This window comes from Canis lupus, chromosome 31 (genome assembly GCF_003254725.2).
Source record: "Canis lupus dingo isolate Sandy chromosome 31, ASM325472v2, whole genome shotgun sequence".
NCBI classification, from domain to species: domain Eukaryota; kingdom Metazoa; phylum Chordata; class Mammalia; order Carnivora; family Canidae; genus Canis; species Canis lupus.
In genome coordinates this window covers 38,782,192-38,919,564 of record NC_064273.1, presented here as the reverse complement: position 1 = coordinate 38,919,564, position 137,373 = coordinate 38,782,192, and the positions used below count along the sequence as shown (strand labels likewise).

General features: G+C 65.9%; 3 protein-coding genes across 6 annotated transcripts; 2 read left to right on the top strand and 1 right to left on the bottom strand.

Moving 5' to 3' along the window:
- Positions 1-28,200: 28,200 nt before the first annotated feature.
- SLC19A1 (solute carrier family 19 member 1) lies at positions 28,201-50,477 on the top strand. Of its 4 annotated transcripts, none has more exons than XM_025462189.3 (6): positions 28,201-28,262; positions 33,782-34,019; positions 37,190-37,931; positions 38,003-38,195; positions 40,448-40,589; positions 47,612-50,477. In XM_025462189.3, the coding sequence occupies exons 2-6, from the start codon at positions 33,825-33,827 to the stop codon at positions 47,726-47,728; spliced, it is 1,389 nt and encodes a 462-aa protein (XP_025317974.2). In that variant the 5' UTR covers positions 28,201-28,262; positions 33,782-33,824; the 3' UTR covers positions 47,729-50,477. The 4 variants fall into 4 exon arrangements, 3 of the variants coding, with proteins under 3 accessions (XP_025317974.2, XP_025317973.2, XP_035565131.2); XR_007407576.1 differs by lacking the exon at positions 28,201-28,262 and adding an exon at positions 29,277-29,396 and having other exon boundaries at positions 38,038-38,195; XM_025462188.3 differs by lacking the exon at positions 28,201-28,262 and adding an exon at positions 29,277-29,396.
- On the bottom strand, positions 50,432-91,704 carry COL18A1 (collagen type XVIII alpha 1 chain). Its single transcript, XM_049104650.1, is given in 42 exon segments — positions 50,432-50,809; positions 51,594-51,709; positions 51,853-52,050; positions 52,295-52,552; positions 53,224-53,256; positions 53,636-53,764; positions 54,036-54,109; positions 54,196-54,349; positions 54,601-54,723; positions 54,901-54,944; positions 57,688-57,750; positions 57,998-58,040; positions 58,652-58,720; positions 59,626-59,700; positions 60,133-60,186; positions 60,372-60,398; positions 60,896-60,970; positions 61,187-61,249; positions 61,415-61,441; positions 61,529-61,558; positions 62,154-62,243; positions 62,516-62,551; positions 62,808-62,879; positions 63,791-63,826; positions 64,421-64,447; positions 64,761-64,823; positions 65,148-65,279; positions 66,156-66,182; positions 66,700-66,762; positions 67,354-67,512; positions 67,614-67,667; positions 68,095-68,181; positions 68,288-68,350; positions 70,520-70,546; positions 70,828-70,947; positions 71,165-71,235; positions 72,469-72,598; positions 73,816-73,908; positions 74,524-74,598; positions 74,600-74,611; positions 79,988-80,532; positions 90,319-91,704. Coding segments are annotated over 42 exon segments (5,199 nt in total). The 5' UTR covers positions 91,667-91,704; the 3' UTR covers positions 50,432-50,595.
- LOC125754127 (translation initiation factor IF-2-like) lies at positions 74,897-78,795 on the top strand. Its single transcript, XM_049104658.1, has 2 exons — positions 74,897-76,248; positions 76,351-78,795. Exons 1-2 carry the CDS (start codon positions 75,288-75,290, stop codon positions 76,458-76,460), a joined length of 1,071 nt encoding a protein of 356 aa, XP_048960615.1. The 5' UTR covers positions 74,897-75,287; the 3' UTR covers positions 76,461-78,795.
- Positions 91,705-137,373: the final 45,669 nt, after the last annotated feature.

Here is a 137,373-nt window from a genome sequence, read left to right as displayed (position 1 = left end):
GGCTGGGCCGCGGGGGCTGCGAGGGGCGCACCCGGGGACGCCGCCAGCCCAGCCCCGGGGAGGACGCCCGGCCCCCAAATCGGGCAGAAGCCTGCGATTTTCTTCCAAGCGCAAGGACAGCAGCAATTTGGGCTTGGTTTCTCCTGAGACGGGACTCAAGCCGAGGGGTCGCGAGGTCCAGTGTGGAGCGGGGAGCGGGGAGCGGGGAGCGGGGTACGTGTCCGCCGTTTTGCAGAGGTCGGCTTCACACCGTCTGTTGCTGCACTGAGGCGCCGGCGCCCACTCCGCGTGCCTCCAAGCACCGGGCCGGCTGCGGTGTGACGGGGCCCTGAACCCGAGCCCACGGCCCAGACGGGAGCCAGGCCCTGGCCCCGCAGCCCCGCCGACCCTCCACCTCTGCAGGCCCGGCCCGGCCTCCGGGCGCCGCCCTGGGACTCCACCCGCAAGGACTCACACTGCCCCGCTCCGGTGAGCCCGGCTCGCTGTGACCCCCGCCCCGCTCTGTACGACCCCCCAGTTCCGTATGACCCACCGCTCCGTCTACCCTCCCTGCGCCTGCTCCGCACACGGTTTCGAGTGTCGTGCGTGGGCTGCAGCCTCCACCCTCACGCCCGCCCCCGCCGGGCAGCGGCTCAGCGCAAGGACACGCGGCAAGTTGCACCGTCCACTTGGCGACGGCCGCCTGGAGGTCTGGGCGTGGGCCCCTCCGAGCGAGGGCGCCGAGGCTGTTCTTCACCTGGGAGCCAGTGGGGTCAGCGCGCTTCACCTCCCAGGACACTGCCCAAGCGACTTCCAAGGTGGCTGCTCCCGATTCCCCGCGGCCTCGCCCTCCCCGGACACGGTCACGAGACCGGCCCAGCTTGAGTGTCCCGGGGCCACAGCAGGCCCTCCCCTGCCGCCGATGGGGTCCAGGACCGGCCCTGACGGTGGCATCTCCGACCTCTGCTGGGCTGCCCTGGGGACCGGGGACCGGCCATGCTCGCCGTCCCGGCCGTTGCGGGGCTGCAGCTAGGGCCCGTCCCCTGCTGCCTACGCCTGGTGGGCAGAGGGAAGAGGAGGGAAGCGTTTCCAGGTGGGCGTTTCTTGGGCTTTCCACCACCGCACTGCCCCCCATCACTTCGGGGGTGCACGGCCAGCCTGGGAGTGTCCCCAGGAAGGGGCCGCTCACGTGCAAGGCCCTGGTGGTGGGCTGGGCGGCCAGGCCCCCGAGGGGCTGCTGGTGGCCTCCCGGGTCACGCAGGAGGGGACGCTCAGCTGCACGTCCTCAGCCCGGGGCTAAGAGGACCCCGACTGGTGGAGGGCGGCCGTGAAGCGGGCCTTGCGGGCAGGAGCGCCAGCGGCACCCTCGTGGTGGGGCACGGGCTCAGAGGCGGAGGCTCTCAGCGACACCTCTTCCCTGTGGCATCACATGTGCGCCCACATCGCTGCCTGGTCCCGTCTTCCCCCCCCCTGGGGTCCCCATGGCTGCATTTAGGGCGCGTCCCAGGCCGGTACATGCACACCACCCAGAGTCTGGACTTGGGGCGGCCCGGCTGGGGACGGGGTGTATGAAGAGGTGGGGCCACGGGGGTGGGCAGTCCTGGCTTTAGCCCTCTTCCTGCGTCAGGGGACCCCCCGACTTCCGGAGGCTGAGCCAGAGCAGCCCCCGCCCCCTGCCCGGGTTCCGTGTGCTCCGGGCACATGCTCAGAAACGGCCCCGGTTGGAGGAGCAAAACACCGCACCGTTTTATCTCCCAAAATGTGTTCTTTTTCCCCGAATTGGGACTTTTTCTCCATACAGAGCCACAAATTATGACGTAGCTTGGAAGCCCAACAATCTTCGATGGCAACTTGGGGGACAGATGATGTCACTGCCTCCCCGAATCTAAGCTGGAGGTTCCGCGTGGGAGCCTCCGGAGACCTGCGTGGACTCCACATGTGCCAACAGCAAGGCGGCGTGGGGGCAGCTGCGTGAGGACCTTGGGGGCCCCGGGCTGGGACAGGGCGCCACACCGTCCCCGGAGAGACACCTCCACGAGGCCCGGCCGGCCGAAGCCACACGAGGGGCGCTCACCGCCCGGAGAAGGGGCCGAGCCGGCGGCCTGGTCCCGAGGCCAGCGCCCCACAGCCCTGACGGCAGCAGGCCCTCCCGCCCCGCGGCACCTCCGTGTTTTATTCACTCGTGTCTTAAATATTTCAGGGCCCGCCCCCGGAGGCTTCGGAAGGAATGCACGGCGTGCCCCGGCAGCCGCCCGGACCTCCTCCAGGACGACCTGTCCCGTCAAGCAGAAGCTCCTCGTAAGGCTTTTCCGTTTTTAAAGCATTGCCTGAAAACGAGGTTAAAGGAGAGCTCGCCCAGTGTGGCAGGAGGGAGGGTTGTGGCGTCCGGACACGCGTGGGCGCGGACCCCTCTGCGCAGGCTCCCGGGCGGCCAGGGCGAGGAGGGCCGCCTCCTCCAGGTCTGTAGCAGGAGCCCGGCCTGCACCTGCCGCGGCCCAGCTGACAGCTGGGGCTCCGCGACCTGGGTCCCCCTGGCCCACTGGCTGCACGTCGGGCCCCAAGGTGCCCACCAGAGCCCCCAGTCCCTGAGGCGCCCCCGCCCGCGGCTGACCAGGACAGCCCGGCCTCCTCCTCCTCGTGGGCGGCCACGTGCTCAGAGGCCCCCAGGCCTGATCCCCGAGGGCTGACGGTGCCACCACGCTGTCGCGTCTCGGCGGGGGCACCCGGGTGCAGGGCAGCACAGCTGTCGGAAAGACACATGGACCGTGTGCACGGGCACGCAGACACACAGACACGCATGCACATGCACAGTGCACAGGCACACAGACACACACAGACATGCGTGCACACGCAGACACAGTGCACATGCAGACAGTGCACAGACACACATACACATGCAGACACACGTGCACATGCAGACATGGTGCATAGGCACACGTGCACACACACAGTGCACAGCCACACAGACACTTGTGCATGCAAGACACACACGTCGACACTGCACATGCAGACACACATGCAGACACAGACACGCACAGTGCACACACCCACATGCACACAGACACACATGCACTCACACACGGATGAAAGGGAGAGTTGCAGAAAGAGAGAAAATGACCCCAGAGCAAACCCGGGGATCAAGGAAGGGGGGAGCAAGAGAGAAATGGTAAATAAACAGGAGCAAACACTGTCGTAACAACAAGTGACAAGGGTGACTCCTCGGGTTTAAAATGTACGTAGAATTTTAAAATATAAGAACCATAACACAAAGGCTGGGGCAGACTGGAGTCAGGGCATCTGCGTCCTGGTGCATCTGCTAAGAGGTGACAGTTCTAATTCACACTAGACTCCAACAAGCCGAGGACACGTTGCAACCCCGCGGAGGCCACTGAAGGAGGCAAGGGAATTTTTAACGGCGAGCGAATCAGCGATGAACACGCAACAGAGACCCGACCAGCGTGAACGAAGCCAAGGGGAGAGGAGGGGGTGGTAAAGGGTCCACCTAAGCCCAGGTAATCAGGCCGCACGCAGAAGACCGATACTTCAGCTGAGAGGTGAAGCTCGTCAGACTGGATGCAGTGGGGACCCCAACAGGAGGGCACGTGAGGGTGGACCAGATGCACACACCCGGGCGGGATAGGGGCAGGGGCACACCTGGGGGCCGGGGCACACGTGAGGGCAGGTGCACACGCCCAGGTGGGAGAGGGGTAGGGGCACATGTGAGCGCAGGTGCACACACCCTGGCGGGGGAGGGGCAGGGGCACAGGTGGGGGCAGATGCACACGCCCGGGTTGGGGAGAGGCCTGTGCAGGTGCCCAGAGGACGTGGGCCTGGCCGCGGGGACTGTGGTCCATGGTCTCGCGCACTGGCTGAGAGGCACGAGGTGCGACACCGGGGTGTCCTGCCCTACAAGGTCCCGCAGGCAGGTGCAGCTCCGCGGGGCCGCCAGCTCTCCCAGATCAAGGAAGCAGTAGGCTCCCACCCAGCCCCACGTCAGGCAGGAAGGAGGCACGAGGACGGAGGCCTGGGCGACGCCACCCCCCGTGGCCGTGAGCGTGGCCCCCCATCACAGCGTGGGCGCAGCCGGACCCATGGGACGATGCCCACGTGGTCAGCGCAGGAACTGGGCCCGCGGGGACCTCCTGCAGCCCCTCGCGCGTGGGAGCCCCTGCCTGCCACGGGCTCGTCTCTAAGTCACAGTCAGGGTCGCGTAGCCGCCTTTAAGCTTAGACCTTTGCACCCTTGTCCACGAGTGGCCTTGGCCAGTGATTCTCTCTGCTGCTGACGTGTGTCCCCGGAGCGGCTGAGCCGGGCTTTCTCCGCAGCCGCCCGTGAAGGTGCCAGATGCCGGGGCAGCTTGCGCCGCCTTGGAGGTGGGAGCACTGGAGCCCCCGGTGGGTCTGAGCCGTGTGTTGGTCCAGGGCGAGGCCACCCTCCCACCGCCCCCCCACCCCGTCACGCACCTAAGCCGTCGCATATCCGCTTGCTGCCACCCTCACCACTTCCCCACACCCTGTCCTCCCCGAGGCCTCCCCCGGCACCCCTCCAAGAGCCCAGCACCGCTTCCAGACTATTCCGAGAGCCTCCTCTTCCCCCGGCCGCCACCCCACTCTGCGCCTGTCCCCAACACGGTCGCCAGAAAGACTCTCCTGAGGTCTGAAGTCAGACGGCGCGCTCTGCCCCCGCCCTCGTTCCCAGTCCTCTGCGTCGAAGCCTCCGTCCTCCTCACGGCCACAGGCCCCCTCCCCTGCCCCAGGCACGCTGGCCCGACGTGCCGCTCCCTGCTCGTCCAGCGTCAGCCCCTGTCCTGCTGTCCTGCCCACGGAGCCCTGGACAAGCAAGGTCCACCCTCCAGCCGCGCCCTGGCCGGCTTCGCTGCTCCCCCAGCACGGGCAGGCCCCACCCCGCGAGCAGCGGGGGCTCTAGCAGGTCGTAGCAAAGGACTGAACCTCCTGCCTGCTGGCCACCCTCCTGGGCCTGCGCTGGCCTTGACCCTGACCCTGACCCTGACCTGAGCCCCTCAGGCAGGACCTGGGCTAGAGGCGTGTGCCCACCCTTCAGCGGAGGCTGTGAGCGGGGTGGTCCCGGTCCCGGAGAGGTGGGGTCTGTGACTAGGGCATCAGGGGGTCAGAGTGAGGGCAGTGCCAGCAGGACGGCTCCACGCGGGGGTGACCTCCCCGGCCTCCCCCCAGGCCCAGGCTGCATGCTACGTGATGAGGACGCACTGACCACGCAGGCCCCGGGCTGGCGGGGCGGCTGTCCCACCCCAGCAGGGAGCCCAGAGCTGAGGATGCAGAAGACCCTGCTAAGGACAAGGGAGCTTGGGCTGCGCCTGCGGGGCTGGACCCCCCACACCCCCAGCTGTCCTCATGGACACTCTCCTACCCCAGGCTCCAGGAAGGCCACTGTTAGCACGGCTGCCCCACTGCAGAGCCTTCTCAGAGGCCTGGGCGCCCTCCCAGGAGCTGGTGTGACGGGAACGGAGGCTCCTGCGGCCTGTCCCCCCACCCCCCCCGCCCGTGCTGGGTGTGAATATTTGATCGAGCCACGCAGACATGTCAACTTCCATTTGCAGCCAGGAGGAAGACAGGTGGAAGGAGACAATGAACACCTCGTCTTGGCAAAGATCGGCCCTGCCTCCCGCTGAAGGAGCAGGTGGGGTGGGGGCGCCTGGGGCTTCCACGGGAGGGGGAGGGTGGGCTTCATCCCGAAACCCAGACAGAACAAGGGGTCCCTGAAAGGGCTGCGGCCTCCGCAGGTCGGGAGGGCCCCATGGAACCGGCCAGGGGTCGCCCCTGCAGCCTGTCCAGGGCGGCCTTGGTCACTGCTGCACGAGCGGGGGGTGCAGGCCGCGCTGCTGGACGCTGAGCCAAAGTGGACGGAGCCCTGAGCCCACGCAGGTGTGGTCGGTTTTCTGCTCCCCTGTCACCCCCCCTGCTCCAAGGAGCAAGACAGCAAATGCAAGAGCCTCTGGGAGCCCCGCTCCCAGCTGGGTGGCCAGGGCCCTGTGAGCCTCACGAGCCTCGATTTCCCCACGAGAGCAATGCACGGCGAGCGCTCAGGCTCCCGGCAGCGGCTCCCTCTCCAGGGCAGTAAATGCCCATTCTCTCTGTCTCTACAAGAGGAAAGTGGGTGAAACAAGGACGTTTTCCAGGAAGACAAGTCTCTGCTGCTCCTACTGGAGACCCCGTCCTGTGCAGAAACATCACAACGGCGTTTCCAAGGCCCAGCTGAGCTCAGCCGTGAGTAAGGAAAGCAGGAGAAAGACGGCTCCTGGGGTCGCTGAGCCCTCACGACCTGGAGCCCGGGCGCTGAAGGGCTGTGGCCATGGAGGGGAGCCCGCAACTGGGAGACCAGAGACCCCATATAACCCGAGGCCCCCAGAGAATCACACATGCAGGGGAAAACCTGGGCCCTCAGGAGGATCTATTGGAATAAGAAAAGATAAAATAATAATAATAATAATAATAATAATAATAATAAAAGGGAGAAAGAGGTCTTCCCTGGAAACAGTGAAGCCAGCTCACATGAGTGCCAGCCAGCAGCCACGTTCCCTCGTGGAGAACCAAGAAACCCAAGACAAAAAGTGTGGTTCACCATGGCCTGGGGTGGTGGTAACTTGAGGAAACCCGAGAAAGTATTGAAAATAGTTGGACAAGAAACATGATCAAAACAGGAGGCAGATAGGAAAACCTCTAGAGAAATAAAAAAGGATAAATGAGGTAGCAAACACAGGCTTCCAGACTGTCCGCAGCAGGGCCTCCCCCCAGCACCCAAGGGCTGCACGTCTGGCAGGAGCCAGGGGCCATGCGTGGGACAGGATTTCTCCAATTGTCGCTGAGCCGATTTCCGGAGCAGTGTCCCGATTCTGCGCCGTCCCCTGCGGGACCAGGCCGCGGCCACCCCTCTTGCCTGGAGACGGATGCAAATCTCTCCCTGGCCCGGGGACGGGGGTGGGAGCAGCCTGGGGCTCCGGGGCCAGGAGTCTGGGGTAGAGCCGCGGGCGGGTGCGTGGGCTCCCCGGGCTCCTGGGTGGCAGGGCTGCTGGGGGGCAGCCAGTGAGCAGGGGCGCGCCTGCACCCACGCTGACCCTGCAAGGGGTTCCCCGGAGACAGCCACCCGCGGCCCCAGAGGGAGGACCTCTGCCGGGGGGTGGGGGGTGACCACGACCCCCCCTTGAGGCTGACTCATTCGCTAGGGGGGCTCACAGATCTCAAGGAAGCTCGTCTCCAGGTTCGCTGTATCATAAAGGATGTGATGAAGGGAGCCGATGAACGGCCACATGGAGGGGGACGGAGGTCCCGAGCACAGGAGCGTCTGTCCCACCGAGCTGGGGGGCGTCACCCTCCCCGCGTGCACCTGTGACTCACCCGGCAGCTCACCCGGACCCCGCACTGTTGGGATTCTCAGGGGCTTCCTCCCGGGGCCTGAGATGCCTCATTGACCCCGTTGCCAGCCCCTCCCCTTCCCTGGAGGAGGGTGGGGGGGGCCTGAAATTCTGGAGCTTCTTTGTGGGTTCAGCCCCCACCCAGGAGCCCCCCAGGAGCCCACCTGCATCACCATTAGGACTCTGGTCACTTAGGAAGCGAGGAGGGCTCGGGAGCGCAGGGCCGGGCCCCGGGGTGGGGGTGGGGGGGGTCAGCCCAGGACGGACATTCTCCGTGATCTCACTGCAGCCAGCCCCGGGCATGATTCCCGAGAAGTCACCCTTCGTGTGAGGCCCTGGCCTGACCCCTGGGGGACACGAGGGCTGTCTCACCCCCCCCGGGAGGCTGACCTGCCTCGTCAGAGGCCCCGAGGGACCCCGGCGCCCCACTGAACATCCTCAGCCCCACTGCCCCGATCCCAAGGAAAGGACTCCGCAGGCCCCGACCCGGGAGCCAGGGAGCTCGCCCCTCAGCTCAGAGTCCACAGGCCCGGCGGCCCCAGAAGGACTCCCCAGGCCCTATGGCTTCGGGATCTGTCGCCGGGTCGGTGTGGGCTGCGCCCTGCCTCAGTCGGCTCAGCGCAAGGCGTGGGGACAGGCTGGGGTCCCCGGGGCGGGTGCGTTCCTGCGGCCCCCAGGAGGAGGACAGACGCGGGACAGAGACGCGGCTACTCGTGCCAACTTTCGTTCCCCAGGATTGAAGGACAATATGCCAGATGTAATCAGCTAATGGGGGGACGCTGGGGACAGGGTGACGCTGGGGACAGGGCGGCGCCGACGCAGCTGGGCGCCAGGGCCCGCTGGAACCTCTGTGCTTGAAATCTAAATCAGCCACGGGAGCCTGACGGCCGATGGCGGAGGAAGCAGCAAGGGCCGCAGAGCGCAGCAGGCGGCCTGGCCAGCGGCTGGCTGGACGCACGGGTGGACGGCAGGGCCCTCAGGACGCAGCAGGGTGTGGGCGCAAGGAGCGCCAGCCCCGTGCCACCTGCCACGGGCCTGGAGGGACGGAGAAGCCCCTCCCGACGCCCCCCAGGGCCCCATCCTGGCTGCCGGGCCAGACTCCCCGCGGCAGAGAGCAAACCCAGCGGCCCAGCCCGGGGGCGCCCCCTGCCCTCAGCCTGGGGGCCGGGTGACCAGAGGGGTGTGCTCCCCCGTGTTGCACATCGATGCCCCGTGGGCCCCGAGAGGCTGGCTGTGGACCCCAGGCCCAGAGGGGTGCACGGCGGGAGCTTCCATGGGGGGGCGGGGGCGGGGCCTCAGCAGCAAGGGCAGCGCCCAGGGCCTCGTTCGGAGGGGCCAGCAGCCGCCTGCGGGGTTTACCCCAATCAGGACCCCACTGGGGATCTGTCCACAGCGGGGGCTGTGGGGCCCGTCTGCACGGGGGCTCACCAGGGTGTTCTCCTGCTGCTGGGGGGCGTGGGGGGCCTGCCTGCCTCGGGGTCACTGAGGTCAGGAGACGGGGCCCTGGTCCTGGCAGGCGTGTCTGGGTGATGCTGGCCCTGCCCACAGGGCGGGAGACCAAGCGTCCACGTGTCCACAGACCACAGGGCCACATGCAGCCCCCCAGGCGCAGCCCTCGAGTGGGGGGACGTGGCCCAGGCCCGGAGTCAGCCTTGTGCGCAAGGCCCCTGAGGACAGGGCAGTGGGGGGGGTGCGCAGCCCGGGTGCCAGGCCCTGCCGCGGGGCCTGAAGGCCTTCCAGGGGCACACGTCCTCCCAGAGTGGGGAGGATGAGAGCTCTCCCTGCACACGCACACACACGCACTCGTGGACGTGTCGGGGCCACTTACCTCCGCCAGCTCCAGGCCGGAGGCGTCCAAAGGCCGGAAAGCGGGCAAAACCGCGCAGGATCTGTGCCCTGGGGGCTGCTCAGGGCTCGATGTCAGCAACAGGCCAAGCCCACCCGGGGGAAGGAAACGGGGTCCCTGTGGGGGGGCGCGGGGGGAGGGGAGCTGAATGGACACGGCTCCGTCCGGCAGTGGCAGATGCACACGCACGTGTCAAACTCAGACGTGGACACTAAGATCTGAGTGTTTCAGCGACGACTTGTTCATTCCAGTGACACGTATTTACATGAAGCACTGTGACCCGAACCACTTCCATCCTCGGCCTCTTGTAAGAAAGTCCTGATCCTGTCTTTGCCACCAGGTGTCGCTTGGAGCCGGATCCCCATGGTCTGCCCCTGTGAGCGTCCCCTGGTCCCCTCGCCTGCCCCTTGCTGCAGGGCGCCCGCCCCGGGGCGAGTGCTGGGCGTGTGTGGAGCAGTCCACACCCTGGGCCCCCTCTGTTGTCACTCAGAAGTGACAGGTACCTGCACGTGGGGGGAGGTGAGCAGGGGCAAGGTGGGCAGGGGGAGGTGAACAGGGAGGAGGCGGGTGGGGGCGAGCTGAGCAGGGAGGAGGTGGGCAGGGGGAGGTGAGCAGGGAGGAGGCGGGCGGGGGGAAGTGACCAGGGAGGAGGTGAGTGGGGGCGAGCTGAGCAGGGGCGAGGTGGGCAGGGGGAGGTAAACAGGAAGGAGGCGGGCGGGGGGAGGTGAGCAGGGAGGAGGTGAGTGGGGGCGAGCTGCCCGGGGGCCCAGGAGCCCTGGGGCTGTGTCCACCGCCTCCCACGCCCCCCACATCCGACTCCCTGGTCAGAACCTCCAGATCCGGGGCCGCGCCCGTCCCGTGGGGAGGCCCCATGTCTGCGTACCGCGGGGTGGGGGGGCCGCCTAGGGCCGGGCAGCCATCGTGGGACAGGGCCGGTGGCCTGGAGACCCTCCCGCCCTCCCTGCCCCGGGGCTGGGCAGCTGCTGCTCACGGCCGCGGGACGCCGCAGAGGTGGAGGGCTGCACCCGAGGGGCCGACCGAGGCCCGGGCTTCGGGAGACAGGAACAGGGTCCCCGCAGGGAAGGTGAGGGACGGGGCGGAGCAGGTGCAGGCGAAGGTGCAGCCCCGGGGCTCAAAGTGCACAGGCCCTGGCGTGGCGGGCACCCATGCGCAGGGAGAGGGCCGGGGGCGCGGGCTGCACGCGGGGCCGTGGAGGCTTCCCGGGGACAAGCGGGCGCCACTGGGCGCGGCACAGCCGGAGAGCAGAGCTGGAGCGGCTGCGGGGGGCCCCGGGGTCACGGGGGAAGCAGAGGTGGGGCTGGCGGCGCCGTCCCCGGGGGGCTGCGTGGGAGGCTGCGGCCCTGTGTGGGGTCAGTGACACCCCAGCCTGTCCTCGGTGCCGCTGCTCGCACGGGGTGCTCACCCCCCTCCCGCTACTGTTCCGCGTGTGACTGTGGCCCCTCAGAGGTAATGTCAGTGACCTGGGGGGCAGCAGACTCCCCCGTTCTAGAAAACGGGGTGGCCCCCTGAGTGGAAGAGCGCACGACGGAGGCGGCTTACCCGAGAACTGAACACAGTAGCAGGGACGGGCGGCTGCAGGTGATGGGCCATCAGGCTCAGGCCGCCCGCCCGCCCGCCGTCCTCCCCTGGGGCGCCCCCCCCATGTCAAAGCAGCCGCCAGTTCCCTTCACGCCCGGCCCCGGAGTTCCCGGTGCTGGGGGGGGAGCGTGGGCGCCCCGCAGGGCTCAGGGCAGCCACGGAACGGGGGGCAGGTGGCGGGCGGCCAGCCACGGCTCGGGGAGCTGCCCAGGTGGGGCCGCGGGGAGCCCGCGGGGTGGGGTGCTGGGGCGCCGGGCCTCTTGCAGCCCCGCGCCCCTGGGTCTCTCTGCAGGACTGGGCCGGCTGCTCATCCCGCGTCCCTCACCCCAGAGCTCGGGTGAAACCTCTGGGTGCCCCCAGCACCCCTGCCGCCCCTCTGCTCCCCGGGTGCCGAATGGCTGATGGGGTTGGTCGCACGAGTCACGTCGGGAAGGCTTTACGGGTTCCCCGGAGCACCGCTGAGGGAGGACACAGAGGGAGGGCCCCGACCCGGCGGGGGGTGGGGGGCGCAGCTGCGGCCTCGACGCCGTAGAGAACACGCCGTCCTGTCACACGGAGTCGGGATGGAAAGCCCTAGAAGGTTGGAGCAGCTGGAACCCTCGTCCGCAGGGAGGAGACGCTCGGGGCACGAGAGCAGGTGCGTCTCAGGGTCGGGGCGCCCCGAACACAGTCCATAAGTCGGGCCCTTAAGCACAGACCATTGGCGGCGCCGGCGCTTCCTGTGCGGCCGCGGGGTCTTCCGACCTCAACGGGGAGAAGCTGTGCCTTCAAAGGGGGGCGTGTCTGGGGGCGCCCGGGGGGCCCAGCGGTGGAGCGTCTGCCTCCGGCCCAGGGCGTGACCCCGGGGTCCCGGGATCGAGTCCCCCGTCAGGCTCCGCGCAGGAACCCTGCTTCTCCCTCTGCCTGGGTCTCTGCTCCTCTCTTGGGTCTCTCAGGAATAAGTAAAAAAAATTTTTTTAAATAAATAAAAAATAAAGAGAGGTGCCCCTGAAAAGAAGGGGGCCCCTGGGTGGCTCCGTCGGCTGAGCGTCCGACTTTGTCTCAGCTCAGGTCATGATTTCGGGGGCGTGGGATTGAGCCTGAGCCACGCTCCGCACTCAGCGGGGAGTCTGCTTGGGGCTCTCTGTGCCCCTCTGCCCCCTCCACCTGCCGGATACATATATATATAAATAAATAAATCTTGAAACCCCGCCAACGGAGGTGCGTGGGGGCTGCCGCGCGTGGCTCAGCACCAGCGGGGCACGGGTGTCCCTCCCGGAGTGTCCCCGGCCCAGCGGCCCTCAGGCTGGTGTTGGTCCTGGTGTCAGGTCGGAGGCGTCTGGAGACAGCGGCGCTGGGGCTCAGGGTCTGTGTCCACCGAGGCAGAGACGCCCCCTCCCCTTCGGGACGCTCGCCAGCTCTTGCCTTGGCAGCTGCGTGAACCTGGCAGCCGAGCAGAGAGGCCCATTTGACAAATTAAAGACATGACAAAGGACAAAAGTCTCTGGAAATTTCCATCCCAGGGCCAGAACCCAATCACCGGGGGTGGGGGGCGCCGCTGGAGGGGGGCGGGGAGCCCCAAGTGTGCGTTTTCAAAGCACGCTTCTCATCTTAAAATCCTGAGAACTAAAATAAAATAAAATAAAAAAATAAATAATAAATAAATAAAATCCCGAGAACTGCAACGCAACCTTGAGGTGAGTGCCAGAGGCCCCCGCAGGGCGCAGCGGCAATCCACAGATGCTTCCAGAAACCCGCCATTCCCGGGTCCTGGTGGCTTCGCGTCTTCCCCGCGGCGTCACTGGGACCGCAAGCCAACCGCTCGCGCACGCACGGAGGAACCTCTCCCTGATGCCAGGGTCGCCAACAAATTCACGCCCCGGTCTGTTCCTGCCCCTTCGGGATCTTACGTCCTCAGGCGACTGCGGACCTGCCTCATCACTGGCCACAAGTGTGCCTGTCCCAGACTCGGTGAGGGGGAGCCATCGGCGGGCGCACCCCGGGCCCGAGTCAGCAGGACGGCCCCGGGGTCACCTGGCGGCAGGTGGGCCCGGCTCCCCTGGCGGCAGCTGCCTACCCCAGACCCACCTGGGGCGGCGGCGGCGGGTCAGCTCGGGCTCGGGCTCAGAAGTGGAGCCGCTGCGCCTGCACACTTGGCTTCTCCGGGTGAACACTCAGCGTCGGCACAGCCGGTCCTGGGGCAGGTGCGTCTTTACCTACTTAGGGAGATGCTGCCCGTGAGGCGACGGCGCCTCCCTCGGCACCTGGTGCTGCGTCCCCGCGGCGGAGCGTCGGTCGGGCAGGTGCTGGCTTTTCATGGGCTTATTCGCTGGAGGTAAAATCTTTGCCTCCCCCCAACCCCGATATAGTGTTTTATTAAAAAAAAAAAAAAGAAAAGAAAAATGAATTTTGTTTATATAACAACAGTTTTAGATTTACGGAGAAATTGTAAACCAAATACAAAGATTTTCCACGTGTACCCTGGCCCCCTCCACACACGTCACGTCAGCCCCGTACGTCTGTTAGAGTCAATGCACCAACGTTAGTATTATCTAAGCATTCACGTTTCCTCAGTGACCCCTAATGTCCCTCTTCTGTCCAGCATCCCTCCAGCACACTACGGGACATTGGCCACGACCCTTTACATCCCCTCTGGGCCCTGACAGCTCCTCTGATGACCCTGAGTTTTGAGGGGCACTAGTGGGGCATTTGGGGGGCTGCCCCTCGGTGGGATTAGCACGATGGTTTCTCTGATGGGACAGGGTCCTGGGTGGTTGGGGGGACGACCCCGGAGGGGGATTGCCCGGCCCATCCTACCCGGCCCAGGTGCATGCCGTCCACACGACCTGTCGCTGATGTTGGCCGTGGTCACCTGGCGGAGGTGTGTCTGCCAGGCGTCCCCACTCCACGGTGCTCCCACCTCTGCCCGCGCTGTCCCCTGGGGAAGGGCGTCACCGTGCACAGCCCACACCTGGGGAGTGGGGAGGTGGGTGCCGCTCCCCGGGGACGGAGCCGCTGTGCCCACATGGTGGGATCCTCCTCGGGAGGAGGAGGGTCAGTACTGTTTCTGCATCGGGCGGGACTGAGTCCCGCGTGGACGTCCTTAGGGACGCGTGGATATTTATTCACTACCGTGGGCTGTGATCCAGCACGCCTTCCCTCTGGCTGGGGCTGACCCCGCTCTGGCCCCCGGGAGCTCCTTCAGGCCTGCTCCTTCCCTGGGTGTGGACGCGTGGCCTGCGTTTCTCGGAGCCCTGAATGGCGTCGGGCATGCGTCCTCACGTGCCTCCTCTCAAGGACGAGCCTGCCGTGACTCCCATGTCTGCTCCTCTGTTTTCCTCTCTTCTGCAGGTTTTATGATTTTTCTCTTGGTCACTCGTTCCGAGCGGCTGACGGTGATGGGCCTTCGCTTGGGTTCGTTGGGCGCCGTGGCTCTCTGGGTTGACGTTCAAACACGTGTCTCGTCTGCCTCCGGGGACTTTCCGTGGCGCCCTGATCTCTGGTCATCGCCTGTCCGACTTCCCTGCACGCAGCTTCTGTGGCTGTGTCTTCAAGCTCACTGACCTTTTCTTTTCTTTTCTTTTTTTCCACTGACCTTTTCTTCTGCGACATCTAATCTGTTATGAATCCTGTCCAGCGTGTTTTCACCTCACGCTGTGCAAGTCTCTTTCTGCAACTTTGATCTGGGGCTTCCATGTCCCTTTATCCAGCTCCATCTCTCTCCACCTTCTTGACTGTGAAAACGTCCTTGCACTGATTGTTTCAACGCCCCTGTGTGCTAGATCCGTCTCCTCTGTCATTTCTGGATCTACTTTTATCGGTTGATGTTTACCCTCATTTTGAGCCGTACGTTTCTGCTCCTTTGCAGGCCGCGTGATTCCCAATCGGATGCCAGAATCAGGGTTTTACGATGTTGCATAATGGATATTTTTGCGTTCCTATAAATAATCTGGAGCTTTGTTCTGGAATGCAGTTGAGTTACTTGGAAACAGTTTGTTTCTCCCAAGGCTTGCTTTCGACTCCTAAGGCAGGATCAGAGCGGCGTGTAGCCTGGGGGTTGTTTTTCTCCGTTGCCAGGGAGGCAGACCCTGCCCCAGGGACTCTGAGCTCCCTGCCCGCGGGGAGCAGGCTCTATTCCTGCCCCGCATGCACTCTGGGTGGGATCTCGCCCCCTTCCTCGTCGGGGTCCCTTCCCTGGCCATGAGGAGCTGCTCACACGCACACATTGATCAGCACTCCCCAAACCCTCGGCGGCGGGTCTGTCCCTGCAGATTTCTGGGACTCCCTCGGGGCGGCTGTCCTCTCAGTGGGGCCCGTCCTGTGACCCCGCTGCCCTCCCTCTCAGATCCTCCACGCGGGAGCCCAGCTGGCTGAGCCCGGGCCCCCTTCCCCACGTGGCGGGGGGAACTCGGCTCCCACCGCCCTTCCCGGTGTCCAGTGTCAGGCCCCGTCACCTCATCAATTTGTCTAGTTTCCACGGTTCCGTGTGGGAGACAATGTCTGGGCTCTGGTGACCCGGCTCAGCTGGGATTGGACGTTGAAAGAGCTGGCCTCCTCACGAAACCCCCAGAGGCCGTCCCGCGTCGTAAACAGTCACTGGGGCTTCCCCCTGGGGTGCGTGTGTCGTTAGTGGGGTGAGCATGTGAGGGGGTCCGTGTGTCCATGTGCCGACTACGCAGCACGCACCTCAAAAGTGGCTCTGGTTCAGGCCTGAGCTCTCCGACCGATCATCCGTTCCAGATCCGGGGGGAGTGGTGCTGACTTAGTGCCCGTTCCCGGAAGCTCGGTCTTCCTCTGCTGCCCCCGCTCCGCGCCCGCTGGTGCAGCACGCGGCCAGGCCTCCGCTGTGTCCGCTGGGCCGAGGGTGGGGACGAGCCCGCGACTGCGTGTTCCCACCACCCGCCACAATCCCGATTGGCGGGACCCCGCAAAATCCAGGCTCTCGCATCGTCGCCAGGAAGGACAAAAGTCACTGTCCCGACCTGGCTGACATTTGCTTTGCTACAAACAGAAGGTGAGCGTGAAAACAGAACACCTGCACTTTCAGTTCCCACCTTGTTATTTTCAGGGCGGAGGTAGGTTCCGTCTGGTCCCCACATTCGCCTCCGTCGCGATTCTCAGAAGCCGTTGGCCCCAAGCTGTGCGTCACTCAGACCAGCAGGACCTCGGTGTCTCCGGGTACCGGCCGGAGGACAACAGATGCCACGTGCCCCGTGCGGCCCGTGAGGAGGGCGCCCAGGATGCGCTCTGTCCTCCCAGGTGGCGGGTGGAGGAGAAGCGGCCGCGCTTGCCGTCCGGGAAAACCCCAACAGCGACGGGAACGGCGGGGGACCACGTGAGCTCCGCAGCGTGGCCTGGGCTGTGCCCCCAACGTCACCGAGGACGTGCAGGGTCACACATCTGCCCCACGGGGACAGCGGCCACCCGACGACACGCGTCACGCTCCGTTGCGAAGCCCGCTGCCTGTTCTCTCCTTCCTGCGCCGTCTGGCTCCACCCAGACTGGGGTCGTGAGGTCGTGCCCCCGCTCCAGGAACTGTGACCCTGGGCTCTGTGGGCGCGTCCGGCCTCTGTCCCCTCCCCCGTCCCCACCGACTCCCCGCCGCCATGGACACCTTCCTAACCAGCGTGTCTTGCCAAGGTTTCGTGCACCTCCTGCCTTAAGTCTGGTGGGCGCTGTGGGGTCGGCACACGTCCTGCCCCGTAGCTTGTGTTTCTAAGGTGCATGCACGCGTGGAGCTCAGGAACCACGGCTGAGTACCCAGCACAGCCGCCACCTCCTTCCCAGGTGTGGCCCGATGCAGGGCTGGTCCTGGAGCGTGGCCCGTGTGGCTCCAGGACAGGAGGCCTCGGGGACATGGACCTGGGGCCACAGGGTCCCGGGCACTGTGTGGTCTGCGCGGGGCGGCGGCCCAGCTCACGCCCAGCGGTCAGCGGAGGGCTCCCGGCCCACTCCGCGGCCATCCGGGCCTGTCTGGTTCCCCACGTCTCCCGCTCAGCCGGGTGCAAGGACCTGCTTGGCCTGCGCCCTGGCCCCGCACCTTCCCGCAGGGCCCACAGACACTGACCCCTGCACTCACGCCCACGCCTCGAGGCGGGGACGCGGCTCCTCGCCGTCCTCCCCACGCCCCGCGGTCCACCCTGCTGGCTCTGTCTCCTGCCGCACGCAGCGGCTGGGGGGCCCGGGCCGTGAGGGAGCGCGTCCGGACAGTGGGGTCGGGGACGTGGCCGGTGCTGCCCGCGCGGCTCTCCGTGGCCCCGCAAGCAGTCTGTCCGGCACCTGCCGTCCGGCTCATGCAGCCTTCACTGCGTCTAGCTGGGGCGGGGTACAGTGGGGCCGTGGCCCCCGTGCCGGACAGCGCTGGGGGCCCTGACCGCCCGGGTGACCGAGGCAGGACCGCGGTCGCAGAGCCCGGCCTGGGTTTGTGCTGACGGCTCAGCGCCTCTGGAATCCGAAGTCCCGGCGAGGAGGGCGGAGGTGGGTGAGCACTCTGCGTCCCGGGCCATACGGGGCCTGACCGGCGGCCGCGGGCAGACAGTCCGGGACGCTGCTCCTCTGTGCTGGCCGTGACCCGGGGCACCGGGGACCGCGGCTACTCAGCCAGGGGACGGCGAAGCCGGTCCTCAGTGTCCGGAGGCCCGGACCCCTCCCTGTGGTCTGGGGCGTCCCCGGCTGGTGTGGGTTTGGGGACCTCCCCATGCAGGGCAGCTTCCATGTCAGCTGATGGACAGGCCTTGTCGCCGCTCGGGTCCCCGCGGGAGCACCAGCGGCACGAAGCCTCGAGCCCGAGGAGGGAGACAGGAGGCGCACAGGCTTCCCTCCGCCCTCAGCCTTCTTCTTGGAGCCGCTGCCACTGTGCAGGTGTCACCTTGGTGGACGCCCTCGGAGGCCCGAGGGCAGCCGGACCAGCAGTCACCCCCGGGCCAGGGTCACCTGATCACCTAGTCACCTGGTCACCTGCCGAGCTCCCGGGGTGAGTGAGCCAGCAATGCTGGGGCCCCTGTGTCCCCTGCCCCCACTCAGAAGGCCCACGCATCTCCCAGCACTTCCGACCAGACCCCGGGACGGAGGCACACAGATGACAGCCCCGTCCCTGGGTGCGGCAAGCAGGGTCCCCACACGGTCGGCTCTGCTGGGGGCTCCCCCACCGAGGCCCTGCTCCCACCCTGTCTGGGCCTCAGGCGGGACCGAATGGCCCCACGTGCCCGCCTGGACATGGCCCCAACCCGTGGCCGGGCTCGCAGGCCTCAGCTCTTTGCTGGCCTCCGCATCCCGGCAGGACAGCTCTGCCCGCAGCCGCCCCACCTCAGGGGACCGTGTCCTGTGTGGGGACCAGGGGCCAGGACAGAGGCAGGGCCTTGCCCACACAAGCAGCTGTGGCCCGCTGCACCCGGGTCCCCGGTGAGAGGCGTCAGGCTGCTCGGAGAACACGAAGGGGGCGGCTGTCACGCCCCGCAGCAGCCCGTGTGGCCTCCCCGCCGCTGCACAGGGGCGCACGCAGACACAGCACCCTCCGGCCCCCACCGCGGGGCGGCTGCATGGTTCGCTCGCCTCCCCCGGGTCCTCAGCTGGGCCAAGCCCCTGTCCGCCCCCCCGGGCGCCCTGCACGACCTGTCCCGGGGCAGGATCTGTCTCGGTGCAGCCGGAGGCCCAGCCGGTCCCTGCCACACGCCCACAGGCTGGAGGAGGCTGTCTGATGTCTGGGCCGGACAGAGGGGACCCGGCCGACCCCCGAGATAGGGACAGTGCATTGCAGCCGCCTTGGACAGCGGAGCCTGCCCCGGGTATCCCGGGATAGGAGGCCTCTCAGTGTGCCCCCCACCCCGGGGTGGGAGCTCGTGTCCCGCGGCAGCCAGCCCCTCCCCGTCCCGCACGGATGCTCTCGGGAGACGCACGACGGGGCCCGTGGGCACGGTCACGGCCACGCTGGCCTTCCTGCCCCATGTGGGCTGGGGCCTAACCGGGCCGCAGCTCCTCTTCTGGGTTGTGAGGACCAGGCCCTCTCCCCCACCAGCGTCACTGGATTCCCTGAGGGCCGAGAGGGTGGCCCCGCAGCACCCCGATGGTGCCGGGTGGTCCACGGGCTCCCCGGCCTGCCCCCCCGCCCCAAGAAGGGGCGCTCACACAAGGCCGTCCCGCTGCGGCCGTGCTCTCCACCAGCCTCACCAGAGGGGTCGGCCGGGCCCAGCCCTGGGGCAGCCTCCCAGGTCGGGGCGCACGCTCCAGCTCTCCCGGCCAGCATCTGGGTTCCCCCGCGGCACCCTGAGGTCCCCGCTGTGACACAGGGACACGCAGTAGGGCCACAGTGCAGAGGGTGGGTGGGGGGTGCAGGGGCCACAGATGGGTGGGGTGCAGAGGGTGGGCAGGGGGTGCGCAGGGGAGCGGTGTCGGGCTCCATTGATTACACGCGCCTGCCCTCGGGGCTTGGCCACTCTGAGTCCTAGACCGAAACCCGTCCCCCCTGACAGGACAGGCAGCACGGGCCCAGGTCCGGCTCTCCCTCGTGTGTCCCAGGCTGCCTTGCGCGGTGTGTGGGGCACCGATGGGTGCTGGGTGGGCATGCGGCCCCGGGCCCTGGCCTGTGGGGGCCTGCTCAGCCTTCAGGGGGGCCCAGCTGGGGACAATGCTGCCCCCCGAGCAGGACCTCCCACGGCCCGTCACCCCCTGGCTCCCACACGCCAGCGACACCAGGAGGCCCCGGGACTAGGGAACCAGCTGGTGGTGTCGGTCCATGTCCTCGGCACAGCCTGGAGCCAGGTCGGTGACAGCTGCGCCCCAGACCCCTGGCCCCACACGCCCAGGAGGCTCGTCTGCAGTGTGTCGGGGAGAATTCCATTAGCTTTAATTAGTACAAATGTAATCAATTTTAATTAGTTTTAGCTAATTTTAAACTTTTAATTAGTTAAAAACCAGGGTGTTCACATAAAAATGTCAGATTTCAGGCTTCTTTTGAGAAGTTGGCAGCACCAACAACCTCCCAGTGGGAGCTGGGCAGAAGGGCGGACGGGGGATGGGGGGCGGGAGATGGGGCCCGGGGGAGATGGGGGTCCTGGGGGAATGGGGGCCCTGGGGGGTTGTGGGGTTCCCTGGGGGGATGGGGGTGGGAGATGGGGGGCTGGGGGAATAAGAGGTCCCTGGGGAGATGGGGGTCCTAGGGAAGATGGGGGCCCTGGGGGGTTGTGGGGTTCCCTGGGGGGGATGGGGTGGGAGATGGGGGCCTGGGGGAGTAAGAGGTCCCTGGGGCGATGGGGGTCCTAGGGAAGATTGGGACCCTGGGGGGATGGGGGTCCTGGGGAGATGGGGGCCCTGGGGGTTTGTGGGGTTCCCTGGAGGGATGGGGGTGGGAGATGGTGGCCTGGGGTTTGTGGGGTTCCCTGGGGGGATGGGGTGGGAGATGGGGGCCTGGGCGTTGTGGGGTTCCCTGGGGGGATGGGGGCCCTGGGGGAGATAGGGGACCCTGATGGGGGATGGGGGCCCTGGGGAGAGATGGGGGCCCTGGGGGATTGTGGGGCTCCCTGGGGGGATGGGAGTGGGAGATGGAGGGCTGAGGGAGATGAGGGCCCTGGTACCCCAGGCCCTGTCCACGACCACCCCGTGTCCTGTCGTCCCTGCATGTGGGGAGCCTGCTGTCCTGGGCAGGGCCCACTATTTCCCTCTGGGGTGGGTGGATGTGCTCTATTTAGGCAGCACCCCACGGACCGAGGGCCAGGAGCCCCCCGGGTGACTGCAGTGGCAGCAGCCGCCCTCCTCTGGGGATACCCCTGTTGCTCCCTCTCTTCCAGGAAACATGGTTGAGACCTGAAGGGACGCCGCCAGAGGCACCAGGTCCTCACGGCCTCTTTCCACATCTCGGTTCCCCCCTACCCCACGGAGCTCAGCAAGGGCTGCATGTTCCACAGGCTCTGACCCATGACATGTGTCACTGCCCGTGGGCACCAGGTCCTCCCACCCATGAGAGCAGAGCACCGGGGAGCTCACCCTTCCCGGGTCCCCCAAACAGCCAGGGGCAGCGAGGCAGGGTCAACCCCCACCCCCTCCGAGGCTGGGCAGGCTCCGCAGGGCTCCCCTGAGTCAGGCAGAGGTGGGGGCCTGGGAACTGCACCCCTGGGGGAACCTTCCCCTCCCCAGGCTGGCCCGGCCAGGGGGCCAGTGACCCTCAGAGTCAGAGAAGGAGCCGCGGGACCTGCAGTCAGTGGGCAGCCTGGTCCCCTGCTGGTCCCCTCACCGTTGGGGCCACCGCATCGCCTGGCCTGTCAACGACCTGTCAGCTCAGGGGGCCCGGAGGGCGGGAGCCTGGTCACTGTGGGTCCCAGAGCTGGAGGGCAGGTGAGGGCATGGAGGGCAGGTGAGGGCAGGTGAGGGCAGGTGAGGGCCATGGGGGGCTCTGGGGCTGTGCCTTTCCTACCTCACCTCTCCCTGCAAAGCCTGCTGCCCACTGACCCCTGTGCCAACAGAGTCCACCAGTGGCCACGGCCGCCCGGCTCTACCCTCAAGGCCTGTGACCCCCACAGCCGGGCACGGTGTCAGGTGGCACCGACACAGCCAGAGCCCGGGGGGCCCCTGAGCACCCTGCATGTCCACGCTCCTCCCTACGCTCCGGGGGGACATCTCGCTGGGCCCCTCTGCTGGCAGGGCGTCCCCCGCTGGTCAGTCCGTGCCACCCTCCCTGCCCTTGACGGAGGGTGGTCATGTGCCCCCCAGGGCGCTCCACGGCTCCAGAGACGGTCAGGAGGGGCTCTCTGGCCCCGAATCCCGGCCGGGCTCCCACGATCCAAAGGGCAGCACCTGGTGTTGCTGGGAACGGGGACGTGACGCCAGGAGCCGCCTGCCACCTGGTGGCCGCGTACCCCGCACGGGCGCATCTCGCCGGCCTGGCGTTCAGAGAAAGGAGTTAAAGGCATAAGACCAGGCCACTTCACCCTCTGCCGCTAGCCGGGTAACAGGAATCACATTTCGGGGACATAAAACCGCGGAGTGGCTGCATGACCCCTGAATTTGTGATGAGAGATAGGAAACAAGGCTTACCATTAGGATCTGATAAATCTGGAAGGTCGGTTAAAAGGCAAAGGAGAAAGACCCCGAACTAGGAAAAATGCTCACCCATCGTTTTGTCCATTAACAGTAAATTAATAGTAGTAAAGTAACAGCGGGGCCAAGAGGTGGGAGGAGCCAAGCGTCCACGGCCACTGGGGGGTCAGCGGCGCGGTCGGGGTGTACAAGGGGGTCCCGGGGAGCCCCCCACGTGGAGGACGGCCGGCGCCCGCTGCAGCCTGGACACGTCAGGAGGTCATCACGCTCCGTGACTCGAGCGGGACACAGAAGGACGAGGCCCTGGGCTCACACGGTGTAGACACGGAAGGCAGGTGGTGGCACCGGGGCGGCAGGGGCCGGCATCGGGGAAGACGGAGACCCTGGAGGCGCACCGGGGGGACGGTTCCCAGCAGGGTGGGGGGACCTACTGCCACCGAGCTGCACACCGGAAGGTGCTTAAGTCGGTAAACTTGGTGTTGTACGTATTTTGCCATCATTTAAAAAATGGTAACAGCGAGGCCCGGGTCTCGGGTGTGACGTGGCGCCGTGGGGCTGGGGGTGGGGGGCTGAGGGTGGAAGGTGGCCACCAGGCCGGGAGCACCCGCGGGACCGCGGCCGGGACTCTAGCCTGCGGACACCCTCGTGGGGAAATGAGGACCTGCCCCAGACGTAGTCCTTACGACCCGACGCAGGACGAGTGGCTCGGAGAGATCCCCCTACACCCTACACCACGGCCCCCGACGCCTCGGGGCGCAGCACCCCCTGCTGCCCGCCAGCCAGGGGGCCCCGGGGTCGGGGCGGCTCCCCTCTGCCAGCACGTTCCAATTCGGGGAAAACCTGTCTGCTTGGTGTTTCTGGGACGAAAAGGGCCTTTGTCGCTCTAGGTCTTGTGTAGACGCAAAGACAAGGCCATCGTATATTCCGTGACTCCCGCAATGTGAATGGGAGCACAGGCCGCTCCGGGCAGGGTGCGTGCCTCCTGGGGGCACCGGGGTCCTCGGGAGGCCCCGCGCACCTGCGGGCTGGCCCTGGGGCAGACTCCATGCGGGTGGCCTGTCTCCCCAGCGGTGCCCCCGGGTGCCAGCCACCAGCCTGTCCCCACGTGGGGCCGAAGAAGCACTTTGAAGCGGGTGATGGGCCTCATCTTACAGCCAAAATCTGTAAAACACTTTTTTTAAAAAAAGCCTTGGGACGCCTGGATGGCTCAGTGATTGGGTGTCTCTGCCTTTGGCTCAGGGCATGATCCTGGGATCCGGGATCGAGTCCCCCGTCGGGCTCCCTGCGTGGAGCCTGCTTCTCCCTCTGCCTGTGTCTCTGCCTCTCTCTCTCTCTCTGTGTCTCTCGTGAATAAATAAATAAAATCTTAAAAAAAATAATAAATTAAAATGAAGTGTAAACATCAGCTCCAAGCGTCGGCCCAGGGCTGGGGCAGGAGTGGCCCTGAGCAGCCCCTCCCTGGCCGCCAGCGGTGCTGTGCTGGATGACCCCACAGGAGAGGTTTCCCCACCTTGGGGGGGGCAAATATTTCTCAGGAAACATCAGGCGATATTCACAAAAGGGAAGTGGACACTCAGGACCCATCAAAACCCCGGCTTCCGCCCCACTCGGCCACCCAGGCAACAGGCCCGCCACACCACGCAGCTCACGAAGGACCGGGTCACAGCTCATCGCTCCACGACTCACACAACAACCCAATTTTTAAAATACGTGAAAGATCTGAGCAGATGGAGCAAAGGCAGGAAGGCCACGTGCAGGAGGATGGGCTCCATCTGGGGGCGCGGGTCCCAAGGCAGGACCACCCACCAGGGAGGCTGGCGGCCCCACGTGGCGGCGAGGACCCGGGGATGGACGGGGATGGTGGCATCTGGGAAGGCGCCTGCAGGCTCCTGTGAGGTCCGCGCCACCTCCGGGTGGCCCCGCCGTCCACGCTGGGCGGCTACTCCGGGAAGCGAGGGCTTAGGTTCACGCGAAAACTCGGCCGCAGGTGTTGGTGGTGCTTCATTTACAGTCGCTGAGCCTGGAGGCAACCCAGGCGCCTGTCACAGCACGAAGGATGAACACACGGTATATCGGTACGTGGAAACTGCTGGAAGAGGCAAGCTCGGCCCGGGGCGGCTGGGCCAGTCCTCAGTGGACCCCCCCACCAGCCGCGGACCCCCTACATCCAGCTGTGTGTGCGGGAAGCCGCTGGGCGCGGGCCTGAGGCCCGGGGGGTCCAGGTCGGGCTGCGCGTCTGGGCGGCGTCCAGGTGAGGGTGTGTCGCCCGCCCGCCCTGGGCTACAGGTGTGCAAGGGCTGCGATTTCCTGCATGTGAATTGCACCCCAATAAAGTCGGCTTTTCTGAAAGCCCGCACTGCCGCGCCGGGCAGAGGCAGGTAGTGGGGGCTCCCCGTCTCCCTCCCCCGGGGGGGGTCTGCCCCAGTGACCTGGGGTCCCAGAGAACCGAGCTGGGGCACAGGCTGCGGCTGTCAGGGAGGGGCTGCTGCGGGAGGGCAGTGAGGCGGACGGAGCTCCAGCCTCTGGCCCTTGGTCACAGGTCGGACACAGTGTCCTGGAGCCTCCACGTGGGGACACAGGTCAGGTGCTGGGGTGGGGCAGCCTGACGCCCCCACACAGGCCTGGGGGTGCCTCTGCAGACACCTTCCACGCAGACCCCGCCCTCCAGCCCTTCTCTGGGGTTGCAGACCCCCCTGCCTCCTGCACTGTGGGGTCTGTCTCTGGGAACCCCAGGCTGATGATGCACTCGGCCTGGAACGCCCAGACTGCTGCATGAACTGCACTGACCAGCGCCCCCCCCCAGACCTTCCTGTCCCCACCTGACCAACCTCCCGGCTCCCGGACCCCACGCATCCTCTGAGATGCCCCCCTGCTCCCCGCCCACCAGGGCACCTCCTCCGGGTCTGAGACCTCCCTGGTTTGGGGCTGCCCTCCTGGTGCCCCACAGGGACCTGGATCCCAGACCCCACCCCCGTGGCAGCCAGGGGTCCTCATCCTACCAGACCCCACCGACGATGTCACTGTCCCTAAAGTGACATTTCTGGATACGAAGGGTGGTTTCTCGTTGGAACTTCCTTCACGACTGTGTCTGACTTAGTCTCAGAAATGAAAATGTATTTGCCAAGTTTCAAGCACCAAAAGCTCCCCCTGGGCCCTGGGCCCGGGGCAGACCTGCAGTAACCAGGGGGCGGGGGCAGGTCTGGGCAGCAGCGGCCCCCCACGGCCTGAGTGTCCCCCCAGGACGGCCTGGCCTCGTCCCTGACGCTGGCGATCTGGGCGGCTTTCCTCTGCTCCCTCCCCCACGGTCCGGCCGTGGTCCCCGGACCCCCAGACGCTGAGCGCCTCCCTCTGTGCTGCCAGGGACCCCGTTTTCATCTTGTTCCGTGGTCCCGTTGCCGAGAGCATTCTCCATGCCATTTTTTTTTTCCGTTTTATTTTTCGAGGAACCGTAGTTTGGATTTTAAGAAGTTTTCCTTGCTTTCCAATGAATGCATTTGCTCTTTTCTCCCACCTGACTCTGTTTCAGTCTCTCTTGTTCACCCCCTTCGTTGCTCCTTTTCCGTTCGGGTTTCTCCGTTAACCTCTATGTTGCTTTAATTTTAATAATAGAACCAAGAAAAATACAAGCAATCCACGGTGAATTTTCCCAAGGCCCCGGGCTAGGTCTTGTGGGAGTCCTTGACGTGGGGGCCCTGGTCTATAAATAGGAGCAGCGCGAACTCCGACTTCCTCTCTGACTCACTGCGGACTGGGGATTGGTTGGGTTCTCGGGCACCTTTTGTTTCACTAACGTTTAATTTTATAGGATGAAGATTTCAGTGCAGCCCAAGTGATTTTCATTTTTGAAATCATTTCAACCTTCAATTTGCAACTTGGTTCTGTGTCATCTTTCTACTTTTTTCATGTGTTTTTTTTTGGGGGGGGGAGTGTGTATTCCCTCTATGCATACTGCATTTTATATATATATAAAAAAGACGTTAAAAACAAAATTCAGCGGAGTAAATTGGAAGATCTCATTGGCTTTATTCAACAATTCCTGACTTGGGCAGCGTCCCATCCAGCAGATGGAAGGGCGCTCCAAGAAACTGTACCAGAAGGAAGGTTTTTATAGGCAAAGCAGGGGTAGAGGGGACGAGGGAATTGAGGGTGGATTATTTCCGGCAAGGTCACCTTCCCTTACGAAGCAGGGGTCTTATCAGGCCGATGACCTTTTACCTTATCAGGAGGATTAGTGCTGACCAGGAAATTCCGAACGGATTGATTTAAAATTCCATTCCCGGGAGAGGCTGGAACTGCAATTAGGTCAGGGGTTAAGCGTCGGTGGGGCTTCGCACAAACGATTCCGTTTGGGGGCCTGTTTCTTCTTAACGATAAAACCTAAATCACCGGGCAGCCCGGGTGGCTCCGCGGTTTGGCGCCTTCAGAGCCGCATCTGCTGGCTCACTTCCTCCTTAGCAAGTTTTTCCCCTTTAAATTCTAAGGTTGGTTAATGTCGCCCCTCTGATCTCGCTGTACGGCCCTGCAGTATGTCACCGTCGGGGGAAGGGGACACTGTGCTAAATGGACCCACAATGATCTCGATATAAAAAAAAATCACAAAAAAGCAGCCTGATTAACATATGGTTAAAGAAACAGCGACCCAGAAGGTGAAAGGTTGGACTATGCAGGGGAGAGGATTTTAGTTTACTGCATCAGGGAACCTGTTTACACGTGTGAAAAATAATAAAGGAAAACCTCCCATAGAGAAGCCGTGAAGACGGAGCTCGCGTGCACCAGCCCTTACAGACCCTCACGGGCACTACCCCAGCAGGGGAAGATCGTCTCCTGCCCTGGCAACAGCTCAGCCAACGAGAGAGCCAGGGCCCAGCCAGCGGGGGACACCCAGGGCCGGCCAGAGGGACAGCCAGGGCCCGGCCAATCAGAAGCCGTCACCACCTGGCTCTCCCTTTCCTCCAGTGGATTTTCCTTCAAAGCGGCCCCTTCCCACCTTCCTCCTTTTTGTCCGTACAGCAACTTTCCTATGTTCTCTGGACCCTCCTGTGGTTGTGTCACACCTTGCAGGTCCCGAATTTCCATTTTTCTGCTATCCTCAAACAAACCCACTTTTCTGGGAAGGAAAGTGGCCAGTTTGCGACACTCAGCAGTCAGCAGCTGAAAGCCCTGTTCCCTGTCCCCCGGCTGCGGGTGGCCTGACATGGGCTGTCCAGGGGGCCCTAGTCCTCTCTAACAGGCTCTCGCCCTCTCTGGACCCCAGAGTGAGAGATCAGGGGCGTGGGGGGTCCATGGCCGCCGGCCTCCGGGACCTGCTGCTCCCTTCCTGGGGATGGGTCCCGCAGGGTGCCTGCTAGGCCCCGGGCATGATCCCCTCTGCTCTAGGGGGGCCGCCCTCCTGGTCACTCCTCTGTCTCATGTTCCTCTACAGGGACGAGGCCCAGGTCCTGCCCCTGCCGCCCCACCCCCAGCCCGGGGCCTCCCCAAGGAAGGCCAACCTTGCCGCAGCGGGGTCTATCGGCCACAGGGGTCCTGCCTCCAGCCCCCCAACTACATCACAGACCCCACAGAAGGACCCTCCTGGGAAAGCATCACAGGGACAGGTTCCCCACAGGGGGAGTTCGTGGAGTCCCCGCAGCCAGGAGCCCAGACACCGGCATCACCCTGATTTCCCACTCCCCCCCCGAAAGGACTTTTGTTCCGCACCCCCCCAACTCCCTCCTCCTGCCCCATGGACTCTTGTCCCCGGCCTTGGTTGGACTCGCCTATAGCTTCGCCCGAGCTCGCAGGTCCCAAGCCACGGCCCTGCCTTCCCAGACGGGCTCATCGTGCTGACCCAACTGGCTGTGAGGTTAACACCTCCTTGCTGCGTGCTTCCTGGGGGCCGTGGGGGCGCAGGGGCTGCTTGCCCCTCTTCATTCTCCTCCCTGGGAGCCCAGGGGCCAGACTGCCCCTCCCCCACTGCCCCTCCCCCCAGCCTGGTGGGTTCTTGGGCAGTCTGGATGGCTGACAGGGGGACCCCAGGGAAGCACCGCTGGGACTCAGGCACTGGGTGCATTTGGGTAGGAAGGGGGCTTGCTGTGACCCCAAGAGCAGGTGCCTGTGCCCTGTCCGTAGGCAGCCACCAGACCAAAGTGGGTCAGGGTGGATCCTACAGGCCGGGCAGCCTGGGGGGAGGGGAAGTTCGCCCAAACCCCAGCAGTTCTGTCCTGCCTGGCACAGGGACCAATGTCCCTGGCTTAAGCTTGTGGGTTAGCCAGAAAAGGAACGTGTAAAATGAGCCAAAAAGCAAAAGCTCATGAACCTGTAGCTTGGGATGGCAGGCGGGTAAACCCCAGCAGGGGTCAAGGGGCTGGCACTCCAGCAGGAGGCGGTCACAGCCCGTCAGGGGCAGCAGGGCCTCCCTCTGGAACCTGAGCTGCTGTGGCCAGGGGGCCGGGCTGGTAGGTGTAGGTAGGTTCAGTGGGCTCTGGAAGGGGCCTCCCAGTGGGGCCTGCGTGGGGCAGTGCGGTCCAGTGGGTTTTCAGGAGGAGTGGTTCTGCCCCGTGTTCATGGGAGGGGTGAGAGGAGGGACAGGGGAACAGACCAGAGGAACCAGGCGGTCCAGTGGGGGCTGCATGGGGGCGGGGCAGGGGAGGCTGAGGGCCAAGGGGGGTGCAAAGGGTTGGTCCAAAGCAGAGTGGGGTCAGGGCACGGTCCACTGTGAGTACAGCCCGGGGGTGGGGGAGGCTGCACGGGGGCCGGGGGGAAAGAAGGACAGTCGGGGGTGGCTGCATGGGGGCGAGGGGGCTGCAGGGGGGTGGTGGTGGTGGTGTGGGGGGGAGTGAGCGACAGCCCACGGGGGCTGCATGGGGGTGGGGGGCTGCACGGGGCTGCGTGGGGGGGTGGGGGGAGGGAGGGACAGTCAGGGGCGGCTGCATGGGGGCGGGGGGCTGCAGGGGGGTGGCGGTGGTGGTGTGGGGGGGAGTGAGCGACAGCCCACGGCGGCTGCATGGGGGTGGGGGGGCTGCACGGGGCTGCGTGGGGGGCGGGGGGAGCGAGGGACAGTCGGGGCGGCTGCATGGGGGCGAGGGGGCTGCACGGGGGGAGCTGCACGGGGCTGCGTGGGGGGTGGGGGGAGGGAGGGACAGTCAGGGGCGGCTGCATGGGGGCGGGGGGCTGCATGGGGGGGTCAGGGGAGCTGCACGGGGCTGCGTGGGCGGCGGGGGACGGCCCAGGGCGGTGCGAGGGGCTGAGCCCACGGCTGACCGTGCGGGGCTGCGCCGGGCTCCCCACCGCGGCGTCCGGGGCTCGGGGCCGCGCCACGAGGGGGCCGCGTGACCAGGGGCGGGGACCGGGCGGCGGGCGGCGTGGCGCGCTGGGGCGGGGCCGGGGGCGTGGCCAGGCGCGCTGGGGGCGTGGCCTGGGCGTGGCCTGGGCGTGGCCAGGCGGGCCCGGGGCGTGGCCGGGCGTGTCGGGGGCGTGGCCATCCCGCCGCCTTTCCCGGCAGCGACCGCGGCGGCCCCCGGGCGCCGGGAGGGCGCGTGCGCGGGGAGCCGGGTCCGCGGCCCCGCGGTGCACCCGGAGGAGCTGCCGCCCGCCTTGCAGGTACCGGCGAGGCGCGGGGGCGGGGCGCGGGGCGAGCAGGTCCGCGGCCGCGTAGGGAGGGTCGGGGCATCGCCCGCAGGTGCTGCCGCCTGGATCTGGGCGCCGCCCTCCGACCCCGGGGCCTGCCCGCGGAGGCACCGGCCGCGTGGACGCGGGGCCCCCCGTGCACGTGCGCCCCGGGGCAAGGCGGGTCCCGGGCCCCCAGCCCGGTGCACGGAGCCGTGTCTCCCGCGCAGACTCTGCGGGGTCGGTTGCTCCTCGGAGGAGGAGGAGGAGGAGGAGCGGGGGGGGGGGGCGCGGAGCTGGGGCTGGGGCTGGGCTTGCAGCTTGTGCCGGGTGCACCGCGCGGGCTCCGCCAAGGGGGAGCCGGGGTCGGGGTCGGGGGAGCCGGGGTCGGGGTCGGGGAGCCGGGGTCGCCAGGCTCGTGGCCCAGGCACGCAGGTGTGCTCCCGCGGTTCTTCACTCTCCCGGGCCGTCCAGCCACGTCCAGCCCCCACCTGCCTGGTCTGCACGTGCAGGCTGGCACCTCGGCCAGCTCAGCAACCCCGAATGCACCCCCCAAAAAAGCCGTTTCCCACTCTGCCCCCCAGTGCTGGTGGGGTTGGGAGCTGCCTGCTGGTGCCCTGCAAAGTGACCAGGTGCTTCCTCTGTGGGCGGGAGCGGGGGGCCCTTCTGGCCTCTGCAGGCCCAGGAGCCCAGAGCCCGCACCTGAGGGCTCCCTGCTGTCTCCCTGCTGCCCCCTGCTACGCTGCGTGGCTCGTTTTCTTACCTGGTCCTGACCTGGTGCTTCTAATTCCTTCCTGCCCCAGCCCCCGCCCCCCCCCCAGGGGTTTTAAACCTGTGGGTCGAGTGTCTACAGCCGCGATGGCCAGAGCGCTTGACTTTCCTCTTTGGAGTGGGAAACTACGTCACACGATCTGGGGGGAGGATTTTTCACCGCGGATGTAAGGAACCCCCCTTGTGAACCGGGGAGAGTGGTGGCTGCGTTAGAAGACGGCGAGGCAGGTGCTGTTTGCTTTGGTTTTGGGGTCTCCGGGCTCACGAGGTCCTGGAGGGACAGAGCCAGGAGCAGCAGCGGGTGCTCCAGGCTCCCCCACCCCACCCGGCAGGATGGGGGCTGGAGGGTCCCCGTGGGAAAGGTTAGCACCTGCTCTTGGAGGTGGTGATGGGGGCCTGGGTCTCTCCTGTGACTGCCCTGGGGGCTGGTGTCTCCTTTGGTCGCCCTGAGGAGGCCTGAAGTTGCAGGGTGTCGGGCTCCTGCCAGCCACCTGCCACCTGCCAGGCACCCCGTGCCATGTGGACTGTTAGCTGGGAGCGTGCGATGGGGTCTCCCCCTTCCCTCCCTGCAGCGGGAGCCTGGAAGGGCCTGTGCGTTTAGGAGAGCGGTCGCCTTTCCCAGAGGACTCTGAGTCACAGCCACGGCGGGTGGCTGCCTGTCGGGGCTGGCGACTACGCCCAGCTCGGGTGAGGTGAACAGATGGACCTGAGGCAGACGAAGTCCACTCCTGGACGCAGGCGGGGCTCCTGGGTTGCTTGTCTTGGAACCTGTGTCATGGGCACGGGTGGCCTCTGCTGGGAGGCCTGGGCTGGCGGGTGCACTGGGGCCGTGGGGCTCGGACCTCACGTCGGGCTCTGTCGTCCTGGCCTCTGTGTCTGCGGCAGCCGGCGCTCCAGGGATGGGGCCCAGTCCTCCCCGTGACCCTGCCCTGCCCGGCTGGGTTCAGAGTGATCTGTGGTCCAGCCTGCTTCAGGAGTCCCCGACCCAAGTGTGTGAGATGCACATTCCAGACCTCCTGTCCCCAGGGTGTCTCCGCCGCGAGATCAGCTTTATCACCAACCACCTCACGTGGTGGCTCTTGCAGTGGCCGGCCCGCCCTACTTCTCGGTCACCTGTTGGTGGCACTGGAGCTGGGAGGGGTGAGCACACACGCCCCTGCCGTGGGGCCCGTCGGGGATCCGGGAGCTGCCTGGGAAGGGCGGTCCGGGGCTGTGTCCCCCACCCCCAGGTCGGAGGAGCGGCGGGTTTTCCGAACACTCAGGAAGATTGTCTGAAGCAGAAACGCAAGTGCCTACTTTTATAGGGACGCCCTCAAGGGTCCGGTGCCCTTTGTGCTCCTCGGGGTTTTCTCTGCCCTTTCTGGCCCCGGGGGAGGCTGGGCCAGCCGTGGGGCAGTACAGGTGGTCTGGTGCAGGGGGGCATCTCCACGTGTGACCTTGGAGCGCAGGCCCTGGTGCCCCTGGTGCCCCTGGTGCCGGGCTGGGGGGTGGAGAGGGAGCCTGCATCCCCCTTCCTGGTGTGTGTGTAGGGGTGAGAGACCTCTGCCCGGGAGACCCGGCTGGCTCCTGGGCCCCAAGTGTAGCGTGAACACAGTGTGGTCCCCCGAGGTGGACGTGTGTGCAGGACACGGAGCCCAGGGCTGGGAGTGGGCTCTGGGGACATGGGGACCCTTTGCGTCGTGGGATCTAAGAACAGAGCTGGGGGAGGCCTCTGGGGAGGTGGGTCGTCGGTCCTCTGTGCCCTGCACTGGGCAACGTTCCCAGGGCTGGGGCGGGCTCCCGGGGGCTGGAAAGGCCTGTCCAGAGCCTGCCCCGGAAGCCCGTGCGCCTGTGCCCCGGATGCGACGGCTTCCTGTTGCATCACTGCTCCCCCATCTGGCCGACGGTTCCACGGGGCCCCTGGAGTGTTCAAGAGCCGCCCCAGGACCTGGTGACTCCTGGGACCCCCCTCCGCTCCCGTGGAAGCCCCGGCCTTCTTGCAGCTGCGCCTCAGCCCTGCCCTGCTGGTCCCGTCGCCCCCACAGCCGGACCCGCCAGCCTGGCTCCTCGGGGGCTGCTCTGCTCCGTCCCCTAGCAGGCGGCCGGTCCTGCTCCTGGGGCCTGGGTGGGGGGCGCCCTCTGCCCTCTGCCCTCCTGGTCCTGGCTGGGGAGGGCCCCCTGCGGTCACCTCATCCTGGGGGCTGTGGGAGTGCTTCCTGCTTGGACGGTCTCTGGGAATCTGGTGGCTCTTCCTTGGGGTCCTGGCCCCCCCTCAGCCCCACACAGCTGGCCCCACATCCTGGGAACTTTCTGTGCCGGCTGCTGGGAACTGGACGGAGGATGGAGGGGGTGGGGGTGGTCCCTGACCCTGGAAGGGCCTCCGCAGTCTGCGGTCTTGAACAGCGCACGGACGTGAGCGGAGCCATCCCAGCATCCTGCAGGCGGCCCTGCCCCTGCCCTGCGGAGCCTCGGGGCTGCCAAGCTCCCCACCCCGAGCTCCCCACACAGCTCCTGGCTGCCTGCTTTTGACTTGCTGATTTAAAAAGGGATTTATGGGCAGCCGGGGGCGGGGTGGGGGGGAGTGGCTCAGCGGTTTAGCACCGCCTTCGGCCCAGGGATCGAGTCTACGTCGGGCTCCCTGCATGGAGCCTGCTTCTCCCTCTGCCTGTCTCTGCCTCTCTCATGAATGAATGAATGAATGAATGAACGAATAAAATTCTAAAAAATAAAAAGGGATTTACGCCAACGCCGTGCAAAGCCGGTATTCTAGGTAGAGACATCGTAACGGCTGGACAGACAGACGCGGAACTGAGTCCTGCTTGTTAGAGTAGGTTAGGGGGCTGGGGAACGGGGCCTTCTGGACGGAGGGTTCTCCCCGCGTGACCCAGCGCTCTAGCCGATGCTGCTTCTAGCTCTACCCGAAGTGCCCTTGGGGACCCGGGGCTGGACAGTCCACCTGGCGGCCCGCGCCTCTGGCTGCCTCTCTTCAGGGGAGCCTTGGGCTGCCAGGGTCACCCCCACAAGGCTCCTGCTCTCCCTCTGCCCTTGTCGCCCGCAGTCAGCTTTACTGCAGGCCCCATCTGCCGTGTCCCCAGAGATCGGTGGCAGTTGGGGTCACCAGCCCCCCACGGACGGCCCGTACGGTGGCCCGGTGTGTGCCTGGCGTCCCAGCGGGGACTCCCCCAGCCCTGAGCTGTTGTGGGGCCGGGTGACACTACGGTAGTTCCGTCTGGGTGCCGTGACGCAGGACGCCGGCTACACCCCGGGACCTCTCCTGCCGGGGAGTCGGGCCCAGCTGGGGCCACGGCCGCCCACTTGAGCACGTGCGAGGAGTCTGGTGTGCCTGGGAGACTGGATTTTAAGTTGTGTTTGGTTTGAGCTGGTTAATGTTTAAGGACCCCCCTGCCCCCCCATGGCTGGTGAGGTACGGGGTGAAGCAGCCTGGGCTCGGTGGGCCTGGCGTCTGGGTTGTTAGGAGCTCCTGGCGATTCTCAGGTGTGGGGCTCGTGGGGCCCCTCCCTGTGTGGACGTAGAATCCTAACCCTGTGAGGGCCCGGGGAGTTTCCGGGGAGGGCGGGGGGCCCATGGGGTGCGGGGGGAGCTGCCCTGACTCTTGGCTCCTCTTCCAGGACCGGCATCGCCTCCTCCGGGGCTGCGGGGGGCCCGGGCAGCATGGTGCCCTCCAGCCCGCTGGCGCAGAAGCAGGCGGCCCTGGAGCCGGAGCCGGGGCCGGACGCGGAGCGCAAGCCCTGGAGGTGCCTGGTGTTCTACTTGTGCTTCTACGGCTTCATGGCCCAGCTGCGGCCCGGGGAGAGCTTCATCACGCCCTACCTCCTGGGCCCCGATAAGAACTTCACGCTGGAGCAGGTGCGTGGGCGCGGCAGGTGGGGGCGAGCTCGGGGGCGCTCCCTGGCCTGGGGCAGCCGAGCCCGCGAGGTCCGGTGGCCGCGTGGTGTTGGGGTTCCCGCCGCCCGCCCCCAAGGGGCACCTTCACACCTGCTGAGGGTCTGAGCGCGGGGAGGAGGCACCCGTACCCCACACCCTGCCCCCTGCCCCCGCGGCCTCCCTGGGGGGAGGGCTTCCTGCCCGGACCTCCGTGCCCTTTGTCTGAAGAGAAGACTCTGGAATGTTCCTCATACTTGCTGGCTCAGGGCAGCCAGGTCTCCTGCTGAAACTTGGCTAATGACTTACACCCTGGGGCCGGGAGGAGTGGGGGCCGGGAGGGGGGCAGGGAGGAGCAGGGCCACGGCATCAGAGCGAGCCGCGGGGCTGCTGCGTGACCGGGAGGTCGGGCCTTCTGTTCAGGGCTGCTTTCCCAGCTCCCAGCTCGGGGCCCCCCACCCCCCGGCCCGCTGGTCCCGCTCGCCCCCCTCCCCCCCCCCCCCCCCCCGCCCCTGGCCTCGTCTTCCCCTCCAGCCTGTGCATCTCTGCTGCTGGGTTTCTCCGACGCCCTGCCTCCCCCCGAGGGCCTGACCCCTTGCCCTGCAGACGTCAGGATTCCGTAAGCCCCTGGGCTGGCCGTGCAGGCGAGGCCTGGCCCTCAGAGTGGCCGTCTCAGGGAGAAATGGAAACACACGCGTGTCTGGCTCACGGGAGCTCACACCCCGCGCGTGTGTGGTGGCATCTGGTGCCGCGGCCGCCGCTGACTGCGAGCTGGTCACCTCTGGGCCTCCTCCGAGGAACCCGTCCCTCACCTCCCTCGCTCACCCACGGGCCGGGGGCTCGTCTGCGCCGGGGGTCTCTTAAGGAAGAAGCACGTAGGTGCAGCTCCGTGAAAACTGGAGAAATGTGTGCGACAGTTTGGGAGGCACCTGCGCGCTCAGGCTGCCTGGGAAGTGGCCCTTGAAGAGCTCGGGCGAGGGGAGCCCACCCCCGTGCTGTGACTCTTGGCTTCCCTAGGACTTGGCAGCCAGCCTAGTGCCGACCAGCAGCCGTGCCCACGACGTAATTAATGACGTGGTTCACGGGGCACGTGCGTCACACGCCGTGTGTTCTCGTAGTAACATGAGCTAGAGGAGGAGGCAACCCCGTGGTTCCAAACGGCCGTCGCTGGGAACCGCGCGGATGTACGTGGACCCCGTGGTGCGGGCTGTTCAGCTGTCCAGCGTGGTCGGTTCCAGAACCGAGCCGCCCCAGCGGCCCCGGGGATGTCCTCGGAGGGACGGCAGAGGCTGGCCGCTGCCCACGGGGAGGGCCGGGCGTGCGGGGCGGAGCCGAGGCCTCGCCGGGGTGTGTCACGCACGTCCAGGCCGCCCTGAGCTCCGCGCACCCGGGGCTGGACCACGGGTCGCCTGGTGCTTAGGCGGCCTCTGGTTTGTCACCCCAGGGAATCGCCGCTGCGGGTGTTGCCGGCACGGCCCCCTGCTCCCGCCGCACGCGTGGCTGCCTTCCCGTCTCCCGGGCCAGCGGGGATCCGCTCTGCTGAGTCTGCCCATCTGATAGCTGGGAAGGGCCGACGTGCCGCTGGCTTGTGTTTCCCTGGTGTGCGCCGTGGCCGGCGGGCCTGGCCGTCCCTGGCTGTCACCTACCCGGTGTCGCTGCCCGCTGGGCCGCGTCCACACCTTCCCGCGGGGTCTGCTGCGGCCTGTCCTGGGGGCCGGACTGCCTGACGTCACCGTTTCTCCCAGGCTGGGCTGGGCCCATCACTTTGCTCGGGCGTCCTGTGAGGCCGGGGTGTGGAGTTCTGGTCGCTCGGGGTCCTTGCTGCCCACCCCACCCACCCCACCCACCCCACCCCACCCCACCCGCCGGCTGCTTTCTGGGCCCCGCTGAGTCTGCCCGTCAGAGAAGCGGCTGCCCTGAAGCCACCTGGATGCGGATCTGGGCACCGATCCTGTGTTTCCCCGTCGGCCTGGCCCTGGCCCGTCCACACAGCAGGGTGCTGGGAACCCGTCCAGGCGACACTGGGCTCGGGCCGGTCGGAGGCTGTCCTTGTGCCGCTGCCAGGCCGCTTGACAGATGCCACCTGCCCCAGGGCCTCGGGGTGCCACTCAGCACCGTCCAAGGACGACACGGGTCACCCGCGTCTGCTGCCAGTTTGCCTGCCCAGCCTGGGGACCCCGCTGAGGAGGGAGGCCGGTGGCTGGTCCTCCTGGGTCTCTGGTCTCCAGCCCGTGGGCTCTGTAGTGAGCCGTGGGGTGTCGTCGCGGAGGGGCTGTTTGATGTTCCTGGACACCGTGCTCACGGGCTGGACCCCGCAGGTCCCGGTGCCCTGCGGGGGGTACTCGTTCCCCTGGGACGACCTGCACTCGGCGTCTCCGTGTCCCGGGGTGTATGTGCACGCCGTCGTGCGGACCACACCGTGCGGTCACCTGGGCTCCCCTGTGGCTGCGCAGGTTCAGGAGGCCGCCGGGCAGGGGCCGTGTGTCAGCAGGTCCCGACAGCCTTCCTCAGCACCCGAGGCTCGTCCACGCGGGGCCCAGTCGGGGGTCCTGGGCACAGCCCCAGGAACGCTGCTTCACACTCATCCCGCGACCACCTGAGGCCAGGCAGGGGTGCAGACACCCTGGGACGGGCACGGGTCCACCCAGCGGCCCCGAGCCTGTAGGTGGCGGGCGCGGCACGGCCCCACTGCTGACCCAGGGCTGTGCTAGGGCGCTCGGTGTGCTCGTGGGGGTCGAGGGCGGCCTGGGCTCCGGGATGCTCCGTGGGCAGGTCGGGGTTCTGCCCGGAGGCCACGGGGTGCCTGCCCGGGGCATCCGATCCGTGGCCGGAGCTGCGTGGTAGGGTCCGGTGGTGGGCGGGGACCGGGCTCCCCTGGGTGCGCCCTGCGCCCTGGGACGGAGCGGGCTGGCTGCGGGTCCCCGCCCCGTGGCCTGCTCGCCGCCCGTTCCCCTTGTGGCTTCTCCCCTCCTCCTGCTCCGAAACCCGTGGCCTGAGGCCCTCCTCCCCGGGAGGGCGGCGCGTGAGGACGGTCCGTGCCCCCCAGGAGAAGCCTGGTCGCGTGGCCGTCTCCTGAAGGGAGACCCAGGGTGGCGCACGTCCCGCGTCCTCCGGCGCGGCCCCGGAGGCGGTGTCCCGAGCCTGCCGTCCCACAGGTCACCAACGAGATCACGCCGGTGCTGTCGTACTGCTACCTGCTGGTGCTGGTGCCCGTGTTCCTGCTCACCGACTACCTGCGCTACAAGCCGGTGCTGGTGCTGCAGGGCCTGAGCTACGTGGCCGTGTGGCTGCTGCTGCTGCTGGGCACGTCGGTGCGGCACATGCAGTGCATGGAGCTCTTCTACAGCGTCACCATGGCCGCGCGCATCGCCTACTCCTCCTACGTCTTCTCGCTCGTGCGCCCCGCCCGCTACCAGCGCATGGCCGGCTACTCGCGCGCCGCCGTGCTGCTCGGCGTCTTCACCAGCTCCGTGCTGGGCCAGCTGCTCGTCACCCTGGGCCGGGTGTCCTTCTCCACGCTCAACTACGTCTCGCTGGGCCTCCTCATCTTCAGCCTGGTCCTCGCCCTGTTCCTGAAGCGCCCCCGGCGCAGCCTCTTCTTCAACCGCGACGGCCCGGCCCGGAGCGGGGCCTCGCCCTCCGAGCTGGACCGCATGAACCCGGACGCCCCGCGGGGCGCGGCGCGGCTGGGGGCCTGGCGGGACTGGACGCTGGTGCGCATGCTCCGGGAGCTGGGGGACAGCCTGCGGCAGCCGCAGCTGCGCCTCTGGTCCCTCTGGTGGGTCTTTAACTCGGCGGCCTACTACCTGATCGTCTACTACGCGCACATCCTGTGGAACGTGGTCCACACCACCACCGTCTACAACGGCGCGGCCGACGCGGCGTCCACGCTGCTGGGTACGCCCCGGCCCCCGCCCCGCCCCCCCGCCCGCGCCCCCGGGCGGCCCTGACGCGCCCTGTCTCCCCAGGTGCCATCACCTCCTTCTCCGCGGGCTTCGTGAAGATCCGCTGGGCGCTGTGGGCGAAGCTGGTGATCGCGAGCGTGACGGCGGTGCAGGCGGGGCTGGTGTTCCTCATGTACAGCACCAACAGCATCTGGCTGTGCTACGTGGCCTTCGTGCTCTTCCGTGGGGCCTACCAGTTCCTGGTGCCCATCGCCACGTGAGTCGACCCGCGGGGGTGTCTGGTGAGGCCGCGGCCTGGGTGTCCCTGCAGCGCCAGGCCCAGGAACGGGCGGAGCCGGGCAGCCGAGGCCACGCTCCTCCCTCCTGTGGGCGGGGGCGGCCGGACCGACCTCCCGCGTCTGCTGAGAGGCCCCTTCCAGGACATTCCGCGTGGCCTCCGTGGGGGCAGCCGAAGGGGACTGTGCGGGCGGCGTGAGCCAGTGGGGTGTGCACTTGCTCACATCCGGAGGGCGGTGACCCCAGGGTGCCGTCAGCTGGGCCCCGGTGTCCGCGGTCCTCAGCGCAGCCCGTCCTGGCTTCCATGGCCCTGAGCCGGGCACACAGCCTGGCCCGGGTGCCGTCCCCTCTGCTGCCCCCACGGAGGCCACGTGGCGTCCACAGCAGCAGCCTCGGCGCCGCCTCACCAATGCCAAGCGCTGTGGGCCCGTCCGCGGTGCTCGAGGCCTGTCTGGTCCTCGTCGCGGCGGGGCAGGGACGCACGGCCGGGGGGTGGTGGCCAGCCGTCCAGCTCGCCCTCCGCCCAGGGCCCTCCCGGTGCCCTCGCATTCCTCGCACCCCCAGGATCTCCTCTTCCCGCCCAGGGATGTCCCCAGAGCTGCCCTTGGCCCACCCGTGCTTTCCAGAACCTTCTCTGGCCCACGTCCTGCTTGCTGCCAAGGTTGTCCGTGCTCCTTGAACTGATCCTTTCACGAAGCTGATGCCCCACGTGCCCCGTTACACGCATGTGCCCCCTGCGCCGGCGGGTGGGCCTGGGTGTTTGACGCCCCCTTCCCCCGCTGCCGGCCCCGTTCCCCTCTGCGCCTCACCCCTGGGGACGGCGGGGCCCTCCTGGTCGCCCCGGGCTCCCCGCGGCTTGGAGCCGCCTCCCGGAAGTGCCGGCCGCCCGCCGCGCTCTGCACCCCGTCCGCTGCCCCGGGCGGCCTTCCTTCTCCCCCCAGACGCCCGCCCCCTCGGCCGCCAGGTGTCCCAGACGCGCTTCCTCGGCCGGGCGCCCCCGTGCTGTCCCCGGCGGTGGGGAAGGGCTCCGGGCCGGCGGCTGTGACTGCGGCCACTGGCTTTACGTCCTCCTTGGACGTTTTGTCATTTGCAAAAAGCGCCGAGAAGGTCACGCGACGTAGGCGGCAGGTGCAGGGGGGAGGAGACGCCTCCTGCCCACCCCCCCCCAGCCTCGCTGCCGCAGCCGGGTGCCTGGCATCGGGTGTCTGGCCTGGCGCAGGTCGCACTGGCCCCCCCGTCCTGCCCGCGTGGCTGTGGTGGGGTCGCGGGCAGGTGTCACTGGTCCCCTCGCCGAGGCCCCCGGTGACCGGGCTGCCGTGTGCCGGGTTTTCCCCCCACGGCCCTGAGAGCGGGATCTTGTCACTTGTTTCTTCGTGTCGGGACGACGGCCTCAGAGGGGTCCCGGAAGGGGACAGGCCGGGGCGTGGGCCTTGGAAAGTGGGTGCCGGTAGATACGGGGCACGTGCGTGGTGGCCCTGCTAGCCCGCCGGCCTTCCATGGGGACAGCGGGGGTGGCTCCCCCTGGGTACCGTGTCCTCGTCCCTCTCGGGTCAGTGGCGTGCGGGGGGAGCCTCCCGTGGGCCCCGCAGCTCCCCTGGGTTTCTCCCGCTTGGGGCCGGGGGCTTGGGAGCCGTGCAGGGGGCGGCGTGGCCTCTGCCTGTGGGGACGCGCCCGCCGGGGCCTCCCTGGGACCTCGGCTGTGCCGTCCTGGCCTCGCTCCCCCGCCCTGCTCGGCCTCTGTCCCCCGAGAGGCCTCCGGGCACGTCCGCTCCCCGCCTTGCAGGGCTTCACAGGGTCTCTGCCGTTACTTGTTTCTAGAGGCGCTTTGGGGCTTTTATTTTTATTTTTTTATTTTATTTTATTTTTTTTTGCTTTGGGGCTTTTAAAGGGAAGGACCTTCAGATGTTCATTTCTGTGCGCAGGACGCAGAGCTGGGTGCGCGCTCCTTCCTCCTGCCTCGATTTACCCTTCTGTTCTCATCCAGTCACTTAACGACGACCCTGCTTCCAGAACCCTCCGGGTGGGGCGCTGCACGCTCTCATGAGGATGACCACGTCTGTCCCAGAACTACCAGGACCCGTTTTGAACGTCCCCTGGGGGGGCTCCTGGTCTCGGAGTCACGGGGCCCGGAGTGCGGGTGGCCTGAGTGCCGGCCCGTCCTGCCGCTCCCCCTTAGTGCTGGGGCGCTTCTCGATCCCCCGCTGAGCCTGACCTCGGCCGCTTTCCGTTCAGTTTTCAGATCGCGTCTTCCCTCTCTAAGGAGCTCTGTGCCCTGGTCTTCGGGGTCAACACATTCCTCGCCACCGTCCTCAAGACCATCATCACCCTCATTGTTTCTGACAAGCGGGGCCTGGGCCTCCCGGTCCACTCGCAGGTGAGCCCGGTTCAGCCCCACTGCCGGGTGGGGGGAGCCCCTGGGGCCGGGGGGGTCTGGCCAGCGGCATCGCCCACCCCAAAGGTCTGGACCGTGGGTGCACTGTGGAGGGTGGGGACGTGCACAGGGTGGGCCGGGCATTTCCGGCCAGACACGCAGACTGGAGTGGGAGCAGGAGCAGGAAGCCCCGAGCCGGGAGGGGAAGGGAGGGGATGCCCTGTGGGCAGCGCACGGCCGACCCCATTAGGCCCCCCGGGGCCCCTGAGGCCGGCCCAGGTGTGGTCCTTCCTGGAGGAGCCCTGACCGCCCTGTCTGCCCCCCCCCGGGCTGGCCGACGTCCCGAGGGCTGGCTGCGTGGCCGGGAGCCCTTTCCCCGTGAGGTCACACTCACTGCCCTTTGCGTCAGAGCCTGTCGGACCCGGGCCCCGGCTCACGGGTCTGCTACACACGAGCCAGGAAGGTGGACCGGGCGGGGTCGACGCTGGTGCACGCTGGGCCCTCTCCGGTCCCTTCCCTCGAGCCACCTGGAGCAGGTTCTCAGTGCCTCAAGCTCAGAGAAAAGCTTAAAAGTTCCTGTTCCCTGTGGGGTTGGAGACACTCACCCGTGTGACTCGGTGGTCTCGGGCCGGCGGGAGTCAGCAGGGGACAGCGTGCAGGAGGGGCGGCGACCCCACCTCCTGGCGGCCCTGACCTGTCCGGGGGCCGGGGCAGCGGGCCTAGAAGCCGGGAGGGGGGCTGGGCTGTCCCACGTGGTGGCGCCCGGACGTGCCGGGTCAGGTGGACAGAAAAGACGTTGGTCTTCCCCTGTTGGTCTCGTTTCCCAGTTAGAAAACCAATCTAGGAGCGGGCGGTCAGCTCACGATTGGACATGCTGACGGGAGCCACAGGGAACGGCATCCCCGCCTCTCGCTCGCCGTCCCCGTTCACGGCCGGGAGCTCTTCGGCTCGTCCCGAGTGCTCTTGACCTTAACGTCAGAACAGCAAAGAGGGGCGTATCCTGGGATGACAGAGCTGCGGTTCAGGACGGTTCAGGCCGAGCCCCAGCAAGGGCCCGCAGAGGCCGGGCGGGGTCCCCGGGCAGCAGGGCCGGTCGGGGCGCGTGGAACCAGCGTCCTTCGGGGGGAGCGGGAAATCAGGGTGAGGCCCGTGTCTGGGCTCCCGGGTCGCGGGGCTGTGGGGACTCCACGGACCCCCCCACCCCCGTGGGGAGCTGTCCCTGTGATGCTCTCCCGGGAGGGTCCTTCTGTGATGTGGTCGGGGGCTGGAGGCAGGACCCCTGTGGCTGGGAGACCCCGCTGGGCGATGGTGGCCTTCGTTACCCTCACGGTGGTGAGGAGCCGGCGCCCGGGCTGGAGACTGGTGGGGTCTGGGGTGCAGCAAGTGGGGGCAGGCCCGGCTTTGCTTGGTTCTTGCGTGAGGCCTTCAGAGTGGTCCCGGGGGTGTGGGAGGTGACGCAGGCTCGCGGGGCAGCAGCCCGACGGGGGCTGACTGCACACAGGTGGGGGAGCCCCGTGCCCTCCCCACCCACCCGCCCTTTCTGCCCTTCCCCTTCCACGGGTGTCATTTACAGGGAACCGCCGTCTGTCACTGCGGGGCGGGCTTTCTCAGCCTGCGCCCCGAGCTCCACGTGCTCACTGCGTGGGTCCGTCCCCACTGTGCTCTGCTGGGAGGCGGCCCGGCCGCTGCACCTGCCCCCCGAGGAGGCCCCGGCTGGCTCCCAGTTTCTGGCTGTTGCGATTAAAGGTGCTTTAAACCCTGGACGTCGGTTCCCGCCTATGTGGACAAGTGCCCAGAGGTGGGGGCGCGTCGTTTGGAAGTTGGCGCTGAGCTGTTTTCCTGGGTGGCGGCTCCGTTTTTGTTCCTACGGCAGGTCGTGGGGCGCGCGTTTCCCCCGGTCCTCAGGAGGCGGTGGTGTGGGCCGGACGCTCCCCCGGCCGTCGGATGGGCGTGGACGCCGCTGGTGGCTGTGGTGAAGCGTGTGGACTTTGTCCGGCTTCGGCGCTGTGGATGTTCTCGTTACGGTTTTCCTGGTGTTTCCTGGAGCTCCTCGTCCGAGCACGGCGCGTAGTGGTCAGCCTGCCGCGTCGCCGTGTTGACTGCTGAGCTCCCGGCCCACGGTCGGGTACTCGTGGTGGGGCTCTGGGGGAGTCAGGACGCACGTGGCATCTGTAGCTCCTGCACGTCTCAGGGTTCACACAGCTTCCCTGTAGCTGCCGCCAGGCTTCCCCTCCTCACAGGGCATCTGCAGAACAGAGCTTCAGTTTTGGTGATTTTGGTGAAGTTTGATCTGTTTCTCCCTTTTATGGATCAGTCTGGGTTTTGCCTCCAAATATAAGAACTTTTCACATAACCCAGGCTCTCGAAGATTTTCCCCAATATCTTTTTTGAAGTTTTATGGCTTGGGGGCACATGGTGGGCTCCGTTGGAAGAACATGTGAACTCTTCATCTGAGGGCTGTGAGTTCCAGCCCCACCTTGAGTCGAGAGATCACTGAATAAATAAATGTAAATGGGGCGCCTGGCCCGGCTCAGGTAGTCAGTCATCGGAATCTTGATTTCCACTCGGGTCATGATCTCAGGGTCTTGAGATCGAGTCCTGCATTGGTCTTTGCACTGGGCGTGGAGCCTGCTTGAGGTTCTCTCCCCCTCTGCCCCTCATCCCCCTCCCTTTCTTAAAAAAACAAAAAACCGTATAGGTTTTATAGCTTTTTTTTTAAGATTTTATTTATTTATTAATGAGAGGTACAGAGAGAGAGGGAGAGACACAGGCAGAGGGAGAAGCAGGCTCCAGGCAGGGAGCCCGATGTGGGACTCGATCCCGGGACTCCAGGATCACGCCCTGGGCTGAAGGCAGGCGCTGAACCGCTGAGCCACCCGGGCTGCCCTGTCTTTTATTTAGAACTTCCTTGATTTCTTTCAGCATTTTGCAGTTTTCAGCAAAGCTACCTGCTGTGGTAGGTTTATGCCTGAGTATTTCGTTGTTTTCTGAGCAGCTGTGAATATGATACCATATTTTTGATTTTAGCGTCTACATTTTTTCAGCTAGGGCCGCGGCAGCAGAATCCCGTAGACCCAGTGGCTCAAACAGAATTTATGTCTCCAAGTCCTGGACGCTAGAAGCCTGGGGTCGAGGTGTGAGCAGGGCTGGTGCCTCCTGAGGAGCTCATTGGCCAGTGGACGTGGTCTTCTCTGTCCTCACGTGGCCTTCCGTGTATGTGTGCACGTCTGGTGTCTGCCTCCCTCTGAGGTCACTACTGTTCGGACCCCTTTGGACCTTGATCAGCTCCTTAGAAGGCCTTGTCTCCAGATACAGTCACACCGGGCTGGGGCTTCCACAAGTGGCTTTCGGGAGGGACGCAGTTCAGTTCATAGCAGGATCTGTGTGTTCGCCGTGAAGATACAGAGATACAGCCGATACGTGAGTGTTAGTCTCACCGTCTGACTGAGGTTTTGTCGTGACGCTGTTTATTTGCTGCTCTAACCTTGCTGCAACTGGCTCCAACTTCCTCTTTAACATTTCCTTTCTCGTACTCGGTTTACATTTATATTGTTGATCTTTTCCTAGGTCCTTGAGATGGGAACTTAGATTAATGACAAGGGTGCTGTTTTTTAGTTTTATTTTTTTTTAAAGATTTTATTTATTTATTAATGAGAGATAGAGAGAGGCAGAAACACAGGCAGAGGGAGAGAAGCAGGCTCCATGCAGGGAGCCCAATGCTTGACTCGATCCCAGGTCTCCAGGATCACGCCCCGGGCCAAAGGCAGGCACCAAACCGCTGAGCCACCGAGGTGTCCCGAGGCTGCTGTTGTGACATTTGCATCGAGTGCTATGCATTTCCCTCCCACGGCTGCCTTAGCTGCATCCCACAGACCCGAGGGTTGCATTTCCGTTTTTGTTCATTCCCGTGCAGCTTCCGCTGTCTCTACCTATAATTATTTCAAAGGGTTTTGTTTATTTTCCAGCTGTTTTCTTGTATCTTTGTTATTGATTCCTATTTCTGTTCTATTTTGTGATCAGAGAATACAGTCTATCTGATTTCAGTCCTTTTAAATTTGTTGGGGTTGGTTTTAAGGCCCAGGATGTGGTCCGTCTTGTTACGTGTTACGTGGATCCTCGAATAGGCTGTGAATCCTGCTGTTGTCGGGCGGAGTGTTTTATAAATTCCACTTAGATCCTGTCGTTGATTTGTTCTCTGTCCTTGTGATTTTTGTCTCATTCCATTGTTGGCAGAGGGGTGTTGGCATCTCCATCTTTGTGTGTGTTTTGGCTGTTTCTCCTCTCCGTTCCATCACGTTTTCGCTTCACAGTTTGCAGCCGCCAACTGTCGCACACGCCCTGGGAATTCCTGTGCGTTTCGACGGCCTGAGTTTCTGATCTGATCGTTACGGAATGGAAAGTCCTTCTCCGCCTCTGGTTATTTTCTTTTCTCTGAAGTCTGCTTTACCTGAGTTAACGTAATGTTTGCGTGATAATATTCTCTCCTGCCCCTTTACTTGTTACCCGACTGCATCACTGTATTTGACATCAGTTTCTTGTAGGACCACACATGGTTGAGTCATGTTTTCTAATCTATTCTGCTAACATCTGTCTTACCTGGTGAATTTGGTCCGTCTACAGTTAGTGTAATGATCGACGTGTTCGAGTTCTAGGCCGCCCTACCATTTTTGCTTTGCTTCTTCTCTGCATTTTACTTTTTTATGCCATCCTATGGACTGTTGGCACGTTCTTCAGGATTTCACTTCGGTTAATCTGTTGTGTTATTTGAGTGTATCTCTTGATAAAGCTCTTTTGACGGGGTTTTATGCGTTAAATGACCATTGTGAGTCAAGTATAGACATCTCACCTCCTCCTACCGTCCATACTACAGTTGTCTTAAGCGTTTTCTCGTACCAGTACAGCCACATGACGTGGGTTCTGACTTTTGCTTTGACCATCAAACATTTAGAGAATTCTAGCGGAGAAGGGAAGTCTTGTATTGACGTGTGGTTTGACTCACTGTGTTATTTCTCTTTCCCTTGGTCCGGGGTTTCTCCTTTCTGCGTAGAGCACCTCCTATAAGCCATTCTTTTAGGGTCTGTTGGCTGGTGACAAATTTGTCTCTTAGTTTGTCCTTTTCCTGAGAGCGTCATGATTTTCTTTTTAGTCCTAAAAACGATCATCACTGGATATAGGCATCTATGTTAATAGTTTTTATCTTGTAACTTTGAAAACCGTATCCGTTCCTTGTGGTCTTCGTGGCTTCTGATGAAAGATCCACTGTCGCTTTTTTCCGGCTGCTTTCATAATTTTTCCTTTCTTTGCCTTTAGCTTTCAGAAGCTTAAATACAGTGTTTGTGGTTCCTTTGTGTCTCGAATCTGTAGGTTTATGTCTCTTACCAAATTTGGGGAGTGTTCAGCCACTATCTCCTCAAGGACTTTCCCAGTCCCGTCCTCTGTCTTTTTGTGGGATCCCCGTGACACGGCGTCCCATGTTGTCATAAAAGGTGTTGAGGCTCTGCTTCTGATTTGGCGATTTCCGTCGCCCCATCTCCCAGCTTTCTCTGTCCCGTCTGTTCTGCTGTTGGGGCCATTCATGGAGTTTTTAGTTGGGTTCTTGCATTTTCATTTCTGTTCTTTATCCTTTATATTTCTTAGAGGTTTTCCTCTGTTCCCAGTTTGCTATTGCTTGTCGAAGCATTTTCGTCTTGGCTGCTTTAGTCTTTCTCCGATCCCTTAATGTCCATGTCATCTCAGCGTCCCTGTCTGTTGCCCGTATCCATCCAGTTAGCGATCTTTGTGGTTCTAAGTAGGCTGAGTGATCGATTGAAACATGGACGTTTTGGACATTATGGTGTAAGATGTGGATCTACTGCAGCCGTCCACCTTAACTGGCTTCGCCTGACGCTGCTCTAGCAGAGGAGGTTGGGAACGTGTGCCCTGTTACGCCAGGTAACAGGCTCCCGACTCAGCCCTCCTGACCGAGGGGTGGAGAGGGGGGCTCCTCATTACTGCTGGGCGGGGACTGGCCTCCAGTCTCCAGCAGTTAGGAGCGGCCTGAGGGCCTTGTTACCGCTTCTCACGTGGCCTGCAGTGACCCCGCCGGGGGTGCGGTGTTCTTGCTGCCTCTGGGTGACAGTAGGTCCTCACTCTGCAGGGTGGGGGCTTGGGGAGAGTGAGAGTGAGAGTCCAGGCTTCTGTGTGGTCTCTGTGCCCATTGCGCCTTGAGCACCACCACCTGCAGGGGCCTGGGGCCTGGTTCCAGTCTGGGCAATGAGGGTGGGGTCTGGCTGGGGTCAGGTGGTCCACCTATCTGTTCCCTGTCCTGCTGGCCTGTCCCTCGCCTCGTCCTTTGGTCAGAAGAACAGCTTTTATTGGAGTTTATTTCCTTCATCAGCTGGCTTTTCTGGATTGCTGGTTTCTTCATTTCTAAAAATAAGCGCAGCACGAAGTTAAAGCCCAGGGGACGCCCTGCTGCGTTCTCCTCGGCCTCCCGCGCTCTGGCAGGTGTACTGCCCACCACCTTTCTGAGCGACCTTCTTACATGTGTTCTGTGCATAATGTCCAGGGTTTTAGCCACAGTCGGGGAGGAATGGGGAAAACCTGTCTGCTCCGTCCCCTGGAAGCAGAGTCCTGGAAGGGGGCCAGCCAGGGGCCTGCGGGCGCAGAGTGCCATGGTCTCAGGCAGGATGCAGCCTGCCTGGCCCACGGACGCCGGAAACCACCCAGGACCCCGCCCCGGCGGTCACGCGAGTCAGGAGAGACGTCCCCAGCTGTGGGTGCCGTCCCCGGGGTGGAAACTGGCTTGGTGCTCGGGGCTGGGCTCGCCTGCGCTCCTGAGGGGCTCCCGCGCACAGGGCCCCGAGCACCGGCCGCCGTGGGAACTCGGCCCACCACGCGAGGCTCATGTTGTCAGAAAAGAGCAGAGCGCCTTGGGGGGGCCGCACTGACATGGGGATGGCGCCAGGGTGGGCGCCCCCGGGGCCGTGGATGGGGGCGGGGGGCTGCTCCCGGCTGACCTCTGACCTCCACCTCCTCTGTTCTAGTTCCTCATCTACTTCGGGTACTTCCTCGTGCTGTTTGTCATCTACCTCTTGGGGGCCATCCTGGTGATCGTGCAGCACATCCAGGAGGCCCGCCGTGCGCCCCCGGAGCCAGGGTAGCCCTGCAGAGAAGGCCATACCCATGCTGAGCACACAAAGCAGTGGCCTCAGCAACCTGCAGCCCACAGCCCCGCCACAGACCTCCCCGGAGCAGCACCCGCAGCCCGAGGCCAAAGCCTGACGCAGCGCGGCCACCGGGAGGCCAGACTCCTCCTGACACCAGAGGCCACTCGCCATCGTCCTCCACACCCTGGGGCCTGTGCATCTCAGACCGGACTCCCCCACTGACCCCGTGGCAGGGGGCCCACCCCTTGGGCGATGCCAGCGTTCAGAGCCACTGACTAACGGGGAGCCCTGCACAGCGCGTCCCTGTGACCTGCCCCTGGGGGGCTGCCTGCCTCAGGGGGGCCTTGGCTTGGGTGGTGGAGGCCCAGGGACTGTGCCCCTCTGCCCTGCTAGGTGCTGTGGCCCTGTCCCTGGCCTGCTGGGGACACTCAGGCAGCTGCTGGGCACTGTGGGCTGGTCTGCTGTCCCCTGCCCACATGTGGCGGGCGGGGGGAGCTCACATGCCCACCAGGCCTCCCCACTGTCAACCCCCCTTGGGAGACAGGCCCTGCTTATCCCTGGGGACCAGTGAGGGGCCCCAGACGCCAGCCCTGGGGACTCAGGCCCCGCTGGGCAAGGCTGTGGGTAAACAGATGAGGCCAGTTGTCTAGGTAGTTGCTTTAGATAAATGCTTTTTTTTTTAAAAAAAAAAAAAGATCTAAATGAGAAACCGTAATGAGCTCCTGTTTGTGTGGGAGAAGCCAGGCGGTGGCCCGTCCCTGTGAGGTGGAAGTGGGGACGCTGGGGCCCTGGACCCCGCTTCTCCCCAAGCCCCCGGTCCTGCCCTACCACCCCAGTGTGCCACCCCAGGGTCTCAGGGCCAGTTGTGTCCCTTCGGAGACCTGCGCTCCCTGACATGGGTTAGAGCACAGGCCAAGCATGGAGGGGCTCCTGATCCTGCCCTAGCCTGACCTGTGGGGGTGGGGGTGTCAGGAGGGCCAAGGAAGGGGCCCCAGCCACAGGCGGGGACCCACACCAGGCCCACGTGCCCTTGAGCCCAGCACGGCCTCCCCTACACCCACTCCCTGCTCCTGGGACCTGAGGGAAGGGAGGCAGGGGGAGGCCCGAGGGGCTGCTGGAGCCTGTTGCACCCAGGGGTCGTGGGAGGGCTGCTTGGGTGGCTGGCATCTTAGGGAGGATGCTGTGCAGAGGGCGGGCAGGAGCATCCACACGCACAGGGCCTGGTGGGGGGGCAGCGCTGTGCCCCTTCTTGCTCTGAGATACAACAGGCCTTGGATTTAGGGGGCGGAGGAGCCGAGGCTCCCTTTCCCCTCCCGTCACTGACCCGGGATGCAGGGCTCTGCTCTGTGCCCGCTTTCCCGTTGCCTGGCGTCACAGCAGCCGTGGGCGGAGCACCTGAGTGGCCAGGAGTGCGAGCCCGTGAGGGCTGCCGGCCACCCCCAGGGAGACTCCCGAGGGAAGGTTTAGGGCACCCGAGCCCCCCTGTGCACCTGCTCCCGCACAGGCCCCACCGGCTGGGGTGAGGGCTCCCGAGGATCCCACTCATAATGACGAGCTGCCTGCAAACCTAGTGGCCCTTTTTACTTAGAACCTGAGAAGCACATTGCAGTTTGCAGAAGCAGCTCCTGGGGTTTGCAGCATCCAGGCCGCAGGGCTGAGGCACTTGGGTCCTTGCCCACTACGCTTCCAGCACGGCCGCGGGTGAGGGTGGGACCCCTGCCGGCTTCCCCAGAGATGCTCAGATGCACCTCAGGGCGGCCCCGACTCCCTCTGCGCGGCCTCCTCTGTTGGGGCTCAGCTGGGGGCAGGTGTGGCCATCATATTTGCCTCTGGGTGTTTTTTTAAGATTATTTTTTTTAAAAGATTTTATCTAGTTATTCATGATAGAGCGAGAGAGAGAGAGAGAGAGAGAGAGAGAGAGAGGCAGAGACACAGGCAAGAGGGAGAAGGAGGCTCCACGCAGGGAGCCCGACCTGGGACTCTATCCCAGGACCCTGGGGTCACGCCCTAGGCTGAAGGTGGTGCTAAACCACTGAGCCACCTGGGCTGCCCTTAAGATTTAATTTTATTTGAAAGAGAGCAAGAGTGAGTACAAGCAGGGAGGGGGAGGGAGGTGCCCCGCTGAGCAGGGAGCAGGACTGGATTCCAGGACCTTGAGGTCATGACCGGAGCCAGAGGCAGACCTGTCACCACGGAGCCTCAGCCCCCCACCACCTCTGGATTTCTGACCTCTGGTCCTGCAAAGATAACCTGGGACCTTAGCCCTGGGCTCAGTGGGCGGGAGTTCTGGCTTGAAGCTGGAGGGGAGGGTGGGGGCTCCAGGACGTCGGGGCTTGCCCGGCAAGCCTCTGCTTTAGCAATCTAGGAAAGGAGCCCTGGCCATAGGTCAGAGCCCACCTTGGGCGTGAGAGGCCTCGGCTGGGTCAGCTCCATGCTGGGTGTGATCTCATGGGCCTGAGGAGCCCGGGGTCATTGGCAGGGGAGGCGCCGATGTGGGGGGCCCCCGACAGCGCACAGCTGGGGACGGAGGGCCCACTGCAGCTTCTGGAGCTCAGGGCTGGGTCCAGGGAGCGAGGGCGGCCCCAGAGGACGGCCCCGGGGCATGCACCCCTCCCTCCCCTGCACCGCATGCACCCCCCGGGCTGCTTGGGGCCAGGGCCCGGCGAGGAGGAAACGAACAAGAGTCTTGGCACCAGGTTTCGTTTTAAACTTTGTAAAAAATACACTCTTTGGCTTCCTTTTATTTCTCGAGGATTACATTAAACGTGACGGTGCAGGCAAGCGTCCCGGCCAGGCCCCCCCGGGGCGGCGGATGCTCCTGCGGGCGCCCCCTCCCCCGCCTGTCCGTGGGCCGCGCGGCCCTACTTGGAGAAGGAGGTCATGACGCTGTTCTCGATGCAGAGCACCACGAAGGCGTGGCGGCAGCTCGCGGCCTCCTGCTCCAGCAGCCTGCCCGCCAGCAGCGACGACGCCTGCCCGGTGGCCGCCGGGGCCTCCGTCCGCCACGTCTCGCAGTAGCTGTCGGTCAGGCGGCGCCCGCTGGGGTCGGAGCCGTGCCACACGCTCTTCCGGGGCCTGCAACACGCCGCGGCCGCGCTCAGCCCGGAGCCCGGAGCCCGGAGCCCGGCCGCTGAGGCGAGGCCCTGGATGCGGAGCCGGGCCGCTGGGGGCGGGGCCACGGGGTGGGCGGGGCCAGTGGACGCGGGGCGGGGCTACTGGATGCAGGGCGGAGCCACTGGGGTGGGCGGGGCCCTCCACTGGGGGCGGGGCCTTCCATTGGGGCAGGGCCACTAGCAGGGTGGGTTTGCTGGACCACTGGGGGCGGGACTTTCCACTGGAGGCGGGGCCAGTGGGTGTGGGGCGGGGCCTTCCGCTGGGGGGCGGGGCTGGTGGAAGCGGGGCGGGGCTTTCCACTGGGGCGGAGCCACTAGGAGGGCGGGGTAGCTGGACCACTGGGGGCGGGGCCAGTGGGGCGGGGCGGGGCCTTCCAGTGGGGGCGGGGCTGCTGGATGTAGGGCGGATCCACTGGGGTGGGCGGGGCTGCTGGATGCAGGGCGGGGCCTTCCATTGGGGCAGGGCCACTAGCAGGGTGGGTTTGCTGGACCACTGGGGGCGGGGCCTTCCACTGGGGGGCGGGGCCTTCCACTGGGGGGCGGGGCTAGTGGATGCAGGGCGGGGCCTTCCACTGGGGGGCGGGGCCACTAGGAGGGCGGGTTCGCTGGACCACTGGGGGCGGGGCCGGTGGATGCGGGGCGGGGCCACGGAGGGCGGGCGACCCTGGTCCCCGGGGCGCCCCTCCAGGCCACACCCCCCGCCGCCGCTCCTGGGCGCACCACCCAGGCCTCCTGGGGGCACCTACCAGGCGGGGTGCTGCAGGACATCTCTGCCGTCGAAAGAGAAGATGCGGGCCCCGGGCTTCAGCTGGCCCTCGGAGCCCGAGAATAAGGCCTCCCAGCTGGGGAAGAGCACCTCGTCCTGGGGAGGGACGTGCGGGAGGCTCAGTGCCCCTGGAGCTGTGCGGCGGGAGGGGCCCCAGCCCCAGCCCCAGCCCCAGCCCGCCCCAGCGGCTGCACGGGAGGGTCCGGCCTGGCCGCAGCAGGCGGGGGGAGCGCGCGCACCCTGAGGTTGACGACGGGCACCCCGGTGCGGTCGGCGCGGCGCACGATGCTGTAGAGGTCCTGCAGCCGCGACGACAGGAAGGCCCGGAAGGTGCCGGCCAGCCCCGCGGCGCGCGCCTGCTGGAAGCACTGGAAGTCCGCTCCCCGGATGCCTCGCATGCCGCCCGGCTGCGGGCTGTTCAGGGCCACCAGGTGCAGCTGCGGGGACCAGACGCGGTCCAGGCGGGTCCCGGCCCGGAGCACCAGCCAGGCCCCAGGCGGCAGAGGCCCGCGTGCTGGGGGCCGCCACCGACCACCCCACCTGCCCCGGGGCACGTCCCCGTGCTCAGGCTCTGCCGCCCTGACCTCCAGGGAGACAGCCAGGGGCTTGGCCCGGAGAAGCCCCTGGGAGCCCTGTGGGCCGAGCGCTGGTGGGTTCCGAGCCACCGCGGGGGCCACTCACCACCGGCTGGAAGTCCTGGTGGGTGTGGGTGTGGGTGTGGACGGGCCCACCAGTGGGGCGAGCCGGCTGGAAGTGCACGTAGGAGCCGTGGTGCGGGGCCCCGGGGTAGGGCTGGGGGTCCAGCAGGCGCGGGGGGCTGGCCAGGATGTCATCTGCCCGCCAGGGCCGCGCCGTGGCGTGGGTGGGCTCCCGCCGGGGGTATGGGTTGCCCTCGTGCAGCTGCACCACGGGGGGCTGCAAGGCGGCCACTTCGTTGTCCTGCAGATGGAGAGGCCGACGGTGCCCGGTGGCAGGGCCGCTGACACCCAGACACCCCCTCCTCTGCACCCGGCCCTGCTCTTGGTCAGCACGGGCCCGGCCTGTGGGCGGTGAGCTGGGGGGCACCCACAGACCCTGGGGTGCCCCAGGGAGTTAGGGCGGCAGCGGGGGCAGCGAGCCCTGCCAGCCTGATGCCCGGAGCGGCCCCCAGCCGCCCGGCTCAGCACAGCGGTCCCTGACCCTCCAGCCGCCTCACCGTCAGACACCCCCGCCCTGGCCCCCGGGCCCTCGCTCCACCCCACCCACCTCACAGAGGCCGCTGCCCCGGCGCCCAACGCCTTCTGACCCTGCCCTCCACGTAACCGCCTCCCGCTTCCCCAGTACCAGGGACCTGCTACCTGTCCCCACCCCCCCAACAGTGCCTGGCGGGTGCGAGGGGCTGAGACCCTGCTGAAGAATGAATGAGAGGGGACCCACTGGGCTCCACGCAGGGACAGACCCGCAGAACCAGAGACACACGGCACCTAACGCAGCCCCGGTCCTGGCCTATTTGAGGAAAGAGCCCAACCATCCGGGGCTCCATCCCTCAGGCAGGGGGCATGACCTGCCCGCCCCCTCCCGGCCCGCAGAGCCCTGGCCGTCCTCCGCCTCCGTCCTGCAGCCGCCCTTACCGTCCCGCGTGGGAGTGGCACCCGCGCCTCCAGCTGGAAGAAAACGCAGGGGTTACCCGGCGACCCCTGACGCCCGCCCGCCCTCCCGGGGAAGCTGGTGCGGCCGCGTCCCGGTGCCCAGGCCAGCGCCGGGCACACGACACCGGACGTGCACCTGCTTTAAAAAGCGGGGGGAGCGCTTCTCTGTAAACGTACAACGTCTCCCAAGACTAGTCAACTCGTTTGAGAGTAACGAGGAGCAGCGTGGGTCACTCACCCGGCCAGGCGCCCGCCCCCAGGACACGGACACCCCCGCTCAGTCCGCCCTGGGCAGCCAGGCACAGGGCTCCCTCCCTGCAACCCCACCGCAACCCCACCGTGCCGCGGGCCAGCTTGGGAAGCCCTCTGGCCCCCTCTAGGTGCGGGGACTCACCAGAACCTTCCGGAACCCGTTCCGGACCCGGACGTACAGCTCCTCCCTCTCGGCCACAAACATGAGCCAGCCCTCCGGCACGTCCGGCACCTTGTCCAGCATCGTCTGGTACGTGGCCCAGATGCGCACCTGCTGGAAGCCGGCCTAGTGGGTCCCGGGCACAGAGGCAGCATCCGCGCTCACAGGCGAGGACGTGGGCGCCTCCGGGCGAGGGACCCACCAAACACCCTGTGGCTTCGGATGAGGCCCCCGTGGGGAGGGCTGCTGGGGGCCCTCCCCTGCCCTCCTGACCCCCAGGCCCCCCACTTCTGCTTGGGAACCCCCGTCTCAAGCCACCCGTGAAACAGTCCACCCGCAGCCTCCGAGGGGAGGGTAGCCGGCCCGGGCTGGGGGCTCTTACCCCTGAGGACGTGCCCATGGTTCCAGGGGGGCCGGGAGGCCCGGGGGGTCCGGGGGGGCCGGGGACACTGATAGCTGCGAGAGAGAGAGCAGACATGGGGCACGCAGCCCCGGCTGGACGAGGCGGGGGCCCAGGTACCCACCCCCCTCGCCCGACTTACTCTGCCTGTAAGGGCCAGGAAAGGAAGGGGGTCCTGGGGGCCCGGGGGGGCCGGGGGGCCCGGGAGGCCCCCGACGCCCCTCATGGCCGATGCCAGGGGGACCCTGAGGTCCAGGGGGGCCGGGATGGCCCTGAACGCTCTCTCCCTTGGGACCCTGTGGGGGGACAAGAGAGCCTGAGGGGCCCGGCGGCTTCAGCCAGAGGCCCCATGGGGAGCAGCCGAGCCACCCGCCTCCCCCCAGGCCGCGGGCAGAGGTGCAGCCCCCAGAGAGGAAGGAGCAGCGCCCGCAGGACAGCAGGTGCCCCCCACCCCGACGCCGGGGGCAGGACCCGGAGGGGAAGCTGGCGGCCGGCCGCTGGGCCTCGCAGGCGTCCCTGGCCCCTGGGGCCCCGAGCCCAGACTTACCGGGATGCCGGGGTAGCCCGGGGGGCCGGGGGGGCCGGGCACGCTTGAGCCGAAGAACCCGCCGCCCCCGGGCTCACCGCGCTCGCCCTTCTGCCCGGCGTCGCCTCGGTCGCCCTTCTCCCCCTGAGGACAGAGATGCTGGTCTGAGCCCGACCCCGGCGGCCGCGGTGGGAGGGCAGGGCAGACCCAAGGAGCAGGAAGCTTCTGGAGCCCGTCTGTCAGGCCTGGCAGGACCTTCCTGCACCACGTGGGCCCCGGGGAAACTGAGTCAGGGTGGCGCAGGGCGCAGGTGTCACCCACCTTCATCTCAGCCCCGAGCTGGAGGAGGTCGAAGGGGAACTGGCCTGCGGGAGAGAGGGCCCGGGTCAGCCACGCGCCCGCGTCTTCCTCGCTTCCGCCACTTCCTTGGCGCCCGCGGATGCCCTGCGGCTTGTGGCCCTTGTCCCCAGGCCCCCGACACTTCTGTCAACGGCGCCCTCTTTCCCCTCTGGCTTTCCCGGGCCCCCGACGCCAGCTCCAGGACCCCACAGCCTCCGGGAGCCCCGACCCGGCTCCTCGGCACGTGTTTAGAAGGTTGACTTCTGTCAACTGCCCTCCTGGCGGCGGCAAAGCGCCCCACGGGCTGGGACGGTGGCTGCGCGGCCCCCCGGGGGCTGAGCTCACTGCCCTGGTGCCTGTTTTATTTCCTCCTTCCCATAAATATGCAGCCCATGTCCCCCCCGCTTGCTGGGGCGCCCTCTGACCGTGTCCCCCCACACCAGCGAGCCCCCCCGCGGCCCTGCGGGGGACGTGCCCGGATCACGGCTCTTTTCAAAGAACTGACTCGATCTGTAAGGCTCGTCATTCACGTGGGGTCTGGCCTCTTTCTTCCAGTTAAACCTGCCCTTGTGCCCCGAGCCCCGAGCCCGTGCTGGGTAAACCCCGGGCCGCGTGGGGAGCCCCCCGCTGGGAGCCCCCTCCGGGTGCCAGCCGCACCCCCTCCTATCCGAGCAGGTGCGCTGCTCCGCGGGCGTCCCCCAGTCGCGTCTCTAGCGCTGACCTCCCGCTCGCTTGCAGCCCCGCGTGGGCCCAGCGGTCGGGGCGCTCACCCCGTCAGCTCCATCTCCCCGCTGAGCTGCCCTCGCCCCTGCCGGGCGGCCACACCCCGCCCCGGCCGCCCTGTCGTCCGCAGTCCTCCCCTCCGGTGCCCCCGGCGTCCTGCAGCTCTGTGCTTAGGTGCAGAAATGGGGAGTTGCTGTACGTTCCCGGCGGGATTTCTCTTTTATCCTTGTGAAGAGCTTGTTAGAGTTTCTGCGACCTTTCCTGCTTTAAGATACTCTTGCCTGATTCCTCTCTCTCATACACACACACCTGCATTTGTACACAGGTGCACACACACGCACAGGCGCATTCACAGGTGCACACGTGCACACAGGAGCCCATACAGGTGCACACACGCACACAGGTGCACACAGGAGCCCACACAGCTGCACGCAGGCACACACACAGGTGCGTTCACAGGTGCACACATGCACACAGGTGCACACAGGAGCCCACACAGGTGCAGAGATGCACACGCACACAGGTGCACACAGGAACCCACACAGGTGTGTTCACAGGTGCACACATGCACACAGGTGCACACAGGAACCCACACAGGTGCACACACGCACACAGGTGTGTTCACAGGTGCATACATGCACACAGGTGCACACAGGAACCCACACAGCTGCACGCAGGCACACACACAGATGCGTTCACAGGTGCACACACGCACACAGGTGCACACAGGAACCCACACAGGTGTGTTCACAGGTGCACACAGGAACCCACACAGCTGCACGCAGGCACACACACAGATGCGTTCACAGGTGCACACACGCACACAGGTGCACACAGGAACCCACACAGGTGTATTCACAGCTGCACACAGGTGCACACAAGAGCCCACACAGGTGTGTTCACAGGTGCACACGCACACACAGGTGCACGCAGGCACACACCCAGGTGCATTCACAGGTGCACACAGATGCACGCACGCACACAGACGCACGGCTTGCCCCCCGCAGCTCCCTTCCCGGCGGAGTGCCTTCCCGTCCTGCCGCGTTTAGCTGCGTCCCTGTTTGCGGATCGTGCCTTGCAGGCGGCACGTGGTTTTGCTTGCGTCCAGCCGGCTGCTTCTGTGGTAATTGAGTGTGGTACGGCCCCCGGGACGCGTACCCCCAGCATCACCTCCGGCTCCGGGAAGGGCCCCCCAGCTCCCCGGCCCCCCTCGCCCCCCCACCGCCGCTCATTCCCGCGGACGCCCGGGCCCAGGGGCTGCGGCTCTCCAGCTCTGTCCCAGAGTGGAACCGGCTCTTCCCACAGGTCCCAGCTCCCCACGGACACCCTCACCTCGCCCTTGCCCCCACCTTAGCTGGCCCCCCGACGGCCTGGCTCGCCCGCCACGTCCGCCCCTCTTGGGTTCTGGGCAGTTCTGGCCATCCATCACCGGCTCGGCCTCAGGGGCTCCTAGACCCTGGGGAGCCCAGGGGTTCCCTCCTGGCAGCCGTCTGGGGAAGGTGGGGCTTGGTCTCCACCCGCAGGCCTGTCTCTGACCCGCCTTCGCCCCGGGCTCAGCCCCGTCCCTGCAGGCCCTGCTCGCAGCCCTTATGGGCACGGCCTGTGGGGGCCCCAGCTCTGCACCTCGGATCCGCTAGCTCCCTGACGTCCACACCGGGGGTCCCAGGATCTCAGCAAGGGAAGGGCTGGGCAGAGGGCTCACCGTCCAAGGGAACGTCTGAGGGCCAGGCCTTCACCCCCCACCCCGGGCATGTGGCCTGATGAGGGGTAATGGGGGGCCATCCCGAGACCCCCAACACGCCAGGACCGGCCCTACTCCTTGGCACGCAGCCAGGGCCACCTGTCCTCGAAGCCCTGGGTCCTGGCCCTGAGGCTTGTGGGGCCAACCTGGGGCCTCAAACCCAGACTCAGCACCACAGGTCCTGTCAGGGCCCCATGAGCCTGGATGGGGTCTCCTTCCTTCAGGAGGGCAGCCAGGTCACCATGGATGCAGCAGCCCCCCCCCCCCCCCCCGCCCCAGCCCAGGGCAGCCCAGAGCATCGTCACCTGGTGGTCCTGGAGGGCCCACGTCTCCTTTGTCACCCTTTGGTCCAGAAGGTCCCTGGTGCCCTGGAGGGACAGAGACCCAGGGCCTGTTATGGAGTGTGTACCCTGGGGGTCCCACCCAAGGGGCTGCTCTGGGGACCAGGCCACTCCTGCAGGGTGTGCCAGCCGGTAGGACGAGGTGGGGGAGCCGGGCCAGCGTCCACTGCTGTCCAGTCAGGCTGCCTGGGAGGGCCCAGGGGCAGGGGATTCACAGTACCCACGAGGCCCCCGCGTCCCGCCCTGGCCGCCTCGAGGCCCCAGGAGCCCTCACCTGGCAATCCTGGAGGTCCGGGGTGGCCAGGCTCCATAAATGCCTGCAAAGAAGCCAGTGAGGAAGGTGCCCTACAAGCTGAGCCCCCAACGCGGGGCTCCCAGGGCCCAGAGGCCCAGCCCTGCCGTGAAGCCACACGGATGCTCCCCAGGGGTGCAGGCCACGGAGGGAGAGCAAACCGGGCTTTGGGATCAGGAGCCCCGCTCACGATGTGATCGGCCCCTCACGGTTCACTTCATGGGGCCGAGCCTCAGAAAACAGGGGTGTGTGACCCCCCCAGGACCACGGGGCTTGAGCCTCAGGCTCCCCGGTCCAGAGAGCCCCCCATCTCGCTTCCCCAGGTAGAGGCTTGTTTTCTAACAGAAAACCTACCAGGCACGTGGGCCTGGGTCCCACTAGCCACCCTCTGCTGGAAACTGGGCTGTCCCCTGGCTGGGGGTCAGCACCCCCCTGGAGGTCAGCCTCTTCCTAAGGTCAGGAGCCCCCCCCCGAGATCAATCCCTCCCTGGGGGTCAGCACCCCCTTACAGATCAGCCTCTTCCTGGGGTCAGGACCCCCCTAGAGGTCAGCCCCTCCTCGGGGTCAGCACCCTGGGGGTGGCACTGGGTAGGGCCCATGAGGAGGAGGGTGGGGAGCGATCTTGGGAGGACTTACGTTGCTGTCATAGACGGGAGTCCCAGGAGGGCCTGGGGGCCCCGGAGGCCCTGGGGGACCGGGTGGACCCTGCGTGGGAAGGACAAGAAGCCTGTGAGGTCCATGGCCAGGCTGTGGACAGGAGCAGGGCAGCAGATACAGGCAGGAGCGTTTCTAGGCGTTTCCATAAAATCAGACGACTGAACTCCGGGACAGCACAGAGTCAGGAAGCGCCCGGTTCACTCTGGTTGTGGGTCCGGGGGACAGAGCATCCCCCAGAACGTCCCTTGGGCGACAGGACTGGACGTGGGCATGTCCCCGCGGGAAGGGGGCACCCCAGGGGCGGCGGGCGGGGCTCCGAGTGACCCTCCGTTCATTATTCACAGAAAGGGGACAACGCGGAGGGACCGGGCGGCACCAGGAGGGCTTCTGAAGGGGCGGAGCGTGGGAACCAGGGCGGGTGGGCTGGGCGCCTCCCGCGGTCACCCCGCTGCCCCACTCGGAGGTGGGGTCTCGGGCCCCAGAGAGGCCACTGCCAGGCGGGGCCCAGTCCCAGCAGCCGCCGTGTCACGTCCACCCTGAGACTCCAACGTGCCCAACGGACCCCGGCCGGGTCTTCCCGCCGACCCCTGACCTAGCGTTCTCGCGCTCCCGCAAACTCCACTGGAGGAAGAGGCCCCGTGGGGACGGGCAGCGAGGGCCCAACCACAACGGTGGGGACGGCTGCGTGGGCGGCCGCAGGACCCTGGTCCCCCCACCCCGGGAGAGAGGGTTACAGAGGCCCAAGCCACGGAGGGAAAGCCCTGCTCGGGGCCGCCACGCCGCGGTGCTGGCTGCAGGGACACTACCGCGGGCAGGGAGGGCCGTCAGAGGTGGCCGCGCGGGCTGTGTGTGCACGCGGCGGGGTCCTTGTGTCACAGCCCGCACAGTGTGGTCACAGCGGACGGCCCCTCTGTGCCCCCGGGGGTGCCATCGGCCCCTTGGGGGACACTCACCGTCATACCGAAGCCGGCGCTGGCCTGTCCTGGCTCCCCTTTCTCCCCCTTCAGTCCGTTCATCCCGGGGCGACCCTGGGGCAGAGCACAGGGGCGGGGACTGCGGCTGCTGGCTCACCCTGGCCTCCGCAGCTCTCCGTCCCCACCTGGGGTCTCCGTCCCCACCTGGGGTCTCCATCTCCCTGACCCAGGGTCTCTGTCCCCACCCGGGGTCTCCATCTCCCTGACCTGGGGGTCTCTATCCCCACCTGGGCTCTCTGTCTCCACCCAGGGTCTCCATCTCCCTGACCTGAGGTCTCCATCCCCACCCTGGTGTCTCCGTCCCCGCCCGGGGTCCCCTTGGCCCCAGCCCCTCAGCCCCAGCCATCAGTGGGCAGGCTGGGCCTCCCTGGGCTTCGTCCTGGAGAGAGCGCTCCTCATGCAGGACGGTCCCCGGGGGCAGGACAACGGCAGGGACTGCCCCCCCACCCCCCGGCCCACGCGCGGCCGGAGGTCCCGGGTCCTTACCGGCCGCCCAGGGAAGCCGATCTCTCCCTTGTGCCCCGGCCGCCCGTAGGGACCCTGCAGAAAGGAGGCGCCACCTCCCAGGTGAGCAGAGGCCAGCCCCCCGGGTCTCCGCCCAACACCCGCCTCTGCCTTGAAGGTGCCCCTCGGGATGTACGGGGCCACCCGCGCCCCCTCGGCGGCCTCGCGCCCCTTCAGGCTGCGCCCGTGCGTCCGCTGTGGGGAGGCCTGGGCCTACTCACCGGGGGGCCTCGGAAGCCGGGCTCTCCCTGAACGGAAAAGCAGAGGCACCGTCAGACGCCGCACCCCGGGGGTGCAAGGACCGCCCCCCACAGCCCCTGAACCCCCAGTCCGGCTCCGCCCGGGCCCTCCCAGAGCCTGGGGGGGCGGGGGACCTGGCACAGGCCCCCAGCCCAGTCCTGAGGGAGCAGGCTGACCCCCAGCTGCCCCGGGACCCCCAGCGCTCCGCAGGGCGCTCAGCCGACAGGCGGGGAGAACCGGGGGCCGCCCGGTGCCGGCTGGGTGGGCGTGCAGGGCTCTGAGGACCTCGAGGACCTCGGTGTGGCCGTGACAGGGACGGACAAGAATGGGCAAGGGGCCCCGGGTGCAGAAGGTTCTAGAACCCGCTCAGGAGCAGTGCTCACGCCTGGGCGGGAACAGGCTCCCCTCGGGAAGACAGACCCCTCGTGCTCTGTGCGTGGCCCCTGGGGACGCCCCCTCCCCGGCCTGGACAAGGGGAGCCACCCCAGGCGCCCCCCACGCTCACCTTGGCCCCCTTCTGGGCGGGGGCCAGCATGCTGCCGTCGGGGCTGAACGCCGGGCCCGGCTCGCCCTTCTCGCCCTGGAACGGGGTGGGCGGCGTCGTCAGGGAGGCTCCGGGGAGGGGTCCTCACCCCGCACTCAGGGCACCCACACCCCAGAGCAGGTGCACAGCGAGCAGAGGTGGGGCGTCCCCTGGGGCCTCCCGGGGCCACAGCGAGGTCACGGCTCTCCCGTCCATCCCCCCCGGGGTCACGGAGGGGGCCGTCCCTGGGCGGATGTGCACCCAGCCTCTCACCTTGGGCCCTGGGGGGCCCCGCTGGCCTTTGGAGCCCAGATCTCCCTTCGGCCCGGCCGGACCCTGTGGGGGGACAGGCGGGCATGAGGGCCACATGCAGACCCGGACCCAGCACGGCTGTCGGGGCACCCGCCACACCTGGCACCGAGACCCCCGCCCCCCGAGTCCACCCGGGTCCCCGGGGGCTGCTGCCCAGGACCCGGGGCGCCGGGCTGAGCGGCCACTTACAGGAAAGCCCGCGTGTCCCGGCCGGCCCTGCGGGGAGAGGGGCGGGTCAGGGCGCGGGGTGCAGGGTGCGGGGTGTGGGGCGCGGGCTGGGTGGCCCCGGGCCGCCGCACCTACCTCGGGTCCCGGCACGCCTGTCGCCGCTCTCTGTGGCCGCCGCGGGAACAGCACCGAGCGGGAAAGGGAAGGACAGCGGTTCCCGAGGAGGATCCGGCTCCTCACACGGGGCCAAAAACCGCGCAAATGGACGCACAGGAAAACCGCCTCGACGTCCCCCGGTCATACGGGGAGGCGCCCGCCGGAGCCCGCCCCGGCCCGGAGAACCTTCTGGACACCCTGGGGCCCGGGCCGGCCCCCGTCTGCGGCCTGGGCTGGGGGCCCGAGCCCACCTGCCGGCGTCGGCAGCGGCGAACCGAGGGGACCCGACTGGGCTGGCTCCGCAAGGCTTGCTCGGCGGCCGCGGGACTCGCGGGGCTCGGGGGGCGGGGGGCAGGGGGCGCCTTGTTCCGGGTGGATTTTCTGCTACAGAACCTGCGTTTCTCCCCGGACACCCAACCTCATATTTTTCTTGTCTTTTAAATAATTTAAAAATCTCACCAGGATGAGACACGGTCACTGGTTCTGAATACGACCAACAGACCGTGAGCCCCGGCGTCTTTGGGGGTCACCTAGGTGGGGAGCGCCAGTGGCCCGGGGACTCAGGGTGTGCTGTGGGGCCGGAGCAGCGGGGAGGGGGCCTTACCTCCTGCTCTGACACGTAGACGACGGGCCCCGGGGGTCCGGGGGGTCCGGGGAGCCCAGGCTGCCCCACTCCGTCCCTCCCTGGCTCGCCCTGGAAGACAAAGCCAGCGTCGGGCACTCAGATGGCTTGGGGGGGCCTCTGGAAGGGACCCCCAAGCCCACCCAGCGTTAGAGGGGTTCCCGGAGCCCATCAGGTATGGGGAGGCGCCCGGGGCTGAGGGCAGCAGCCCCGAGAGCCCAGCACCCCGACGTGAGGGTCTCTGCCCAGGTCTCCAAGGCCACGCCGGTGGCACGGGGTTGGGGGGCAGCCCTGAGGCCTGGCCATGCACCTGCCCTGCCTGGGGACCCCGAGCCCCGACTCACTTTCTCTCCCTGGGTCCCTTTTTCTCCTTTGGGTCCCTGCAGAGATGGGAAGGAAACAGGTCACCTGCACAGAACGGAGCTGCCTCCCCGGCCACGGACCACCAGCACCGGCCCCGAGGGGCCATGTAGACGGCCGGCACCCCCCGCCCACGTCCCACGGACCCCTTGGGGTACAGAGAACTGGTCGGGAGCCCCCAGAGACCACACGGAGGCACCAGCTTCCTCAGAGCAGCTCCTGTGGGGCTGTCCCCCGCCCCCGCGGCCCCCACGGCCCCCCTAGGGAGTCACTCACCTGCGCTCCGGCCGTGCCCTCTCTGCCAGGGAGGCCGGGGAACCCGGGAGGCCCATCTGCGCCGACTTCTCCCTGGACCACACGGGGGAATGGGGGTCAGCCCCCCGCCCGGCAAACCCTGCTGTCGGTCACCAGCTCGTACCCCGAGGGCGAGGGGCAGAGAGGAGGGGGCCCCGGGGGATGGACTCGTGTGGTTCCCCAGACTCATACTGGCAGGAGGAAGCCTGTCCTGTGGCCTGGGGTGGGGGTGTCCTGGGGTGTCAGGGGTCAGGTGTCCTGGGGCAGGGGTACCCTAGGGAGTCAGTGTCCTGGGGGTGGTCAGTGTCCTGGGGTCAGTGTCCTGGGGAGTCAGTGTCCTGGGGTCAATGTCCTGGGGGTGGTCAGTGTCCTGGGGGGTCAGTGTCCTTGGGGGTCAGTGTCCTGGGGGCGAGCAGTGTCCTGGGGTCAGTGTCCTGGGGAGTCAGTGTCCTGGGGGTGGTCAGTGTCCTGGGGTCAGTGTCCTGGGGAGTCAGTGTCCTGGGGAGTCAGTGTCCTGGGGTCAATGTCCTGGGGGTGGTCAGTGTCCTGGGGGCGAGCAGTGTCCTGGGGTCAATGTCCTGGGGGTGGTCAGTGTCCTGGGGGGGTCAGTGTCCTGGGGGGTCAGTGTCCTGGGGGCGAGCAGTGTCCTGGGGTCAGTGTCCTGGGGAGTCAGTGTCCTGGGGTCAGTGTCCTGGGGGTGGTCAGTGTCCTGGGGGGGCAGTGTCCTGGGAGCTGCCCCGGGGGCGGGTGCCCCTGGAATAACCCTGGACCCTAAGGAATGAAGCTGAGCCCAGACAGCAGGAGCAGGAGCAGAGGGAGCAGGACCCCGAGTCTGGCCCTGGAGGTCACTGAGCAACCTCATCCCGAGGTTCTGTGGCTCCGGGGGGACGGGGCGATGGGGCGATCGGGCCCCACCCTGCTCCAGACCTGGGCTGCTCAGGTCACTCATTTCCAGGCTCTCTTACCTTGGCGCCCGGTGGTCCCACTATCCCAGGGTCCCCCTAAAGTGGGAGAGGCGCCCCGTGAGCACAGAGCACAGCACCCACCCCGCGCGGGGTACCCACCTCCCCAGGCTCCCCCCCACGCGGCCCAGAGCGGGGTCCGGGGCCCCCCCAGCGCACACAGCCCAGACTGTTCCGGAAGCTGCATCATCCGTTGGCCCAGGAGCGGCCCCCCCGGATTAAGAATAAGCGTGTCTCTCGACAGCGCGACCCCTGAGCCGACCCAGGTGTTCCAGGTCACACCTCCTAAGAGGACCTTCGTGGAGGAAGGCTCCGCGACACCCTGCGGTGGACACTGACCGCCTGGAACCCACGGGTGTGGGAGCGCGGCGTGCCCCGGGGGCGCCCTCGGGGGGCGGGGAGGGCGGGGTCCCCAGGGCAGGGCGGGGGAGCAGAGGGCCCAGCAGGGAGGCGGGTGGGCGGGGTCCGGTTCCCGTGTCCCCCAGGCCGGCATCGCCCCTCGGTGCGTGAAGCCAGGGACGCAGGCCCCCCAGCACCGAGGCTGGGGAGGGGGGCGCGTGACGGGCGGTTCCCTTGGGCTCCTCAGGCCCCTGAACCCGCAGGTGCTGCAGAGAGGGCGGCGCGCTCACTGACCTTGACCCCGGGCAGGCCTGGCGGTCCCTGTGGGGCAGAGAGGGGACACAGCCTGAGCCCCGCAGCGGGGGACACGGCCAGGCCCAGCGCAGCCGGCGCTCCCGGGGCCGAGGGTCTGTCCTGGGCACCGCGGGGACCCTCGGCTGCACGTGGGCCCGACCCCCCCGGTGCCCGGCAGCTCAGGGCCACCCCCACAGACCAGGAACCTTTAATATTTAATTTGGCGGCAAGGCCGGTCGAGCTCATCAGTGCTCGGAGATCCCGGGGTGGACGGCGCCCGGGCGCCAGCAGACGTGTCCCCCCGCGCCCCGCGAGCCGAGGGACCCCGCCGGGGCCATACCTGCGGCCCGCTGGCTCCGTGCGCCGTCGACCAGAAGGGTTCCCCCGAGCCTTCCATGTCAACCTGCGGGAGCACATGCGGGGCGCTCGGGCTGCGGCCTCTCGTGGGAAGAGACCCCTCACGGCCCGGGGGCAGGGACCCCGCTAGGTGGGTGTGAGCTCAGCCCTCCTAGGCCGGAGCACGTGCGGAGGGCCCCTGGCCGTCTGCTGTGTCCCCCCCGGCCCTGAGCGGTGACCGCCTGCGGCAACGGGGGGCTGCTCCTTCCATGGACGCAGTCGGGGGTCAGCAGGGCACCCCGGGGAGCTCGTGGCTCGGATGGGGCCGGGGAGCGTCCCGTCAGCGGGGGTGCCCGGGGCTTTCTGGGGGGACGGGGCCACTGGTACTCACAAACCCCGCGGCCAGTCCTGGTCCCGGTGGCCCCGGGGGTCCGGGGGGCCCTGGCGGTCCAGCCGGCCCGGGGGGTCCTGCCAAGCCGCTCTCCCCTGGAACGCCGATGGGGCCGGGGTCACCCTTGCTTCCCTGCAGGGTGGGGAGATCAGGTGTCAGCACTTGCGGCCGTCAGCGTGTCGGCTCAACCCAGGGCACCCACGCGCCCCCATGCGCCCCCGTGCACCCCCGTGCCCCTGTGCTGTTCCGAACCTGAAAAGCCAAACACAGGACCGACATTTCCCAAAACAAACCCAACAGGGGGTGATTCTATTCACTTTAAAAACGAACAGCCCAGGGTGAGCGTGTGTGGCCACCAGACAGACGGACACGGCCCCCCCGCCAAAGCCTCCGTGCCCCGCGGGCCGCCCTGACCACACGCTCCCCCAGGGTCATGTGAGCAGAGGCAACACCTGCCGCGTGGTGACCCCGGGGGGGGGGTGCACAGGGTGGACGGCGGGAGCCGAGGGGCCCAACCCAATCGCAGCCGCGGCCCTAACCCTTATCTGCCCAGGACTCTCGGGGCAGCAAGAAATGAACTATTTTGCTATTTTGCTGAGTCAAAAAATAAAAATAAAAACAAAGCAGCAGAGGGAGCCCCCCCACCCCCCGGCCGCCCCGACGCTCCTTCTAGGCCTGGTGCCCTGGTGCCCGGGGAGCACAGAGCATGCCTGGGGGAGGGGGCGGGGAGGAGCCGGGCGGCCGGGGCGGGGGGGCAGGAGGGCCTGAGGGTCCAGGACACCTCGGACAGCGCCGGCCCGGCCCAGCGGCTTGCGAGCAGGGCAGGGAAGTGGGGATCCGCGGGGGCCGCCGTGCAGGGCGGGTCCTGAGGCGGGCGCTCCGGCCCACCCGACCCCCCCCCCCGCGTCCCCTGCAAACCTGCAAACGAGGGACACGGACCCCCCACCCCCGCCAGCGCAGCAGCACGACCCTGCCCTGTCAGGGGCAGCTAGGGGGTCTCGCCCGTACCTTAGGTCCTGGGGCGCCCGCGTCACCCTGCGGGAGAGAGGACGACCGCTCAGACGTGCGGCCAGCGAGAGAAGAGCAAACACTTTCAGTCGTTTCGTCCCGACCCGGGGAGCCGGTGCCTGAGCGCCGCGCCCCCGAGACGCGAGTCCTGCGCTCCCGCTGCCGTCCTGGCCCGGGCACACCCATGGGCTGTGGCCGTCGTCATCCCGTCCTGGCCGGCTGCCCCGGGGCCAACACCGCCGGGAGGACAGGCTCTAGTCGGCGAGCCCACAGCCCCACGGACGCGCCCCCCGCTCGGCCCCACGCAGCCCGGCCCCCACGGGAGGACGGCACCAAGGACGGCCCGTGACCCCCCGGGTCATTCGCCGAACCACGTGGAAACCAGACCCCGGTCGCGACCAAAATTAGAACTTGAGCTAAAACTTCCAAACCCAGAGTCAGTGTTACTTGAAAACCCTTCGTGGGGGCGGCCTCCGTGCGGGGTCCCCGGGCTCCATCGCCCCCCGGCCCCTATACGGCGCTGTGGCCGCCCCCCCAGACTTACGGGGCTGCCTTTCGGGCCGGGCTTCCCTGGTCCTCCTTCTTTCCCCGGAGGGCCTGGTGGTCCCTGGGGGAGAGAAAAGCAGAGCGTGGGGCCCGGGGGGATTCAGTCGCTGAAAGATTCCCGGGGCAGCGGGCGATCGCCTGGGCGCGGGCACCTCCCGAGAACCCAGGGCACCAGAATGTTCCGGAGACGCAGGACCGAGCCCAGGCCGGCAGGGCGCAGGCGGCTCTCTCCGGCTGCACACCTCTCGCCTTTACTTGTGTTTGAGCGGATCCAACGGGGGGGACGGTGAGAAGGGGGGGCCCCCGGCACTGCCCGGTCACCGCAGGGCGCCGCGTGTGCTGAATCGAACGCCCGCGTGTGTCGCCACGCAAATACCACGTGACTGGCACCCAGTTCACGTGGCAGCGGCGCCGTGGAGCAGCGCCAGGCCCCTGGGTCCCCCGGGGTGCAAGCAGGGGCCACCCCCACCCCAGGACGCTGCGGGCCGAGCAGTCACTGAGCAGCCACTCAGGCTCCTCCCTGGGGCCCGGAGACCAGAGCCCCTCCCTACGAGGAGGGGGAGGACGTGGTGGGGCCGACGGTTCACCCCGACTCCAGGACGGGCTCGGGTGGGGACGGGGCAGCGAGGGGCTCCAGGGAGGCAGGCCTTACCGGGGCGCCGGGAAGTCCAGGGGGCCCGTCCCGCCCGGGGACACCAGGAAGGCCTGCGGGGCCTGGGACGTCCGAGCTGTTCATCCCGAAGCGGCCTGGCTCTCCGGGCAGGCCTGGGACGCCGGGGGGCCCAGGGGGGCCGGGGAAGCCTCTGGGGCCCTGGATGTGGAGAAACAGGCGACGGTTAAAGCGGCACCTGCAGAGGATGGCCCCACCCCCACCCGGGCGCCCGCCGCCCCACACGACCCACGGACACTCACTCGGAGGCTCTCCAGGTCACCGCCGAACCCGGAACCCTCCATGTCAATGAAGGTCTGGGGGAAGGAGCCCACGGACACGTCACTGGGAGCCCAGGCCACACCCCCCGGGCCTCCCCTCTCCTGAGGCCGGCAGGTGGGGGCCTGCCCCTGCCCGGAGCTCATGGGGCGCGCTGTGCCCACGGGCAGCAGTCGGGAGGTTTCCAGCAAGAGGCCGAAGAGGGGAGCGGACGCGGCCCCCGAATGGAAGGAGCCAGAGTCAGGCAGGCCCCACGGACGCGCATGGACCCCACGGACCCCCACAGACCCCACGCCCTGCTGCGTGGACGGCGGGGAATGACTCCCAGACCCGGACACCCCCTTGGGAAGGCGGGAGAGAGCTGAAGGAGGCATGAGGAAGCCAAGCCGGGGACGGGGCGGAGGGTCCCTCCTCTGGGGACAGCGGGTGGCCCCCCTGCTGGAAGAGGCTGCAGCTGGGACTCACCAGCTTGTCGTGTCTGAAGGAGGGTCCTGGTGGCCCTGGAGGCCCTTGGGGTCCTGGGGGTCCTCTTGGCCCGACCCCAGGGTCGCCCTGGGGACAGAAGGCACCGATTACATTAGGGGGCGCGGCCCCACGGTGGTCAGGGCTTGAGGACGTAACACGCACGGCCCGCTGGCCAGACCGCCCGGCCTCTCACCTTCTCGCCCTTGGGGCCCACGTCTCCCGGGGTTCCGGGGAAGCCCTGCGGCCCAGGGTCACCCTGGAAGACAAGGACCAGCAGCTCCGTCAGAAGGCGCCTCCGTGCCGACCCCGCCTGCACCGCCGAAGACACGCGGCCGGGACCCTCCGAGCCCCCGGAGGACGTCACGCAGGACCCGAGGTGGACGTGCCTGGGGATCGCCATGCGGACCCGCCCTAAACGCTGCGCTGTGGCCTCCCCGTGGACATCCTCGGGGTCACCAGTGCTCTCTCCCGCTGGTGTGCATGCCTGAGTGTGTGCACCTGTGTGTGCATGTGTGTGTGCACCCGTGTGTGAATCTGCATGCGTGCATACGTGAATATATGTGTATGTGTATAACTGTGTGTGTACACCTGCTTGTGTGCACCTGCTTGTGTACCTGTGTGCACCTGTGTGTGTGTGCACACCTGCGTGTGTGCACCTGTGTGTGCACCTCCATGTATGCAGCTCTTGTGTGCACCTGTGTGTGCACCTCCATGTATGCAGCTCTTGTGTGCACCTGTGTATGCATCAGTTTGTGCACCTGCGTGTGTATACCTGGGTGTGTGCACCTGCATGTGTGTGCTGCACCTGCATGCACGCACCTGCCTGTATGTGTATACCTGTGTGTGTCGCCCTGAGTGTGTGCACCTGCATGTATACCTGTGTGCACCTGCTTCTGTGTGTACCTCTGTGTGCACGCATCTGCATGTGTATATGTATATACCTGTATGTGCACCTGCTTGTGTGTGCACCTGCGTGTGCATGTGTGTGCACCTGTGTATGCACCTGAGTGTGTGTGCACCTGCATGTGTGCACCTCCGTGTATGCAGCTCTTGTGTGCACCTGTGTGTACATCAGCTTGTGTGTGCACCTGCGTGTATACCTGGGTGTGTGCACCTGCGTGTATACCTGGGTGTGTGCACCTGTGTGTGTACACCTGCATGTGTGTGCTACACCTGCTTATGTGCACCCGTGTGTGCACCTACTTGTGTACCTGTGTGCACCTGCGTGTGCATGTGCGTGGACCTGTGTGTGCACCTCCATGTATGCAGCTCTTGTGTGCACCTGTTGTGTGCATCAGCTTGTGTGTGTACCTGCGTGTGTATACCCGGGTGTGTGCACCTGCGTGTATGTGTATACCTGTGTGTGTGCACCTGCTTCTGTGTGTACCTGTGTGTGCACCTGGGCATCTGCCTGTGTATATGTATATACCTGTGTGTGCACCTGCGTGTGAATGTGTGTGCACCTGTGTATGCACCTGAGTGTGTGCGCCTGCTTGTGTGTGCTCCTGTGTATGCACCTGAGTGTGTGTGCCCCTGCATGTGTGCGCACCTGCACGTGTACCTGTGTGTGCACCCGAGTGTGTGCACCTGCGTGTATGTGTGTATACCTACACGTCTGCACCTGCATGTGCATGGGTGCGTGAGGGGAGGCACTGTGGACAGAGCGGCTGCCCCTGGTGGGGCGGAGGTGGCGTGTGTTTGCGTGTCCACGGGCGCCGGGCACACTCGAGACTCTGGCTCGTTCGAGCGGAGCGAGCTGTCCCCGTCCCCACGTCCTGCGGGGTCCAGGCCGCCCGGGCTGAGCACTGGCTGGTGTCCTCAGCCCCCAGGACCCCGCAGGCGACCGCAGCACCGGGGACTCAGGGACGGCCTGGCCTCAGTAGGAAATATCCCTCCTGTCCTCCGCAGCATCCCAGACGCGGACGAGCGGTGTCGGGGGCACCGGGGCCGCCCCTCCCAGGCTCCCTACTGCGCGCCGCCTGCGGGATCCCCCATCTTCGCGGGCAACCTTCCCGCGGCACGTTATCAGCATCTGTGGATTCCTAACAACCCGGACGCGGTGCTTTCCACCCAGACGCTCTCCTCTGCGGGGACTGCGGGCGGGTCTGCGCCGCCCCTCGCCCCTCGCCCCTCGGCCCCGCGGCCCCCAACCCACCCCTCACGTGTTTGCTCCTCTAGGAGCCTGGAAGCTGCACCTTTTCTCTCTCCCCTTCCGTCCTGCAAGGAGCCTAACTGCCGGTACCTCGGCACAGCTGTGTTTTTCTATCAATACACTTGTATTTTCTCAGCGGACGTTAAGTTGCATTTTCAAAACGGTTCATTTAAGAATCTGTGTGCTGCGTGGCGCTGACGGGGGGTCACGGGGAAGGGCCCTGAGGGTCTCACACACACGAGACAGGAACACCTGGCTCTGAAGCAAACTCACCGGCCTCCCGTCCTCACCGGGATCCCCCTGGAACGTGCAAGAGAACCGTCAGCGACAGACCGACGCCCCGCGCCCGCCCGGTCTGAACAGAGACCCGCACCTGAGCCCCAAGCCCCACGGATGACCCGGGGAGGGACAGCGTCCCCCTAGCGCAGCGGCCCCCTGCCAGCCCCCCTGGCCGCCCTCCCCTCCCGGAGCGGCGAGGAAGCAGCCTCGGGGTCAGGGCCGCCCCGGGGTCTCCGTCCCGGGACCTGCTGCCCTGGCACATGCCCCCGCCGGTGCCCGCCCGGCCCACGGAAGGTGCTCACCGGCTCACCGTCCCTTCCAGGGGTGCCATCCTTCCCCGGCGGCCCTGGGGGGCCCGGGGGGCCCTGTGGCCCAGGTCCCGGCCATGCTTCAGGGTTGTGCGCCGCAGGGCCTGTAGGAGCCTGGGGACGAGGAGGCGAGGGCACAGGCTGGGGCCGGCGGCTGCACCCTCCCGAGGCCCCGGCTGGGCCTGGTATCCCAGGGGCCCGCAGGGGACGCGCCGGCACAGGGCACACAGCGCCGGCCACGGGCTCCCGGAGCTCGGGTGAGGGGACTGAAGCACCGACCACCCTGGGGTCCAGGGAGGGGTCTGGGGAGGGGTCCGGGGAGGGGGCTCACCTCCTGCAGGCTGCCCCCAAGGCGTTGGGCGCTCTCTGCGGCGACTGTAGCCGAGCCGGGGAGGGTCCGAGCTGGGGAGGCAGAGGCGGCCGTCGGTCCCCGGAGCACGGCCAGGCTCCCCTGCTCCTGCCCCGACCCCAGGCTGCCCGGAGCCCAGCCGTGGCCCCGACACACACACACCCACACCCACGCCCACGTCACTCCTCCTCTCACTGGGCACCGGAGCTCGCCACATTTATCACCACCCCTCCGCCAGGAGGCACACGGCCCCGAGGAGCGAGGACATTTCCTGACACCAGATGCTCACACTCAGGACGTGTTGGGTTGTAATCTACGGTGACTGACACGCACCCCGGCCCCCAGCCTCCAGCAGGTCCACGCCCGAGTCCCCTGAGCCCCTGCACCCCGGCCCCCAGCAGGTCCACGCCCGAGCCCCCTGAGCCCCTGCACCCCGGCCCCCAGCAGGTCCACGCCCGAGCCCCCTGAGCCCCTGCACCCCGGCCCCCAGCAGGTCCACACCTGAACCCCCTGAGCCCCTGCACCCCGGCCCCCAGCAGGTCCACACCTGAGCCCCCTGAGCCCCTGCACTCCGGCCCCCAGCAGGTCCACACCTGAGCCCCCTGAGCCCCTGCACCCCGGCCCCCAGCAGGTCCACACCTGAGCCCCCTGAGCCCCTGCACTCCGGCCCCCAGCAGGTCCAAGCCGGAGCCCCCTGAGCCCCTGCACCCCAGCCCCCAGCAGGTCCACACCTGAGCCCCCTGAGCCCCCTGAGCCCCTGTACTCCAGCCCCCAGCAGGTCCACACCTGAGCCCCCTGAGCCCCTGCACTCCGGCCCCCAGCAGGTCCACACCTGAGCCTCCTGAGCCCCTGCACTCCGGCCCCCAGCAGGTCCAAGCCGGAGCCCCCTGAGCCCCTGCACCCCGGTCCCCAGCAGGTCCACACCTGAGCCCCTGCCCCGCAGCCCGCCCCGAACCTCCAGGGCCACAGGGAACATCCCCAAGCCCAGAGGCCGACCTGGGACGGGCCTGCTTCACGGACGTCCTGGGCAGAGGCTGACCTGTGCAACCAGCTGTCCTGCAAAGCCAGCCCTGGGGCCTCCTGGCGAGCCCCCTGCACCCTCGCGACGGCCCCACCGATCCCCACTGGTGACACGAACGGGCGAGGCCAAGCAGCGGCTCCGGGCCGAGTCCCCTGGGGCCGTGGGGCCGGGCAGGCGCTGACCACTGCCCGGGCTGGGCTGGGCGTGTGTCCCCGATGGACGGGAGCCCTTCCGGCCCCACACACCACCCACCCAACAGCCTTACCTCCCAACGGGGACGCCGTGGCTTCTTCCTCGATTTCTTCCATTCTGGAATCTTCCACGTCCCTGCCTCCAGCCAAGGGCGGAGAAGTGACCGGGGGAGCCTCGGGGAGCTCGGCTTTGGGGAGCAGACCCTGGCAAAAGGTGAGGGTGGGAGAAGCAGCCCGTTACTCCGCACAGGCGGCCGTGCCAGTCTGTCCGTGGGGCGGTTTGCACTCCCGCGCTGGCTTCTCCTAAACAGCCCGTGGGTCGGGGTCCCCCGCGCGCCCCAAGCCTGGAGGTCTCCCCGCGGGCCAGGGAGGCTCGGGGCCCAGGACGGCCCGGTGACCCTCAAGCGCCCCAGCTCCTCCCCGGGGACAGCGACCTGCCTGGCGGGGCTGGATCTACACCCCCCGAGGGGGAAGGCCGGCCCCGGGGCACACGCAGCCCCAGGATGGGGCCCCAGGCACGCGGGCGCCCAAAGGCTCCTGCCACCACCCGCCCCACCCTGGGCAGGAGCTCCGGTGACCCCACAAGGTCAGGGCACTCGGTGGCCGTCCTCCTGTGACCTGCCAGCTGCCAGGCCCCCCAGCTGGCCCCCGGGCCCCCGCTGGCCTCCCAACATCCGCGAGCCGCCGACCCCGAGGGAGCGGAGGCCCCGCGCGGCCACGGAGAGTGGGGGGCGCCCCGGGAGGGCTGAGGCCGGTCCCCTGGAAGCAGGGAAGCCCCCAGCAGCGGGCCAGCCTGGCCTGAGGGCTGCAGGTCGGGGGCAGAGGGTGGAATGTGCGACCGCCCCACGTGGTCACGGGCACGTCACGCCGCGGCCCTGGCACAGCCCGGGCGCCCTTCCCGTGGGGCCACGTGCCCAGCTCTGGTTTGCAGCAGGGACAGGAGCTCGGTGGGGGAAGGGCCCACATCCTGCCACAGGCCGCCGGACGCGGGCAGGGCCGTCACGGGCACCCGGGCCCACTGGGCGCCCTCCCAGCACCGCTCCGGCCACCGCAGGGCCAGGGGTCCCAGCGCCCCGGGAGGGAGGGGGCGGGGGCCACCCGTCCCTGCACGTGGGGCAAAAGCGGCCTCTTCCCTCCCGCGTGCCGTGTTGGGTGGGGGGAGCCGGGCGAGCTCTGGCCCGGCCTCCAGAACCTTCCTCGCCGTGACCCCTGCCTGCTTTCCCTTCCATGGGAGTTACAGACCCACCGGCCGGGTGGGAACGGGCCACCAAGGTCACCCAGGGACCCGGGCGGGGGGCGGGTGTTAGGATCAGAAACCGAACTAAATCCCTCGGGACAGAGCTACGGAGGCGCATCTCCCGGACGGGCCACCTGATCCCAGCGTCCCGGGTCCGGCTGGAGCGTGTCCCACGTGTGCTCACCGGCCACACTGGCAGGACCCCAGGAAGGCGGCCCCCGGCACTCACCGACGGCTCCCGGTAGTCCTCCAGCCCGCTCCCGAAGTCTCCAGACACCTGAGGGCGGTAGGGGAGGAGCAGGGCACCGGTGAGCTCCCCCTGTCCCCGCGGGGCCACACACGCCTCTTTCGACTCGTCCCCCTGCTCCCGGGACGCCGTGTGGCCAGGGGACGGAAGCCCAGCACGGGGGGCTCCACGACACGAGGCTGCGCAGGTGGACGGGCCGGTGGCGCTGAACAGGGTGGGCGGCGGCCGCGGGGACCGTGACCGGTCATGTCCCCCCTGCTCGTGGCTGGCGCCTCACTGTGCACCCGGGGTCGCAGGGGGCACTCTGAGCTCCGGATCCCCCAGGACACCGGCTCCCTGCCCTCCGTCCCCCGCACCCGAGACCTGGATTTTCTTGTTTAGACCCGAGGCATGTGCACATGCACACACGCCGCGCGCTCTGGCCACGAGCGACCGCGGGGCCCCGGCTCTTCCCGGTTGTTGGAGCTCCCGCCCGGATCCGCGGGAGCTCCCAGGGGAGGGCTGGAGGCCCGGCGGCTCCTCCTGACGTTGCCGTTGATGAGGGCGGCCCCGGCTCGTGGCACCCACACGAGCCCTCGAGTCCCCCGTGGGGTTCCCGGCTGCCCCCGCCCTGCGCCTCCACCCTCCGGCCGCGGCCCCACTCACCCCGCCGCTGTCGTCGTCGTCCTCCTCCAGGCAGTGCAGGGGGCTCACGTGCGGGTCCCCGCGCACCCTCAGCTCCAGCGATCATCCCCTGAGGCAGAGGGACAGGGGGTCACCGTGGGCTCCGGGATGGGGGGTGCACACCGGCCGGCACCCGGCTCGCAGTGAGAAGGTCTGGGACGGGGCTCCCGAGCACCCACACGAGGCCGGGGAGGGAGGCCGTGCTCCCGGACGGCGCGGCGAGCGGCAGGACACGCGTCTCCCCACACCAAGGAGGGCCGGGGCGGCGGAGGGGGCTGCCAGTGGGCGACCATGTGGGCAGCTCCCCCGTGACGCACCCCCAGGCCTGTTCCGGTGCTTCCTGTTCTCACTTGACGTCCTTCTCCGCAGGGACTCACTCTGGCGCTTCTCCCCCAAACCGAAGCCACACTTGGTGCATCGGCCTGCGCGTCTGCACCGCCCTCGCGATAGGCCGCGGCCAGGCGGGCCCTGGGGTGCGGTGTCCGGGGGCCGACAGAGCGGGACCCGGCCCCTGCATGCTGCGCTGGCGCTACGGACCCCGAAATGCCCTTCAGGGCCGCCCCACACCCCAGGGGCCTCCTGTCCCTCCGGCCTGCGGGCTGCGCATGCCCCCCCTACGTTCTTCTGTTTCTTCCTCCCAACGACCTCCAGACTCCCTCCATCGCCGACCCTGCACCCCGTGACCCTGCGGCCCCACAGCAACGAGGAGCATGTGATGACAACCCAACAACACCCCGCGTGTCCCCATGAGCCCTGCAGGAGGGCTCCCCTTGCTTCCCAAGGCTGCCTCCTCCAGGAAGCCCCCTGGATCCCTTCCCAGGAGGGTTAGACCCTCCAGGGGGTCGGCTCTGACCCTCTGCCCCCCCACCTCCCTGCATTGGACAGCGAGGCCTGCGGGGCCACATCCCATCTCCCCGTGTGTGCACACGTGTCCATGTGTGTCGGACGTGCACATGTGCTCCTTCAGGCCCCGACACCCGCCCCTGGGAGGCCAAGAGGGCTGGACCCAGGCCCCGAAGCCCCACGGTCCCCACGGGGCCCCAGCACGAGGGGAAGGACACGCTGAGGACACGGGCGGGAAGCGGTCGGATGCCGGTGCGTCATTTCCAGCCCGCGGGGCACAGGCACCGACCCCTTGGCACAGACGCACACAGGGGCCGAGGCCACAGCAGCCGGCGCGGCTCGGGTCACCAGCGGAGTCGCAGATGGGATCTTCCCGAAGCTGGGCTGACCCGAGGGCGCTGAACACGGCGGCCACGGCAGGACCGTCTCCGTCACCGCCGTCCCCACCTAACCACGGTGTTTCAGGAGGTCGGAGGCAGGGATGGCCCGAGGCCCCGGTCAAGGCCCAGAAGGCAGCTGCACCGGTTCTCAGTCGGGTCAGGATGGTCATGGGTTCCGGAAGGTTCTTTGGGGTGGCCGGGTGGTGTCCAGGCCTCGCGGCACCCCAGGGAAGCCAACGGACAGTGGCCGGTAGGAGGGCCCAGGGGGCAGGGGCAGGGGGGCGGCGTGCGGGGCCTGACCCCACACAGGAGGGCAGCGGCCCCGCAGAGAGAGCACTGTCTGCCGGGGCCGGAGATCAGCCCCCGACGTTTCCAGGACACCAGCCGCGGCCTGTGTCAGCCCAGAGCCCACGGGGCCTGCCACGCAGCCGCCCTCGCCGCCCCCCAGGGCCCTGCCACCCTGCAGCGTCCCCACAAGCGCCAGGTCAGAGTGAGGCCGGCCCCCCTCACTGTGGTCGCTGGGACCCGCCCCCTGCAGAGCCACCCTCAGGGCTGCCTGCGGTCCTCACCCCCGTGACCCCTGCAGGTAGAGGAGACGCAGCGAGGGGACCGGCTCAGGCTCCAGGACCAGAGACGCGGTCCGTGCCCCGCGGGGGAGTCGGCTGTGGACGGGGCTGGGTATGCGTGAGGAACTAGTGTCCTTCCTTCTAATTCTGGGATGTCCTGACCACCACGGAGGGCGGCCAGGCTGCGTGGGAGGTGTGTGAGCTCTGTGGACGGGTCACGTGTGAACACGTGTGCGTGTGGACAAACGTGCAGGTGTGTGTGCATGTGGTGAGGGCAGGTGTGGGCGCACCTGTGTGCACGTGAACCACCGCACCCCTCGGTGCATGGGGCAGGTGTGCATGTGGTGGGGGCACGTGTGAGAGAGCACATCGGTGCATGTGAACGGTACGCACCTGTGTGCATGGAGTGTGCGTGCATGTGGTGACGTGTGAGCACCCGTGTGTGCACCTGCGTGCCCTGAGCACGTGTATGCACGTGAGCCTGTGTGTGGGAGCACGGCACATGCAGATACCGCCCGCCGCCCGCAGGAGACAGGCCACGCTGGCCTCACAGAGCAGGGGTCAAGTCGGGGGGCGGCGGCACAGGGCTCGGACGCAGGTGCTGGGATCGCCCGCCCTGCCGAAGGAGGGACGGGGTGGCCCCGCTGACACGCGTGCCCAGGTGTGGAGGCGCAGGGACGGCACAGGGCTGATGTTAGGTGCCAGAAGGCCGAGCTCTCCCCGGGGTGGCAGCGATGAGGGGGGCGCGGGCGCTGCCAGCAGGTGGGGGCAGGGGACACACGTGCCCCCCGCAGACCCGGCCCCGACCGACCAGCGCAGAAGGGGAGCCGGCCGCCGCTCCCCGAGGACACGTTAGTGGGGAAGACGTCGGTTGTGCAAAAGCCACAGCCCTGCTGGCAGCAGCCCACGGGCCGGGAGGCAGACGTTGTGAAACCCGGAGACGCCGCTGAGCCTCGCGAACAAAGGCCGCGGCAGCCGTGTCCTGTGGCTGCCACCGCGGGTCGTAGGGACCGTCACCCCGACGGCCTGGGGTGGGCTGCCCCCGACTCTCCGGGGAGGGCCGTGTCCTGGCTTCGGGGTGCTGAGTGAGCCTACGGGGGGGCACCCCGCACTCCCGGCCTGACTCACCCCTGCCTCGCTCGGCTGCTCCGCCCTCCGCCCTCCGGACCCTCCCCGCCCGGGGGCCTGGCCCCGGTCACAGCCGGGCCGCAGCGGTCCCTGACCCCCCCCTTGGTCCCCGCGCTCCTTGCACCAGTGGCTTCTGACCACCTGCTTGCGTCAGGCCCTGACTGTTGGCACGAGAGCACCGGGCTCCTCCCAGCAGGGTCGCGTCGGGGCACGTTACTGTGTCACAGACGCTGCCGCTGTGGCCTCCGTCTCCCCCCTCCTACCGCAAGGAAAAGGGGCGGGCGCGCTTGTCCTAGAGACGGGGGCGGGGGCGGGGGCGGGTGCCGGGCGTGGGGAACCTGGGCCCCTGACGACACGCTCCGGCCTGCCCCACGCCGTCCCGGGCATCCAGCCCGCCCGTGGCTGGTCGGTGACCCCCGGCTTCGGGGAACCGGGCGCTGCTTTGGTCCACAGCGTGGCCACGGGGCCGCACACCGAGGCGGTCCCCCCTGCCGCACGGTGGCCCTCGGGCGCAGTACGTGACCGGCCCGCGTGAGGTGCCACCGTGGAAGTAGGTAGGGACGTTCAGAGGCAGCGGGCCGGCAGCCGGCAGGCGCCCCAGTAACGGGCGGGAGCGCGGCCCCGGGGGACACCCGCCCCACGCTGGACCCGAGAGGAGGAAACCTGCAAAGCCCCGCTTTCCTGGGCAGACACAGCAGAGGCTCCGTGGGGCGCCGGGCGGGGGCGCGGGGGGGGACGCCCACCCGGAGGGGCCGCCCCGCGTGCTGCGCCTCCCGGAGCCCGGTCGCATGAGTCACGGCAGGACCCTCGCCCCGAAGGCCTGGAGAGCCCGGGGCTGGGGCGGCTGGTCTCCGGTCCCACAAGCCTGGCCCCTCAGCCAGCTGCAATCGGACCAAACCCCACACGGAACATTCCTGAAGCCTCCAGTCGGGCCGCCAGGGGCCGGACACGGGGCTCGGGAGGACGCGACTCGGGCGACATCCGCTGGGCCTCCAGCCGCCCCCCAGCGCCCACGGGGGGGCCCACGCCCCGCTCCGGCCCCGTCTTCCCAACGCCCAAGGCTCGGCCGCCACGCTACACGCCACGGGCGTCTCCCACGTTACGTATCTCAACGGCTTGCGTGAAAAAGTGACAAGATAAAAAGGCAAAAAGCAAACGGGAGATAAAATTTACAGCGGACGGGACGGAGGAGCGGTTCTCTCCTACAGAAAGAGCTTGGGACAAGCCGGTAAGAAGCCGTGGAACCGCTCAGAGCAAAGCCACAAAGCGCAGAAACAGGCCAGTCACAAAAGAACCAATTGTGTCCTTTTTTTTTTTAAAGAAAAAATTGGAATAACCAAAAATTGTGTGCAAAAATGAAAGTGTGTCTACGCCAGCAACCCAGGCACACACGTCCACACACCCGGACGCCGCGGGCCTCTGTGGACTGGCGGCCGCGCCCTGTGTCGGGGACCCGCAGCCGCGCCCCGGGCCACCCCGTCCCCGGCCCCCTCGGCGCCCCGGGAGACGCGACGACACCAGCCCTCCCGGCCCCCCCCAGGCCTCCTCCCACTTCATCGTGCTTGAGGCTCAGCCTGAAAACACAAAGGGGCCCAGTGTGGTGTCCAGGCCCCGGCGGCCCGACCCCGAGGCGCGGAGTTCCCGCGGGGGGAAGGTCGGCCGCGCGGTCGCCGTCCGGGCTGAGAACCTCGCTCCTCAGGCCGCCCTTTGTCTGGGCGATGATTCACCTTGTCCCCGGGGGCCGCCCCCTCGGGCCTGCACAGGGACCCCGTCTGGACCACGCGGCAGGGCCGGTGCAGGGGCGGGTGGGGACCCACGAACCGTGCCCGCGAGCGAGCGTGGGAGGCCGCGGCCCCGGGAGAGACCCCACCCGGGCTCCGGGATCTGCGTCCCGCAGAGAACGAGGCCGGGCCTGGGCCTGGGGGACGGGGTGTCCCTGAGGGCCGGGTGCAGGCCTGGGGCGATGGCCTCGCTGCTCCCCAGCCGACTGCGCGGCGGCTGCAGGGGTCGGTGAAAATGAGGACAAGCAGCAGGTTGATGTAGGGGTGACGTGACCCCCCCGAGCCCCCCCCAGCGCAGCAGGTGGGCGGCCTTCCCGCCAGGAAGACCCTCGTGGAGGGAGGTCCCCACGGGGCTCGGACAGCAGGGAAGAGCCCAACCTGCGAGGACCCCGGACATCCCTGGCTCCGCAGCACAAGGGGGTCACAGCACCCATCCCTGGAGCCCCCACCCCCCGGGCAACCCCCACCCCCCGGGAGGCCCCCACCCCCCAGGCAGCCCCCACCCCGAGGGATGACCCCCGACCCCAGGAACGGCCCCCAACCCCCAGGTGGCCCCCACCCCGGGAATGGCCCTCACTCCTGGGGACGGCCCCCACCCCCCCAAGTGGCCCCCACCCTGGGGCAGCCCCCACCCCAGGAACATCCCCCACCCCCCAGGCGGCCCCCACCCCCCAGGGACAGCCCTCACCCCAGGAACGTCCCCCACCCCCCAGGCGGCCCCCACCCCGGGGTGGCTGCGGTCGCTTACCTGGAACTTGTCGGGGTCCGCTCCTCCCGCCTGGGCCACGAACAGGCCGGCGCCGGGCTCCAGCTGCAGGCCCCCCGGGGAGCGCTCCAGGGGCACCCTCTGGAACAACTCGCAGTCCACGAACAGCGCCACCGTCGCGCCGTCCACGCTGAGCGCCAAGCGCGTCCACTGGCCGGTGAAGGCGGGCAGGCGGAAGCTGGCGGCCGTGCGGGTCCGGGCGGCCCCGGGCTCCGTGTACAGGAGCTGGACGTGCTGCTGCCCGTCACGCACGCCCGACAGCTTCACGCCCACGGAGACCACCGCCTGGGCCGCGTCCGTGATGGCAAACAGCACCCCCGGGCCCTCGGTGGCCGGCCGCACGTGCATGAGCAGCGAGAAGTCACGGAAGAACGGGCTGGGGACGTGGTACCGGGCCACCTGGCCGCTGTTGGCGTCCGGGCCGAAGACGAAGGCCGGCCCCACGTCGGGGTCGTCCACCTGGGTGACCTGCTGGGGCGGGGGCTCTCCCAGCAGCTGCAGGAGCCCCACCTCCAAGCCCCGGCTCTCTGCAAAGAGGAGAAAGACCCCGGTGAGGCTGTGCCCGGGAGCAAGCAGGCAGGGCGCCAGGGGACACTGAGGCACGAGGGGCTCCGGGCCTGCCTCTACAGGCACCACGGGCAGCCAGGACTCGTGGCCACGGGCCACCGTCCCTCCTTCCATGGGCTCCCAGGCCCCGGGGGACGCGACAGGAACTGTCCCAACCAGGGGGCCAGAGGCCGTGGCTGCGCAGGGCGCCCTGTGAGCTCAGGGCCGGCGGCCCACGCGTGTGCTGGGACCCCAGCCCAGCCTCCACCCCCGGGACCACCCCACCTGGCCGCGGGCCTCAGTGGGCCTCAGCCACACGTCTGCAGGGCCACAGAGGGAAACCCTACAGCCCAGCGGCCCCGCAGGCTTATCCCCGTGAGGAGCCAGCCTGCACACAACTAAACCCCGGGGCAGATCAGGGCCCGGTGCTCGTGGTCTGAGCCTCTGTGCACACTTGTAACACAGCCCACCAGGCGCCCAGCTTTGTTGGGGGCCTTGTGCGGTGTCCCCGCCCACCGTGTCGTGGAGTCCCAGCCCCAGCAGGTCCCTCTCGGGGTGACCCCCCAGCACAGGGAGGTGGCGCGAGTCTAGGCTGGGGACACAGCACGGTGCCCAGCCTTCTCCCGCGTATCTTGTCCTTCCAGGTGGGACCAGAAGGCTTCCTGGGCAGGCAGGGGCCACCAGAGCCTGCGACCTTGGGCCGGGAGCATCAGGCGCTGGGCACAGAGGGCAGGGCCTCTCCGTTGGTGATTTCCTGCCTACGTGCCCACAGCCGGAGCCGGGAATCCGGGGCCACAGTGCGGCCAAGAGCCCCGACCCCAAGCCCCTTCTCTGAAGACCCTGGTGTGGTCCACCTGCAAGGGGAGAGTTACGTGGAGGAGATGCTCTCCGGGGAAGGGGCTGCTGGCGAGCGGGAGTCCTGAGGAGGGCAGTGGGTGGGTACCTGGGCTCTGGCCCTGAGCGGTGGGGCCCGGCTGACCCGGTCAGAGCAGCGGGGAGAAATGCCAAACCCCAACTTCCTAAGGCAAGCTCCATCTTTCAAAGAGCTCTTGGAGACAGAACAATGAACACAGAGGAGAGCCCGGAGCCACGGAGGGCAGGAGCACATGCCCTTTGGGTCCCTCCCAGGGCTGGTGCGCCCGGGGCGGTGCTGGGCGTCCCGTCTCCCCTCTGCAGGGCCCTGACTTCCCACCAGCACCACCAGCCAGGGCCCCCCTCGCCTGCAGGCAAGACCCTCATGCCAAGTCAGTGTAGGCACAGCCTTGCTTGGGCAGCGGCCTGGCCTCAGGCCTAGGGAGCAGGGGGTGCCTCGCGGGAAGACCCCAGGCCGCGGGAAGACAGCCCCTGCTTGATGCTCAAAGTCAGACCCTCCCTGCTGTGCACCCAGATGGCAGCTGCTGTGACGCCCTCTTCACATCACAAGTTCCCGGGGCTGAGGGTGCACTCGGGGAGACGTTCTGAGACTCAGGAACAGGACTCTGCCCAGCCTGCATGTCATGGCGCTGCCGTCCTGACTCAGCTGTGCCCAGAGTTAAACATGGGCACGCCCACCACCGCCCTTCCTCCCAGGCAGCTACGAGTTCTCCAGACTGCTGTACAATGCAAGATGCAGCAGCCGTGGATGTCCTGGGCTGCAGGGCAACGGCACGCTACAAGGGCAGGCCCGGGTCCCTGGCGAGCCTCGGGCAGCTCCTCTTCCTCCACGAAAGTCCTCATGGTTCCCACGGGGAGTAAGTCTCCAAATGCCACGGCCCGAAAATCATGGGTCCGTTGTCCAGTTGCAGGCACTGTGAGTGGAGGACACGGTGTGGTCACCTCCCTGCAGAGCTCGTGGCAGCTGCTGCTCTGAAGGCCCTGGACCAGCTGTCGTGGGCAGGAAACCAAGATCTCTCCAAAAAAGCAAATGCCCGTGCCACGCTCTGAGAGTCTGGAAGAACACCTTCGTGGGAACACAGTGGGTGATATCTTTTGGCAAGTGGGGCCCCCTCCTGTTGGCCGACGCTCACTCGGGTTAAGGAATTGGGGGACTTGCCCAGTTGGGGACAACCTCCCTTGCGGACAGGCCAGCCGTGACCAGGTGGGACTTATCCTGGTACGTCAGGCTGGTTCAGCCTTCAAAACCCAACTAAGGGAATCCACCTCCTCAACACAGTGACTAAAAAGAATCACAAAATCATGTCCACGGATGAAGAAAAAGCATTTGACCGAATCCAACACTCACTCATGGTGAAAGCTCTCAGTAAATCAGGAATAAAACAGAATTTCCTCCATTGGATGAAGAATTCCTACAAAACATCCCTACGGCTTATAACCCACTTGATGGTGAGAAACCTGAAGCTTTCTCACCGAAATCGGGGACAAGGTAAGGACGTCTCTCTCACCGTGGCTTTTCAAAACCGGGCTAGAGATCCTGGCTAAAGCAATAAGGCAAGAACAGGAAATAGAAGTACACAGATTGGGAAGGAAAAGGAACCACTGTCTGTCCGTAGAGGACGTGATCGTCTACGCAGAAAATCCAAAAGAACTGACAGAAAAATAAAACCAGTGTCCTGGAAGCGATTACTCAAGGTCGTAGGATACACGACCAATATAAGGAATTCAGTCCCTTTCCTACGTATCAGTAACGAACAAGCAGGATTTGGAATCAGAGACACACCATTTCCATTAGCATTCCCGCCGACAACTTATCTAGGATAAATATAACGTGTATACGCACAACATCCACGGGAGGAAAACTGCAAAATTCTGCCAAAATAAATCAAAGAACTAAATCAATGCACGGAGAGTCCCTGCCCACGGATAGAAAGACTCAGGCTTGTCAGGACGTCAGGTCTCCCCGCCCTGGCCTGTAGACTCAATGCCGCCCCAATCAAAATCCCACCAAGGTTTCTGTGGATAGTGACAAACGGATTCTAAAGTCTCTGTGAGAAGCTAAAGGACCCAGAATAGCCAACACCGTGTTGGAAAAGAGCGAAGTCGGAGGACAACACTCCGCAGCCCCAGCACTCGCTATAGGGCGGCTGCGATCAGGACCGTGTGGCCCTGGGGTGGGGGACAGGCCAGCAGGTGGACGGAACAGGAGGGAGAGCCCAGAAACAGCCACACGAACGCCCCCGACAGATCCTTGACAAAGGAGCGAGGCCACCCACGGGGCGAAGGCCGTGCCCTCCGCAGGCGGTGCTGGACAACTGGACGTCCACACGCAGAGGGAACGTGGACACGGACCTTATGCTCCTCTCGACTGGCTCACAAGGGGTCACGGACGCGGTGTAGGATGCGAAACTATGACACTTCTAGAAGACGACACAGGAGAAATCCCCGGTGACCCTGGACGGGAGGATGACCCTGTAGCCCCGGCACCACGGGTCCAATCCAGGAGACAAACAACTGACCGGCTGGACCTTGTCCTGCGAAAGTCAGGGGGGTGAGAGGACAAGCACCGCCGGCAGCAAATATTTGCAAAAGACACAGCTGATAGAGGACGGCGCCTACAATACGTAAAGATCTCTGAACACTCAACAACACGACCTGACAACGCGTTTAAGAGCGGACGGGAGACCTGCACGGAGACACGCAGGTGGCAGATCAGGAAGGCTGCTCCGCGTCCCAGGCCGTCAGGGAGACGGTGACGAAGACGTGGGTGACCCGGCGACGGCAGCCAGGGCGGGAGGGCTGCGCACCGCGTGACGGTCTGGGGCAGGCACAGCCGGGGGGACGGGGCAGGCTGGGGGCCCGGGGGGTGGGGAGGAGGACTGTGAGGGGCCGCAGTGCTGGGCGCGTCGTCCCCTGGCCCCCGCCGACCTCACGTCCCCCGCGGGCCCCGGGTGATGACGACGTGTGGGTGCGGGTTCACCGGGGTCACACACACAGCGCGGGTGCGGGATGTGGGGGGAGAGAGCGGGGCCTGCGGGGCAAGTGGGTGACACTTTTCAACAATCCACGGAGACGTGACGGTCCAGGCATCAGCCCACGCACCCCACTAACACCCCCAGTGAGACGGACGAGCAGGGACTTCCTGAACCTGATAAGCGTTGGAAGGACGCTGCACTCCCGTCCCGCGGCTTATTACACTCGGTCACAACCACAAGGTAACAGACGGCCGAGCTGTGTCGACAAATGTGCTGGGAACGAACACCTCGGGGCACCTGCTGGAGCCTCTCCCTCTCGCCCCCCCCCCCAAATAAATAAATAAATCCCGGTCCCTCGGTGGCGAGGGTGCCCGCGGCTGACGTGTGGATACCATCACGCTCGTCTTCAGGTTCAACGCAGGCCACCCAAGCCCGAGCGAAAGGTTTCTGAAGCTCTGGAGAGAAGATGCCCAAGGACATGATGACCTCTGCAGAGGGTCGTGACCCCGGGGCCCAGGGCCACGCCAAGCACCGCCGTCACCAGGAGCCCAAATCAGGGCCCTCGGGGACAGGCGAACAGATCAGAGAGGGTGTGCGGAGCCAGTACAGCATCCTCTGCTACAGGAGGCGGGGGACACCCGAAGGTCCACCCTCGAGGGGGAGGGAGGACACACCAGAGCACCCAAGCCTGAGAGCACCTCCCGGAGTGCCACGGGACGTTTGAGACCCGTCGCCGTAAAGAGGGACTTCTAGATACACAGAAAGTGAGCCCATCCGTGCAGAGCAAGGACCGGGGTGTAGATCCATAAGGGCGCCCGTGCACGCACATGCACACGCACACGCACGTGCACGCCGTGGTAGGCAGCTCAGGGCCCTAATGTCCGTTCCGCGTGCCCGAACCTGCAAGTGGTGGTTTGCAGAGGGGCGGAGTGACATGGCCCCAGATGGGGAGGTTCATCAAACCTAACGCGTGCATCCCTAAGAGCAGGGGCACCTCCCAGGCGGGGGCACACTGGCGGCTCCCAGAAGCCTGCAGAGGCGGACACGCTCTTCCCTGCGGCCCCCAGAAGGAGCACAGCCCTGCAGACACACCTCCACCTTAGCCCCGTGAGACTCCGACCTCGAGAACAGCATTTGTGTCATCTTCCGCCACAAGGGTCGTGGTCACGTGTCACAGCAGCCACGGAAACTCAGGCACACGCATCTGTGCAAGCCCACAGCGGGAACAGAAAGACGCCCCATCCCAGCAGCCAGGGGCGCTTGGAAGGCGCCTTCAGCCCTCTCCTGTGCGCTCCAGTCTCGATGCCAGCGTGCCCGTGAGCTAGTCCTGGGGTAGACGTAACCCGGGGAGAACAGGAAGACAGAGCAGCGTGGTCCTAGGGGAGGAGAGGGGCAGGACAGGTGGCCCCCCCAGGCCGGCGTTTGCGGGTTCGGGGGCAGGAAGGCTCACTCCGAGCACTGGCTCTCTCCTCCTCAGAACTGAGGCCACGTGTCTGCAGAACCGGGTCTTTCCAAGGGGGTTGCCCGCGGGTGCAGTGCAAGGGGGCGGGGGCCCTCAGAGGTTTCACATGCTTCAAAGACACGTTGGGGCCCCTGGGACCCTGGCCGTGGTGCCTGCAGTGGACGAGGCAGCACTGTCAGCCTCCGGGCACACGGCCCCAGGGGAGGGAGTGGCTGCGGGCCTCCCGTGTGCCCAAGGACCAGGAATCAGGAGAAGAACTTGGAGGGAAAGCAGCACGGCGGTGGGGGAGACGCTGGGCCCAGACACCAGCAAGGGAAAGCCTCACGGGCAGCATCCTGCACCGGAATCACTGACACACAACACTGCTCAACAGCGCAGGGCTGAGCGTCTGCCCCCGCCACCTGCTTCGCTCCAGACACAGGTTCCACGACAGAAGCAAACTGCATATTACGTGGGACAATCACATTCCAACATGGTAAACCTGATCCAACACCCAGATGGATGGACAGATGGGTGGGTGGGTGGAGGGAGGGATGGGTAGGTGGATGGATGGATGGATCTGTGGATGGATGGGTGGGTGGAGGGATGGAGGGATGGAGGGATGGATGGGCAGGTGGAAGGTGGATGGATCTGTAGATGGATGGAGGGGTGGGTGGGTGGGTGGATAGGTAGATGGAGGGATGGGTAGGTGGATGGATGGATCTGTGGATGGATGGAGGGATGGAAGGATGGGTGGATGGGCAGTGGATAGATGGATGGAGTGATGGGTGGATGGCTGAATGATGGATAGATGGATGCTGGGTGGATGGATGGATGAATGGGTGGATGGGTGGATAGGTAGGTGGATGGACGGATGGATCTGTGGATGGATGGAGGGGTGGATGGAGGGATGGGTGGATGGGTGGATGGGTAGGTAGATGGATGGATCTGTGGATGGATGGCTAGATGGAGGGATGGAGGGATGGAAGGATGGGTGGATGGGCAGGTGGATGGATGGATGGAGTGATGGGTGGATGGCTGAATGATGGATGGATGGATGCTGGGTGGATGGATGGATGAATGGGTGGATGGGTGGATAGGTAGGTGGATGGACGGATGGATCTGTGGATGGATGGAGGGGTGGATGGAGGGATGGGTGGATGGGTGGATGGGTAGGACAGGTGGATGAGTGGACAGATGAAGGTGGGTGGATGGGTAGATGGAGGGATGGGTAGATGGGTGGATGGGTAGGTAGATGGATGGATCTGTGGATGGATGGCTAGATGGAGGGATGGAGGGATGGAAGGATGGGTGGATGGGCAGGTGGATGGATGGATGGAGTGATGGGTGGATGGGTGGATGATGGATAGATGGATGCTGGGTGGATGGATGGATGAATGGGTGGATGGGTGGATAGGTAGGTGGATGGACGGATGGATGGAGGGATGGGTGGATGGGTAGGTAGATGGATGGATCTGTGGATGGAGGGCTGGAGGGAGGGATGGAAAGATGGGTGAATGGATGGAGGGATGGATGGAGGGATGGAGGGAGGGATGGATGGACAGGTGGATGAGTGGACGGATGAAGGTGGGTGGGCCCCCTTCTCACATGATCTATAACAGTAACAATAACTTAAGACTTGATTTCTCAACTGAAAAGGAAAGCGGTCACAGCTTACGGCCGTGCAGCAGGATGGACAGCTCCTCCACCAGGGGGAAGGACAGTGTCAGGGAGCTGGCCCCCGGGGGAGGACATACTCGCAGCCACCATCTCGCTCCTCCTCAGTGAGGCCAAAGATGAGCTCCTGTCTCCACGATGTCCCACGTCAGCCTTCCTCAGAGCAGGACGGAGTAACCGCCAAGACCACGCTGAGCTGGATGCTGAGGGGCGGACGCAAACCGCCATTCCGAGAGCCACCCGTGTCCCGACCTGCAGGCCGTCGCATCCACGGCTCCGGGCCCCTGACGCCCCAGCAAGGAAGCCGAAGCCATGGGGGCGCCTCCGGGAAAGTTCAACCACGTCCTCAAATGGTACTTGCAGGTTTGCTGGTTGAGGGGGGTCAGGCATAGGCACCCGTCCACGAGGCGGCCTCGTCTCCTTACATCAGAGTTACGTGGACACCGCGGGCGACTGAAGCATTTAAACAACACTAACCGCTTCTGAACTCACATCCTATTAAAGGCAGTGGATCGAAGCCCAGCGTCTGGGAAGCCTGCGTGCTTGGCGGGTCCCTGACAGACGGGCTGGGCTGGGCGTCGTCCTCAGAGCCGTCACCGTGACGCGTCCCCACTGGCCAGCTGGGGTCCCCGCGGCCCGGGGCTCTGCTTCTCCGGCGTCCGTGCGGCACTGAGGCGCAGTCCCGGGCCACTCCCGCTCCCTCTGGCTACCCAAGCAGCGCACACCCCGTCTCCATCCCCACTAGGCCTCGGTTTCTCCCCTGCAGCAGGAGTAACACCTGCTCCCAGGCTCGGAACACGACCCGTCTTCACCCTTATCCCTGGGGACGTCACAAAATTTGCAGACAGAGCAAAGCCCGGGGTGCCCCTGTCAGTGGGGACAGTCCCCCTGCTGCCTGAGCCTCCCCTGCGCAGGGGCCCTACCTGCTTTGCTCTGGGGCCTGAGGGACGAGCCCCCACACGGACAGAGGGCCGTGGTCCCCGACAGTGCACTGACCCACGGCTGGCTGCAGCCACAGCACAGGGGCTCCCAACGCAGCCCTCGCCTCCCTGGGCCCCGACCCGTGGCTGCGCCGTCCCCCCCGTTCCCCCCCACTCCAGGGCTGTCGTCAGCCCTCCCCGACCCACTCTCCCTGTGGGGACCGGAGGGAAGCAGACAGAGCTGTGGCCTCGGCTGGGGCCCATCCCACACCGCGCTGCCCCCACAGCCATCTCTGCCCCGGGGCCTGGACGGGGACAGCCCTTGCCCTGTGGCCTCCGTCCCCTCCAGACAACCTTCGTTGCCCCCCACCAACCCCCACCCCGCGGCCTCTCGCTACCCAGGCGGCCCAGGGACCTCCCTCAGCCAGGACCCTGACGCTCACCACCGGGGGCCCGTCACCAACATGAGGGAGGGGCCAGGGTGACCCCCGATCAGGGCCCCCCAGACCTGCCCCCACCGGGCGGGGATGCAAAGGCCCCGGGGCCCAGCAGAGGCCAGAGGAGGGACGATGCTCCCGGCCCCGGCTCCCCCTGGACCAAGGCCGCCAGGCCCCGCCCAGCACGGATCCTGGGTGATGAAGGCCTGACCCCCGCCTCCGGCCTGAGGGGCTGGGCAGTTAGCACGGCGTCCCCCAGGGCTCTGCCGGGAACGCGGCCTCCCTGAGCCTGGCCCCGCCAGCAGATGCAGATGTCCACTGAAAAGTCCCTTTCAGGCCGCTGGGCCGAGAAGGCAGCTGCGGTTGGAGCCTCTCCCCGCCCCCGCCGCCCTGCTCCGGCTCCCGGTGCGGCTGAGCCCCCGGCCCGGAGACTGGCGGGGGCTCCCCACGTGCGTCCAGGCCCGGGGCGGACAAGACCCGAGGGCAGGCCCGGCCTCCCGCCCCGTGGAGGAGGAGGCGCAGAGTCCGAGTGGCCCCTGGCGCTCCCGGCCGGCCTCCCTGCGCCCTCAGCCGACACGGCACAGAACCCGGACGCCCACACTCGCCCAGCATCAGGCGGCCCGGGGCCCAGCGCCCTGGGAACAGCTCACCGAGGCTCCGAGCCCCGCGTGCGGCCCCAGCGCCCCGGCCGCTCCGCCCTGCACACACCCGGACCCCAGGGCAGCCTGTGCACGTGACCCCGAGGCCGCTCCTGCCGGCACAGGGCTCAGCCTCCCGTTCCCGGTCTGCGGCAGCCACGCACCCATCCCTGTCCCCTCATCACCCACCTGGCACGCACCACGGGCCCAGCAGGGCGACACCCCCACCCTGGGGTCCGGGGCAGCTCCTGCACCACCAGCCCGGCCCCAGAGCCCAGGGACCCCAGAGACGGCGGCAGGGGCAGCCTCACCGCGGGGCCCTCCCTCCCGTGGCTGCGGGGGCAGCTGGGGCGTCTCTGAGCCACGGCCCTGCCGACCACGTGGGCCGGGGGCGCAGCTCAGGTTGGGGGTGAGGCCCAGGAGGCCCCAGAGCGCACACCCGGGGGCTGGGGCGGCGCCGAGCTCTGCAACTCACTGCTCGCGTGGCCGAGACCACCTGCCTTGTGGGCAGCAGGAACCCCCCAGCATCGGGCCTGCACCTCGCCAGGCGGCTGGACCGGCGGCCGCTCCCGGCCCCGTGCCTCGGGCTCCCCTCCCGACCGCGGTGTAACGGGCACCTCGGGGCCGTGGGTGGACGAAACGAGCCCCCGGCTCAGGCAGGGGCTGCTCCTGAGGGTGGGCCGTCGCGGGGTCACCAGCCCGGCCTCCCTCTCCAGAGCCTGCCCCCCACCCCGCAAGGGCGGCCCCGCGGCCCCGCTCAGCACCGGTTCCCAGGCGCCCGGCAGGACGCGAGGGCCGCGGGTTACCTGCGCCCGGCCCAATGAACACGCACAGCCCGTCCTCCTGGGCGGGGAGCGAGGCGCAGGGCACGGGCAGCCCGGCCCCGGGCAGGTGGCTCCAGCACGCGTCCTCCAGGGCCTCGCAGAACTGGCGGCAGGGCGGGGGCGCGGGCGGGGGGCCGGAGCGGCAGGGCGGGGCCAGCAGCAGGCAGACGAACCGGGCGAGGAAGCGGTGGCAGCGCGTCCGCAGGAGGCCCCCCCACGCCCGGGCGGCGGCGCGCACCTCGTCGCGGCTGGCGTGCTGCAGGTGGTTGGGCAGCCAGGCGCGCCCGATGCCCAGGCGGCCGCACACCGGCAGGGCGGGCGGCAGGGGCAGGCAGCGGCCGGTGGGGGTCAGCGGGGCGGAGTTATTAGCAGGCCCAGGCCCCAGAGAGTCCGCGGTGGGAGCAGCCCAAGCGCCCCTGCCCCCGGTGACAGCTGAGAGTGGGGTTCCAGGCAGCAGGGCGGGGGGGTCAGAGGACAGAGCCGAGGGGGCCGCGTCTGCGCCCAGAGCACCCATCACCAGGGGAAGCAGATGCGGCGAGCGCCCGCGGAGGCCGGGGAGTCGGTGCTGCAGGCCGGGCCGGAGTCCCTCGCCGTCCAGATCCTGGGGCGGCCCCGGGGACGGCTGGATCCCCCCGGGAGGAGCCCCACGGGGCGCGGAGGACAGAGAGGCTCTACCTGGAGAAGGCGGCGGCCCCGAGGGCTCCCTGAGCGCTGCCCGGGGCCTGTCCAGGGAGGGGGGCAGCCGGGTGGGCGCCGGCAGGGTGCTGGCCTCCACGCGCGGGGCATCCGTGCTGCCCAGCCAGAGAGCCGTCCCGTTCTCCGGGGGGGGCCGGGAGGGCCCCGGGAGGGCGAGGGGGCTGGTGGGGGTCACGGGGGCGGGCGTCCCGGCCGTGCTGGAGCTCTCCGGGCGCGTGGTGTCGTCCCACAGCTGGACGAAGCTCCGGATGCCCTGAGCCACGTTCAGGATCTTGGCTCCCACGCCGGCGATGTTCTCCTCCTTCTCCTCCTTCGGGTCCGGGCCCGCGGGGGGGGCAGAGGGTGCGGCGGAGGCCGCGTGCTCGTCGGTCTCCAGCCCCCGCAGAGGCGGCTCCGGGCTGGCGGGGGCATTGCCCTGCTCCGTGGGGCCGGGCTGGGGGGTCACAGGCGTGCCGGTCTCGTCTCTGGGCTGCACATGTGGGCTCCCCGGGGCCTCCGACACCGGTTCGGCCGTGGGCCTGGCGGTCCTAGTGGACCACAGCCAGTTCAGGCTCAGTAGGTCAACCTGGGCGGCCGCAGGGCAACAGGTGAGCAGCAGCAGCAGCAGCAGGCAGCGGCCGGGGTGGCGAGCCATCGGAGCTGTGCGCCCCGCGGGGCCGCGGGCGGTGTCTGCGTCCTGGGGGCGGGCCCAGCCCGGCTCCGCCCTCCCCGCCCGCCCCGCCGGCCTGCTGGCTCCTTGCAGCGGACGCTGTCTCGGCTCCGCCTTCCCGCCTTCCCGCCCTGGGCCAGGGGACAGGATCCCGGGACGGCTCTCCCTGCACCCCTGCACTCCTGCACCCTGGGCGGCAGGACGGCTTCCAAGCTCTGCCCACCTCCCCCTGCTGACCCCGGGGCTGCGTCCCCAGGCAGGGCAGGCGCGGGGGCTCCTCCAGGGGCTGGGTCCCGGAGACAGCTGGGGGCCCGGGGCCTGTGCTCGAGGGGGGGCAGGAGACCCGGCCACGGAGAGCAGCCAGGCCGGGGCCGCCCACCGGTGCCAAACTGCCCCTCAAAAGACGCTCAGCGTCGCGGTTCTTGTGCAGCAAGCGTCGCCTCTGAGACGTCGACGGTGCAGCCCCCAAGGGCAGCAGTGCACCCCCCGAGCCACGGCTCAGAGGCAGGGCACCCCCGTGCTGGACGCACCCCCATGGCTCCGCCGTCCTGAGGGCGTCCTAGCTAACCTGAGCCGCCCAGGGTGCAGAACACTGCCACGCGGGGGGCCGGAGGGGCCGTGGGGCCTGTGGGCACTGGAGGTGCAGACCGTGTGTAGACGCGCCGCGGATGGCACTGGGTGGGGGGGGTCCCCGGGCAGCCGGGCGGCAGAGGCGGATGGGTCTCCCCATCCACGCACGGGCCCAGGCCTCGGCCTTCGTCCCACGAACCTCGCGTGACACAGAGGCCAGCCGGCCTACGAACGAGCCACTGAGGCACGGCTGAGGGTGCAGGGCCCAGAGGAGCGGGCCAGAGGGCGCCGCACACACGCTTACACGGCGCGCTCGCCCCTCGCACACTCACGCCAGCGCACAACCACATGCTGCTTTTACCACCACGTTGTACAGTGGCTCCCACGTCCCCTGGAAACCCCGCCTTCCCCGGCCCACCCACCCCGGGCGCCGGGGTCAGCCGTGTGGCCCGACAGCCCTGCAGCGTGTCCCCGGCCGTCCCCAGCTCGGGGCGCGGATGCGATCAATCAGCTGCCGTCCAAAGGGCAGAGCCGGGCCGCCCGGGTCAGAACTCGGGTTTCAGGGAAGCGGAACACTGTGTCCCCTCCGCAGACGGGCGCGTCCCATATGCAAACATCTGTGTCCCGGCCTCGCGCCCAGCGCTAATCCCCGCAGCGCTCAGAACTCCCACAAACGCTCAGAGGATCCTCTCTTTGCTTGAGGACGCGCTAATGTGATTTTATGCCTAAAAGTGTCTCTGGAAAAAAATCTCGGGACAGAAATGCCAAAGGCCTGCTCGTCTCTGGCACGTGGAGGGGGCCCTGGGCGCAGGGGGGCCGGGATGGCTGCTCTGCACGGGTGGCCCCGGCCCCGCGAGCTCCCCCACACACGTCACTCGCACGTTCAGGTGCACGCGCATGCCTTCCGGGGGTGCACGCTCGCACACGTACACGCACACACGCTCACACGCGTGCACAGAGCTTACACCCACACGCACACTCGAGCATGCACACTCACGCGACGTTCATATGCAAACACACAGCCGCACACGCAGGCGCAGCCGCAGCTCTCAGGAAGTGCCGCACCGTGACCAGCTGCCCCCCCTGCACCCCCGTCCGGCTGTGGCTACAACAGGCCCGTCCCCAGCCCAGTGCCCACCCGGGGGCCCTCGCCGCAGGGTCTGGACGCTGGGGCTCCCATGGGCGCCCCGTGTAACGGGTGCCGTCGGCCTCGTGCCCCTGGAGCCTGCCCCCAGCAGCCGCGACGGGGTGAAGCAGGGGCACCCACTTGAAATCCTGGAAACGGGAATATCATCGGGTCAGCGCTACCTTCCCCGAAGCGGCTGGGTCATGAGGCCCCGAGACCGGCCGCTCCTACGGCCCACGCAGACCTCCACCCGACGGCAGGATCCCGCCTCCGCGGCCCCAGGGCACCCCTGCGCTCCGGCCCCGAGGCAGGTGGCCAAGCGGGGGTCTCCTGCGGGCGCCGCTTGGGGGGTGGGAGCTACACCCCAAGTCCCTCCCTACGAGTGTCTCAAACTGTGTCTCCCCAGGACTGAAAACTCAGGGTCTACGGGGAAGAGCAGCCCCAACCTGCCCGAGTTTCTAGAGATGCAGAGGCCCCCCCACCCCCAGCCCCAAGGTGGCTCAGCGCTCGGGCACTATGGCCAGAAGGAGCCCCCCCCGGATTAGGCCACAGGGGCCTGAAGGGAGGGTGCAGGGCTGCGGTGACCCGGCCCCCACCCCCCACGGTCGCCCGGCTTCCGCGGCACTTCACGCACGTGGGGATGCGTCCTGGTGCCTGGTGCCCCCGGGAGGCCGGAGTGACCAGACGGGCTCAGGGTGTCCGTGCTGCCCCGGGCACCCCCGCCCTGCGCCCCCGCCTCCCGCCACCCGCCCCCCCACCACCGCCAGGGTTTGTTCGGTCTTGCCGGCCTGTCTGGTTTGGATTCCTGAATAATGTGCTCTTTTATTTTCGTTTTTGAAAGAGCAAAACACCCACACGGGAGCAGAGAACACGGGCTCTCTGAGGAATGGGCCGCCGCCCGGACAGGAGCCCCCGTCTGAGCCCCGGAGAACGGCTGACGGTCTCTCCGGCCCCCCCCACCCCCCACTCCCACAGCCTCCCCGGGACCTGCTGGCAGCCCTGGGGTCCTTTTTCCTCCCACCCCCTCCGGCCCAACACGTGTCCCCGAGCCTCCGGGGAGCCGACCTGGGCCCCGGGCTCCCTGCACCCGCTGCCCAGGGACAGGCTCCCAGGTGCCAGCACATCCAGGACAGGTCCCTACCCCGCGGACACGTGTCCAGCTCTTTCGAAATGAAAACACAATGTTTCATCTTCCGGTGGCGCAACTGGTTGATCATTGCCTCCCGCACCAGGAGGACTTCTGCGAGCACCATGATAAGAGACCAGCTCCTGAAGGCTGGGGAGGGGCTGACGAGCGGGCTCCCAGCGGGTCCCCGGTGGGCGGCTTGGGCGCTGCTGTCAGACCCAGGGGCACGCGGTGGCCGTGCAGCGGGCCCAGGTCAAGGCCCAGGCCCCTGGCCTCGCCCGTGGGACAAGAGGGACACGGCACCTCGTCTGACCTGTAACCACCCGGATGCCGGGTCCTCCTCCAACTCCGTGCTCCCCGTGAGGCTCACACACACCCACCCCTGGTGGGGAACGCAGGGACCCCCACGGCCCTCACACACGGCCCGCAGCTGGCAGCCCGGCATTGCCAGGGCTCTGCTGCTGTCCCTCTGCCGGCGAGGGGGGCTGGTGGGAAGCAGCACCCCCAGCCTGCAAGCCCAAGTCCCTCTGCAGGTGGCAGCGAAGCCTGGGAGAGCCCTTCGGCCCCTAAAGGAGGGCCACGCCCTGCCCAGCACACAGCACCGTCCCCGCCTCGGGCCTGGGGGCGACAAATGGCAGGAGGGTCTCTACAGCCCCCGCCCCACAGAGGCCGCCCTCGGAAGGACCTTGGCCAAGGAAACCAGCCCTGGGGAGGACGGTCGAGGGAGCACGGTACAGCGGAAAGCAGACCAGACCCGCGTCAAGGGTCACGGGGGGAAAGCACCCGGTCCGCGCGGCCACCGCGGCCACCACCCGCTCGTGATGGGAGGCCACCCACACGGCACGAGGTCATCCGTCCAGGGCACCTGCCGAAGCCCAGAGCTGAGCATGGAGAAGCCGCTGGATGAGTCAGAGCAGGCAGCGTCCCATGGGATGTGGGCTGCACCCCCTGAAAGGGGCCCCAGGAAAGAGGGTGGGAGGGCCTTCCGGGCGAGGAGGCAGGAGGAGGAGCCCCCAGCAGGTGCCGCACGGGCCTGAGCGACCGTCGGAGCCGCCCCGCCAAGGACGCACTGGGCCCTGCTGAGATGGACGTCACCGCGCACGTCCCGGCCTTAGCAGACACGCAGGGGTGCTGGCGGGTGCACACACGCCGATGTGTCCACGTGTGCATGAGCGTGGCTGCCCGTGTGCATCTGCGCGCCCACAGGGGGACGGCAGGGGAGAGCCAGGACACGGCGAACGCGAACGGCCAGCGAGGTGCGGGGCAGGTGTGCGTGAGCCAGCGCGGCGCCCGCCTCCCCTCCCCGCCGCCCTCTTCCAGGGCTGGGAACGGGGCTCCCCACGGGGGTGCTGAGCCCCCCGGGACAGCTCGTCCCCAAGCCTTCACACCCCGTCTCCTACTCAACGTCATGACTCACGGTCATCTTCATAGAGGGGACCGGACTGCGCTCGCTGTGCTCCTCGCACTGGGCCCCCGGGGCCTCTGCGAAGGGCCACCTCCCGCGGGATCCCCCCTCGAGACTGCTTTGGGCCCGCAGGCGCCGAGACGTCCCACGGGGGTGAGGGTCAGGCAGCCGGGTGTCGGGCAGGGTCGGCTCCGCAGCCTCAGGGGTGACTCGGGGTGAGGCCGGCCCCACGGTGGGGATCTCCCGGTTCGGGAACACGGAGCGCTCGTCCGCTTATTTAGCTCTGCCTTGACTCCGCGCAACGTCGTTTCCGGTTCCCAGGGCGTGAGCTTCGCCCTCCTTCTGTGAAATTTAGTCCTAAGAGTTTATTGTCTCCGTGCTTTTGTGATCGGGTCGTGTGGGGTGTTTTTCTCCTTCGTCTCATTTTCAGATCATCCGCCGCAAGTGTATAGAAATCCCGCGGATTCTTCACGCTGACCCTCGGAACGGGTCGGTGAGCCGTGGGGGGTCTCCTGGGGGTTCCTGGGGCTCTGCGTCTCCAGGACCGGGTGGTCCATGGGCAGACGCAACGCTGAATGGACGAGGGGCGTGCGGCAGCCTTGTCTGGTTTGCGGCCATGGGGCCATACGTCGGGGCCCCGCCAGCAAGGAGGAGGTCGGCTGTGGGTTCTGGTGGCTGAACCCATTTTACAGGGTCCTAGAAGCTCCCTTCTGTTCCTAGTTTCTTTTTTTTATTTTTTAAGGTTTTATTTATTTATTCACAAGAGACACAGAGAGAGAGGCAGAGACACAGGCAGAGGGAGATGCAGGCTCCATGCAAGGAGCCCGAGGTGAGACTCGATCCCGGGACCCTGGGGTCATGCCCTGGGCGGAAGGCAGATGCTCCACCCCTGAGCCCCCGGGGGCCCCTCCAGTCGCTCCTCTGCGCGGCCCGTCTGGTTTGCTAATCCTCAGGCGTGTGTGTCCAAGTTTATAATTCGTACTGCACCAGTTTCCTTTCCTGGGACGTGTGCGTCCGGCTCTGGTGTCCGGGTCGCACAGGCCTCAGAGGCCACCTGGGAGCTCTTTCCTCCCATTTATTTATTTATTTTTTCCTTTTTTGCGTATCTGGTTGTCCAATTCCTTGACTGTTTCTGGTAGACCTGAGCAGCAAACCTGGGCTTTTCCTTATGGGGAGCGTCTGGATTATTAAGTCAATCTCTTCTAAGGGTTGCAGGTCTGTCCAAATGGTCTCTTTCTCACGAGGTCCCGACGGCTTGTGTGTTTCCAGGGATTTGCCCTTTGCACCGAAGCTCCCCAGCGTCCTGACACAACCGTTCGTCCTCGGGTTCGAACGCTGTGCGGGGTTCAAGCAAGGCTGGAGGACCCTCACTTCCCGATTTCCAAACCATCGATGGGGCGGCGGGGGCTGAGGCAGCGTGCAGGCGGCACCAGGCTGGGCATGCGGCGCGGCGGGAGGACGCCCTCGTCTCCGGTGGCCAAGACAAACTTCATCCAGGGAGAGAACGGGATTTTGATAGATGGAGCGGAGCCCCCGGAAACCTGCAGGTGAAAGAATGAAGTAGACCCCTACCTCACACCACACGCAAGAACTAACCTCAAAAAAACACAAAAAAACAAAAAAGCAAAAAAAAAAAACAAACAAACTAACCTCAAAGGGATCAAAGACCCAAATGCACGAGCTGCAGCTACCGGACTCTTAGGACACGTGGGAATCCACCTCCGTGACCTCGGACTCAGCACCGGAGCCTTAGATTTGATCCAAAAGCCGAGGCCACCAAGGGAAAATAAATAAACCAGACTAACTCGACATTTAAACCGTTCGTGCTTCAAAGGACGCCGTCAAGAAAGTGAAAGGACAGCCCCATCTAACGGAAGGAAGTCTCTGCAAACCCCGTATCTGGTAACGGGGAGTCGTGCCTGGACCGTGTGCAGACCGGCTGCGCCCCAGCCACAGAAAGGCAAGTCATCCCACGAAAACGTCGGCAACAGGTCTGAACAGACGTCTCCCCAAGGAGGGTCCACAAGCCCCGCAGGCCCACGACGGACACTCGGGAGCCCCAGCCGTCGGGGAAATGCGGCGTGAAGCCGCCGTGGGACACACCGAGCGCCCACGGGGACGGTCAACAGTGGTCCAGGATGTGGAGAAGCCAGAGCCTCGTCCGCGGCCGCGGGGGGGACACGGGTACGGCCCCCGGGGGACAGCGTGGAGGCCCTCGAAGAACAAAGCACGGGGCCACCCCGTGTCCAAATGCCCGCCTGGGAGACGGGTCCCGAGGAGGGCATGTGCCTGCACACGAGCCATCACAGCAGCATCTTTCATGCGACAAAGCCCCAACGCTCGCCATCCGTGCGGTGGGAACCCCGCACCCCTGGGAAGGGGCAGGGGCTCTGACAGCGGCCACCACACATGGACCCCGGAGACGCCAGGCCGAGCGGGAGAACCGGGTTCCGTTTACACCGCGGCCCCACAGCACAGAAGCCCACCAACGCAGGTGCGGGTTCGGGGCCAGGGGAACAGCGGGGGGCTTCCGTCCGCGGAGATGGGGCGGCTCTTGGGCGACCCCAGTGACACTGCTATGTCTGGGGCCCGCAAGGAATTTGTCCCGTGAATCGTGCACCGTGTCAACGATGCCACAGGAAGGTGTCTGGAGGGGACGCAGGGGGCTCATGCCGGGTCGTGAAACCCCGCGGTCTGCGGTGCCGTGAGGCCTGCAAGGGCTGTCAGGGAGGCTGGCCTGTCCCCGGGCAGTGACCACAGCATTTCCTGGTTCCTGAATCCCTGCGCACCTTCACTTGGTTTTCCACGGGAGCGTTTGCCGCTTTTAGAACGACGGATGTGCCGCTAAGACGGCTTCGGAGTCCACGGGACACACGGCCTCAGGGCCAGGAAGAAAGCCGCCTCCCCCGCCTGCGGTCGGCCTCCGCCCCGGCGCACCTGCAGGGCCGCGCTCCGGCCTGCTTCTGTGTGCAAGGCCGCCAGGTGAGGGCGGGCCCCCAGGTGAGGGCACAAGGCTGCCAGGTGAGGGCAGGGCCCCCAGGTGAGGGTGCAGGGACCCCAGGGTGAGGGTGTGGGGCTGCCAGGTGAGGGCATGGGGTCCCAGGGTGGGGGCACGGGGTCCTCAGATGAGGGTGTGCAGCCACTAGGTCAAGGGTCACGGGGGAAAAGCACGGCCACCAGATGAGGAGGTGGGGACCCCCAGGTGAGGGCATGGGGCCTTTAGAGTGAGGGCAGGGGGTCCCCAGGGTGAAGGTGTGGGGCCCCCAGGTGAGGGCTCGAGGCCCCTAGGGTGAGGGCAGGGGGTCCCCAGGTGAGGGCACAGGGTCCTCAGGGTGAGGGCGGGGGTCCCAGGGTGAGGGCGCTGGCTCCATGGGCCGCCCTGTGATCCCAGTCCACGTCCTGGGGACCGTGAACCTCACAACCTGCTACCGCCCCGTGGGCCCCGGGGGAGGCGGGCCAGCCCCAGCAGGCGGGGTGCGGGGTGCGGGCTAAGGGCCCTCCCGCCCGGGCCCCCCACCCTGTGCATTACCCCTTCACCTCCCCGGGACGTCCTGTTTTTCTCTCATTGTCCACGTGCACCCCGAGCTCCTCCTGGGCGACCCGCCCTCTGGGCACCACAGTGCGTCAGCTCCGGGGCAGGAAGGTCCCGGCACAGTGGACACACGGGGCACACGGGTGACCGCGGCCAGGATGCGGGACGGAGGAAGGAGCAACGCAAGCATGTTCCCCACGGACGGACACCAGATTCCCGCGCGGCAACTGGCTCAGCAGCCCGGGAGGGGACAGGCGGGGGACGGTGCCCCAGGGGTCCGGGGGCCCAGCAGCCCCAGCGACACCACGAGGCCTGTTTTGCAGGTTGTCTCCCGAGAGCAGAGTCCCCGGGGCCTGCCATTCTGGTGTTTTTCCGGGAACCAGGCCACACGAGGGGGCGCGCCTGGCCCGCGTCTCCCACAAAGGCTCTGCGCCCAGGAAATTAATATTTGACTCGTGTTTTCCCCGGAGCGTCCCGGGGACCCGGCACCCAGAGCGTCCCATCCCCGCTGCATTCCTCAGCGGCGCCAACAGCGAGTCACCCGCAGCCCCCCACCCCGGGGGACACCTGCGGAGGCCCTGGTGCCCCGGCGGGGGCGCGGGGGCGGGGGGCGGCCCCTCAGGGCGCGGGCAGCCGCGAGGCGCTGAAGTCGTGGAGAACCGCAGAACCTTTGAAGCCACGGAGGATCCGATTAGTGTTTAAGGGTTTAGCGGGTTGCTCATTAACCGGGTTTTTATCGGGAGGCTGCAGGGCAGGCTGGCGAGGCCAGGTTCCCACAGGAGCGGCGGCGACGGCCCCGCTGCGGCCCGGTTGGGGCGGCGGGTCAGGCGGCTCCTCGGCGCCAGCACCCCAAAGCCACAGCAGCCTCGAGGTCCCGTGAGCCCCGCCGCTGGGCCTGGCCTGGGCGGCCGGGTGACGCGGTCGGGGGTCCTGAGAGCCACGGAGGGTGCGGTGGGGGAGCCTGCCGGGCAGGACACGGGCGACGATGTGACCCGGGGGCAGGGCGTCCCTGTGGCTCTGTGACCGCGTTCGCGGCGCCGAACGGGAGTCCGTCCTTGTCCTTGTCCTTGTCCTTGTCCTTGTCCTGCTGAGGTTTTCCGGTGGGGAACTGGGGGTTGGGTGGTAATAATAAAAATAAATCGCACAATTAAGAATAAAGTAGGAGAACAGCAAAACACAGGAACCGAGAAATCCAGCTGTCGGCTTCGGGCGCACAGGCCGCGCTGGTGGGCAGCGTCCAGGGACAGCCCCGAGGCGGCCTGGTGGCGCCCAGGGAGGGACGGCCCGCGAGTGCGCCTGAGCCCACGGGGTGGAGGACGGGCACGTGCACCTCCCGGGAGGCCCCGGAGTTCGGGCACCAGAGGGTCTGGACCGTCCTCCAGCTCAGCCGGGCCCTCCCTGTCCTCCCCTGTGGCCGCTTCCCGCTGGGACCTGAGGATGGTGGGCGGGGGGGAGGGCGGTGAGCAGGCTGGGCCAGGGGGTGGGGGGCAGGGGGGGCGGTGACTAGGCTGGGCCAGGGGAGGGTGCTGGGCTCCCAGGCTCCCCAGGGGGTGTCCTGCACTGCTGGGTGCAAGGGGCGAGAAGCACACGCTCACATCCACATCACATCCCAGGGCCAGGGGTTCCCAGGGGACGGTGGGAGAGACGAGGCTCGGAGGTCCTGCGGCAGGTGGGTGGTGGCCTCAAAGCTGTGCCTGAAGCCCCAGGGACCCCGATCCCCCAAACTGCTGGGGAAAGAGTCTTTGCGGGTGTGACGACTCGAGGACCTCAAGGACCGTCCCGGCCTAGGACGGACTAAACCCAGTGACCGGGGTCCCCATGAGGGACGGGCAGGAGAGACAGACTCGGAGGGGAAGCCGCGCGGAGGTGGAGGTGGGACGACGCGGCCACAAAGCAGCGACCCCCGGGGCCCTGGTACCCTAGGAGGTAGGGAGGACCCTGCCCTGGAGCCTCGGGGGGAGCGCAGCCCCGGGTCCCCTCCGCCCTGACGGGACGGATTGCTGCCGCAGCGGGGCCAGCCCCGGGCCTCACACCCACCCCTGCGGATCCACGGGGGCAGCACAGGGCCCAGGGGTCAGGCGGGGGGTCAGGGAGCAGCAGAGCCCCCAGAGCCATCGGGAGAGGCCATGGGCCGCGGGCACAGCGCCCGTCATGACCCCCAGGGCGGCTCCTGTGGCCTCGCTGACCGTCGTGTGGCAGCACAGCTGGGACAGCGCCGTCAATGCCACCCAGGCCCCGGGAGCGTGACCAGACCCAGGACAGACCAGGACAGACAGCCGTGCTCGGAGCCCCGCCTGCGTCTCCACCCCGCGGGGTGTCGGGGAGACCCGGGGCGCCGGCCGCCAGCACCACCCGCGGGTGCCTGCCTCCCGCCCGTCCGCCCCCACCGGCCCCACGGAGGGCCCCACGGAGGGCCACGTGGACGGGCAGGGTCCCAGGGCCACCAGCTAGCCCACGCGGGTCCTGTCTGCGTTTGCACAGCAGGGCGGCCCAGGCACCGCGTCTGCGCCTTCACCCCGGCTGAGCACGGGCAGGGCGGGGGGGCTGCAGTCCCTCCCACGGGGGCAGGTTCGCGGCGTCGGGGCACCCTTCAGGGCCACCCAGGCAATGCGCCCCTCCACATCCCGAGCCACACGCGCTTCCCGCGCCCAAACCGTCCCTACTGGCAGCAGATGGAGGGAGTCAAGCCCTGCACGTGGGCTGAGGAGGCCCCCAGGCGGGCTACACTGGATCCAGTCTACACCGGGATCCGCCCTGCACCGAGGGCTGTCGGACTCCGCTGGCCGGCAGGGGGAGCCACAGACCACGCAGACGCCCGCGCTCGGCAGGCCGGTCCCCTAGGGCGCACGTGGCGGGAGTCAGGGAGGACGCCTTACAGGGGGCTCCCCGGTGCCCACACGCCCGCAGGCAGCCCTTACACACAGCCAGGGGTGCTCCCTGCATCCCCGCCCCGCCGGCCCTCGGGGCTCCCGGAGCTGGGGGTGGGCACCATGCAGGGGTCACACCCGGCCCGGCCCCGCCGGTCTCCCCACTGTTCGGCGGCTCTGAAACGACGCTGGACCCACGTCCCGCCAGGTGGGTGCTTGGTTTATGGAGCACCGACTTCCAAACCCGGGAGGGCAGGGCCGTCCGAGGGGAGCGCAGGGGGTGGGGGTGTCCGCCTGCCGCAGCTGCCCCCTCCTCACCCCTCCATTCCCTGCCTCCTGCGCCCCCTCTGAGCTCACCAGCACCCCAAACACCCAACAGATGTCCCTCCCAGAGGTGGCCAGCCCACCCCAGCCTGCACACCCACGGGGCAGGGCCGTGCGCCTCACCCCTGCAGCCCGCCCAGCCCTCGGGTCCACACCACGGCCCCCTCTGCCCGGATGGGGAGGACCCAGCCCTGTGCACTCACCGGGTTGGGACCACTGCAGCGCCCAGCCCGTGGCCACACTGAACCGGCACCCAGCCTGGCCACCCGGCCCTGACCCAACCGCTGGCTCTGGGAGCTGGGAGGTGCTCCTGCCAACCTGTGGGGGCACCCGGGCAGGGGGCAACCCGGGCACAGGGACACTGAGGAGTGTCCAGCACTGTCCCTCCTGCTGCACCCCATGTCCTGGGGCCCTCGTCTACACCAGCACCCCAGCAGCGGGCTCACCCGTCCACACCACTGATCCACCTGCCCGCGTCCCTGCAGAACGGCACATGGGCCGGATGCCCCCTCCTCGACTTATTCCCACCCGACGGGGGTCCTCACGCCCCAAACTATTGTCAAACTGCAGCCTGTGTAACGCGCACAAGGACAGCAGCAGAGTTCTGACCCCACGGGAGCTGACCCCGATGGCGGAGCCGCCCGTGGAACCCGCCGCGCCTCCACAGCGGCCCAACTGGGTGCTTTCAGGTCGGCTAAGAAAACACTTACCAAGTCAAGGATTGTTTTTATTTAAAAAAACTGAACGAGGCGCCGGGCCACCCGGACTCCGCGCGGACGAGCTTCCCGGCCTCACTCTTCCAGGACCCTCGGGACCCTCGGGGTCCAGGAGGCTCTGCCGCCTTCCGCCCGAGGCCATCCTGGGGGTTTTCTTTGGTTCAACTCTCAGGTCGAGGTTCCAAGAGGACGAGCATCCGCGCACCTGCCGCTCTCCTCCGGACGCTTTCCCGCACGGTCACCGCGGCGAAGGGCTGGCCGTCGGGGGGCGCGCCCCGGGCGCCTTCAAGGCACGTTTGGCAAAAAAGCACCTGGAAGTCCGGCGGGCAGCTGCGGGGTGTCGCAGCCTGTGCAGCCCCTGCCGTGCGCCCGCTGCCTGCCCGGGGGGCCTCGGAAGTCCCGTCCTCACGCGGGCAGGGAGACGGGGCTCCATCCCGGCGAGCGTGCAGGTGCACGGACCGCACAGCCTCACGGGGGACCGGGGGCCCCGGGGGCACCGCTCAGCCCTGGAACAGGCTGGTCCTTGAACAAGCCCCCAGGAGGCGGCTGTGGGGTCCCTCCCCCTCCCTGCTGCTTCTCCCCAGGCTGGCCTGCCCCCCCCTGCACCCGACAGGAGGCCATGACCCCCCGCGCGGGCACCCAGGTCCAGAGGGCAGAGGAGGCAGCCTGGCCCCTGGCCTTCGCCCCATTTGCACCTGAAGCAGCTTGACGGGAGCAAGTGCCCCCAAGACATGAAGGGTGGGGTCCGCTTGGCCTCTGACAAGGGCCTCCTGCCGCAGGACCCGAGTCCAGAGTGACCGGAGCAGCAACGGGGCGGCCAGCACGTCCCCATCCCCTGCGGCCCAGTGCAGCCCAGCCACTCCCCGCCCTACAAGCTCCCCTACAAGCTCCCCTACAAGCTCCCCGGCCGCCGTGTCTGCATTTCTTTTTTTGTTTTTTAATTTTTTTTTTCATTTATTTATGATAGTCACACAGAGAGAGAGAGAGAGGCAGAGACACAGGCAGAGGGAGAAGCAGGCTCCATGCACCGGGAGCCCGACGTGGGATTCGATCCCGGGTCTCCAGGATCACGCCCTGGGCCAAAGGCAGGCGCCAAACCGCTGCGCCACCCAGGGATCCCCATGTCTGCATTTCTCTCAACTACCTCACCCCGAAAGCCTCACAGAGCCGGCTGGGGTGCTGCCCTGGGGGCCTCGGGGAGGACTCCGGAGGGTCTGCAAACACACCCAGCACGTCCCCACCCTCTGGGGGCATCGGGAACCCCCACGAGAGGGAATGCCCGCACCCCCCCCAACCAGAGCCTGGTCTCCACCCCCAGGGGTGTGCATGGGGGGGTCCGCCCCGCCGCCTCCCCAGGGCTGCAGACAAGGAGTCTGCACACAGCAGGCGCTCAGTGGAGCTCTGCAAACACGTCCGCAGCCTGGGACCCCAGAGCAGGAGCTGGAGAGCGGAGCTCTGTTCTGTGTCAGACCCCCTCCCGGCCGCCTGACAGCCCAGATAAGCCGCTATGAATGGAATGTGACCTCCCCCGGGGTGTCAGCCACCCCCGCCCCCCCCACCCCCGCCTGGCCAGTAAATCACCTGGAAGGAAAAGGGCAGGTGCCCGCCGGACAGGACAGAGCAGTCACGCGCAGGTTACAGACGGCTCGGGGTCCCGGTGCTGCTCAGACGCCCGCCTCGCCCTCGCCCCCCACCCCCCCGCAGCCCCGTGGGCCGCTGGCGCCGGTGCAGCCCCGTGATCGTGATGGTGGCTTCCGGGCCGGCGGGGCCCCGACAGCTGCCTGATGAAAGCGCTCAGGGCCCGCGTCACCCGCGGGGGAGCCCGCCAGGCAAGAGGGGCTCTCGGTGTGGTCGTCGCCTAGACACGAGGGTGAACCCACCCGGCGACCCGGGAGGAGGCCGGGATGAGCCCTCTCCACATTCCGGGCTTCCAGGGGCTTAGGCCGCCACCCACGTTCTCTGTCTGCTTTGTAACCAGACCCAGGTCACCAGCGGTGACCCCGGCGGGCCCGGCCCCTCCCCTGCGGCGCACACAGGCCTGCAGGAGCCCCGGGCGCCCCACCTGGGACCCTCTGGGGCGAGGAGGCAGGTGGCAGAGGGCCCCGGGGCAGAGGGGGCCGTGCGGGAGCCCGACTGAGCTGCAGGAGGGCAAACACGGGGGCTGCGAGGCCCTCCCACCCGCCCCAAACTTCAGCTCGGACTCTCCGCATAGAGGACACAGGGACACCACCGAGACCCCGGTCCACTCCCCACGTCACGGACACAGCCCTGCAGCGGTGAAGACACACGAGCAAGCGGCCCAGGAGGGGACGGGCCGGGGAGGCCGGGGGACACCAGCCATGAGCGTCACTCGGCTCCCAAAGGACCCCGATGGCGGGAACGACGCCCTGCATACGGGGAACCGCCAGCTACACACGCAGGGAGGTGACCGAGCACCTGCTTCTCCTCAGTGCGTCTGCGGGCCCGGGGCCTGGAGGTCATCGGAATTTGAAACCAGAAGACGCCTCCGGCCCCCCAGGACCACGGGGAGGGGAAGGAGGGGGAGAAGGGACCCAGGAGCCCACCCTTCCGGGACGCGCTCGCAGCAGAGGCGCCGCCTGCACAGGGGTGAAGAAGCGCGAGCGGGGTGCACACAGTCCCCTCCTCCCGGCACGCCTCACCCCTGCTCTCTCTGCCCAGCTCTGCCTCTCGGTCCTCACCTCCCGCCCCGGGGCTCGCCGGGAAGCCGGTGACACTCTCCAGGGGACATGCGGGGGGGGGGGGGGGGGGACGGGCAGCTCGCAGATGCGCCCGGGGCCGTCCTCAGTCCGGAGACGGCTCAGCAACACGGAAACGCCGTACTCCTGGAGGCGCCTGCAGGGCCGCGTCCTTCGCCACAGAAGGGGACGCCGCACTGGCCCGCGCCACCACCCGGAAGGGCCCAGAAGCACCGGGAAGGGTCATGCTCTGCGGAGAAGCCAGACGCCACCGGTCACGGGGTGGGGGTGCAGTCACGTGACGCGCCCGGAGCATGCGGACCCTCGCGCAGAGCGGCAGCCCGGGTGGGCGCAGGGACGGGGAGTGAGCGCCCACGCAGGGGGGCGTCCTCCTGGAACATTCCAGAACCAGACTCCAGACAGCCGAATGGCGATGTGACCACTGCATGTCCCTGAATCATTGACTTTAAAACGGCTGATTTTGGGGCAGCCCGGGTGGCTCAGCGGTTCAGCGCCGCCTTCAGCCCAGGGCATGACCCCGGGGTCCCGGGATCGAGTCCCATGTCGGGCTCCCTGCATGGAGCCTGCTTCTCCCTCTGCCTGTGTCTCTGCCTCTCTCTCTCTCTGCGTCTCTCATGAATAAATAAATAATCTTTAAAAATAATAATAAATAAAATAAAACGGCTTATTTTTATGCCACATGAATCTTAACCTCCCAAAAACCGTAAAGAACCCAATTGCTCCCGACCTACGGAAGTTAGAGCTCACGACGTGCGTGGAGACGGCCCGCCTCGTGCCCGCAGACTCCCGACCTCCGTCCCCGACCCTGGCCGCGCGCTGGTCACTCCCTGTGCCCGTGGGCCGAGGTCAGCCTGCCTTCCCCACAGGCCGCCGCGCTCTCCGGGGAGGCCGCCCGCCCCATCATGTGCCCGTCTAAGCCCGCGGCCTCGCCCCTACGTGCTCCCCGAGCTGCCAAGACGGCGAGATGTTCCCTCCGAGGTGCTCATGGGGGGACGGGTGGGGGGACGGCCAGGGGGCGGTGACGCGGCCCAAGGGCCGTGAGTCACCCACTGTGCCTCATTAGTCAGCCCTGAGCTCACGGCCCAGGTGTGAGCCTCGAATTCCTGAGGCCTCACCCCCACGTCAGAGCCAATGATCTCCCGGGCGGACCCCAGAACCTGCCGCGACCACGGGTGGCTGCCGGCGTCAGATGCTCAGGGCCTGGGGCAACGGCCCACGTCAAGAGGGCGGCACGGAGCGCTGGCAGCTCGGGGAAGCTCTCCCCGCGTGGGCCCAGGAGCCCCCACAGGCCTCCCGGAGCCTCCCGCCTACCGCGGACGGGCTGTCCCGACACGCAGGCAGCAGCCGGGTGAGGTCAGGGCCGGGATGGGCGAGGGGCAGGAGGGGGCCTGCCCGGGAGGGGCGGTACGTGGCCCACGGGCTCGGCGCTCGCCAGGCCGGTCCCAGCCAGCGCCCGGGGGTCGGGGTCAGGCAGGGGGACGCGAGGCCTCTTGGGCTGCGGGTGGGCGAGGGGGGTCCTGACCCGCCTCCTGGGGGTCACGGGCGGGGGGGGGGGGCCGGGGAAGGTCGTGCAGGTGCAGGAGGGAGGGGACACGGCATGTGAGGCGAAGGCCCTGGGGAGGAGAGGCCGACGAGGGAGGCCACGGGAGCGCCGCGGGGTGCAGGGCTCAGCCGCCCGGCTGCTCAGATGCTCTGCTCAGATGCTCGGGAGAAACGCTGGTTTCAAACTCCACGCACACGTGCCATGTGTCTGACCAGAGGCCACGTGACGTTGGGGACCGGCTGGTCGGACCCGCGGCAGCAGCGCCCGGTCCCCTCGTGCAGAGAACGGCAGGCCCCGTCACCCCTGCGAGGATTCCCAGGTCCCCGCCGGCCCGAGGTCTGGCCCCCTGCTCCCCGGCCGCGAGTGTCCACGGGGTGACCACGGAGGGCTCCACGCCAGGGATGGGGCCAACCCAGGAGTCCCCGACTGGACCTTCTGTCCTCGTCCTCCCTGACGGGCACCGTGTGCGCGGCCAGCGGGCCAGGCCCGGCAGACGAAGCAGGGGACACGCGAAGCCAGACAAAGCTGGGGCGCTCGCTGTGGACACAGGCCTCGCAGTCGTCCTTGAGTCACAAAGCCTGGGGGCCTCCTCCCGCAGCGGCCCCCCCGAGCATGAAAGCCCTGTCCTCCCGCGGGGTCGCTGGGCCTGGCCGTGCAGGGACCTCAGCTTCTGCGGGAGGAGGCACCCCCAAGGCCCAGCGCCCCCCTGCCCGGTGCTCACCCCGCCCACAGGTGGGCTGGCTGGGCTCGGGGCAGGGGGCCCATGGGACCCAGCCCCGGGGGTGCAGGCGCCCCTCACCTGGGAACACAGCCCGGTCCTGCCCCCCACCGGCGCTGCAGAGCCACGTCCACATCCCGCTGTCCCGTGGGCCCCCGGCCCTCCACTGGCCGCACGCAAGGAGCTCAGGCCTGCCTCACCCCTGCCGGGGTCGCCCTGCAGAGCAGCGCAGGGGCAGCGCCAGCCCCGCCGAGACCAGTGGCTGAAAGCGTCGACGGCCGGCGGGGCTGGTGGGCAGACGTGCTCCCCGCGTCAGCGACCCAGGCGGCCAGGCCGTGCCCAGGGGGCGTCTGCTGACACAGACTTCGGTGGCCGGTGAGCGTGTGCACCGACCGGCCCTCGGCCACCTGCTCCCCCCTCCTGCACCTGCTCTCCATGTCGCTGGGGCCACGGGCAGACCCCGGGTCCCCTCCAGGCCCATGAAGAGCCCTTAGCCTGCCTCGCCCATTCCACACAACTGTGAGCCCTCGGGTGGCCTGCAGGGCTCAGGGGTCCACCCAGGCCCCTGCCGCCAGCACGCGCTTCCCTGCGGCACCACGTCTGTCCCCAGGCCCTGCGCCTTCCTTCTGGGGACAAGGCATGATTGGGAAGGTTCAAGAGGCTCAGGAGGTGGCCCCTGCACCCCACCCGTCCCCCCAGGGCACCCCCCCGCCCATCCCCCCAGGGTGACCCCCACCCGTCCCTCCAGGGTGCCCCACTCTGAGCCGCCCCCAAGCTCAGAAGGCGCTGGGTGAGGGTGGGATCTCAGGCCAACGCGGGGCCCAGACACCCAGTCGCACGCCGTGCCGGTCTGCGGGCCCGAGTCACAGGCTCTGCCCCCTTCCCCCAGTGACGGGGAAACCCAGAGGCTCCCGCTGCAGCCGCCGGCGTCTGTGGAAAGTTCTAGTCCTGTGGCTGTGCTGGTTCCGGGAGCCAGCTGCCGCCAGGGCTGCGGGCCCTGCCCTGTGACCCTCCGGGGTCCTCAAACTAGCAGACCCCATCCCCAGCCAGCGTGGGCCGCCTCCTCCTAGAGGTCCCCCTGGGGGAGCCCGGGGCTGCCGCGGCCACCCTCAAGGGGCAGGCGGGGGACGGACGCCTCGGCAGGGCTTGGGCCCAGGCTGCAGAGCCGCAGGAGGCCAGTGGTGCCCGGAGCCTCGGCCCTGGGGGCTCCCCCAGACGGGGGCGGGCGGCTCCCGGTCCCCCACATGGCAGGCGGCAGCCAGTGGAAGGTGGCCACAGCCCCCGCGCTCCGAGGCCGGGCACAGGCCACACCTCGGCGCCGCTTCCCAGGCCCGGGCCAGCTCTCTGCCATCGCCCCCGTGTCGTCTCGGCGGGGACAGCTCGCGGGCCGCCCCCCTCACGCCACGTCCCCCAGTCGGCGGCGTCCCCTGGATACGGGCCCGGGGTCCCGCAGGCAGAGCTGGGCCCAGGGCCCCTCCCGCCCCTCCCCCTGCTTCATCCCATCGGGCCGGCCGATGCTCCCGGCTGTGCACACGCACGTCCACAGGCGCCTGAGCAGGAGGCGGCGTGCCCGGGCCTCAGGGTCTGTCCCTCTGGGTCTGTCCATCCAGATCTATCCCCCGGGTCTGTCTGTCCAGGTCTGTCCCTCAGGGTCTGTCTCTCAGGGTCTGGATCTGTCCCTCCGGGTCTGTCTGTCCGGGCCTATTGCTCAGGGTCTGGTGTGTGTATCTGGGTCTCTCCGTCCAGGGCTGTCCCTCTAGGGCTGTCCATTCAGGCCTGTTCCTCGGGGTCTGGGTCTGTTCATCTGGGTCTGTCCATCTGGGTCTGTCCCTCAGGGTCTGGGTCTGTCCGTCCAGGGCTGTCTGTCCAGGCCTGTCCATCTGGGTCTGGGTCTGTCCGCCTGGGTCTGTCCATCCGGGTCTGTCCCTTGGGGCCTGGGTCTGTCCGTCCGGGTCTGTCCATCCGGGTCTGCCCATCTGGGTCTGTCCCTCAGGGTCTGGATCTATCCCTCCGGGTCTGTCTGTCCAGGACTGTTCCTCAGGGTCTGGGTCTGTCCGTCCGGGTCTGTCCCTTGGGGCCTGGGTCTGTCCATCCGGGTCTGTCCATCTGGGTCTGTCCCTCAGGGTCTGGATCTATCCCTCCGGGTCTGTCTGTCCAGGACTGTTCCTCAGGGTCTGGGTCTGTCCGTCCGGGTCTGTCCCTTGGGGCCTGGGTCTGTCCATCCGGGTCTGTCCATCTGGGTCTGTCCCTCAGGGTCTGGATCTATCCCTCCGGGTCTGTCTGTCCAGGACTGTTCCTCAGGGTCTGGGTCTGTCCGTCCGGGTCTGTGCGTCCAGGGCTGTCCCTCCGGGGCTGTCCCTCCGGGGCCAGGCTGGCCGCACTGTCCCTGCCTGCACAGCCTGGAGGCAGCCCCAGCTCAGCCACTCCAGCCTCACTCAGGTCGTCCCACCTTGGATTCCAACTCAAGGTGCCGCCCAGGACTGCCCCGTCCGGGGGTGCTGAGCGTGTCCGGGCCCTGCCCGCGGGGACGATGCTGCAGAGCCTGGTCCCGAGGAGGCCCCAAGGCTGGGACTGCACCTGGGACCGTGCAGCAGGGGGGCGGCCCCGTCACGGCCTGTGCACAGTACCTCTGGGCGGAGGCGGAGCCGTTCTTCCCCATGGGGGCGCGGGGGGGGGGGGGGTAGCCCCATGGGGCCTGATGTGTTAATGGTTGACCAGGCCTGAGATAATTAACTTGGCGCTAACCTGGGTGAGTCCAGGGCCACAGGGGGCGGGGGAGGAGGCGGTCCGCACTGACCCGGGCTGACCCTGCGGGGACGGGGGCTCCGAGGTCCACACGGCCCTGCCCACTGGAGGGAAACGCCGGCAGACAGAGGCTCCCACGTCCTCTCGGGCCACCTGGGCACAGTCCTGCAGGAGCGTGAGGTGACGGGGGGGGGGGTCCCTGGTGACCCCCCGACGAGAGCAGCCATCCTCAACCCTCCACGTTCAGGCCGATTTCCAAACGGGGTTTGCCCTGGGCGTGGGGCAAGCAGCACAGGCGGCGTGCCACCAGCTAGGACACCCGAGGCCCCGAGAACCCCCAGAAGCCACGCAGCGGGCCCCAGGAGGCCCCCCCGGACAGCACCCAACCCGCGGGGACCACGTGGCTCTGCCTTCGGCCGGGGCAGCGAGCCTGGGAGCGGTCCCCATGCCGAGACACGGCCCTACGAGCACGGGGGCACGTGTGGGAGTGAGGACCCCCCGGGAACGGGACAGGCTTCGGGAACATGGGGGGGCACAAGCTGGATGACTGGCGGGCTGGGCGCTGACACCCTGCGCCCATCCCAGAGGGTGGCCGGGGCATTCCAGAGGCGCGGTCACCCTGAGCTGCCACCGCCCCCGGGGCCCGCGGGAGACGTTTATCTGCGCCGCGTCCCAGTGTCCTGTGCAAGCAGGTCCCCAGCCCAGGGGTTGGGGCGGGGGGGGGGGGGGCTGGCAGCCTGCTTCCCGGAGCTGATGACGGGAGGGTCTGCACCGCGCGGCGACCGTGACAGCTCACCCGAGAGCTGGACGCAGCCGGCTGGGGGCTGCCCCCGATAACCCCGTAGGTGCATCCGGGGCGTCCGGGGGCCCTCGAGGGACACCACACCCAAGGGGGGGGCGTTTCTCGTGCAACAGACAGCAGAGGAGCCCAGTACAGGGCGCTCCAGCTGCTGCTTCCCCGGGGTTTCTGCATCTGCTCCCTGCAGGGTCCTCTCGTGGCTCAGTCCCCGCGCCCCGGCCCGCACCAAACCACCGCTCTGCCAGACGGAGGGTGGCAAGGGGGGCGCCCAGCCAACGTCCCCCCAACTCCACCGGGCCTCGCAGATAGGCTGGACACGTGGGGGCTGGAGGGGCACCACGGAGGCCAGGCTGGGCACCTGGGGGTCAGGGGGCCAAGAGGTCGGGCTGGACACGTGGGGGTCGGGGGGCACCACGAGGTTGGGCTGGGCACCAGGGGTTGGGGGCCCCTGCAGACGGTGGTCAGGCGGAGGGGATGACCTGTTACGGCCACTTTGCCGCCCGAAGTCCCGGGCAGTGGGGCCTCCCCGCTCTGTCCTCCCTCCACCTGCGACAAACCCCTGCCACGCCGTAACCCTGCTGCTCAGCCCACCCCGCCGCGGCACCCCTGCTTCCCGGGCCGGCTGCCCTCCTGTCCTGGGGTGATGCACGCACCCCTGCAATGGGCACAGGGCACACAGAGCAGGATTTAGAATTTCAGTGAGGGGCACCTGGGGGGCTCCATCGGTGAAGCATCTGCCTTCAGCTCAGGGCATGACCCCGGGGTCCTGGGATCGAGTTCTGCGCCGGGCTCCCTGCTCTGCAGGGCTTCTCCCCTCCCTCTCTCCCCTCCCCAGCGCCCCTACTCTCTCTCTCTGTCTTGCTCACTGTCTCTCAAATAAGTAAAATCTTTAAAATAGTCGTAACGATACTCATTTCGGCGAGGATGACACATAAGGGCTGCAAACATCTCCCAGGACGAAGTCCAGTCTTGCCCAAGCCTGTCTGTCCGTCCACCTGTCCTGAGGGGCCCGAGCACCTCACGCGCTAGCCCCGCACAGCGTAGGAGCAGCGTGGACAGCCCGGGGGCCCGCGGGGAGCTGCAGAGGCCAGTCCCGCGGTGGGGGGGGGCGTGGGAAGCAGGGAGAAGGTGGCTCCCGGGGGCACGGCCCCTTCTCCCCGAGTCCTGCACCTTCTCCCCGAGTCCTGCACCGCCGTCTCCTGGTGGCCAGGCTGAGGCCGGCGAGCCTTCCCCCCACAAGCCATCCCCCACCGCCGGCCGCAGAAGGTTCTGGAGAGTGAGCCTGGGAATGCCTCCGCGCAGGCCCTAATCCTGTTGCTGGGATACCCGCGGGGGGAGAAACGTGGGCCTGTAGGGTTAGCTATGACCGCAGGGCCTTTCCCCTCCCCCGAGGTGTGATCGGAACCAAGTCGCAGAGGGACGCAAGGGGACGGGCAGGTCGGGCCCCCAGCAGGACATCGTGTCGCTGGCCCCGCCGCCGTCCATGGCCCCGCAGGCCGGTCGCTGGGGCAGCCGAGCACGGGGCCCCACTCAGCTCCGAGGGTGCACCCAGCAGGCGCTCAGCGTCCACCCAGCCCCCCCCCCAGCACCTCCTGCCCCCAGGGCTCGAGGGGACGCCCTGAGCTTGTGCAGACTGGGACCATGCTCTGCTCATCCACTTCCATTTTTCTCTGGAAGCTGGTCGTTAATTCTCTGCGCCCATAAAAGCATCTCAACGGCCTCCTGTTTTGAGTCGGAACCACCCAGCCCCGGGGCCCCCAGCGGATGAAATGACAGGAGGTGAGCACTGCTCCCAGGATGGCCTCCCGGGCGGGCGGGGTGGGGCCTCGGCTGCACCAAAGTGTCTTAAGAGTCATGAAGGTTGCACAGCAGGACCAGGAGGACCCAGACCCCCTCCCTCGGGGCCGCGGGGCCACCCACCCACCTGCAGAGCCAGCTGTTCTGACGTTGCCTAAAGAGAGAAACTCTGGGCCCGGGCACCAACAGGGGCGAGGGGTCTGCCCAGTGGCCCCGGGAAAGCTGGAGCTGCACACGGGTGGGCCGCTGGCCCCCGACACGGCCCCTGACCCCGACTCGGCGATATGGGCGGGAGCGCGCCCGAAATGCAGCTCTGGAAACGCAGGTCGGGGCCGCCGCCTGGCCGGCCAGTGACGCAAACACAGAGGAGCCGGGAGCTTGGGGGACCCTGCTGTCCTCGTCCGGCGCCGACGGAAGACAAGAGAGCGCAGCCCGGTCAGCAGACACCCTCCGCCAGGAGGACGCTGGGCAAGCCTCCAAGACGCGTTTGGGATCCCACGGTCATCTGCCCGGCCATTTACGGGGGTGACCCCGCAGGCTGTCGGGCACGCGGCCCCGGGCGACCAGGGTCTCTCAGAGGACTGGACCGGACCCCAGGGCCCCGACCCACGCAGCTCCGCGCTGGCCAGCCTCCATGCACATCACGCAGGACAGAGCGGAGTCTCTCCTTCCCCTGCGGGTTTTCATCATGTCGCAGGGTCACGACCCACATGCCGCCCGGCGGGCAGGGAGACGGAGGGAGAAGCCACTGCGGGGTCCTGGGACACCTCCTGGGAGGTGGGGGCGCCCAGAGCAGGGCCGCGGGGCCGGGCGTGGGGACGCGAGCCGGACGTCGCAGAGGCCGCGGCGCATCCACCACCGGGTCTCCGTCCGCAGCGGGTCCTCCGGGTGCCCGTCCGCACGTCCTCGGAGCGCACCTCCTGCCCGCAGCCGGCGGGTGGCACAGCCTCGCCTGTCCCAGCGCGACGGGGACGACACGCCCCCAGCTCCTGGGTGACGAGGTCGGCGAAGCCCGTCGGAGCCCGGCAACAGCTGTGACCCCGGAGAAGGGCCTGGAGACCGCGCGAGGGCAGCGGCTATGGGGACAGCGGGAGCGTCCCGCAGACACTCGGACTCCAGGGACGGACGGCGGGGGCGGGGGGGACAGGGCAGGGAGCAGGACCCTCCGAGGGGCGCGAGGACCCACCCCCCACCCCCATTAGACAGGAAAGGAGCTGCGTGCGGCAGTGGGAGGGCCTCCCAGGGACCCCGAGGACCCCGCCTCGTTCTGGAAGCTCAGACCAGGAGCCAGAGCGCTTGTTAAACAGCACGGCGGCCAGGAGGTGCCTCAAACACCCGCCAGGTCCCACGCGCGTCACCCTGGGTGTTCCATCAATCCAGCCTGTGGCCCGAGCAGGGCCGCCTGCCGACCGACCCAGTGAGGCACAAGGGGGAGACCAAGGCAAGGTCCGGACGGTGGCCGGGGCGGCTGTGTGGACGCGGGGTGTGGGCGGCAGGGCTCGACGAGTCCTTGTTCGCCAACTAGTGAGGACCCAAGAGCCAGTTTAACTTAGACGGCTGAGCGCAGGCCCCGCGCTGGGACCACAGAGGAGGAAAACTCACCGTCCCCACGGCCCCTGGGGCCCGAAGAGGCCGGTCGGCTTCTGGGAGCCTGGGGACGGGACCCCGGGCCTGCCCTAGCCCTCCCCGCCCTGGGGCAGCCCCCCAGCACTGCCCCCAGGACCCAGAGCCGCCGGGGGAGCCGCTGGCCCTGCCTGCACGTCCCCCACGACGGCTCAACGTGTGAGGTCCCGGCAGAGGCCACGGTGCCAAAGAACCGGCCAACGTCGCCCACCAGATGGAAGCAAATGAAAGCATGTTAGGGGTGTGGCCAGTGGCCAGCGGCCAGTCCCCCGGAGCCCGCTGGTGCCGCCCACCGGGTCTCCCCCGCGGCAGCGTCCCGGCTGACTGTGGCCACGTGAGCATCAAGTGCTCCCAGGCCGCTGGGCACATCTGGTCAGCGCTCCTCGAACGGCGGGCTGGGTGCTGAGCAGGCCACCGCCCTCCCCCGGGCTGCCTTCCCACCATCCAGGACCTCTGCGCCCCGAGACCCCGTGGTCGGCCGTTCCTGGGCGCGCCCACGCCCCTGGCTGCTGCCCAGGGCATGTGGGGTTATTCTGGGGCCTGGAACGGGAGCGCCGCCTGAGCTCTGGAAGGCTGCTAGGACGGGCCCAGCTTGGGGGTCTGTGTGGGGAGCCCACGCCCAGGGCCACGGGTCAGGGGCCTGAGGGGCGGCGAGCACATCCGGGGGGCCCGGCACGGGGCTGGGGCTGGGGTCTCGGCCGGACGCGACACTTTGCAGACGACAGGCCGCTTCCCACGACCTAACGGTGGGCTGGGCGGGGTCCTGCAGCTGCTTGACAATCCGCCACAAAGCTGGTGGCTTAGAACAGCACATATTTATTTTCTTGCAGTTCCAGAGGTCACAAACCACCATGCCGGAGACACTGGGCTCCTTCCCGGAGGCTCCAGCAGAGAATCCGCTTCCTGTCATTTCCAGCCGCTGGACGCACCTGCACCCGTGGCCCCTCGGGCACCTGCAGGGCCAGCGGCTCCGTCGTCCCACGTCCTGCGTCCCGCCCTCCAACATCTGCTTCCACCACCACGTCTCCCTGACCCCGACCCTGCCCCCTGCCTCCCCATCCCTGTTAGGACGCCAGGATCACACGGAGGCCCCCGCACTCGTCGCCCCGGCTCAGGGCCTTCACCGCACCTGCAGGGTCCTTCCTACCACGTGAGGCAGCGTCCATGCGTCCTGCAGATCGGGCCGCAGGTATCCCTGGGGCTGGCCACGGACGCACGGGAAGCAGAAGCATAAACGAGGGGTTTTCGTCTAGAGGCTCATGTGTGGGGATGTCGGGCACCTGGGATGCCAGCGTGCCATCCGCCCTGTCAGGCCGGGCTGCTGTGGGGCTGGCCTCAGACCGGGGCGCCCAGAGCAAGGGGCGACCCCAGGGGCCGGGCTGGGGGGCACGTTTCCCCAACACAGCGAGAGAGGCTGGGTGCTCTGTGCTCTTTCCTTCCTGCTCCCAACCTCCAGAGCTTTCTTACTCGTTTTCACAACAAAAGGCCATGTCCGGGGAACACGGGGGACCCTAAGCCGAAGGCCCTGGAGGTGACGCTCATTTTAGCCAGAAAACAGGAAGATCCTGGCCGCCCCAAAGTGGGCCCCCTCAGCACCCCGGGGAGACTGAGGCCGAGAGCCCAGAGGTCACTGCCAGTCCTGCCCACCGCAGAGGGCGCCCGCTGACCCCGCAGCGCGGCAAGGGGCCTCCAGACCCGAGTCGGGAGCCAAGCAACAGCCTTGGCAGGGGCGGGCCTGGGGCCCTGGAGGGGGCTCTGGACGCACAAGGCTCCCCCCTCCTCCCCGAGGCCGAAAGGCTCAGGGCAGGGAAGCGGTTCAGCTCCAGGTGTAGACTTGCTCGGGGGTGGCGGGAAGTGCTTAGCTGAAATAATTATTTATGTTAGAAAAAGCCTCTCCCAGCTCTGACAGCTGGCTCCAGGGGACACCTGCCGCCTTCTGTCCCGTCCTAGAAGATTTCCCAGGGGACCTGCCTTTCTAAAACCCCAGGAGGCAGGTGAGGGCAAGGGGTGTGAGGTGGGGGGGGCTGAAGGACAGAGGGGAGGGGAGGGGGTGTGAGGTGGGGCTGCAGGGCAGGGGGGGTGTGAGGTAGGGGGGCTGCAGGGCTGAGAGGGGAGGGGAGGGGGTGTGAGGTGGGGCTGCAGGGCAGAGGGGAGGGGAGGGGGTGTGATGTGGGGGGACTGAAGGACAGAGGGGAGGGGAGGGGATGTGAGGTGGGGCTGCAGGGCAGGGGGGGTGTGAGGTGGGGGGGCTGCAGGGCAGAGGGGAGGGGAGGGGGTGTGATGTGGGGGGACTGAAGGACAGAGGGGAGGGGAGGGGATGTGAGGTGGGGCTGCAGGGCAGGGGGGGTGTGAGGTGGGGGGGCTGCAGGGCTGAGAGGGGAGGAGGGGGTGTGAGGTGGGGGGGCTGCAGGGCTGAGAGGGGAGGAGGGGGTGTGAGGTGGGGGGCTGCAGGGCAGAGGGGAGCGGAGGGGGTGTGAGGTGGGGCTGCAGGGCAGGGGGGGTGTGAGGTAGGGGGGCTGCAGGGCTGAGAGGGGAGGGGAGGGGGTGTGAGGTGGGGCTGCAGGGCAGAGGGGAGGGGAGGGGGTGTGATGTGGGGGGACTGAAGGACAGAGGGGAGGGGAGGGGATGTGAGGTGGGGCTGCAGGGCAGGGGGGGTGTGAGGTGGGGGGGCTGCAGGGCTGAGAGGGGAGGAGGGGGTGTGAGGTGGGGGGGCTGCAGGGCTGAGAGGGGAGGAGGGGGGTGTGAGGTGGGGGGCTGCAGGGCAGAGGGGAGCGGAGGGGGTGTGAGGTGGGGCTGCAGGGCAGAGGGGAGAGGAGGGGGTGTGAGGTGGGGGTGCTGCAGGGCAGAGGGGAGAGGAGGGGGTGTGAGGTGGGGCTGCAGGGCAGAGAGGAGGAGGGGGTGTGAGGTGGGGGGGCTGCAGGGCAGAGGGGAGTGGGTGCAAATGCAGGGCAGGGGGACCTTACCTTCCTGGGGCCGCAGGGCAGCAGGGGGGAGAGCCCGGAAGGTGCGCGTAGGCGGAGATGACGGAGGGGGCGCGTGCTTCCCCCCCCCCCCCCCCCGGGCTGCGCTCAGGCTCCGGCTCCGTCCACATGTGCGAGCACGGACCGGGCCTCCGTCCAGGAAGCTCCTGGCTCGCTCTGGCTCGCGGAGAACAAGAGACTTTCTCAGCGGGAGAATTTTTTTACAATACGGCGGCCTGGTAACAAGATCCAACACGCACAGGCGGGCCGGTGGCCCTGATCCTCCGAGGGGACATGTGCGTGGGCGTGGCCGGGGGCGGGGAGTGGGCCGCTGGGTCCCACAGCAGCCACCAGTTGAGCGGGCACAGCCCACCGCCGAGTGCCCCACGTCCGGGCCCACGTCCTGCTCCGGATGCACGCCCGTCCCTCCTTCCAGGCCCTGCCCTGCCCGCGGGGGGACGCCGTCCCGTCAAATCCCACAGACCCCGCTCTCCCCCCACCTCCCAGACACACACAGGCCGAGAGGGTGAGTGGCCCGCCCGGGGCCACACAGCGCTCGGGGGCAGCCCCGGCTCCCCCATCCCCATGAGCGGCGTCGCACCCACGAGTGGGCAGCCAGGCCGCCTGCCAGGTGCCGCCGCCCTGCGTCCAGCGTCGAAGCGTCCTTTCCAGGGACCAGCCCGAACCCCACGCCCTCGAAGGCAGATGAAGACGCCAACAGCCCCCCGACGCCCCCACGGCGCTCCCCTGCGGTCTCACCTCTCCCCGTCCCTGCCCCCGGGGCTGCCGGGCACTCGGTGCCCCCCACGGGAAGAAGCCATAAAATTAGGGGGGAAAAACCACTCTGCACCTCAAGAAGCACCTGGAGAGGCTGACCCCGGGGTCGGACACGCGCCCCTGCACCAGCTGCTGCCTCCAGCCACGAGGACGACACGCCACAGAGCACGGCCACTCGGAAGTGAGGGGAGCGCACGGGCCGCCCCAGGCGCCCACCCCTAGCCGAGGAGCTGCCCTAGGCCTCCGCTGCCCCGGCCAGGACAAGGGCCCCCCGGCCTCCAGCCTCCCCAGCCCCCTGGGTGGTTGGGTCTCTGCCGCCCAGGGGGCCACTGAGGGTCGGGGGACGCACCCCTCTCCCTGCGTGCCCCTGCCCGACCCCACAGCCCAGGGTGGGGACCACACTCTCCACCCGGCTCGAACCCATGATACGAGGCCCCTGGTTGTCTGAATGGAAACGGGGCAGAAGGCCTCCTTCGTCCTGGAGGTGGAGGGCGTGAGGGCCCCGGGCCTGCAGGGGGGCGCCCAGCCTCGGAGGAACCCGCAGCCCCAGGGGCCCCGCACGTCCCCAGGGACGCTCGCGTGGCACAGCTGGGCGCCAGGAGGCGGTGAACCCGCGGCGGAGCCCTCCCCGCAGCGCTTCACGTGGGCCCAGGCCACCCCAGCAGAAGGGCGCCCCCCGCGGCCCGACGACAGCTCCCTGCGGACCGCGTGGCCCCATCTTAGGATTTCCACACCCGGGTGAAACAGAGGCGGCCCCCTGGTGACTAATTCTGAACGTCCTCGAAGGAGCAGCGCAACACGTAAGACAAGAATTCAGACTAGAATGAAACAAGGCGTGAATAAATATAGAAATCCTCAGCACGTGGTGGCCGCAGCCCCCGCCCGGCCCGCGGGCGCCCCGGCTCCCCGGCTCCCCTGCTCCGGCTGCCCGCCCGTCCCGGGAGGCGCCCCAGGCCGGCCCCACGGGCAGTGCTCGGCCTCCCCGTCTGGCCCCCCAGGAACCGGGTGAGGCCGGGAGCCCCGCCACACCCGGCCCCGCGCCGAGCCCGGCCCCGCCTCGTCCCCCGGAGCGACCCGGCCGCCGCGCGAAGTCCCAGGAGGAGGTACGTGCCCGCGAGCCTTCTCCTGAGCCTTCTCCTTCCCGGGGCCCTGGCTGCAGCCGGCCAGGCCGTGCTCGGGCTTGCCGCCGCCGGAGGTGCCGGGGAGGCGGGCTGCGCTCCTGCGGGCGCCGGGCGGAGCTCAGCCCCTGCCCTGCAGCCTCCGGATTTCATCTGACTCAGCTCGTCCCGGGTCAGAAGCGCCCTGTGACAGCCGCTCGGCCGCCACGAGCCCCCCGCGCCCCTGCCCACCCTGGGCCGCGCTGGGCAGTGCCGGGAGGAGGACGGGAAGGGCCGGCGTGGGGGCACACGTGTGGCATAACAACATGTGCATCATATGCGGCACGTGGCCTAAGACGTTTGCAGAATGACCTCCTGCTGCCCACAGCACCCCAGGGAGAGAAGGGGGTGGGGGACGGCCCGGAGGCCAAGCACCCCGGGGAGGACGGGGCCTGCAGGGGGCTAGTCCAGGGAGGGGAGGCCCTGCGGCCAGAGCAGCCCGGCCATGGAGCCACGGACGCCCCAGAGCACACTGTTGTCATCTTTCGGAGCCACTGCTGGGAGCACACCCGACACACACCTGGATTTCCCCAGTGTCCCCCCTCCTCCCGGAGAAGAGCATCAGGTTCCTGGGAGTTGCACGTGCCGGGCCCTGCAATGTCCCCCTCTCAGGCTGAGGCCCGAGCATGGACGCCTGGTGCTCCGCCGGCTGAGGGGCTGACACCTCGGGGCACTTCATCGGCTCGCTCCGGAGCCAAGCGCACAGCGTGACACCTGTGACCGGCCACACAGGCGCTGGTCGGCCCACTGCCGACGGAGCCCGGGCTGGGGGATGCTCGTGAGCACGGCCAACCCGCCGCGCCCCGCACCCTCACCTGACCCCGGAGAGCTGGAGGGAAGGCAGCCCCCCTCCATCGCGGGGGCCACCCCTGCCCAGCGGGCCTCAGGCCAGGAGCCAGGAGGCGGCTCACTGGACATCCTATCAGAAGGCGGGCTTTGCCCCTGTCGCCGCTCACGGGCTGTGAGGTTCTGGGGAGCTGCAGGCCTCCTCTGGACGGTGCCATGTGTCCATCACCAGGCCCCAGGGGTCTCAGTGTGCCCTGGCCTCGGCAGCATGGACAATCTGATGTTTCCCCTCTTGCGGGGTGGACGGCACCTCGCTGCAGAGAGGCAGGTGGGCCACCCCCAGCCCTGGACGGTGCTGAGCAGTGGGGCATCGAGGAGACTCCTCCCTTAGGGCTCCCCTCTCAGGGCGACAGCTTCCCTCCCAGCCCGGCTGCCCTCTGGGGCCCTGGGGCTGCTTTCCAGGCAGTGTCACCACCCACATGAAGAAGGACGGGGCTGCACACCCCACCCAGGGCCCCTCCGCCTCTCCCAGTGGCCCAGAAAACCGAGCCTTTTCAACAACTTGGATGAAGAAAACTATGCCCTTTTGGTGGACAGCATGGATGTGTGTGTGCACGTGTGGGTACCTGCATGTGCACCCGCATGCACGTAGTGTGTGGGTGCGTGCGTTTGTGCCTCTGTGCACGCATGTGTCGTGTGAGCAGCTACGTGTGTGCACATCAGTGCATGTACTGTGTGCACGTGTGTACATTTATGTGTGTGCACATACGTGCACGGACGTAAGCATGTGCACACGTGCATTCTGGAAGGTGCAGCGAAGGTGGGGGCAGGGGCCTCTGGCCGGGGTCGGCGTCACTCCTTCTAGGGTTCCCCGCACAGGACTCCCCCCTCTCCTCCTTCTCTTTAAGGAAAACAGGAGCACCCTGAAAAACAAGTTTTGCTGAAATTCAAAACTATCTTATGAAGTCCCGCACCCGAACCTGCCGACGCCCCTGAGCGGGGCCGCAGCTTCTCGGAGAACCAGGCTCTAGGAACAGGCCGCCTGGACGAGGGCTTCGCAGACGGCTGGGTCCAGCATCGCCCCAGTGCCGTGGCCCCAGGATGACACACACCCACGGACACGGGGCCCCCAGGGTTTGGGCTGTGTCTCGTTTAAACCCGGGGTGGGGGGGGCCTGGAGCTTCCTGCAGGAGTCCGAGTGGTGGGCGGGGGAGCCCTGGGCAGCGGGGTTGACAGAGCCAGGTGCCAGGGCCAGAGACAAGAGGACTTGGACGGAGACCAGGGTCGGGGCAGCCTGTGAATGCCGGCCAGGCCAGACTCCGGCCAGACTCCGTCTCATTCTGAAGGGCAGACTCACCAGCACCCCAGGCGGGGGGCGGGGGGCGGCCTCTGCAGCCAGGCTAACCCACGTGAATCCACCTCCACCAGGAGAGCCTCTGGGGGCGGGAGAGGCACAAGTGCCTTCCCAGATAAAACAGCAAAAGACTTTCTTCTGTTGCCGGGGGGGGGGTGTCAGGTGCAACACAGAGGCACCGAAATGCATCCTTTTTTGTCAGAAAAAATGTGCAAATCAGCAGACGGGGCCTCCAACCTTTCATTCCCAAGGATGACCTTTCAGGGTTTCTAGAAGACCTTGGGCCTCTGCTAAGTTAGGATTTCACACACATTAACTCTTCTCCAATGACACCTAGAGGGGGCAATCATCCCATTTCAAGGGGACTTAGTCCCAGCAGGGACGAACCTGTGCTCCCCACTGAGCCCGCTTCCTGCATTAACCTCCAGGATGCAAAACGACCTGCATTCCGGCGGCCTTCCCTCCTTCCCTCCCTCCTTCCTTCCTTCCCTCCTTCCCGGAGGACCCCAGCACCACCCGCCCCCCCTGAGGTCCACCTGAAGTCCAACACCCTTAGATCCCCAGATGCCAGCTCCCCGACGCTCACTGACATAACATTGTATTGTTTCCACTCTGTGGCCAAAAGCCATCAGCCCTGGTTTCCTTCCCTTGATTACAAAGTTTCGTGAACTGGGGGCTGGGCGCTCCAGGGTCGGAGGATAGAGGAGGTGTCGGGCTTTACAGATTCCAGCTCGGGCTGCCTGGTCCGGTCCCCGTGGGCATCACTGCCGCCGCCGCAGCGGGGGGACAGGGGCAGCCCCCGAAGCCAGGACTAACAGCCCCAGTGGCCCTCCGTTGCGCCTGGTAAGAAGACCCAGGGGACACGGAACGGTTCCCAAACGCCCCTGGAGTTAACGCACATCCACGAGGAAGCGAACAGGTGCTTCCAGCAGATCTAGTGATGAGGCTGCTACTTTTTAAAAGAGGTCTGTGCTGCCCTCTAACCTGGCCACTACGCCTCCTGGAAACAAGGGAGCGTGACTGTTTTTCCCTGTGTCAAGCCCTGTCCCTCCTTCCCGGCCCGCTGTGGCCAGCAGGTGTGTGGCTGCTGTGCCCACCGCAGTCAACAGCGTCCCACCATCACTCCAACCCCCAGCGGCGGGCTGTCGGGGACACACGTCCACGGCGCATTCCGGTTCCACCAGTGACAAACGCCAGGCTCCCTGGGGCGGGGCCCCCCCGGGGTCCTGGCAAGGCCACCGCCACCTCCGAGGGGCCTTTGTTGGGCCGCTGGGGAAGGCGACCTGGCGACCGCGTGGCGGGGCGGGGGTCCTGGGGCTGCGGCACAGGAGGTGGCGGCCTGGCTGGGACGGCGGCCCTCGCACAGCTCAGCTCGCGGCCCAGGCGGAGAGGCCGGTGCCGGCCAGACAGCGGGCTTCGGAGCATTGTTCCTGGCCGCGGCCGCATCAAAGGGGACGGCCGCAACCCGACACCCGGCGGGCGCGGGGACAGAGGCCTGCGGCCCCGCGGCGCACAAAGGCTGGCCCCGGGGAGCCCGGGCAGCTCGGCCTCAACAGGTTGGAGACGCAGCCAGGGCAGCCGCGCTCCGGGCTCCGCGGGAACCTGCCGGGCCGCGCGGTCACCAGGCCCCGGAGGGGACCCGCCGGGCTGAGCGGGCTCGGGGAGCGACACCCCGGACGCTGCCCCCCCAGGCTCCGCGCCCTGGAGCCCGTGCCCTGCCCCCCAGACCCCGCGCCCCGGAGACCCTGCCCTGCCCCGCAGACCCCGCGCCCCAGAGCCCCTGCCCTGCCCCCCAGGCCCTGCGCCCCAGAGACCCGGCCCTGCCCCCCAGGCCGTGCGCCCCGGAGCCCCTGCCCCCCAGACCCTGCGCCCCGGAGCCCCTGCCCCCGAGCGCGCCAGCGGCCCCTCGGAGCCGCCCAAGCCTGTGCCCCCGCCAGGGCGGCGCTGAGCCCCGCAGCCCGGAATGAATGGGCGGCGCGGGACACCCGGCCCCGGCCCCGGCCTCGGCGCGCCCCCGCCCCTCGGCTCCCCCGCCCCCCGCGCCCCCGGGTCTCACCTGGATCCGCCGAGGCCGCGCGGGCTCCGAGCAGCAGGACCAGCGGCGCGAGCACGTCCAGCGGGCGCCACCTGCGGGCCCCGGGCCAGCGCCCCCGGGTCAGGCCGCCGCGCGCGCCCCCCGCCCGCCCGAGCCCCCCGCCGCCCCGGGCCTCCCCGCACGACCGCGCCATGCTCGGCGGCCCGACCGTCAGCGCCGCGGATGCTGCGCCCTCCGCAGCCGTGCGCCCTGGGCCCGCCGCGCTCGGCCGCCGGGTCGGGCAGGGGCGGGGCGGGGCGGGGCCGGGGCCGGGGCGGGGCGGGGCTGCCGGGGGCCGCGGGACGGGCAGGGGAGGAGCGGAGAGCCGCGGGGCGGGGCGGGGCGGGGCGGGGACCCGCAAGGGGGGGCGGGGGGCGCGGGGACCTGCAGGGGCGCGGGGCGGGGGCAGGGCCTCGGGCTCGGGGGACCCGGCGGTCCCCTCCCCCGCCCTCTGCCCTGCGCTCTGCCGCCCGCGCGTCCCCCCGGAGCTGCCGCCGCCCCCGCGGGCGCACGTGGGTCCCGGTCTCCACGCGGGCAGGGTCCGGGCGCCGAGGTCCCACCCGCGTACCCCGGAGGCGGGAGATTCGCGCAAGGCCCGTTGCCAGGGCACCGCGAGGGGGATGGGGATGGAAGCAGCTCCTCCCGCCCGCGGCGGCCTCCCCGGCCAGGACTGCGGCGCTGCCCGGCCCCCTGCCGGCCTCCGTGGACGGCAGCCCCGGGCCCCCACCCCTGGGGCGCCTGCCCCTACTTTGCGGACGGATGTGAGGGTCGGGGAGGGCAGTGGGAAGGCCACCGCCTCCGCCCTGGGGTGCCCTGCGCACCCTGCCCCCCGCAGCTGGCCCCAGCGCCCTTCCCCCCCAGCTGCCGGTCTCCAGGGCCCCCTCCTCAGGCCAGAGCTCCAGAACCCCACCTGACTGCAGGTGGACAGCAAAGCCACCTGCCTGGGGGGGGTCCTGCCCTCAGAGCCCCCGGGGACCCCGCACTCCACCAGAGCTGCTGATACCCCACTTCCCAGAGTTCAGCCGCCTTTCCCAGGCCCCAGGCCCTCCCAGCTTGCAGAGAACCTTGCCTTGGCTTCCTAACGTTTAGCCAGAAGTTCTGGCTCGCCCTCCTCCATCCCTACCGGGTCCCCCCCACGCCAGGTGGAACAGGGCCCGGTGGTCCAGGGCAAGGAGGGAAGTCAGTCAGCGGGTTGTGACCCACTTTTTTTAAACAGGAAACAGAAGGGCATAGATCAGAAATGATTAGCATACACTGTTTTGCAGAATTTTTGTTTCACGCGCAGAGAGGTGGACAGGGGTCCAGGTGGGGCGTGTGTCTGTGGGGGACTGTGCAGGTACAGGTGTGTGTGTGTTTCCATCGCTACATGTGGGGGTGCGCGCCTGTGTGGTGTGTTCACGGGTGTGGTAGGCACGAGCATGCCCTGGGTCCCAGTGGCAGCCCTTCCTGTGCCCCGTGGTCGGTCTGTCCATCTGTCCATACACCCTTCCGTCTGTGGTCCCAAGCCCTGCTCCAGGATGGGGTCTGAAATGCAGTGTTTCACCTCTTCTAGGTCCCCTGCCCTACAGGCCTGTCTTGCTTCCACCCAGCCCAGCCCATTCTCTTTTTTTTTTATTTATTTAAATTCAGTTAATTAACACATAGTGTATTGAGTGTCAGAGGTGAGGTCAGCGACCCATGGCTCTTATGTAACACCCGGTGCTCACGACATCCCGTGCCCTCCTCAACCCCTGTCCCCAGTGACCCCGTCCCCAACACCCCCGCCCCTCCAGCAGCCCTCAGTTTGTCTCCTGGAGTTAAAAGTCTTTTAGGGTTTGTCTCCCTCTCTGGTTTCGTCTTGTTTCACTTTCGCTCCTTCCCGTGACCCTCTGGGCTGTTTCCTCTAGTCCCCGTGTGAGGGAGGCCGTGTGATCATGTCTCTCCCCGGCCGACTCGCCCCCCTCGGCATCACGCCCTCGGCTCCCCCCACGTCGGTGTAAATGGCGAGATCTCCCCCCTCTGACGGCCGAGTGACACCCGGGGTGCGCAGGGACCACGTCTCCTCCCTCCAGCATCTGTCCGTGGACATCGAGGCTCCTCCCGCAGCACGGCCCCCTTGGAGACGGCCCCTGGGAACGCGGGGTGCAGGTGCCCCTGCAGCTCACCGCCTCTGGGCTGCGGGGTCGGTACCCAGCAGTGCAATTGCCGGGTCAGAGGGCAGCTCCATGTCAAGCTCCTCGAGGCCCCACCCCGTCAGCACCACGGTAGCCATCCTAACGGGGCGTGTGGGGTGGGGGTGGGGGGTCCCACGTGGTGTTGGTGTGTCTCCCTGACACCAAGGGATCAGCCCAACTCGTTCTTTCATCTTCAAATCAGAAGCCCTGCCTCTGCAGCTGTGACTGATGCTGGCCCTGGAGCCTGTCTGTGGCTCTAGGGAGGGGGCTGGAACCGCAGGGCGGTGCTGGGTCCCTGCCCTGCTCCTGTGGCTTGGGGCTCCCCTCCTCTCCCCATCCCTCTCCTCCCCTCCCCTCCTCTCCTCTTCTCCAGGGCTCACTTCCTCTGGTTGGAAACGCCAAGGCAGGGATGAGCTCCCCTCTGCAGGCTTTGGGGGGGAACGCCAGCTTCAAAGGGCATTCTGTGGAACGAAAGTGCCATCAACAACCAAAAATACAAAAATAAGTCTTTCTACCCTGAAACACTTACGATGGCTCAACTCATAGCTGTAAAAACATACATATTCTGCTCCTTTTCTTTCCCCTTACTGTGTTACCGTAGGGCCATTGCTGTGCCATTCCCATGGCACTCACAGCTTTTTCCTATCAGAGGGTTTTTCTTCCCCTTTATTTACAAGCAATAGGTGATCATTATAGAAAAGAGAAAATACTGACAGGCACACAGAAAATTAAGGCCCCAAATCTCAAGCAGCTAGCAGTGTGCTGCGGGTCTTCCTGCCTCGTCCGCAAAGACCCCCGTTCACTGGGAGCCGGGTGGGTGACACAAAGGAGCTCAGCCCAAACACGTGCAGGGGGCCGGCCTGGTCTTCAGGGCAGCGGGGAAGCCGGAGGTCAGGGGGTCCCGGGTGGGCTGAGGGGCGGCGGCCGAGGGGCAGAGGGGCCGTCCAGAGCGAAGGCGCTGGAGAGAGCGCCCCCCCTGCACGTGGTGTGGTCCCTGGACACTTGGCAGCTCGCGGGAGTGGGGGGGTGTGGAGCTCAGGGCCGCACCACGTGGCGCCGGCTGACCCGGGGATACGGGGGGTCCCCCTCCGTCCCTTGCATTATTTCTAAGCCCGTCCGTCTGCTGCGATCGCACGTTTCCTCACGCAGGCAGAGATGACAGAAACGAGAGGGAAGCGCTATCGTGTCCCCGGCTGGCGCCCCGAAAGGCCGAGCGGGGGTCCCGCGCTGGCCAGCGGAGCCTGGCCCCATGCTCCACGGACACTGCCGCCGGCCGCTAGGCCCCGGCTCCAGGTCCACTCGCACGCCACGCTGGGGTTGTTTTCGCCTGGAAGTTGGTTTTTGTTGTAAATTGATGGAGTCCACCCGCAGCCATTTCTCCCAAGTCCAGTGCCGTGGGTGCTCCGTGGGCAGGCAGGGCCCGAGGTGGGGACCCCGGGCGGCGCGAGCAGGCGGGCAGGACGGGCAGGAGGGCGAGGCCGAGGCCCCGTCCCCGGGCGGCCCCCTCCCTGCGTCCAGGCACCGCGTGCTTGCTGTGCTGAGAAGGTGGCTTTGCACCAGGAAGTGGAGACGCTGAGCGTGGGCAGGGCACTGAGTGTGCGGCTCAGGGCTGGGCCACACACGTCAGGGCCCCGGCCTGGATGGCACGGTCTGCCCCGGATCCACACGCAGCCGGCCGCCACCATCGGGCCGGGCCGACCGACGGCAGGCGGGGGCTTCGAGACCCGCACTCGGGCCTCCTTTGGCCTCTCACGTCTCCCCGGCCGGGCGCTGGGCTCCACTGCCCTCGTCGCGGCTTTCTGCTTATCGGTCGTCCTGCTTGTGCCCCACCTGACGCTCAACCGTGTACCGTGGCGCGTCCACCTTCCCGTCCACACCGGCTGCCCCGGGGCTGCCCGCCTCTGCCGGGTGCTCGGTAATACCTGCCGAGGCAAAGACCAGGGCAGCCGACTGCCCCCGCCGGGCGGGTCTCCGGCCTCCCGGCTCCGCTGGACTTGAACCCGTGATCTGCTGAAGCGTGGGCAGCCGGGCAGGCAGCCGAGGGGCCCAGCTGTTCGTGGGGGATTTCCTCAGCAGAATCTGGGAACGGCGAGTGAGTGATGAGACTTCCGCCAACTGGAATCTTACGGCCCCTGAAGAAATGTGATGAAATAAGAAGGGCTCGTGTGGAAGGACCTTGTGCAGCACCAAGCGTGCCGGTGCTGCTGTGGCATCGAGCGTGTGCGAGGCAGGTGAGAGCCCAGCCGCTGGCCGTGCGTGGCTCGGAGGGCCAGAGTTACGGGAGACCGTTAGGCTTCTCTCTATTCTTTGCCACATCACCAAAGGGTCACGATAAACATTTATATTAATTTTAGAGCGGGCCATTTCCTCACTTCACTGCTGCAAGGAAATGTCTCAGTTCGTGTTGAGTCATCGGGGGGGAAAGGGAGGGGTCCCCGAACTCTCAAGTGCATCATCTAACAACCTGGAACATTCTAGTTCCCAGGACAGCCTTATCCCCATAGAGACTGGGGGGCACTGGTACGAAGGGAAACGCACCGCCCTTTGTGTTTGGCAGGTGCCGCCAGCACACGCGGCTGGAAGGAAGGAGTCCAGGTGATTCCCGTTCCTGCCAGCCTGGCGACCTGCCACCGCAAACAACGCAGCCCGTCCCCACTCCTTCCTTGATAAATGGACGGTCTCGCAAAGCCCCCCTCGGGCAAGGTAGCTTCAGTGTCGTCCCCCCCCCCCCCACTCGGCTCCTGCTCTTCCCCTGAGATAAGCCAGGATGACTGCTCAGCGCAAAACAATCCCAACTATGCATTCAGCCTCCACTGCCCCCCACGCACCTCAGGATCAGTGCAGACACATTTCCATCCCCTGTTCCAGCCCACCCGACGGTGCACCGGTCATGGCCCTAGCCGTGCATGCCCATCCCCGCCCTCCCCGTCTGCCGTGCTTTGTGCGCAGGCCCCTGGGGACCAGCAGCCTGGCCATCGGGGCCCACCACCGACTCCGTCGTTCTGCAGACCCTCCACAGCTACGTAATGCTCTCATTCCCTCATTTGCTCACATCCCCGATATTTGCTTAGCGCCTTCCCTCTTACCTCCAGTAGAATTCAGGCCACCAAAGGCCAGTTCCTTTGCTTTGTTCACTGATGAACAGAAGGAAGGGGGGAGGGAACAAATGCAAACATGTTAAAGCTGAGGCAGACATTGCAGGATGTTCCTTGTGGGGCATGCCAGCACCCCAGGGGGAATCTTCAGGGTAGGACCTCTCTGCACCTACCACAACCTCCACCTTCCTTTACTCATCACGTGATATTCCAGGCATTTGTGTACACCCCCCTGCTCACTCTCACCCCCAAAATGTGAGCATTTTGAACATATAAAACTGACATGCGCTGTAACTCATTATAAAAATCCCCAAACACTTCCCGATAAAACTCAAGACCCGCTTGACTCGCCTTTTCATCTCAGCTCCTGACAAGATAGTCCTTGTTATTATGCTTCTGTTGGTTATTTTAAAATGCATCTTATAGATGTGTGCTACTCTAGAAATGTAGAAGGTTGAAACTCGTAGAACATACATGACATAATGCTCATGGTTCTATGACTTGCTTTATTATAACACGATATATGTTGTAGCTTTTCTCATGTCAGTATATATGCATGCATGTATTTAAATGACTGCACAAAAAAATTAAAAAAAATAAATGACTGCACACAGATTTCATAGTATGAAAATAGCATACTCGGTGATCCCACCATTAATGAGACTTAAGTTGTTTTGAATCCTTTGCTTAAAATAATATACTGCCTTGAAAAGAGATAGAAAGCCGGATTAAGAATGAAACAGAAAAGCCAAATGTGGAAAGCACAGCAAAAGGTGAAGAATGGCTTTGATAGGCTCATCGGTGAGCTCAACTGGAGAGTCAGGTCAACAGAAACCTCCACGTTGAGACACGAGGAGAAGACAGAGTGGTATGGAAGACAGAGCTGTGCATTTGGGAGCCATGGGAGCAGAAGAACTCTTTGAAGAGAAATAGCTGAAATTTTTCCAAAATTAATGACAGGCACTAAACCATAGATCATAACTCAGAGAACATGCATTAGGGTAAATGCTCCAATAAAAAAAAAAAAGTAAAACAAACAAACAAACAAAATAAAAATTCCTTATACATGACATATTCAAGCTGCTGGGGGAAAAAAAAAAAAAAAAAAAAAAAAACAGAAAAAGTCTCTAAGGCAACCAGAGTACAAACATGGAAACGTTACATGCCGAGAGGCAAAGATAAGACTTATGGCACAATTCTCTCAGAAACTGTATAAACTGGATGACAAAAGGCCTGAAAGAAACAAAAAGTGTTGACTCAATATTCTGTACCAGTGAAAATATATGTTACAAATTAAGGATAAATAAGGCTATCTTAGGCAAACGAGAACTGTGGGAATTTATTGCTGGCACACATTCTCTAAGAAATGATAACCAGTGTTCATCAATCAGAAAGAATGGTATCAGTCCCCCAACTGGATCTTCACAATGAAAGAACAAGTGCCAGAAATGGAAGAAATAAAGATAAGATAAACTTTTCTCCCCTTATTTTTAATTGCTATAAATGATAGCTGCTACCTACAGGAAATACAGTGAACTTGTGTTGATGGCATATACTAAAGTGAAATAGATAATTATATCAGGAAGGATGGGAGGAATAGATTGGAAGAATATTGTTGTAAGCTCCCTATATTACATATGAGGTAGTCTAATATTATTTGAAGGTAAACTCTGAGTAATTTAAGATCTATGTTGTAAACTCTAGGGCAAACACTAAAAAAAAATTTTTTTTAAAGTATAAGTAATAGGGACGCCTGGGTGGCTCAGTGGTTGAGCATCTGCCTTCGGCTCAGGGCGTGATCCCTGGGTCCTGGGATCGAGTCCTGCATCGGGCTCCCTGCAGGGAGCCTGCTTCTCCCTCTGCCTGTGTCTCTGCCTCTCTCTCTCTCTGTGTCTCTCAAGAATAAATGAATGAATCTTTTAAAAAAAAAAGTATAAGTAATAAATCAAGAGGACCTAAAACAAAAAAGATTTTAAAAGTGCTCAATCAAAAAAAAAAAAAAAAGTGCTCAATCAACTAAGAGAAGGCAGAAAAAAAAGTTAACAAAAAAACAAAAAAGAAAAGGAAAACCAGGTGGAACAAACATAAAACACCTAGCAAAATTATAATTTTTATTCAATCTTATCAATAATTGGGCAGCCTGGGTGGCTCAGCAGTTTAGCGCCGCCTTCGGCCCAGGGCGTGATCCTGAGATCTGGAATCGAGTCCCTCATTGGGCTCCCTGCATGGGGCCTGCTTCTCCCTCTGTCTGTATCTCTGCCTCTCTCTCTCTCTCATGAATAAATAAAAAAAAATTTAAAAAAATCTTATCAATAATCACATTAAATGTGAATGGTCTAAACACACCAGTTAAAAGGTAGAGATGGTCAGCTTGGATTTAAAAAAAAAAAAAAAGCAAGACTCAACTACAGTATGTCTTTAAGAAATCCACATTAAATATAAAACATCTACAGATTTAAGGTATAAGGATGAAAAGAGATATGCCACTCAATCATTAGCCAAAAGAAAACCAGAGGAGCTAACTTGGTGACAGACAGACTTTTGAGGAAGAAATATCATCGCACATAAAAAAGGACAGACATTACATAATAATTTTGTTAATTCTCAAGAGGACACAGCATTCATAAATGAGGATGTACCTAAAAAATAGGATTCAAAGTATTGAAGCAGTAACTGCCTAGATTGAAAGGAGAAACAGATCCCAAATTATAGTTGAACATGTCAACATGCTGGACTCCTGGTAATCATTAAAACAAGTGGACCCAAAATAAATAAGGGCATGGAAGACATGAATGCTGTCAGCTATCTGGACCTCATTGACATTTATAGAACGCTCCGCCCACCACTACTTCTTGAGAATAAGAATAGACTCTTCTCAAGTGCACATTCACATCACCACCGTATACATTTTTTTCTGGGCCACAAAATATACCTAGGCAAACTTAAAAGAATATAAATAAAAAAAACAAACAAGAAAGAATATAAATCATACAAAGTACACTTTCAAGTCACAACAGAACAAGGAGTCAAAAAGGAATTTGTGAAGTCCTAAAATATTTGGAAATTTTAAGTAACACACAAAAGATTTTAAGTAACACAATTCTAAGTAAGCTGTAAGTCAGAGAGGCATCTCAGGGAAATACAAAAACATTCCAAATTAACTGAAAATGAAAACACAACATCTCAAAACTTATGGGAAGGAGAGGAAGTAGTGCTTAGTGGGAAATTTATAGCACTAAACACTCATATTTTTAAAAAAGAAAGCTCTCAAAGAAATGACCTCAGCTTCCATTAAACAAAACTAGGAAAAAAAAAAAAAAACAAACAAACATGTCCAATTAAGCACAAAGGAAGTAGAAGAAAGGAAATAATACAGATGAGGACAGAAAACAATACCATGAAAATTACTGGAACCAAAATCTGGCTGTTTTTTGTTTCTTCTGGGGTTTTTTCAAGCTCTGGCCAGACTGCCCATGAAGAAAAGAGTACTGACATAACTCGCCAATGCCAAGAATGAAAGCACGCACATCACTATCGATCTTGCAGCTCCTTAAAAGATAATAAAGGAATATTACAAACAACTTAATTTTATGCTGATAAGTTCTATAGCTTAAACAAAATACACAAATTCCTTGAAATACACAGACTGTCCACACTGATACAAGAAGAAATTTTAAAATCCAAATGGCTCTATAGCTGTTACAGAAATTGAACTCATAACTAAAAACCTTCCTAGAAAGCAAACCCCTGACCCGAATAGCTTTGTTGGTGAATATTATAAAATATTTATTGAAGAAATAACTGCAAACCTACATAAGCTTTTTCAGACAATGGAGGAGGGAACAGTTCCCAATTTATTTCGTGAGGCCTCTATTACCCTGGTAACAAAGACACCACAAGAAAACTACAGACCAATGCCCTTCATGAACAGCATGCGGAAATGTTTAACGAAATGCTAGCAAATAAGACTAGGTAATATATAAAAAGGATAATACATCATAACCATGTGGGACCTATTCCTGGAATGCAAGCCTGGCTTAATATTAAAAATCAATATTATTCACTGTATCGATAGAATAATGGAGAAAAATCCATAGGATCATCTCCCCAAATGCAGAAAGAGAACATGACAAATTAAATATCCATTCTAGAAATAGAAGGGAAGGCCTCGGTCTGATAAACAAAAAGTTTATAGATAACATTGTACTTCATGTTGAATGCTTTCTCCCTATAACAAAGAATACAACGAGACAGAAGAAGCATTGCTAATCAGTGTTATTCGGGAAATCTTAAGAAAGGCTTTTAGCTGAGAAAAGAAGTTAAAAGATGTACAGATTGGGAAGGAGGAAATTTCTATTAGCATAGGAGACGATCAATTGTAGAAAGTCCTAAGGAATCTACATATAAGCTATCAGAGTTAATAGGGAAGCATAGCAAGGTTGTAGGATTTAAGGACAATATACAAAAAAAATTGATTTACTTCTACATACTAGTAATGAACAATTGGGAATTGGAATTTTTTAGAAGATTTTATTATTTATTCATGAGACAGAGAGAGAGAGAGAGAGAGGCAGAGACATAGGCAGAGGGAGATGCAGGATGCCTGCGGGGAGCCTGCTGTGGGACTTGATCCCAAGACCCTGGGATCACGCCCTAAGCCGAAGGCAGATGCTCAACCGCTGAGCCATACAGGAGTCCCAGGAAATTGAAATTTGAAAAAGTACATATATTAGCATAAAAACATAAACTAGTGATGAATGTAATAAAATATACGCAAGATTTGTGTACTAAACCCTGTAAAACATCACTGAGAGATATTAAAGTAGTTCTTTTTTTAATTATTATTAAAGTAGTTCTGAGTATAAAGATGGTTACACCGTGTGTTTGGATCAGGAGACTCAATATTGTTAAAACGTCAATTCTCCCTAAATGGACCTACAGATATAATATGATACCAAGAAAAAACCCACCAGTGTTTTTGGTAATATTAGCAAGCTGCTTGTAAAATTGATATAAAAATGCAAGAATAGTCAAAAGAAGGTTGAAAAAGAAACACTAGCTGGAAAGATACCCCACCTGATTTCGATAATTTATTATAAAGCTGCAGCAAGGGCAGCCCGGGTGGCTTGGTGGTTTAGCGCCGCCTTTAGCCCAGGGCCTGATCCTGGAGACCCGGGATTGAGTCCCGCGTCAGGCTCCTTGCATGGAGCCTGCTTCTCCCTCTGCCTGTGTCTCTGCCTCTCTCTCTCTCTCTCTGTGTGTCTCCCATGAATAAATAAATAAAATCTTTAAAAAATAAAAATAAAAAAATAAAGCTGCAGCAATTTAAAAAAACGGTGCAGCATTAGCAAAAGGATACACGTATAGATCAATAGAGCTGAAGAGAGAATCAAGAAATAGACCCATGTGTATATGGCCAATAAATTTCAGCAAAGGTGTCTGATCTTCTATGTTTCCCTTTACCGTCAAGTGACAGCTCAGATGTGAAAGAGCAAGAGCCCCGGGAATGGGTAAAGCCACCCTGAAAAAAAAAAAAAGCCACCCTGGCTTAAAAGCTCCATTTCCAAAATAAATAAAATAAAATAAAATAAAATAAAATAAAATAAAATAAAATAAAATAAAAATAAAAAAGCTCCATTTCCCGTGTACAGCTCAAGGGGGTTGGCACAACACCCAGCAAGAAGTGTGCCCCATTACGGGTCTTGTCTTGAGAGGAGCTCAAATCAATGGCATGCCCTGCCCACCGGGCATTTCGGGAGCACGCACAGACCAGCACGTGCAGGTGCAGTGTGCCCATCAGGGGTCATTTTTGTCAGCATTAATTCCTGTGTGATGTTCACCTTTATGGGATTTCCAGAGGAACAGACCCAGAGAGCTGAGCTGACCTCAAACCTAGCTATAGGGATGATAATGGATTGTGCCAATCCTTTACTCACCCACCGGAATTGGCTAAATAGAACTAGGGAGACCGTACCATGGTTCAGAGAGGATATGGGGCAACCGGGGTGTTCATAATGCCGCTGGTTGAGGGGGGCATAGATCGGTCAATCACTTTTAAAAACTACCTGCAGGGGTCCCTGGGGGGCTCAGCGGTTTAGGGCTGGCCTTCCGCCCAGGGTGTGATCCTGGAGACCCGGGATTGAGTCCCGCATCGGGATCCCTGCATGGAGCCTCCTTCTCCCTCTACCTGTGTCTCTGCCTCTCTCTCTGTGTGTCTCTCATGAATAAATAAATAATCTATAAAAAAAATAAGAAATAAAAACTAGTGGCATCGAGTAAAGTGAAGCACACACATATCCCGATGCAGCAGTTCCTCTGCTGAGAATACATCCGATGGACACAGTTGCATATGGTCCCTAGAAGACGTCCAAGAATGTCACAATCGCAAAAACTGGAAACAACCCAGATGTCTACCCATAGTTGTATTAAACTGGGGGCTCCTGGGTGGGTAAGTGTCTGCCTTTGGCTCAGGCCATTATCCCGGGGTCCTAGGATCGAGTCCCGCATCGGGCGGGAGCCTGCTTCTCCCTCTCCTGCTGCTCCACCTGCTTGTGCTCTCTTTCCCTCTCTCTCTAATAAATAAAATATTTTAAAAATAAGTAAGTAAATTAATCAATTAACACTATAAGATACTATTCAGCAATGATGAAAAATATGCTGTACGCACAACGTGAGTGGATCTCACAAATATTACCGCTGAATGGAAGAAGCCAGACATAAATGAGTGCATATTCTAAGACTCCGTGGACGCTAAGTTCTCAACTGTTCAATGTTCAAAAATACTGAAAGTCATCCTTATGGATCATAAAAATAATGGAACATTTTCTTTTCTTTTTTGGGGGGGCCGGGAGGACATTTTCTAATTCATTATGCAAGGTGAGTATAACCTCCGGAATTCCAGCAAAGAGCATGCACATGCATGCACACACGCAAGCTGAAGCCTCACCTCCCTTATAGATGGGCGCAGAATGCTATCAAATGGAGCCCGTCCGTGCGTTTACTGAACACTAACTTATCTCAGGACTATGAAGGTGGTTCAATGTCAAAAGACATACAGCAAGAGTCCACTTGACAGGTCAAAAGTCAAAAGCCATGTGATTACGCAAATTCCAAGGTATTTGATACAACTCAATACCTGATGATATAAACTCTCGTGCTTTGGGGCAAAACATGCTTTCTTTCTCAACTCATTAAACGTTATCTCCCCGATATCTAAAATTAATTGTGAAATATTACACATTCCTTTTAAAAATCAGCAAGAGGAAAAAATGATAAGAAAAAACTCGCGAGAACAAACATTTAATTATTCTTGAGATCCTAGACAATGGGATAGGGCGAGGAAAGAAATTAAGAATAAATATTGGAATTGGGGATCTCTGGGTGGCGCAGCGGTTTGGCGCCTGCCTTTGGCCCAGGGCGCAATCCTGGAGACCCGGGATCGAATCCCACGTCGGGCTCCCGGTGCATGGAGCCTGCTTCTCCCTCTGCCTGTGTCTCTGCCTCTCTCTCTCTCTCTTTCTCTGTGTGACTATCATAAATAAATAAAAATTTTAAATAAATGAATAAATAAATAAATAAATATTGGAATTGAGTGTGCCGATGACGGCGTCGTGCCGGTTTAGGAATTCCGGGAGGATCTCTGCAGAGACATTAGAATAAATAAAAGTTGAGAACGGTGGTCAGAGACAAGGTAATTTAAAAAAAAAAAGAAAACAATAGTTTTCTTAC

Bases quoted from the DNA above. Each gene is read 5' to 3' on its own strand.
- SLC19A1 (XM_025462189.3), top strand. From the start codon at position 33,825: ATGGTGCCCTCCAGCCCGCTGGCGCAGAAGCAGGCGGCCCTGGAGCCG. The intron at 34,020-37,189 runs GTGCGTGGGCGC...GCCGTCCCACAG, and splicing joins AGAACTTCACGCTGGAGCAG to GTCACCAACGAGATCACGCC. The intron at 37,932-38,002 runs GTACGCCCCGGC...CTGTCTCCCCAG, and splicing joins CGCGGCGTCCACGCTGCTGG to GTGCCATCACCTCCTTCTCC.
- LOC125754127 (XM_049104658.1), top strand. From the start codon at position 75,288: ATGAGCCCTGCAGGAGGGCTCCCCTTGCTTCCCAAGGCTGCCTCCTCC. The intron at 76,249-76,350 runs GTCAGAGTGAGG...TGACCCCTGCAG, and splicing joins AGCGTCCCCACAAGCGCCAG to GTAGAGGAGACGCAGCGAGG.